The 121896-nt window shown below is 43.1% G+C and overlaps 2 protein-coding genes across 3 annotated transcripts; both read right to left on the reverse strand.

Moving 5' to 3' along the window:
- Positions 1–16489: 16489 nt before the first annotated feature.
- On the reverse strand, positions 16490–82335 carry tert (telomerase reverse transcriptase). Its single transcript, XM_059652508.1, has 18 exons — positions 82106–82335; positions 76415–78704; positions 75449–75644; positions 71480–71669; positions 69582–69770; positions 65173–65334; positions 63490–63585; positions 62464–62549; positions 60701–60814; positions 60487–60558; positions 58609–58797; positions 52298–52424; positions 49747–49808; positions 33622–33746; positions 32617–32754; positions 22158–22271; positions 20781–20992; positions 16490–16749 (listed from the first exon to the last, which is right to left on the reverse strand). The coding sequence occupies exons 1-16, from the start codon at positions 82322–82324 to the stop codon at positions 22168–22170; spliced, it is 4359 nt and encodes a 1452-aa protein (XP_059508491.1). The 5' UTR covers positions 82325–82335; the 3' UTR covers positions 16490–16749; positions 20781–20992; positions 22158–22167.
- A 7186-nt stretch (positions 82336–89521) lies between these two features.
- On the reverse strand, positions 89522–121226 carry clptm1l (CLPTM1 like). Of its 2 annotated transcripts, none has more exons than XM_048559067.2 (17): positions 120849–121226; positions 116016–116116; positions 114774–114963; positions 109744–109886; positions 108532–108610; positions 106307–106424; positions 104448–104542; positions 103295–103379; positions 101653–101756; positions 101428–101493; positions 97974–98024; positions 97568–97650; positions 97434–97468; positions 97286–97341; positions 93130–93174; positions 91945–92060; positions 89522–91353 (listed from the first exon to the last, which is right to left on the reverse strand). In XM_048559067.2, exons 1-17 carry the CDS (start codon positions 121017–121019, stop codon positions 91266–91268), a joined length of 1626 nt encoding a protein of 541 aa, XP_048415024.1. In that variant the 5' UTR covers positions 121020–121226; the 3' UTR covers positions 89522–91265. The 2 variants fall into 2 exon arrangements, with proteins under 2 accessions (XP_048415024.1, XP_048415017.1); XM_048559060.2 differs by having other exon boundaries at positions 109744–109889.
- Positions 121227–121896: the final 670 nt, after the last annotated feature.

The raw sequence follows: 121896 nt of genomic DNA on the forward strand, positions 1-121896 counted from the left end.
CAGCTGATGGGCTCTCTACATATGGAGTGAGTGGACATGGAGGGGGCATGTGTTTATAGAGGGCCATGATAGATGGGTTGAGGGTGCAAGATAAGGGCTTAATACTTCTGTGTAGAACAGGGCTGTTATATTGGAGGCAGGCTTTCTAACCTCAGCATCCACCCTACTCTGTTCCCACCTTGTGTGTCTTGTAAAGGAGATGCTCCCTAACTCCAGCCTACCCCTGCATGAAAACAGCATGTTGGATATTTAAATGTTATGATAAGGCTGGGAACCTTGTATCAAATCATTTTTACATGTTTAACCCTAGTGGCCTTGTTTCCCAACTCATGGGAAATCTAGCAACAGAAGGGAGACATGGAGCATTCTGAGAAAAAGTGATGTGCCCCTGTTTGTGCACTCGTGGAGCAGGATTGCTTCTCCCTGGACTCCCCACGTCAATTCCTTGAAATCAAAAACCTCTTCCATTTCTGCACCTGATCCAACAGTATGCTCCCTTCCCCCTCATCTTGGGATTGGGGACCGTTCGCATTGGGAATATGGCTCACCTCCAGGATCAGGGATTGGATCCCTTGCAACAGCACTTTGTCTAATAAGGTTTGCAACCCTTCACCTCGACCCAGCTCAACTTCTCTTCCTTGCCTGGTCCTGCAGCTATGGCCACATCTGTAGCATTTCCCAATTGAGGGGAGGATGAGGCAATTATTGCTGGCATTTTAATGTCGAAGACAGCATAAAAAAGAAGTGGTAAAGATTTGTAGGAAGTCATAGGATTGGGAAGCCTTTAAAAACCAGCAGAGGACAAATAAAAAAGCAATAAATAGGAGGGAAGGTGAACTATGAAGTTAGGTTTGCTAGTAATATTAAAGAATACATAAAAGGAAAGCAAGAGGTAAGAGGAAGGCAAGAGTTCTCATTGGACCGCTTGAACATGAAGCTGGAGAAGTAGTAATAGAGAACAAAGAAATGGCAGAAGAACTGAATAGGTACTTCACATCAGTCTTCACAGCGAAAGACACCAGTAACATACCAGAGCTTCAAGAGAGTCAAAGAGCACAGGTGAGTGTATTGTGGCCATCACTAAGGAGAAGGTGCTGGGGAAGCTGAAAGTTCTGCAGGTAAATAAATCACTCAGACAAGATGGGCTATATCCAGGAGTTCTGAAGGACCTAGCTGAGCAGATTGTGGAAGCATTGATGGTGATCTTTCAGGAAGCACTAGAGTCAAGGAGAGTCCCAGGGGAGTGGAAAATAGCTAATGTAACACTCCTGTTTAAGAAGGAAGAAAGGCAGAAGATGGGAAATTATAGGCCTGTTAGCTTGACCTTGGTTGTTGGTAATTGGTCCATTACAGAGTACTTGGCAGTGCGTGGCTGAGTCAGCATGGCTTCATCAAGGGGAAGCTATGCCTGACAAATCTGTTAGAATTCTTTGAGGAGGCAATGAGCTAGTTAGACAAAGGAGTGTCAGTAGGCATGACCTAATTGGATATCCATTGAGGTTTTGACAAGGTGCAGCACAGGAGACTGCTAAATAAATTAAGAGCCTGTAGTGTTAGGGGCAAGGTGCTGGCATGGATAGAGGATTGACTGACTGACAGAGAATGGGAATCGAGGGGTTCAGGATGGCAGTTGGTGACTAGTGGAGCTCTGCAGGGGGTCCATGTTGGGACCAGAACTGTTCACATTACATATTAATGATCTGGACAAAGGAACTGAGGGCATCGTTGTTAGGTTTGCAGATAACACGTGGATAGGTGGAGTGATGGGTGGTGTTGAGGAAGTGGAGAGGCTGCAGAAAGACTTGGACAGGCTATGACAATGGGCAAAGAAGTGGCAGATAGAATACAATGTGGGAAACCATAAAGTTATGCAACAGATCTGGTCAGATTGGACCTGGAGAAGATATTTCCACTAGCAGGAGAGATGAAGACCCAAAGGCATGGCTCCAAAATGAAGGGATGACCCTTTAGAATGGAGGAGAGGAAGAATTTCTTCAGCCATAATGTGGTTAGTCTGCAGGACCCATTGCCACAAAAGGTTGTGAAGGCCATGCAATTGAGTGTATAGAAGGCAGAGACACATAGGTTCTTGATTAGGAAGTGGATCAGGGGTTACAGGAGAAGGCAAGAAAATGAGGTTGAGGAACACATCAGCCATGGCTGAACAGTGGAGCAGACTCATTAGACAGAATGGCCTAATTTTGCTCCCAGATCTTAGGGTCTTACAGTAAGGATCTAAATGTATTAATTAGAGTGGCTTCTGGGCCAGGAATGTGGTTATAAAATGCTGAACCCCATCAAAGTGTCAAAACCTCTTCATCAACAATGACATCAACACAGGAAATGACATCACCAACCCAAGGAAACCTAAACAGATAAATAGAAAGCGGGACATAACACCAGCGCTTCACCGGAGGCTCACTGATGATGTTACCTAGAATGGTGACAAAACATCTGAAAACGAACCTTCCAGCTCAGCGAGCAAACTTACATCCAAAACCCCTTCTCTCCAGGAATGCAAACTTAATGGGAGCTCAGTTAAAATTAGGAGTACATCAATGGCACCGTGCTATCAGAAGCATACTGATGGATACAGTGCAGGTGTGCGCACAGACTGCTGTGAAGAAATGCATAGGAAAGCTTTGTCTTCTTTCTGTACTAGAACTAAAGTAGATGACAGCAACCCTTTTAAAAAGAACAGTTATACTTCTTAGCGCAGGGGACTCCCAAACAGTGGGTCATGACCCCCGGTGGGATCACATGATTAATCTGTGCTGTTGCTAGGCAGCAATACCTGCTGTAGATGAGGGTCTGAACAGGAACAGTGTAGAGGCCCCTGTAAATCCTTGGGTTTCCTTTTAGTGGGTGTGGCCTAGCGGACAGGCCTGATGGCCTCTGCAATAAAAAAAGGCCCTGAAAAGGTAGGTGTTTGCTCAGCAAACAAAACTCTGCAGGTTAAAAGGTTCTCACCACGTTGAAGTCGTCCTTCCACTTCTCCAAACCTCACAGCAGCTAAAGCTCACTCCTGCCCAGGGTCACACAATGTCTGTGGACATTAAATTGGTGTTGCACCTGGGAAATAGTCTGTCTTAGGGTAAGGAATAAGCAAATCTTATGTTAATCATTGTTCTTATTGATTTCCTCATGCAAGACAGAAGAAATTCAATATTGTTTTTATTCCTTCTGTACAGAGTACATCTGGTACTGGCCTTGCGTTTATGGCTCTTTCTGAAGCAATCATTCGAATGCCTGTATCTCAGGTATGGGCGGTTCTGTTCTTCGGCATGCTATTCAACCTGGGCCTGTCTTCCATGTCTGGCAACGTAGTGAGCATCCTTACTCCACTGTTAGATCTAAAGGTGTTCCCAAAATGTGTTCCCAAAGAAATGATTACAGGTAAATGGTTACTCCTACTGTACAGTTCACATGGACAGTGTTGCCCGTATAACCACTTAACTACATTGTGGTGCAATCTCTGTCCCAGTAGTTTTCCTACTTTCCAAAATGTGGGGTTGGGGTTCAGTGTGGTTCATTATTCTTTGAGATAAAACAGACACCTAAGATCCCAAATGTTCCTTCCCTGTCTCTCTATCTTCTGCTAAACGGGGATAATCTGCAGGTCCTTTCAATATTTCATAGACCTCAGTCAAGATCATCTCTATGCAACATGCTATAAACTTGGATTCTTTCTAATGTCTCTCTTCTCAACCTTTTCCATAGCCTCTATACATCCCGCATTATGAGGAATCCCAGCTAGACACTGTACTCTAGTATTCTAACCGGAGGCCAGTTTAATGACACAATGCTCTTCTTTGGTTTATCATGAATTGCTTTAACACCCTCTTAGCTTTAACTCCAGCATCTCAATCCTTATTCATGAATCCTTGGAATGATCTGTGCACCATAAACCCTAGCTCCTTGCTTCAGAAGTGATCTTCTTTTCCACAATCCATTTTGTACATTTCCAAGGATTTCTTCTGGTTCCCAGGGCATCCCTCAGAATTCCCCTTCAAAAGTCCTCCCAGTGGAGGAGGAAGAACTGATGGCACTGCAGTTCCCTGGTTCTAATTTGACCTCTGTTAAATATCAGAATAACATATGCTAGCTACCTGTCCACAGAAATTCTTCCTGACTGAAGACTGAATTCTTCCTGAAGGTATAGGCAAAAGACGTACAGAGTATTTAGTAAATCTGTCACAATTTGAGTTATGAGCGTGAATCTATCTCCTCTGACGGTATCTTCCTGTGAATGATCTTACTTCTGACCGAGCTAAAATATTCTCACTATCGCCATGAGCGCTATTTGCTTTGCCAGAGGGCTCTCATTTAATCTTATGGTCGATTTTTGCCTTCTTCCATTGTTCCCAATAGCCTAATATGTGGAAACCGCCTCAACTAAAAGAACCCTGCTCCACATTAGGATTCACAAATTCCATCCGGACTGCTCAAGGGAATGTGGTCCATGTCCAGTGCAGTCTTATATATTAAAAGTGTGTGATATAGATGTAGTTTCTTTCATGAAGTAATGGTTATGAAGTAAACAGCCTCACTGTCTCCCTCTCCCTCCCCTCCACCTCCCCACTTAGCCCTTTTTGCTACCATCAGGCCACAGATAGTCGGGAAATAGCACTTGACACTAATTACTTTCAAAGGCACACCGTCTTTGTGGAGGCCTGGCAGGGCAACAGTTACTAAGGCCTGAGGCCTACTTTCATGCCGCTGTTGAGCCTTTACTTTGAGGTGAAAAACAACTTTTACCTCCTCAAGATTTTTTTCATCAGTAAAATCACAATGCTGTTCACTATAACCAGCATTTTTATCACAATTCCAAGCATTGCAAATCTTCCGTTTACCCACCTGTAGGGTGGAGGGGAGCTATACAGATCTGCTGTACATTCCTAAAGTTAAAATTTAGCTGCAATGACTCATTAGGGATGAATTTCAACCATGGAAACCATTGACATCACTTTTCCAACTTTTCCACTGAAGTTTCACTGAATCATTAGGGTACACAAGGAAGCCATTTGGCCCATCATCTCTGTACTGAGCCTTTCCCATAAGCCTGAAATGGTTTCTATTTACAATGTAAATGTAAACAGTAAATGTAAATGTAAACAAATGCCCTCAACTGAACATACCTCCACCACAATATCAGAAAGTCCTTTCTGGACCCTAAATATCCGATGCAATTGTTTCTTTTTCAAAGCACTTTACACTTGTGCCTTCAGCTTCTCAATCCATTTAACGTCAAACAAACACAGACACAGGTTAACCCCGTGCAATTTTTTTTTTACCAATTAGTTGTTCTGCTCCTCTAATAACATCACTAAGAAAGCGTTTTGGCAGTGCATGTTCTAATCAACTGGTTTTTTTTGTGTCTTCTTTAGCCATAATATGCCTGACATGCTTTTCAGTAGCACTTATTTTCACAACAGCATCTGGGAGTTACTGGCTGACAATTTTTGACAACTATGGAACTGCCTTGCCACTTCTGATCATTGCATTCTTCGAACTGATTGGGGTGATTTATGTTTATGGGTTTCACAAGTAAGTAACAATAGATTGTAACTATTTACCACTTTAATTGGGTGGTGTTTCCAAACAGTGATCTTTAATTTTTTTAATCGGAGATGTCTATTTTATCCCATTCCCCTTAAACAGCTCTCGCTGGAATAAGTGTCACAATAATATCATTTAACCATGGGTTGTTTAGACCTTGTCAACTCCTGGAGCCTTTGATTCATCCATCAGTAGGTTCTTAGGAATGTTGCACTGTAACATACCCTCCTTGTTAGCACTCCTTCCTGTTGAAAGAGGCAATATCCCTGAACTTGCCTTTTAAATAGTTAATGATTAACAGGGACAGAATGTGTAACAGGCTTTGAAATGTTCAATTAGCCATGATCATATTGAAGGGCAGGGAAGGCTTGATGGGCCGAATGGTTTATTACTGTTCTTTTGTTCCTTAAAACCCTGATACCTAGAATAAAAATTTAAAATGCCAAAAACGCTCATCCCAAGAGCGATAACAACTTAATATTTAATCCTTAGGAACATCACAACTCGAAAGTGAAACACTAACTCAAGATTAACATCTGAAGCAAATGAAGATGTTTCATTTCCTTTTCGACTTGCTCTGTCCAGTCTTAGAATAGCACAACCCCAGAAGAGACCATTCAGCCCATCAAACCGGCACTGGCTTTTTCGAAGTGCAATCCAGTTCGTCTAATTCCTGCAACATTTATCCAAGAAGCATTTGCTTCTTCAAATATTTACCAATTTCCTTTTGAAAGTTATGATTGAGTCTGTAAACACCATCTTCTCAGACAAAGCATCCCTTATCCTAATCGTTCCCACATGCTCTGAAAAAGTCCCCTATAGATATTGATCCTTCAGCTATTAGAAAGAATTTCTCTTTATTTAGTCTATCTAAATGAGGAAAGGTTAGAGAGACTGGGCTTGTTTCCTTCAGAATTTGGAAAGGCTTGGTAGCCTGGTTGATGTATGGAAGATTCTGAATGGTCTTGTTAAGGTGGACACTGAAAGGACATATCTCCTCGGTGAGTGAATGTTTTAAAATTAGGTGTCACCTTTTTAGGACAGAGATGAGGAGAATGTTTCTCTTCCCTGAGAAGGCTGTGTTATTTGGAACTCTCCCTCAGGGAGGCAGGGTCATCAAACATTTTTAATATAGGGTTTGAAAATGATTTTAATTGGACAAGGGAAGCAACAATTATCAGGAATCGATGGGAATGCCAAATTCAAAATACGAAAAGATCAGCCACGATCTTATTGAATGGCATAGTAGACTCGAAAGGTGTGATAGCCTTTTTCTGCTCCTAATCTGCATGCACATTTGCAATTTGTGAGTTTACAATCATGAAGTCTGCTCTTGGCCTTCTCTGCTCCAAGAAAAACGACAGTCCCAGTTTCTCCAATCTATTAATGTGACTGCAATCTATTACTCCTGGAGCCATAGTCTCTCCAAAACGGCCACATCCTTACTGAAGTGTGGTATCCATAGCTAGGATTTCAGCCAGGGCTAAACTGATGTTTTATACTATTGTGTAACCTAATTTCCAGACATTTGTACTCTCAGCCTCTACTTATAAGGGTCAAAATCCCATTGGTTTTATTAACTGCTTTATTAATATGTGCTGGTGTCCTCAAAAGGTTGTGTGCAAACAGCCTGAGCTCTCTGTAATCTTGAACCACTTTAATATTGTACCATTTACAATCAAAGAGCTGTACAGCACAAAAACAGAATCTTTCAATCAGAGTGTTAACCAGATATCCTAAATTAACCTAGTCTCATTTGCCGGCATTTGGCTCATATCCCTCTAAACCCTTCCTATTTATCCAGATGTCTTTTAAATGTTGTGATTATACCAGCTTCCAACACTTGCTCTGGCAGCTCACTCCATACACATCTGTATGGAAACGTTGCCCCTCTTAAATTTCTCCCCTCTCACCTTAAGCCTATGCCCTCTAGTTTTGGACTCCCCTACCCTGGGAAAAAGACCTTAGCTATTCACCCTATCCATGCCCTTCATGAATTTGTAAACTTCTATACAGTCACCCTCAGCCATTCATACTCCAGGGAAAACAGTACCAGCCTATTCAGCTTCTCCCTATAGCTCAAGCCGTCCAACTCCAGCAATATCGTTGTAACTCTTATCTGCACACTTTCGAGTTTAATAACATCTTTCGTATAGCAGGGAGACCAGAATGTTTCCATTATCTCTCTTACACACTTTCCTGCACTGAGTTTCATCTTCCATGTGTCAATTCATCCCACCAGCCTATCCATGTCACCTTGGGTTCTAATATTATCCTCCTCTGTATTTACTCCACTTTTCAGTTGTATTCCATTTCCCAATATCACAACATGTCCTCAACTTCCAACTCCAAATCATTGTTCTATCTCAGAAATAGCAGTGGTCCTAGGATTGAACCATGGGGAGACAGAGTATAAGCCTCCACAGTCAGTTAAACTACCATTCACCGCAACTCACTCTTTCCTATTTCTTAGCCAATTTTTAAACTCATTCTTCTGTGGCTACTTTTATCCAGTTGACTTCAGTTTTGCCAACAAGCCTAACTTTTGATATTTTTTGTCAAATACCTGTCAAAATCGACATCAGCTCCTCTGCTCACATCACCTCATCTACCCATTACTTCATCAAACAAAATCCACTGAACTTGTCAAACACAATTTCCCCTCAACAAGTCCACATTGGTTATCCTCCATGATGGTCAAATTGGCCGGTAAATTTCTCCTAGATTCCTATTTCTAACAGCTTGCCTACCACTGATGTTAAACTGGCTAGTCTGCAATTGCCAGCTTCTTCCATTTCTCAAACATTTGCAACTTCTAAAACCTTTGGCAAAACTCTGTATCCACAAAGGACTGCAGCTTACTTCCAGCTTTTTGTAATTTTGGCCCATAACCTCCCTCAGAAAGTAAGCATGCATCCTACAAAATAAGTGACACACAATGGGTCTCAAGGAAGATTTATTTTATTGCAGATTAAACTGCTGGCCCAGTCATCCAGGGATCCTTACGTTCTTTCCTCTTTGTAGCTCTTGTTTTTCAGCCATTACATTGAGACATACAAGATTCTAAAATCCCTGCCGTGCAGAAAGAGGCCATTTGTCCCATCGGGTCCACACTGACCCTCCGAAGAGCATCCCAACCTGACCCAACGAGCGTGACTAATTGCATAACCCCACACTTCCAGTGGCCAATCCACGTAACCGTCCCTGGAAGAAAACTGGAGCATACAGCAGAAAACCACACAGACACAGGGAGAACATGCAAACTCCACACTGGCAGTCACCCAAGGCTGGAATTGAACCAGGCCCCTGCCACTGCTGAGGCAGCAGTGCTAACCACTGAGCTACCCTAAATTCTGAAGACATTTGGCCAGTCAGATGCTGAGAGATTGTTTTAGATTCCCCTCAACCAGCAGAAACAATGGGGAGTGGACCTAGGAGAAGGTGTTAATCACTTAGAACAGAGATGAGGAGAAATGAATTTGCTCAAAGTGTATGCCTTTGGAATTCTCCAAAGAGTATGTTGAAGATTGAAACAGGCAGATTTTTAGTCTGTCAAAAAATTAAAAAGTACTGTGAATAAGCAAGAAATCAGAGTTGAAGTTAGCCATGGTTGTACTGACTGACAGAAGGGTTCAGTGGGCTGAATGTCTACTCCTGCTTCTATTTCTTAAATTGTTGTGTCCTTTCCACTTCTGAAACTAAAACAAGCAATGCTGGTAATTTGGGTTATTTCTCACCACATAGGGAACAAACAAACATTGCATCTCACCCGATTGGCTAAGTTGGTTCATTAAATGTGTGACGAGATAACAAACGAGCCAATTATCAGTTTTAATTTGGAATCGTGCTCAACATGTTGGGAACATTAAACCCTCTCTCTTCTCAGGTTCTGTGATGATTTGGAATTTATGACTGGTCGACGACCGAGCTTTTACTGGCAGGTGACCTGGAGATTTATCAGCCCTTTACTGCTGTTTTCTGTTTTTGTGGCCTTTGTTGCAATGGAGGTTCAGTCTGACCTGTCGTATGAGGCCTGGGATCCCAACTATGTATGTACCTTTCATACTGAAATACGGCCTGAACGTTTTCTTTTAATATTTCGGGAAAACTTTCTTCCTGCCTTTGTTGGTCAGTGCAATAAGAGTCGGGAATGCGATGTTGCAACTGTACAGGACATTGGTGAGGCCACTTTTGCTACACTGCATGCAATTCTGGTCTCCCTGCTATAGGAAAGATGTTAAATTTGAAAGGGTTCAGAAAAGATTTACAAGGACGTTGCAGGGTTGGAGTGTTTGTGCTATAGGGAGAGGCTGAATACGCTGGGTATTTATTCTTTTCCCTGCAGCGTCATGAGGGGAATGGATAGGGTGAATAGTCAAAGTCTTTTCCCCATGATAGGGAGTCCAAAAATAGAGGGCACAGGTTTAAGGTGAGAGGGAAACATTTATAAGGGACCCATGGGACAACATTTTCACACAGTGGACAGTGTTTGTATGAAATGAGCTGCCAGAGGAAGTGGTGGAGGAGGGATAATTACAACCCTTAAAAGGCATCTGGATGGGCATTTGAATAGGAAGGGCTCAGACGGATATAGGCCAAATGCTGGCAAATGGGATTAGATTTATTTAGGATATCTTGTCGGCACGGACAAGTTGGACTGAAGGGTCTGTTTCTGTCCTGTACATCTCAATGACTCGTACATAAGTTCACTTCTTTTGTTTTATTTGGTCGCGGGATTTAGACAGGCTGGTGAATCTGGCATTGATTGCCCAAGCCTAAACATTACTTGAGAAGATGGTGGTGGTGGGCTACTTTCTGGAACTGCTGCAGTCCATGGTGGGAAGACACGGCCACAATGTAGTTATAATGGGAGCTTCGGAATTCTGACCCAGGACCACTGAAGGATCGGGATGGCGAGCGGCTTGCAGGTGGTGGTGTTTCCATGCATCTGTTGCCCTTGTCATCCTCGTTGGTAGATGTCACGATTTGCAAGTTCCTCTTCTGTAAAGAAACAAACTCCAGCATTCCAACCCTAATACTTTGGTTGATATAACGCCAATGGTTTCATTGAGCTCAAACAAAGCAATTAAAATTTATGTTGGGATAGTGTTGGGACAGATGGACTCTTCTACAGCTTAGTGCACCATTCTCACACTCCTGATTAAGTGCTAACAGTTTAGCAGTGCTTGGGAAAAACTTACGGATACTTTTCCCTAAAATTGAGACCTATCCCCAAGCTGTCACGTTCTCTCCAATTTTACTTAGGGCCCTGCAGGTGTTCATACCTTTCAAAGCATATTTCTTACATCATTCCTGCTTCCCCCAAACCCCTGTTCACTCCTTTTCCTGTTTTAACCCCAGTGCCATCCCGCATCATTAGTGGCGCTTGGGTTCAACTGCCAACTCCACTCTTTGCAAAACACTACCTAACAACCTATTCCTCAAACCCAAAGTAGAACAATGTCTTTAATGGCCAGCTCTTATTGAACCTCCTTTCCCCTCCTAACATCCTCAAATTGTTCTCCTGAGTCTATACCAAAGGTTCCCAAAGCACCATTTGAGGATGAGCAATCATCTACATGGATGAGACTGGAATCCATATGTTTGCTTTGTCCAACAAACTTTTTCCATGATCTGTAGGCATGGAGATTGTTTTGATCAAATTCACCACTGTCAGAGGATCTTAAAGCATGGAAAGTGGGCCATTCTGCCTATTGTCAGTGTACTAGCTTTTGGAAGAGACATACAATGAATACTTCTGCCCAGGTTGCTTCCCCTGATGCCTGCAGTTTTCCTTGAAAGACAGATATCATTTCCTGATCAAAGATACTACTGAAGGCTGAAGGGCCTGTTCCTGTGCTGCTTCCCTCACCCTCTCATGTAGTGTGATGCAGATCACCCAATGAATTGTGAAAATAACACATAATAACAATATTTTTATTGTGTCTGCAATGTTTACCAGCCTTTCATAGGATTGAGAAATATAAACGGATAGAAGGCAGACTCTGAGCCATGGATAGGCGATCAAAACATGAATAAAACCATAGCTTTTGAAAGCAGAAGGGGTAAGTTAGACCATAAGACATAGGAGTGCAAGTAAGGCCATTTGGCCCATTGAGCCCACTCTGCCATTTTATCATGGCTGATGGGCATTTCAACTCCACTTCCCTGCACTCTCCCTGTAGCCCTTGATCCCTTGTGAGATCAAGAATTTATCGATCTCTGCCTTGAAGGCATTTAACGTCCCGGCCTCCACTGCGCTCCGTGGCAATGAATTCCACAGGCCCACCACTCTCTGGCTGAAGAAATGTCTCCTCATTTCCGTTTTAAATTGACCCCCTCTAATTCTAAGGCTGTGCCCACAGGTCCTAGTCTGCCCACCTAACAGAAACAACTTCCCAGCATCCATCCTTTCTAAGCCATACATTATCTTGTAAGTTTCTATTAGGTCTCCCCTCAACCTTCTAAAATCTAATGAATACAGTCCCAGGATCCTCAGCCGTTCATCGTACGTTAAACCTACCATTCCAGGGATCATCCGTGTGAATCTCCGCTGGACACACTTCAGCGCCAGTATGTCCTTCCTGAGGTGTGGGGCCCAAAATTGGACACAGTATTCCAAATGGGGCCTAACTAGAGCTTAGTGAAGCCTCAGAAGTTGGAGGGCTTCAGGTCTCAAGTTCTAGCGAGTACCTCAGAAGTGATTGAAGGTTCTGCCACCATTAGGGACAGAGGGAAGGATGGAAGAGGTGGAAAGATAACAAATGGATTAGGACTCCGAGTAACGGTGTGTGTGAAATAGTCAGCTTACTGAATCTGCAATTTTAATGAGACCATTAGTTACATTATGTGAACCACTAAGTAGAAAAACCAGTAAATCCTGAAATAGTAGTAATGGGGTGGAATTATCTGAAAAATTACAGAAATCAGGGCAATCACTGGGTCGCAGTCCTGTGTGAGTCAGCTTTCTCTGGGGAGGTGGCCAGTAGGGTCACTGTCCAGTTACAAACAACAAGCAGGTTCTAAGGTCAAGCGCCTAAAGAGAGTGACTGCAGTAAAGGTTGGTTGAAAGCACACTCGCACAGAGAAAATGGCACTGCTGAGGCAGAAAGGTAAGTGTTCAAAAATGGAAGCTGATCTAAAAGTTAAAAATTCAGAAGCGGTATCTCCTGTAGTGATACAGTGTTGAGGCGGAACCCCTTCAGGGGAAGGCTGAAGGCCCAGGCTCTGGTCTTTGCATTCATGTGGCTTGATGCCACCTCTGTGTTCCTGATGACTTGCCATTTGGGGGAGCTCAGTCCTGCTTGTGCTGGCATCTTTGTTCCAAGTGGGCAGTACGGTGGCTCAGTTGTTTGTGCTGCTACCACACAGCGCCAGGGACCCCGGATCGACTTCACCCTCAGGCGACCGTGTGCAGTTTGCACATTCTCCCTGTGTCTGCGTGGGTTTCCTCCCACAGTCCAGAGATGTGCAGGTTAGATGGTTTAGCCATGAGAAATGCAGGGCTACAGGGATAGGGTAGGAAGTGTAGGTCTGAGTGGGATGCTGTTCAGAGGGTTGGTGTGGACTTGATGGGTCGAAAGGCCTGCTCCCACACTGTCACAATTCTATGATTCTAAGTGGGTCCTTAACTGACCCTAATTAATCAGAACGCTGATTGAATCAAGATCGCTTGTTTGTAGGAACGCAGCCTTGGGAAGATTGTACCCATTGAGTTCTGATCAAGTGGGAAGGCTGTCGGTGCAAACAACTGGGGTTTGAAATGTGTGAAAGGGATTGAGGGGCGTGGAGAAAGGTCAGGGCATTAAGTTTGAAACAATGAATGGTGTGATAGCCCAACCAGCTTGCTGTTTCTGGGGAGATGCAGTTTTGTCGAAAATAAACAAAAAGCTTTTCTAATTATTTACGTTGAACCAACAGGTGGAGTTCCCGAAGAAGGAAGAAAAGGAATATACGGGTTGGGTGGTATTTATCTGTGCATTCTTGGTTGTACTGCCCTCTATATTTATTGCACTCACTGCACTTTATCACCTTGTCAGATTTAAACTCAGCAGGCACAAGCAAAGAGCACAGAATCCCTTTGACAACCATGCTTTTCAACTATAAGGGATTCCTGTGTCTGTGGAAACTACCATTTGCATTTATCCACCTTTGCACAATTGACACCATTCAACACTCTCATGAACTCTTGGAGCCTCTTCTGACACAGACGCAATCACGTCCTGCCCTTTTCCAGAAACTTTGGTCTGCAGAGGCAAAATCCAGAGGTCTTGTTGAGGCCACTCCATCCGGGTCACTATTTTCTCAAAAGATAGGAAGAAAGCTTCCACGCCTTTATCCTCGAGCCTCGCAGCATCTGTACTACCTTGAACATTTTCTTGGCTCAACATCAAACCTCTGCCAGGATTCTCCACATCTGTGTGGACCATAGCTTCAGGGCCGATCTGCCCCATCTCCGCCAGCTTTACCTTCTCTCTTTTTCTCTGTGGCTTCAGCTTTCAGATCCATTTTTCTTAGCGCTGTTGTTTGGATTTGATTTGATTTGATTTATTACTGTTACATGGATTGAGATACAGTGAAAAGTATTGTTTTATGTGCTAACAAGTCAAATTATACTTTACATAAGTACATCAGGGTAATAGAACAGAATGCAGATTACAGTATTATAGCACCTACAGAGAAGGTGCAGAGAAAGATCAACTCTAATGTATGAGAGGTCCATTCATAAGTGTGATAACATGTTCTTAAATCTGTTAGTACGTGTTTTCAAACTTATCTTCTGCCGACGGAAGAGGGTGGCAGAGAGAGTATAACTGGGGTGGGAGGGGTCTTTGATTATGTCGGCTGCTTTCCCAAATGCAGCAGGAAGTGTTACAGAGTCAATGGAAGGAAGGCTAGTTTTCATGATGTGCTGGGCTGCGTTCATAACTCGAACTTCTTGCTGTCTTGGGAAGAGCAGTTGCCATACCATGCTGTAGTGCATCTGGACACAATGCTTTCTGAGATGTTCCCTCTTCTCTTTTTTCCCCCTAAGCTTCCCATTCTATTTTTCTCAATTCCTTATCGTAGAAGCTCAACTCTACCTGTTCCCCAACATGAACAACTCTAGTTCCACTGCTTGCCTCGGACTCACTCTGTCCCTCACATAGATTTAACCATGATTCCATCTGCTCTACCAACCGTGGCCTTGTTTCTCTTTCTCAGCTCTCACTGCTCTGTGACCAGTCCCAATGTGTGTGGATTCCTGCTGTCCCCAAGGAAGATTCCCCCGAGGGGTCGGGGGGCTAACTGAATCATGAACTTTCCGCAGAATCCCACTCTTTCCTGATAAACTTTAAGAAAATTAATGTCAGAAGATAGTTATAGAATGAAAAGTTAAAAAGTACAGATTGGGATATAACAATGTGTAGCATAGTCAGGTGACATCGAGCAGCCAATGTAATAATGGCAGTCTCTCACCTCTCAGATTAGGTGAGAGTTACCCTTGATGCCTCTTCACTTTGCACAGTCATCAGTTGGATTTTATTCATTTTTGTTCACCTTGGCTTAAACGCCACCTTTCCAAGCCACACAAAGCAAGGAAAATAGACCACTCAAGCTTATTCTTCCATCCAGTAAATCTATAGTCAATTTGTGACCTATTGCCATATCTCTTAATACATTAGTTTAACAAAAGTCAAATAATTTTAAGGTTAAATCCAGTAATTGATTTAACAACAATCTCCATTTGTAGGAGAGTTCATATAAATTTCTTAATTTCACACTCCAAAGGCGTGGTTCTGATTTCTTAGACTGATCCCGCTCCTGCTAATAAATTTGTGTCACCTCATCTCATTATTAAACCCTTGATTTTTAGCTCAATGTACGCCACTGTGCCTTTTTAAGAAATGTTCCAGTAACTTAGTTTTAGTGCTTTGTAATGTGGACATAGATAGATTCATACATCTCACTGCCTGATGCACCTAAAATCAATCATAACTTGAAATGAACAATATCTAATTAACATTTATTCCAGGACTTTAGTGTATAAAGACTCTGCGGGCTAATGAGTCCATGATGAAAAATGATTAAACAGTTTTCAATTTGTTTTAAAATTCATTTCATTGCTTTAGTTTTGTTTTTGAAAGTGCTCCTTTTTTAAAGAAGGATATGTTGTGCTGCTGTTTTCAATTTTAAGGAGTAAACTGCTCTCTTTGTAAAGTGGTGCCTGCAGTGTGAATATTTCAGGATTATTCAGAATGCAAATGGTAACTCTGAAATTTACACTAATGAAAATGCAGAAGAAAGCCACCGTTGCTGGCTTCATAGTAATTACTAAATGTATGAAAAGAAAAAAAAGCTGTTCTTTTGCTGTTAGACAATGTACGAACAGTAAAATATAAAGTACAGGCTATAAATTATACTGGCTGCTATTCTTGTTCTGTTTGCGACTGTACCCTCACTCTGGATCACCGATTAACTTATTTTTAATAAACAAGGTGATAAGTTGAAGACACCCACCAGAGGAGTGAAGCCGCAAAATGCAATCAAATCAAAGGATTTCAAAGGCATTTTCCTGGAAAATCACACACAAGTGTGCCTGTTCTTAGATAATAAGGTGTAGAGCTGGATGAACACAGCAGGCCACGCAGCATCTCAGGAGCACAAAAGCTTTTTTTCCTGAAGAAAGGTCTAGGCTCGAAATGTAAGCTTTCCTGCTCCCCCCGATGCTGCTTGGCCTGCTGTGTTCATCCAGCTCTACACCTTGTTGTCTCAGATTCTCCAGCATCTGCAGTTCCTACTATCTCTGAGCCTGTTCATACTGGCCCAAAGGTATTTCATTTTTCTTTTAAATTTTGTCCCAATCATGATCCAGGTATGATTTTTTTAATTTCAAAAATATACTTTATTCATAAAATGTAAATAAGTACAAGTACAAAACAAACCCATACAGACTTTGCAGAAAATGCACTTGAATTTTGACATTCCTCATTGAAGCTTCAATCTGGTTGCAACAATAGGAGGCATTTTCAAAATGTGAAAGGAAACTGTTTACATTCCCATTAAGGCTATGAGGGGACCTCGAAATGTAACAAATCCTCATTACATTTTGGCAGAAAGACCTTGGACAATGGTTTTCCCCCACTGCGTTTTGGCAACAGACGCCTCAAGCTTTAGTGCGCTCCTCGGCACATAGTCCCAGATAGTTTCCTGTTTCAAGGCATAAAAGCGTTTCAAGGCATTATTCCTTGGTTTTTCCTCCAGGTGAAGAAGAGGGAAGCTCTATCTTCTGGCCATACTCTCTCTGATGAGGGTAACAATTGCCCTACCCCTCCTAGCACCATCTACAAATGGCTGAGGTGGGTCCAAAACTGAGGAATGTTACTTTCCTCCAGATTTACAGAAGAAATACTAAGAATTCTAAGTCATGAACTGTTAACATTTGTTTAAACTGTATTCATCGGCACATAGTGAGCACAACATTACTACAACTGTTTGTAAGACCATAAGCTATAGGAGCAGAAATTAGGCCATTCAGCCCATTGAGATGACTAGACACAATTTGTAGTTCCAGTGATCCCCAGTATCATTTGTGCCTGTCTTCAGCCAATTTGATTCACTGCACATTATATCAATAAATAGTGGGAGACATTGGATCCTGCAAAGGCTACTGGCCCTGACAACATTCCAGTAACAATACTGAAAACTTGTGCTCCAGAACTTGCTGCTGTCCTGGTTGAGAACACAGTTATAGCAGTGACATCTACTCAACAATGTGAAAAACTGCCCAGGTATGTTCTGTACACAAAAAGCAGGACAAATCCAACCCAGCCCCATCAGTCCATTCTCGATCATCAGTAAAGTGATGGAAGGTGTCATTAACAGCGCTATCAAGCAGCTCCTACTCACTGACGCCCAGCTTAGGTTCTGCTAGTTTTACCACATTGCCGCCTGGGTTCAAACGTGGACAAAAATGCTGAATTCCCTGGAGGGGAGGTGAGAGTATTGGCCCTTGACAACAAGGCTGCATTTGATCAGTCATGACATTAAGGAGCCCTAGCAAACTGGAATCAATCGGTAAGGGTGGGGGTGGGGTGAGATGGTGATGTTGGGGGCAGGGGCAAGGGCAGCGGGGAGCTCTCTGTTGGTTGAAGTCAAGCTTGACACCTTAAAATGATGGTCATGGTCGTTGGGGGTCAGTCATCTCAGCTCCAGGAATTTCTCAGGGTAGTGTCCGAGAGCCAACCATCTTCAGTTGCTTCATCAGTGACCTTCCTCTCCATCTTAAGGTTAGAGTGGGGATGGTCACCGATGACTGCACTATGTACAGCACCTTTTGCAACTCCTCAGATACTGAAGCAGTCTACGTTCAAATTCAGGAAGACCTGGACATTTACCAGGTTTGGAGTGAAAAGTGATCAGTAATATTTGTGCCACACGAATACCAGACAATGATCATTTCCAATGATTAACAGTCTAACCACCAGCCCATGGTATTCAATAGTACACCCATCACCGACTCCCTAGTTATCAACATCCTGGGGAATACCACTGACCCGAAACTGAACTGGACTAGCCATATCATTCAGTGACTACAACAGCAGGTTAGAGGCTAGGCATCCAGTCATCTCCTGACTGCCCAAAGCCTGCTCACTACCTGCAAGACACAAGTCAGGAATGTGATAGAATACTCCCCACTTGCTTGGACGGGTGCAGCTCCCATAACATTCAAGAAGCTTGACACCATCCAGGAAAAAGCGGCCCACTTTATTGGCACTGCATCCACAAACATTCACTCCCTCCACCTCCAATGCTCAATAGCAGCAGTGTGTAATATCTACAAGATGCACTGCAGAAGTTCACCAAAGATCCTCAAAGCACCTTCCAAACCCACAATCACTTCCATCTCGAAGGAGATGGGCAGCAGATATATGGGAACACCATCGCTTGCAAATTCCCCTTCAAGCCACTCAGCATCCTGACTCGGAAATATGTCGTTGTTCATTCACTGTTGCTGGGTCAAAATCCTGGAATTCCCTCCCCGATGGCATTGTGGGTCAACCCACAGCAGTGTTGTAGCGGTTGAGGAAGGCAGCTCACCACCACCTTCTCAAGGGCAACAAGGGGTGGGTAATAAATGCTGGGCCCAGCCAGCGACACCCATATTCCCCACAAGTGAATTTAAAACGACAATTGCTTGCTGGGCAAACCGACAACTTTAAAATGCAGGTGGTCTCAAAGAATCAAATGAAATGGTAAATGTTGTGCAAGATCATTTGTCCATGATGTAACATTCAATTCAATACTTAGATTTGTTTTTCTTTTCCAACCTTACTACGCACTTCTCTCATTCTTGCCAATAGCTCCTACTCCATTAAGGTATTCATTTTTGGCCAATTCCCACCAGTGGGAACGATGGGGCATCTTTCTACATTACAGGTGATACTTATCAATATAGAATAAAAGCCAAAAGAACTACAGAAACGTTAACTCCGATTTGTCTCCGCTGATGCTGCCAGACCTGCTGAACTTTTCCAGCAATTCCTATTTTTGCATATTAATATGGGAGTTATTGATTTAAAATAAGAATAGCAATGGCCACAATCCCATTTCATTTCTGGTTTAGTGAGAAGACAAGACATCAAATTTATCAAGTCCCATGAAGTCTATTTCATCGGAAAGAACTGTGAAGATATCCTGACTGTGGGAGCTAATTAAATCTCATCAGCAATGGCAACTGTGATCTTAAGACGCTGCTTGGCCTGCTGTGTTCATCCAGCTCCACACTTTGTTATCTAACAATGAAAACTGATTCACCACAGTCAAAGATGATGACGAATTCTGGATTAATGTGTTGTGGGTAAGTTTCAGAAATGCAGCGCTCATTCACTAAAACATCTGATACAGAGCTGTGTGACCTTTTATGACTGCCAATTACCATTAGAAGGTCACATATTTCTGTCGATGTTTGAAGGCAGTAATCATGACATTTTCACCCACAAAGTGCACAGTCCAAAGGCACTAGGATTTCCAGTCCCCACACTCTGCAGCTGAAACCCAGGAGCACTGCACTTTCTCTCAACGTTATCAATTCTTTCAACCTTATCTTCAAAACTGATCATCGGCCAATTGAAGTTCATGCCTACGGCTGTTTAGCTCCTAACCTTTCGAACTGGTATCTGTTATTGTTGTTGAGCAATAAACGTCAATATCTCAGTGGATGACTTTAAACACTGACACAATTGAAAAGGTTAACCAAATCATTAACTGGAGATACATGCGTCAATCAAGGACTGTGATTATTCCCAAAAACAACTCATTTGTATTCCAAAAAAAGAAAGAAAACGGTGTTAAATTTACCTAAAAGTTCTCTCGCATCTCTGCTGGACTCTGGGGGAAGATAACTGACAGGAAATGACAAACATTGTCACACTACTTTACTGGTCACGCCCCCTATACCGCAACTATATTATAGCTGGGGGGGGGTGCCAAAGATAAACTGAAGTGTGATTGGTTAAGGCCTTCTATAAGAGATACCAGTTCAGGCTGTCTCTGTACTTGTTATCAGCTAACCAGGCATTCACTGGTACACTGCCAAGCTTGAATAATGAAGGCCATGGAAGATCCATCAGCAATGCTTTTACAAACTGCTGACATGTATTCCAAAGGGCACTGCCCAAGGCTCAGGGTAATTATGCCTCCTCTGTAATACTATCAGATGTGCTTTTTGTCCAATGCCAATTTGTTGAAATCCAGCCATTTGATGCACTCAACCTTAGCTGACTAAATGGAAGCCAACTCTTAATGATTGTGAGCAAACTAACTCAGGGAAGGGGAGGCAATGGCCTAGCGGTATTATTGCAGGGCTGTTAATCCAGAGACACTGGGAATGTTCTGGGGACCTGAGTTCAAATCCTGCCATGAAAGATGGTGGAATTTGATTTCAATAAAAGTCTGGAATTAGGAGTTTGATGATTGTCAGGAAAAGCCCATCTGGTTTACTAAGGTCCTTCAGGGAAGGAAACTGCCATCCTTAATTTGTCTGGTCTATAAATGACCCTAGACCCAGAGTAATATGGTTGACATTAGCCACCCTCTGGGCAATTAGGGATGTGCAATAAATGCTGGCCTGGACAGTGATGCCCACATCCCATGAATGAATAAAAAAGAAAATACATTGTAAGTTTTCTTTACTGATAAGCTTGTATTATTGCTATTTTTCTGCAAATGTCACCACTTACCAATGATCTGAAGAAAAACAAACGTCAATGAGCACAATACAAATTTTAAGATCTAGCAGATGACAGGGGAGCCTCATCTGGTGATCTCAGGATTCTGATAATAGCGTGCAAACTATGAAATGTACTGCCAAGAAATTAGCACTATCAGTTCAATTTCTTGGTTGATTTCTTCCAGTATTTCCCATTCCAGCATTTCCATATGCAAGTATTTCCTAGTAACAGGAATGAGAAAAAGGGGTGTGAATTATTGTAATAATAAGTGTGCATTTAATGAACCAACAGTTCAGCAACTTGTCAGTCAAGCAATTTTTTTGTTGCTTCCTAACACAGTGCATATTGGAGTATCAGATGCATAGAGGATTGGGATCCAAAGGGAACAAGCAGTGGATCAGGGGGTGGAGTGGGAAATCACTAGATGGAGCAGGATGAGTTAAGAGTGCATGGGTGTTTAAAAAGGTGGAGGTATGAATCACCACACAGGATTACCATACAGTGACAACAGTAGGGACCTGGTTCAAACAAGGGGAGGATTCAAAGTGTAATATTTGTGGTTACAAAGAACTGGGGAAAAAGCCACAGCAAAATTTGGTTGATTCTTAAGCCCCACCCTCTGAAGTGACCGAACAAAATAACTCCATTCAAGGGCAATTAGAGATGGGAAAGACACGCTGTCCTTGCCAGGAGACTGCCACATCACATGGAAAGTAACAACACTTTTAAAACAAAATATGGGAATCTTGACTTTATGAGCTGAAGTACTGAGGTCAAAAGCAGGGGCGTTATAAAATACCTTTACAAAAATTTGGTGTCAGCTGTGTCCAATTCTGGGCACCACATTTTCAGAAAAATTTCAAGATTTTGGGGGTGGGGGGGGGGGGGTGTTGGGGGGAATGGAGGAGATGGTAACATATTTGTTTCAGAAATGCAGCACTTCAGTGCAATGATGGGACTACAGGAAGCTGGTCTTGCTCTTTCTCAGGCAGAGAAAGATGAGATTTTAATAGTAGTGTCTAAAACTATGAAAGGTTATTATACAGTAAATTATATTCCACTATTTCCAGTGGTGGAATCATTTACTAGAGAACACAGACTTTGTTCAATTTGTTAATGGACTAGAGGTATGATGAGGTGAATCATATTTAAGTAATGAGATATGCAGATCTATAATGGCCCTAGGAAATGCTCGATGTCAATGTTTCAGAGAGAAATTAGATAAACACTCGAAGGAGGCAACTGAGGGCTGGACAAGGGATTGTAGCTAACTGAATAACTTTTGCCAAGAGCCAACACAAGCATAGTGGACCAGATAACTAGCTGCTGTATTGTATGATTTTACAACTCAGCTTGTAGACAAATGAACATTCTAATGCTGTTTACCAGTTTCACTTCAATCCATGACGGCAGCAAAATCTTGATGAAGCTCTGGTTGGGTTATAGACTGCAGCAGCTGGACTGTGTCAGGAGGTAGAATTTGCTGCAACTCGGCCCTGCCTTAAAATGAAAACAAGCCATTTAAAATGTGTTTCTGTCCCAGCCTCCACCAAAGCTGGTGTTCTTTAAATTAATCAACACTCATTCAAATGGCTCTTAATTTTGTTCTGAATTATTGCTTTGCAAAGCTTCCCCACCACTGACATTAAACTTAGTGACCTCTAGGAACTGGACTATCCTTAAAATTCTTCCTGAACAAGGATGTAGCAATTCTCTAGACCGCTGGCACTTACCCCAAATATATCCCCACAACAAAACCTTTACCTCCTTTGGCAGCTGTACTCGTATCAATGGGATATAACCCAGATCAACATCTGCTTTATCAATTTTAGCCTATCCAGTACCTCAATAACTCTCTCTGATAACATCCATTTCCAATAAACGCAAAGTCCTCACTTAGTACTTTGGTCACACCCTCTGCTTTAATGAGCAGGGGTGTAATTGGTTCCACCCTACCTCTTACTACTCTTTCAATGTTTGTATACCTTGAGAAAAATATTTTGATTCCCTTTTCAGGTGGGGGGGTGGTGGGGTCGGTTTAGCTCAGTTGGCAGGACAATTGGTTTGCAATACAGGGTGGCCCTAGTTGTATGGGCTCACTTCCCACTAAGGTCACAGTGAAGTGTTCACCCTCTCAATCTCTGCCTTCACCTGAGACACAGTGACCATCAGTTTCAACCACCATCAGTAGTCTCTTCCGAATGAGACAGCAGCCCCACAGCCTGGTGAGACTATCGTGACTTTACCTTTATTCACATACAACTGTTCTTCTGGTCAAGCTAACATGCAAACTGAGGAAAAAAAAATCCAGACCATAAACAGAAGTTGCTGGAAAATCTCAGCAGGCCTGGCAGCAACTGTGAAGAAAAAAAAAATCAGAGTTAACATTTTGGGTCTGGTGATCCTTCCTCAGATGCTTCCAGGCCTGCTGAGCTATGCAAACTGAAAATCCAAATCTGCACACCTTTAATAAAAATTTATTTTAAAAAATGAGGTGGGAATATTTGGAACCATAAACCGGAAGGCACTGAACAGTTGTCATTACGGTCTATATCTTCAGAACATCTTAATTTTACTGACAACAGCTCTGAAAGCAGGTAATAGTGTTTGAATCAGAGATAATGGGAACTGCAGATGCTGGAGAATCCGAGATAACAGAGTGTGGAGCTGGTTGAACACAGCAGGCCAAGCAGCATCTTAGGAGCACAAAAGCTGGTGTTTCGGGCCTAGACCTTTCATCAGATAGGGTGAAGGCCTGAAACGCCAGCTTTTGTGCTCCTAAGATGCTGCTTGGCCTGCTGTGTTCATCCAGCTCCACACTTTGTTAATAGTGTTTGCATCTTCTCACTTCATTCATCAGCCCAAAACAGAGTTTTTTGCCATCCAACAGAGCAAATCACTTCAATCGCCTGTTCTACGGTCTTCGGCGATTTGTGGATGTATACTCCCAAGTCCCTCTGCCCCTCCACACTTCTCTGTATCCTAACACAGGTGGATAAGTGGTCAAGAAGACAGGCAACACGCTTGCCTTCATCGACCGGGGTATCGAATACAAAAGTTAGCAAGTTAAGTCATATCTGTACAAAGCCTTCGTCAGGCCACATTTGGAATATTGCATGCAGTTCTGGTTGCCACACTATCAGAAGGACATAGATGCTTTGGAGAGGGTGCAGAGAAGGTTTACCAACATGTTGCCTGGACTGGAAGGTTTTAGTCAGGAGGAGAGGTTGGATAAAGTGGGATTGTTCTCACTGGAAAGATGGAGGTTGAGTGACGACCTGATTGAGGTCTACAAAACAATGGGGGACATATGTAGGGTTGACAGTCAAATGTCTCTTTCCCAGGGTGAAAAGGTCAACTACAAGAGGGCACAGGTTCAAGATGAGGGGAGTGGGGGGTTGTGGAGTTTAGGGGAAAAGTGAGGGGAAACTTTTTCACACAGAGGATGGTGGGAGCCCTGGAACACACTGCCAGTGAAGGTGGTGGAAGCAGGCACATTAGCAACATTTAAGACATATCCTGATAGACACGAACAGGAGGCAAGGAGAGGGATAGAAACTGTGCATGGGCAATGAGTGGCGGGTCAAAATAAGGATTAGTTGTCAATGCAGGCTCGGTGGGCCGAAATGCCTGTTGCTGTACTAAATTGTGTTGTATTGTATTTCTTGTGTATTTGTTCGACTTGTTTGACCTGCCGTTCAATTTTGGCATCATGCCTCAAATCGGCTTAATTGTGTCACCTACATTCAAGTCTAAATCCCTGATCCACCCTGAAAGCCAAGGGAGTGAGTATTGAGAGATAATGGGAACTGCAGATGCTGGAGAATTCCAAGATAATAAAATGTGAGGCTGGATGAACACAGCAGGCCAAGCAGCATCTCAGGAGCACAAAAGCTGACGTTTCGGTAGGCCCGAAATGTCAGCTTTTGTGCTCCCGAGATGCTGCTTGGCCTGCTGTGTTCATCCAGCCTCACATTTTATTATCTTGGAGTGAGTATTGAGCCCTGCAGAATCCACTGGGAGCAAACTTCGAGCCACAAAAAACAAACATCCATAGAGCATTGCCCTTTGCCTTCTGTGACTGTTACCCAACTGTGCCCAACACCTCACTTATAATCATTAATGGAAAGCTGCTAAATTTAAAGAGTGTCAGTGAGACTCTCCACCTACTGCATCCAATAGACACTGTTAAGAGCCCACAATTATAGACCACGGACACTGCATTAAAAGATACAGTAAAAACAGGTACCTCACAATCATATGGTCATGTCATACTAAACACGTGTACATAGAGACAACATTCAAACACACAGCAGGATTAGGCCATGCAGTCTGTTCCTCAAATCTCTATTCTCACCTACACCTTGGTAACCTTTCACCCCCTTGTTTAGCAAATCTGTTAAAAATATTCAAGGAATCTGCTTGAATCACCTTTTCAGGACAAAATAAAAGAGTTCCAAAGACTCATGGCCCTCAGAGGTAAAATATTGTTCCTCATCTCTGTTCTAAATGGGCAACCCCTGACATTTAAGCAGCGGCCCCATTTTGAGATTCTTCCACAAGAGTTTGGCAAGAGGAAACACCCTCTCCACACCCACCCAGTCAAGGATCTTATTTGTTTCAATCAAGTCATCTCTCCCTGTATATAAACACAGCCTGTCCAACCCCGTTCCTCAAAAGAACAACCCAGCCATTCATCTCCTCTGAAGTGCTTCTCATCCATTTACACACAGCCTTGGATAAGGCCAAACTGTACACAGTATATTCATGACAGACCCATAGGACCACGTTCTCATTAGACAGAAATAACTGCTGGTGGCCACCCATACCCTCATTTAGCGGCATGGTTGAGGAAGTGGGATTTTCACGGTGATGTCAATGGGCACAGGAATTGAACCCACATTGCCAGTTTCACTCTGCATCGCAATGTAACCATCCTGCTGCCTCAGCTAACCAGCCCAGGACTCCTGATGTGTTGTATGAACTAAGAATATTCCACGAGTGATGTGAAATGCTGGCTGCAAATATTGATCACTGTACTCTCTCTTAAAAGCAGCACTGTGAGAAGGCACTGCAACATATGTTTCCAAGGTTAGTACTCACTGCTGCAAAAGTAGAACTTCTTACGCATTTCTCAATGTCAACTTTTGCTCGAAAAGGAAGTTAATCTCAAAATAAAGAAATGAAATGTACCATCAGAACAGGAACGCAAAACAGTTCTGAGGAAGGGTCACTGGATCCGAAATGTTAACTCTTGTTTTTTTTCTTCACAGATGCTGCCAGACCTGCTGAACTTTTCCAGCAACTTCTGTTTTTGTTCCTGATTTACAGCATGCGCAGTTCTTTTGGTTTTTATCTAGGAAAGTAAATTTGCCTATTTGATGAAGAGGTTAAATATGCAGAGCTAGAACAGAGAAACAAACAAAAGAATGGACATAGCAAGGAAGAACATACAATGCTTCATTGTAAGCTGAAGGCTTCCTGGAGATTTTCAGCCAGTTGATTTGTGGAAATTTCAAGCTCTGCAGTAAGGCCGCACTTGTTATTGGAGGAGGAAGTGCACAGGGAAATGTTTAACTCAAATGATGTCACAAAAAAGGAAATTAGGTACCATCTCACCTCTTCAGTAAGTAAACTCACAGACATCTCTACTGAATTAAATGCAGCAAAATGAAGCTTAATTGTCAGTGGAAACAGCATTTAATGAAAAGTAAACATCAGTCACAATGTGCACAACAAACTGGATTATGAGTTGAAATAGCAACTTCTTTACAAACGGAATAGCTTGGGTTTCATTACATACATCAATACTTTTTCCTGTTTGGTGCCCATCCCCAGATACACTTGAGAAGGTGATACCTAACTATCCTTGTGAACCAGTCGAACACATCTAGAGACCTACACAGAAGGGGCCATTACAGAAACCATTAACACTGTACTTCTCCTGTACCCAGCCCTCTCACTGCCTTCCCCCGCCATCTCCTTACCTCCTGAATTCCACACTAAATGCATTTTAAAACTAAGAGTGAAACAAGGAAACTTCCTTCTGCACATAAAACTTTACAACAACACTTTATACTTACTTGGATAAAGCCCTTCTTTTCCTCAATACGCAGGCACTTACTACTATCAGACAAACTGAACTGCAGCTTTTCACTTTGATTTTAAAAGTGGGGTGTCTAACTTCCAAGTCACTTTTAAAGGGGTGAGCCACATGGCACACAGTCCATATCTATACAACACAGATCCAGTCACTGGTCCCTGGCTTAGACTTCAAATGGGACAGAGGTGATTTTCCACGCGTGTGTGTTTGCGTGTGCGTGCATTCATGCACAGCATAGAACATTACAGCACAGTACAGGCCCTTCGGCCCTCGATGTTGTGCCGACCTGTCATACTGATCTCAAGCCCATCTAACCTACACTATTCCGTGTACGTCCATATGCTTATCCAATGACGACTTAAATGTACCTAAAGTTGGCGAATCTACTACCGTTGCAGGCAAAGCGTTCCATTCCCTTACTACTCTCTGAGTAAAGAAACTACCTCTGACATCTGTCCTATATCTTTCACCCCTCAATTTAAAGCTATGGCCCCCTCGTGCTCGCCGTCACCATCCTAGGAAAAAGGTTCTCCTTATCCACCCTATCTAACCCTCTGATTATTTTATATGTTTCAATTAAGTCACCTCTCAACCTTCTTCTCTCTAATGAAAACAGCCTCAAGTCCCTCAGCCTTTCCTCGTGAGACCTTCCCTCCATACCAGGCAACATCCTAGTAAATCTCCTCTGCACCCTTTCCAAAGCTTGCACATCCTTCTTATAATGCGGTGACCAGAACTGTACGCAATACTCCAAGTGCGGATGCACCAGAGTTTTGTACAGCTTCACCATAACCTCTTGGTTCCGGAACTCGATCCCTCTATTAATAAAAGCTAAAATACTGTATGCCTTCTTAACAGCCCTGTCAACCTGGGTGGCAACTTTCAAGGATCTGTGTACATGGAAACCGAGATCTCTCTGCTCATCTACACTGCTAAGAATCTTACCATTAGCCCTGTACTTTGCCTTCCGGTTACTCCTACCAAAGTGCATCACCTCACACTTGTCCACATTAAACTCCATTTGCCACCTCTCAGCCCAGCTCTGCAGCTTATCTATGTCTCTTTGCAACCTACAGCATCCTTTGTCACTATCCACAACTCCACCGACCTTAGTGTCGTCTGCAAATTTACTAACCCATCCTTCTACGCTTTCATCCAGGTCATTGATAAAAATGACAAACAGCAGTGGACCCAACACCGACCCTTGCTGTACACCACGAGTAACTGGTCTCCAGGATGAACATTTCCCATCACCTACCACCCTCTGTCTTCTTTTAGCAAGCCAATTTCCGATCCAAACTGCTATATTTCCCACAATTCCATTCCTCTGCATTTTGTACAATAGCCTATTGTGGGGAAACCTTATCAAACGCCTTGCTGAAATCCATATACGCCACATGAACCGGTTTACTCTCATCTACCTGTTTGGTCACCTTCTCAAAGAACTCAATAAGGTTTGTGAGGCACAACCTTCTCTTCACAAAACCGTGCTGACTATCCCTAATCAATTTATTCTTTTCTAGATGATTATAAATCCTATCCCTTATAACCTTTTCCAACACTTTACCAATAACTGAGGTAAAGCTCACTGCTCTATAATTACCAGGGTTGTCTCTACTCCCCTTCTTGAACAGGGGAACCACATTTGCTATCCTCCAGTCATCTGGCACTATTCCTGTAGACAATGACGAGTTAACAATCAATGCCAAAGGCTCGGCAATCTCCTCCCTGGCTTCCCAGAGGATCCGATGATAAATCCCATCCGGCCCAGGGGACTTATCTATCTTCACCCTCTGAAGGATTTCTAATACCTCTTCCTTGTGAACCTCAATCCCACTTAGTCTAGTAACCTGTATCTCAGTATTCTCCTCGACAACATTGAACCTCAATCCCACTTAGTCTAGTAGCCTGTATCTCAGTATTCTCCTCGACAACATTGTCATTTTCTAGAGTGAATACTGTTGAAAAATATTCATTTAGTGCTTCCCCTATCTCATCTGACTCCACACATAACTTCCCACTACTATCCTTGATTGGCCTAATCTTACTTTCGTCATTTTTTATTCCTTAAATACCTATAGAAAGCCTTAGGGTTTACTCTGATCCTATCCGCCAACAACTTCTCATGTATCTTCCTGGCTCTTATGAGCTCTCTCTTTAGGTCTTTCCTGGCTACCTCGTAGCCCTCAAGTGCCCTAACTGAGCCTTCACATCTCATCCTAACATAAGCTGCCTTCTTCCTCTTGACCAGAGATTCCACCTCCTTCGTAAACCACGGCTCCTGCACTCTACAGCTTCCTCCCTGCCTGACAGGTACATACTTATCTAGGGCACACAGGAGCTTTTCCTTGAATAAGCTCCACATTTCTAATGTGCCCATCCCCTGCAGTTTCCTTCCCCATCCTATGCTCCCTAAATCTTGCCTAATCTCATTGTAATTGCCTTTCCCCCAGCTATAACTCTTGCCCAGTGGTATACACCTATCACTTTCCATCACTAAAGTAAATATAACAGAATTGTTATCGCTATCACCAAATTGCTCACCTACTTCCAAATCTAACACCTGGCCAGGCATAATTGCCCAGTACCAAATCTAATGTGGCTTTGCCCCTTGTTGGCCTATCTACATACTGTGTCAGGAAGTCCTCCTGCATACACTGGACAAAAACTGACCCATCTATAGTACTCGAACTATAGTGTTCCCAGTCAATATTTGGAAAGTTGAAGTCCCCCATGACAACTACCCTGTCTCTCTCACTCCTATCAAGAATCATCTTTGCTATCCTTTCCTCTACATCTCTGGAACTATTCGGAGGCCTATAGAAAACTCCCAACAGGGTGACCTCTCCTTTCCTGTTTCTAACCTCAGCCCATACTACCTCAGTTGACGAGTCCCCAAACATCCTTTCTGCAACTGTAATACTGTCCTTGACCAACAATGCCACACCTCCCCCTCTTTTACCATCTTCTCTGTTCTTACTGAAACATCTAAATCCCGGAACCTGCAACAACCATTCCTGTCCCTGCTCTATCCACGTCTCCGAAATGGCCACAACATCGAAGTCCCAGGTACCAATCCATGCTGCTAAGTTCACCCACCTTATTCCGGACGCTCCTGGCATTGAAGTAGACACACTTCAAACCAACTTCTTGCTTGCCGGTGCCATCTTGCTTCCTTGAAATTTTATTTCGGACCACCCTACTCTCAACCTTTTCTATAGTCGAACTACAATTTTGGTGCCCACCCCCCTGCTGAATTAGTTTAAACCCACCCGAATAGCCTTGGAAAATTTCCCCCCCAGTATATCGGTACCCCTCTGGTTCAGGTGAAGACCATCTTGCTTGTAGAGGTCCCACCTAACCCAGAAAGAGCCCCAATTATCCAAGAATCCAAAACCCTCCCTCCTGCACCATCTCTGTAGCCACGTGTTCAACTCCTCTCTCTCCCTATTCCTCGCCTCACTAGCATGTGGCACGGGCAACAAACCAGAGACAACAACTCTGTTCGTCCTAGCTCTCAGCTTCCATCCTAGCTCCCTGAATTTCTGCCTTAAATCCCCATCTCTCTTCCTACCTATGTCATTGGTGCCAATGTGGACCACGACTTGGGGCTGCTCCCCCTCCCCCTAAAGGATCCCAAAAACACAGACATCACGAACCGTGGCACCTGGGAGGCAACACACCAACCGTGAGTCTCTCTCGTCCCCCACAGAACCTCCTATCTGTCCCCCTAACTATGGAGTCCCCAATGACTAATGCTCTGCTCTTCTTCCCCCTTCCCTTCTGACCAGCAGGGACAGACTCTGTGCCAGAGACCTGTGCCCCACTGCTTTCTCCTGGTAAGTCGTCCCCCCCAACAGTATCCAAAACGGTATACTTATTGTTGAGGGGAATGGCCATAGGGGATTCCTGCCCTGCCTGCCGGTTCCCTTTCCGTCCCCTGACTGTAACCCATCTGCCTTTTTCCTGTACTTGAGGAGTGACTACCTCCCTGTAACTCCTCTCAATAACCCCCTCTGCCTCCCGAATGATCCGAAGTTCATCCAGCTCCAGCTCCAGTTCCCTAACGCGGTTTTCAAGGAGCTGGAGTTGGGTGCACTTCCCGCAGATGTAGTCAGCAGGGACACTAGTGGTGACCCTTACCTCCCACATTCTGCAGGAGGAACATTGAATTGCCCAGACCTCCGTTCCCATTATTCTAAATTCCCAATGCTTAAAAAATAAAGAATAAAAAATAAATTTGTTACCTTACCAATCAGGCACACAGAACCTTTTTTTTTGGTTAGAGGAGGAGGATGGGTGGAAGACACTACCCGGGTACTGTTTCGGGTAACGCAACCACAAAAATATATTACCTCACTCACTCACCAGCCCCGTGTCGGCTCCTGCTCAGCGTACCTCCGCCTATTCACGAGGTAAGCTTTTTAAAGATTCAAAAACAGTGACTTACCGGCTTCCCGACAGGCCCCTGGTCCAAGCTCCCGCTGTGTGTGTGTGTTTGTGCGTGCATGGTGTATTTGTCTCTGTATGTGTGTGTACCACGTGTCTCTAAGTGTACATGCGCATAGCTCTGGGGTGGGGGGATGGATTTTGGGCTCAGTTCAGCTGTGGGCAGGACAGCTATTTGTGGTCACATTTGGTGATATAATCAGTGGGACTGCAGTAGCCTGCAGAGACAAGGTGGAAGTCAGGCATCCTCCCCAGCACCTCCCCAACCCACCCAGCAGCCACCTGCTCTCCACCTCCTGCCACTGTCTGGACCCTGGCCCTTTTTTTGATGCCCTTTCCTTGTCAACATTAGGGGCTTTATTACAGTGTCTGTCACTCCCATCCCCTCCAAAAAGTACTTCATTGATTGTAAAACACATTGATAAGCTCAGAGGTCATGAAAACCACTAGTATATAAGTACAGTTCTTTCACACAGAATTGCCTATTTATGGACCCACCAGTAAATTACCGTTTTATAAATTTTTAACAGCTGAACTTAGGGGTTACATATTCACTATGGAAACCTCACACTCACTCGAGTTTAACAACTCTCAGTTTTCCTTTTGCACGCAAGATGCTAACACTGTGATGAAGCCAGTTAAAAGCAGTTCAGAAAAAGAACGGAAATTTAAAAAGGAATGAAAAACAACGTCATACAAGGAACAAACAAATGATTTGGCAGATGCATTTCACGTTTTATTTTCGTTGCCAAAATTGGCAACACAATTTGGTCATCTCTCTTGTGCTTATTAGTTTTATTATATGGCCTTTCTCAATTACTCTCTATCTAGTCTATCAATTATAAACAAGGCAGCTTACAGCATATAATGGATTTCCGGTGTCTGACAGGCATTTTGTAAATAATACTGTGCACACCCTACTTTCACCCAGTAGAGTATGCAATTTAGTGCATAACTTGATTATTTAGATCATGCCCATCATATTTTCCAAATGATTGCTGAAAAGAACTATACAAAGGCAAGCTGCTGCCTCAAGAGTCAATGTGAACGTTTTATCAAACAGTACCTATGGATTGGTTAGCTCAGTTGGCTGGACAGCTGGTCTGCAATGCAGAGTGACACTGATAGTGTGGGTTCAATTCCCACACTGATTGAGATTATTGTCAAGCATTTGGTTCTCAACCTCTCCCCTTGCCTGAGCTGTGCTGACCCTCAGTTAAACCGACACCAGTTGTCTCTATGAGTGTAGCTGTATGGTCCAGTTGGACTGCAGCAACTTCATCCTTTACTTACAGGTTCTCAGGGGTCCCAGTAGACACTTGTAAACTGCCTTGTGATTGGACAATTTCACAGTGAAAGCTTGATAGCAAAGCCAATGGGCAGCTTCATAAGGAAAAGGACCAGCTGCATCTTTGAATCCTAGAGGTATCCCTGGGGGTAAAAGAAATTGAATGTAATGTAAATTCTAATAAAAACATCATTCATAACAATGATTTGGATGAGAATATAGAAGGCAAGGTTGGTAAGTTTGCAGATGACACCAAAATAGATGGCATTGCAGGCAGTGAAGAAGGTTTTCTAAGATTACAAAAGGATCTTGATCAAATGACTCAATGGGCTGAGAAATGGCAGATGGAGTTCAATCTGGATAAATGAAGTGTATTGCATTTATCCACAACAAACGAGGGTCGGGTTTGTACAATTAATGGTAGGGCCTTGGGTAGTGTTGTAGAGCAGAGGGACCTAGGGGTGCAGGTTCATAACTTTTTAAAGTTTGCATCACATATAGCCAGGATAACTAAAGAGATGTTTCACATGCTTAACTTCATTGCTCAGTCCTTTTGAGTATAGTAGTTGGAAAGCCGTGGTGAGATTCTACATGACATTAGTGAGGCCTCTCCAATAGAATCATTGAATGCCAACAATGTGGAAGCAGGTCACTTGGCCCAACGAGTCTACACCCTCCCTTCGAAGCACATCCCATCCAGACCCACCTCCCCACAAACCCACATTTCCCATGGCTAGTCCACCTAGCATACACATTCCTGGACATTAGGGGACGACTTAATATGGCCAATCCACCTCACATGCACGTTTGCACTATGGAAGAAACCGGAGCACCCAAAGCAAACCCACTCAGACACGGGGAAAATGTGTAAACTCCAAATAGAGGCAGTTTTTTAAAGTGCAGTGTCACACACAGTAACATATAACCTTCCCACATTATGAGGATTCTCTAGTGGCTAGCTTAACTACCAGCTTCCCACCCACCACCAACACTGAAGATTAAAACCTCACCTCGGTTTTTAGCTTTCAGTATGGAGTAGCAACAAACAGCCATATCAGAGATGACCTCAAGAAAGAACGACGGGTTGTCTCTTACTTTTTGGCCGAATGGGAGTCGTAGAACACAAGCATGGAATCTGAGAGCAATGCAAATAATCATAGTGTGTTTCCTTTTCACAACTCTCATCCAACCCTGTTTTACTACACCACAGAGAAATCTCAATATATTAATTGTCTTATCTGTTTATGGGACGTGGGCAGCATTTATCGTGCATCCTTAACTGCCCTGGAGAAAGTGGTGGTGAGCTGCTGTCTGGAACTGCTGCAGTTGAATTGTTGAAGAAAAATCCCAACGCCATTAGGGAGGGAGTTCCAGGATGTTGGCATTTAAGGAGTGGCAGCAATATGGTTCCAGGCTAGGACAGAGAGTAGTTTGGAGGGGAACTTGCATATATCTGCTGTTGTCCTTCTAGCTGTCAGCGGTCAGAATGCTTGAAAAAATGCTGCCTCAGGAGCAGTGCATCACATAAATAGTACAAACTGCTGTGACCGCACATCAATCGTGAGAAGGAATGAATGTTGAAGATGGTAGATGGGATGCCAGTAAAGCAGACTCCTTTGTTTTCTGGGTGGTGCAAGATTTTTGAGTTTTGTTGGAGATGCACCTATCCAGGAAAGTGGAGAGTAATCCATCACTCTCCTGACTTGTGCCTTGTGTAGACAGCAGACAAGTTTTTTGGAAATGGGAGATCTTTACTGTGGAATTCCTAGTCTCTGAGCTGACCTTGTAGCCACTGTATTTAAATGGCTGGTCCAGTACCTTGTCTGGACATAAGAACATGAAGCAGCAGTAGGTAATTCAGCCGCTCGAGTCTGCTCCTCCACCCAGTATGACCACGGCTAATCTCAAATTGGCCTCAACTCCACTTTCGTACCAGCTCTTCATAACCCCTTAATAATTAATAATCTGTCTATCCCCTTCTTAAATTTACTCAATGTCCTAGCATCCACTGCACTCCGTGGTAGTAAATGACAGTTGCCCAACCCTTTCAGAGAGGTCATTTCTCCTCACCTGTTTGAAGTCCACTATCCCCATCCTAAAACAATGGCCTCTCACTTTAGATTGACCCACATGTGGAAACATCCTTTCTAGGTCTACTGTGTCAATCTCCTTTGGCATTGTATATCCCTCAAGTAGTAACTTTCACATGGTTGATAGTGGAAAAATATGGCATTAGTAATGCCATTGAACGTCAAGATGAGAAGATTATAATCTCTCGGCATGTGAGTTTGCTCGCTGAGCTGGAAGGTTAGTTTTCAGACGTTTCGTCACTTTTTTTTATTTGAAAAAATATACTTTATTCATAGAATGTACAAAAAAATAAAACATTTATACACCTACCCGGTCATGCAAGCTGCTCCGGGTTACCGAGGGGGTACATACACCAACTAAAGGCAAAAACAAAACAAAGAAGAAAGAAAACAAAGCAAAGAAAATACCCCGGCAGTCGTCACCCCACACAGTCCCCGTTGGCCCCCTGACCAGTTGGGGAAGGCGCCAGCTGGGCCCAGTTACCAGATAGGGCCCTTTTTTCTATTCTGGACGAGGGGTTTCATACGGTGGTCTTTCCCCACCGCACCTTGGCGGCGGCTGCCCCAAGCTTTAGCGCGTCCCTCAGCACGTAGTCCTGGACCTTGGAGTGCGCCAGTCTGCAACACTTGGTCGGGGTCAGTTCTTTCAGCTGGAAGACCAGCAAGTTGCGGGCAGACCAAAGAGCGTCTTTCACCGCATTGATGGTCCTCCAGGCGCAGTTGACGTTGGTCTCGGTGTGCGTCCCGAGAAACAGCCCGTGGAGCACGGAGTCGCGTGTCACGGAGCTGCTCGGGACGAACCTCGACAAATACCACTGCATCCCCCTCCAGACCTCCTGCGCATAGGCACACTCCAGAAGGAGGTGATCGACAGTCTCGTCCCCCCCGCAGCCACCTGGAGGGCAGCGTGTGGTGGCGCAGAGATTCTGGACATGCATAAAGGATGTCACTGGCAGAGCCCCTCTCACCGCCAGCCAAGCAATGTCCTTGTGCTTGTTTGAAACTTCTGGCGGTGAGGCATTCTGCCAAACGACTTTGGCAGTCTGCGTGGGGAGCCACACAACAGGATCCGACCTCTCCTTTTCCCGAAGGGTCTCGAGGATACTACGTGCTGACCACTGCCTGACGGCCTTGTGGTCAAAGGTGTTTCTTTTCAAAAATTTCTCCACGAAGGACAGGTAGTATGGGACGGTCCAACTACTCGGAGCGTTCCACGGCAACGAGGCCAGGCCCATCCTTCGCAACACCGGGGACAGGTAGGACCTCAGTAAGTAGTGACACCTGGTGTTTGCGTACTGAGGATCTACGCACAGCTTGATGCAGCCGCACACAAAGGTAGCCGTCAGGGCGAGGGAGGCGTTCGGTACGCACTTTCCCCCATTTTCCAGGTCTTTGTACATGGTGTCCCTGCGGACCTGGTCCATCCTCGACCCCCAAATGAAGAGTTGGAAGATGGCCTGGGTGACCGCAGCGGCGCAGGTCCAGGGAATAGGCCAGGCCTGCGCCACATACAACAGGACCGAAAGCCCCTCGCACCTGACAACCAGGTTCTTACCCACGATGGAGGGGGACCGGAGCGTCCACCTGCCCAGCTTCTGCTTCAGTTTGGTGATACGCTCCTCCCAAGTCTTAGTGCACACCCCAGCTCCACCAAACCAAACACCCAGCACCTTCAGGTAGTCTGTCCTGACGGTGAAGGGGATGAAGGAGCGGTCGTCCCAGTTCCCGAAGAACATGGCCTCGCTCTTACCCCTATTGACTTTGGCACCCGAGGCCAGTTCAAAGTGGCCGCAGATGTCCAACAGCCTACTCACCGACCGACGATCGGTGCAGAAGACGGCGACATCGTCCATGCACAGGGAGGTCTTGACCTAAAGGCCTCCACTGCCTGGGATAGTCACGCCCTTCAGGCTCACGTCCTTCCTGATGGATGCGGTGAAGGGCTCCACACAGCACACGAACAAGGCAGGAGAGAGCGGGCAGCCCTGCCTGACTCCAGATCTCATGGGAAAACTGTCCGATTCCCACCTGTTGATCGAGACTGCGCTAATGATGTTGGTGTAGAGCAGCCGGATCCAATTGCGGATGCCCTCCCCGAACCCCAATTTGGAGAGGACGTCCCTCACGTAAGCATGAGAGGCCCTGTCGAAGGCCTTCTCCTGGTCTCAGCTGGCGAGGCAGGTGTCCACCCCCCTGTCCTGTACGTAGGCGATCGTATCCCTGATGAGCACGAGGCTCTCAGCGATCTTCCTGCCCGGCACAGCACAGGTTTGGTCAGGGTGAATCACCGACTCCAGGACAGACCTGACCCGGTTGGCTATGACCTTGGCCAGGATTTTGTAGTCCACGTTCAATAGTGAAATGGGACGCCAATTCTTAATTTCTTCCCTCTCCCCCTTCCTGTTGTAAATGAGGGTGATGATGCCCTTCCTCATGGACTTGCACATTTCCCCTGCCCGAAGCGCACTATCATACACCTCCAGCAGGTCCTGGCCGACCAGGTCCCACAGAGCGAAATACAGCTCGACCAGTAAGCCGTCACTCCTGGGAGTCTTATTCCTCTCCAAGGACTTGAGGGCTCTGGTCAGCTCGTCCAGGGATATCGGCAGGTCCAGCCACTCCTTCGTGCCGTCGTCTAAGATCTCCGTGATAGACAACAGGAACGACTCGGAGGCTGTGCTGTCCGTGGGCTTCGCGTCGTACAGTCCGGCATAGAAGGATCTGCTGATCCTCAAAATGTCGGGCCGAAACGACGTCACCGAGCCATCGTCCTCCTTCAGCCGGCTAAGCACAGAGCTCTCTTTGTGCACCTTCTGAAAGAAGAAACACGAGCACGTCTGGTCCTGCTCCACGGAGCGGACCCTGGACCGGAAGATTATCCTGGAGGCCTCCGCGGCGAAGACCGAGGCTTGCTGGCCCCTCACCTCGCGGATGTCCTCTGTGACATCGACCCCCATCAACTGCAGAAGGAACAGGTTCTGCACCCTTTTCTGGAGTCGCGACAGCTTTTCCCGCCTCTCCCTCGCCTTCCGAACACCCTTGAGGACAAAGATCCTCTTGATGTTCTTCTTCACCGTCTCCCACCAGTCGCCCGGAGACTCAAAGAGGGGTTTCACGGTTCTCCAACCAGCGTACTCCCTCTTAAGCTCCTCGACGTTCTCTGGGGTCAACAGAGTCGTGTTGAGCTTCCACGTCCCCTTGCCGGCCTGCTGGTCGTCCTGTAAGTGACAGTCAGCCAGCAGGAGGCAAGGGTCAGAGAAGAATACCGGCTCGACGCCGGTGGACCTGACCGAGAACGCCCGTGACACAAACAGGACGTCTATCCTTGAGCAGATAGACCCGTCTGGCCGTGACCAGGTGTATCTCCGCTGCGGTCCGTCTGCAGGGGTACTGAAGATGTCGAGCAGCTTGGCGTCCTTCACTGTGGCCATCAGGAATCTGGACGTGACGTCCAGTTGACTCCCCCCACCCGCTGTCCCCACGCCGGATCTTCCATCTGCATTGATGATGCAATTGAAGTCTCTGCCTAGGATGACCGGCCTGGACGTAGCCAGCAGGGGTGGAAGCCGCTGCAGGACGGCCAACCGCTCACTCCGTACCGCTGGGGCGTACACGTTGATCAGCCTCAGGAGAGCATTCCTGTAGGTGACGTCAGCCACTAGGAGACGTCAGCCACTAGGAGGCACCCCCCCCACCACCTCTTGAACTTGAGAGATGGTGAAGTTGCACCCCGCAGCAGAATAGCCAGGCCCGAGGAGCAACAGTCGTTACCCCCCCGACCAGATCGAAGGCCCACAGGTCCAGGCGCCCGACCATTTCCTGTACCTGCTGAGGTGTGGTATCCTGCACTCCTGCAGAAACAGGAGGTCCGCTCTGACGGTGGTCAGGTAGGCCAACGTGGACACACATCTTGCGGTGGACTTGACGCTGCGCACATTAATGCTCGCAACACCTACCCCCATTGTGGGCAGTGACCGCAGTACCCTCCCCGAGTCCAAGGTCCAGCCCCTCCATCTGTCCCTTCATGCCCATTGCCCGGGCTAACTGCTGGACGCTCTCCGAGCTCAGGAAACCATCCGCGCTGCCTTCCGGGTGGCATCCCCCCATCAGGGGTATGGAGGCAGGAGGGTCCGGCTCTGGGTCAGGCTGGGGACATGCTGTTTCCTCCTTCCCGCCTGAAGGTACCTGGGGGGTGTGGGCCTCCAGGGCCCCAGCGGCGCGTGGTTGGGTGTCGGAGGGACAGTCAGGATGCCTCCCGTCACCTAGAATCGGGGTGCTGCTTTCATTCTCCCTGGAGATCTTTAGCTTCTACTTTGGGCGGGCCTCCTCCAAATCTCCCTCGTCGGAGGACCTCTTATAGCCCCACTGTAGCTGCCTCTTCCCGCCTGATGGTTGCGGTGCCGGGGCCTGCTGGCACACCTTCCTCCTCGCTTTCTAGACTGTCGTCCACTCCCGTGGGTCACCTGTCGCCTCCTCCATCGACTCTGGGTTGTTGGGGGGGGGGGGGGGGGGGGAGCCTGCAGGGGCGCTTTGCTGGCCTCAGGTCCGTCCTGCGGGGCTGGGCCCTCCTGCACATTAGGGGGGTCCTTGCAGGGGCCTGGTGGTGCCTTCCTCTCCTCCCAGGGGGCTTGCCCCGCAAATGCCCCTGCTGGCGACCTGGGCATAGGTGGTCCCCCGCTGCAGGCATGCCCTATAGAGGTGGCCTGCTTCCCCACAAAGGTTGCAGCGTTTTTATTTTGGGCAATCCTTTGCAAGGTGTCCCTCCTCCCTGCAGACGGTGGCTTCGCAGTCGGCCGCCACGTGACCTGACCTACCACAGGCATGGCAGACTTTAGATTGCCCTGCATAGGTCAGGTATCCCTTGCTCCCGCTGATCGCGAAGCTGGACGGTGGGTGTACGACGTTCCCGTCCGAGCCCGTCCTCAGCGTCACCCTGACCTGCCTCTTACTGGTCCAGATGCCAAAGGGGTCCATGTTGTCAGTTAGGTCCCCTTCCACCTTCACATACCTTCCAAGGAAGGTCAGGGCATCAACTGCTGGCACATGCGGGTTGTACATGTGTACAGTCACCATACGGCTCCTCTGCACTGGCATCATGAACAGCAGGACAGCGGTCAGTACAGAGAGGGGGCCCTCACCTCCTTTCTCATTTAAACCCTCCAGGAAGCGCTCGCAAAGCTTGGCGCTCCTGAAGGTCACGTCGTAAAAACCTCCTCCGGGGAAATCCTGCAGGCAGTAAATGTCCGCAGCAGTGAACCCGCAACAGTCCAACAGGACCCTCTTCACGAAGAAGGTGCGGTCCACAGGTGCACCTTCATCCACCTTCTTCACGGAAACACGGATGGTGTTCCAGACCCCCTGACCCGGGGCATGAGCACTTGCCACAGCCATCGTTGCAGGTTGGCTGCTCCCCTGAACCAGCGTTAGGCCGAAGCCAGCATTAATATCCACCGGTTGCAAGGGTGCACAGCCAACCCGACGTCTTCCTTCCACCTCCAACACAGTCACGCTCTCCTCCTCTCGGTCCACAAAAGAGTGGGTCTTTACTTTGTTCCGGATGTAAGCTGGTTCACTGAGCTTGAAGGCGTGTTCCCAGATGTTTTGTCACCATTCTAGGTAACATCATCAGTGAGCCTCCAACGAAGCGCTGGTGTTATGTCCAGCTTTCTATTTATCTGTTTAGGTTTCCTTGGGTTGGTGATGTCATTTCCTGCATTGGTGATGTCATTTCCTGTTCTTTTTCTCAGAGGGTGGTAGATTGGCTCCAAATCAATGTGTTTGTTGATGGAGTTCCGGTTGGAATGCCATGCCTCTAGGAATTCTCTGTTGTCTCTGCCTGTCTCTGTTTGGCTTGTCCTAGGATGGATGTGTTGTCCCAATCAAAGTGGTGTGCTTCCTGATCTGTACGTAAGGATACTAGTGATTGTGGGTCATGTCGTTTTGTGGCTAGTTGATGTTCATGTATCCTGGTGGCTAGCTTTCTGCCAGTTTGACCAAAAACGAACGTCATCTACGAAATACCTTGCAAAAACTGTGACAAACACTACATTGGACAAACAGGCAGAAAGCTAGCCACCAGGATACATGAACATCAACTAGACACAAAACGACATGACCCACTATCACTAGTATCCTTCCATACAGATAAGGAAGGACACCACTTTGATTGGGACAACACATCCATCCTAGGACAAGCCAAACACAGACACGCACGAGAATTCCTAGAAGCATGGCATTCCAACCGGAACTCCATCAACAAACACATTGGCTCCAAATCAATCTACCACCCTCTGAGAAAAAGAACAGGAAATGACATCACCAATGCAGGAAATGACATCACCAACCCAAGGAAACCTAAACAGATAAATAGAAAGCGGGACATAACACCAGCGCTTCGTTGGAGGCTCACTGATGATGTTACCTAGAATGGCAACAAAATGTCTGAAAACTAACCTTACAGCTCAGCAAGCAAACTCACATCCAGAACCTCAACCTGAGCTACAAATCTTCTCAAAACTTGCTATTATAATCTCTCATTTGAGATGCTCACTGCCTGGCAGAGATGTTATATGCCATTTAACAGCCCAAGCCCGGATGTTGTCCATGGCTTGCTTTCTATTGACACAAACCGCTTTGGTTTCTAACGAGTCATAAATGGTATCCAGCGTTGTGTGATCGTCAGTGAACAATACTTTCGACCTTCAGACGGAGGCAAGGTCACTGATAACAGAGGCCAGAACACCACTGTATGGATCTCCTGTTATAATGTTTGATCTCCGAGAACCACAACCACGTCTGTGCACAATGTATTACTCTGAAGTGCAACATCTATTTTAGGTACAAATATCAGCAATGCACAATGGAATTGTGCAAACTGAATTAGATTTGTAGCTGCATGATTGGTTTTGTACAACCAATTGAAGGCAGACTTTGGTCTTTATAGAACCTTTCAGATGCTTATGAAAGCCTTCGTAATCAATTAATTACTTCTTGCAGCGATACTCAAGAAAATAATTTCCTGTAGCATTTAGATAACAGATGAGGATCAATAACACACTTCTCAAAAATAATGGAGCACTGCCATCAATGAATAAATTCCACCCAATAAAAGGGAATTATCTGAAATGCAAGGCTCCCAGTATTTATTGATCATTAGGAGAGTCACTGTTAATTTTGCTGATTCACAAAGTACATTTCAGCCCTGCCAGAAGTTAAATGTGGCTAACTATGAAGAACAAGATGACCTACAGCCACAGGTCGATGGTCAGAAAGACGTTCTGATGCTGCACTGCAGTGTGGAGAAGTAGTTGCCAGGCGTTATCAGGGTCAAAGGGTTTTGGGTCGTCCGCACTAAAAATCAAATTAAAGTCTCTCTCATCGACCTGCAGAAGGAGGTTAAACTCCAGCAAACATTTATTGTGCTGTCCAATCTTGGGGCTCAAGAACTAAGCGAATGGTCTGTAATTCAGATGAGTCATTGACTGAGGCTCTGCCTTATCTCTCTGTTGGGCAAGAAAGGTCCCATGGCCCTTGCTGTTTTGGGAGGGTCGTTCTTACAGTCTTCTACACACCTAGTTGATACTGATCCCTCAAAGGAGCTAAATGCTGGCTAAGTGCTTGCTGAACTGTCTGAAATAGTGTGTGTAACACATAATGTATCTGTGCTTTTGTAAATGGTATCTGTGTTCATGGAAATGTTCAGTACCATTTGTCCAATATCTGCAGCTGGCCCTAATGAGTGAGGCTGGTGCAAGGCTACATGTGAATAAAGTAACATTCATGCAATAACAGAATCTAACCATCGTCCTTTGACATTCAATCTCAAGACCATCACTGAATGCCCCACTGTCAACATCTTGGGGGTTACCGTTGACCAGAAACTTAACTAGACCAGGCATAGACAGGTTGTGGCTACAAAAAAAAAACAGACCAGGGACTGGGAATTCTGCAGTCAGTAACCCACTGTTCATCAATAATCTCCACTTTCCTGGCTGTGTAACTCTAGATGCTCAAGAAGCTCAACACCATTCAGGGGAAAGCAACATGCTTTAACACCGTTCCTAAGAGAGCTGTAGGTGTTTCTACACCACAATGGTTCAAGAAGGTAGCTCACCAGCACTACTCCAGGGTAATCAGGAATGGACAATAACCACTGGCTCAGCCAGCAATACCCACATCCAATATTCCCTCTGCTGCCCACACGGGTCTCTCAGGTCCGTGCGTGACAGTCTCCTCCAAAACCAGAAGTCAATGCTGGGAGCATCAGACAGTTGGTTGGCATGTGTAAAACCTCCGAGCAACTGCACAGTCAAACAGCTTTTAGGAAACATTCTCCATGTCCCACTTCAAAATAAACTCTGTAGAAATTGAAGGCAACAGAAAGAAAGCTTTAGGTAAAATGGAAAGTGTTAGAAATGCTTGGTCTACCTTGGCTTCAAGGGTTCCCCATCAAATGCCCGGCATTAAATGCAAATTTAGCCACTTCAATGTTGCTCGCTAGGAGACAAGGCTTAATTGGAATAAGACTGGCACATGAGTGGTTTTATGTTTTTCTCAAAATAAATAAATAGATTTACTTTAAAAAGCTGTATCATAAGTTAAATAAATTCATTAGGCTAGCATAACTAGACAACATCACATGGCTTTGTTTTCCTTTCAGAAATCTGAACTAAGGTCCAATTCTGGCAAATTCCTCCTTTAGACAAAAGGCCAACCTAGAAATATAGAAGCTTGACCATTATCGAGTAAGCAAGTTTTTTAAAAATTTATTAACGAGATGTGGGTGCTGCTGGCTAGGCAGCATTAATAGTCCATCCCTAACTGCCCAGAGGGCAACCACAGTCAACCACATTGCTGTGGGTCTGGAGTCACATGTAGGCCAGGCCAGGTGAGGATGGCAGTTTCCTTCCCTAGAGGACATGAGCGAACCAGATGGGTTTTTCCGACAATCGACAATGGATTCATGGTTATCATTAGATTTTTAACTCCAGATTTTGCTTTTAAAATTCAAATTCCGACATATTGGGATTCAAACTGGGTTCTCTGAAATAACAATCAAGCGATAAAACCACGAGGCCATCACCTTCCTTAGTTTGTATACTTATATATTTACACTCAATGGCGCAAAGACTTTGTTGATTGTTGCTTTGTTAAACTGATGTAAACAAAGTCCTGTTCCACCAACTCACTGGTAGTCTATCCAACCAGCACTTTGATTTTACAAAATCAGAGTCTGGAAAATGTTACAAGTCAATCATGATACAATTAAATAACTGTGAACATCCATGAAAACTGTAAAATCAATGAAGGTCCTGAGTGAATTTGAGGCTGTTTGAGCAATGTGCTATTTCTGGTATCATCCTAAGCGTTAACAAAGTTCAAGTGAATTATCAGGAAAGCTATCAAAGCTGTTAAATTGTTAACCACTAGTATTTTTTTTATATAGTGTTATGAAATGTTAATCAACACACTCACTGCTATCGACTAAAATGTTAACTCACCGGTCATAGCACCAGGATCAAAGTCAACGGTATTTTATATGAGGCAAATACTGGGTGCCCTACCATTCATATCTTCTGTGTGCATGGGTTCCTTTGGGGTTACATGATCTAGCAGGCGTGTGAGGGCAGACACCCTGTGGCATAACGAGGAGTCTTGTCGAGAAAACAAGATGTAAATTGTTGCAGAGATGCAATAGACTGCAGGCTGTAAGAACAAGCTTTGTTACCACAGGGTCTGTTGGGAGGGCACAGCGTTGGGGCTGTCTCACATAAAGTCCTACTTTACTCTCTCACCTAGTAAACATGGTATCATTGCAATGGGTGATGCCTCTATTGTACTCAATCAAATGCTAAACCTTTCAGGTCCTTCCAGGCACATACACAATATCTCTAGAAGAAACAGGAACAGGAGTAGGCCATTCAGCCCTTCGAGTCTGCTCTGCCATTCAATAGGATCATGGCTGATCAGACCACTCCAACACCTTACCCCCATGTTTTTTTTCTGCTAACTGTTCACATTATACATTCAGTGTGTTATGGTGATTGTTAAAATGGAATATCATATTTTAACTTCCACCCTGACTGTTATACCTGAGATCTTTCAAGGGCTAATCGAGGATGAAACATGGACCTGAACTGGCTACAGTGGTCATCTGACTGAGGCAGGCTTCAAGGGACCCACGTGGAACAAACAAAATTGTCCACTGCGAAATTGCCATCTTTACCTAAAAACGGCAAAATTAAGCATCTGAGTCAACATTAAGAAATTTTCATCTCCTATTTTAATTCACAAGTGTAGGATAATTTCACATATTGGGAGGTGAAATGTTCATCTGCAGGGTTAGCCAGCTTGGAAGGACCGTGGAGCTATACTCAGGAATACAAACTGAACTATATTTCAACAGCTGGTTTTTAAGCAGCAGGGCAAAGAGAAGGGAAAATTAATTTGTGACAACAACAGTTGTCTTGCCCGTTCCACTCATGATCTAAGAATACAGCATTCACTGAAAAAGCAAACTGGGCAAGGTACCATTCATCAAGAACTCATAAGATATTGACAGATTCCAATACTGCTGAGGAGACAAATCAAACACTAAACAACTATGGCCCCAGGTTAAGAATCAAATACCTCAGGGATTTGAGGGACTGTTTAACTGTGTAACCTTTAGTCTCCCTGTCTGTACCAGAGATAGTCCCTCTTAAATGTATTGCTTATGTGTATGTTTGATGAGAAATTAGGTTTGATTAACTTGTTGGAGTTTTTTGAGAATGTTATTAATAAAAATTGATAAATGGGCATTAAACAGAAAACAAAGAGCTACAGATGCTTGAAATCTGAAACAAAAACAGTAATTGCTGGAGAAATTCAGCAGGTTTTGCAGCATCTGTAGAGAGAAAGCAGAGTTAACACTTCAGGTCCAGCGACCCTTATTCAGAACTGATTGTAGCCAGGAACAGGTTGGTATAAATGCTGAAGTTGGGAAGGGAGAGTTCACAGCTGTGAAATATGTATTGGTTTTCTAGTTTTTGGTGTTGAAGAGTTACGTGTAGCGTGTTTTTGATAGTAAGTACTATGGCCATGTAGTTGAATTTGTACAGCTGTGAACAGTTTATCCTCAACAGCCAATGCTCACTATTTGATAAGGCTGTGACACTTACTCCTGAGTCTAACTTGTAATTCATCACAGGATCAGCTCACCAAAGTCTTTGGTCTGGGTCGTTAATCTCCTTTGACAAAATTTGGGTTTGTCTTCTACTGGAGACTTCTCTGTCTCAGTTAATGCCGTGTGGGCAGTTGTTCAGTTTTGTTTTGCTTTTCTGTGGCTATATCCCACTCAACACATTTCCTAAAAATGACCTAATGCTGTATATTAAAAGCATTCGGTATTAACAACTAGGCACTGTTCAATCCTGTGAGTTCTCTTTGCTCCAAAGTATTGGCAAGGACTTTAAATGTCCTAACCACTGCAATGGCTTATCACATGTATATTTTGCGCTCCTGTACCTTAAGAATTGAATGGATTCTGAAGGTCTCTTCGATGACGTTCGGTCTGTTTTCCCTTATGATTAATTAGTTTTGCTTTGAACCTTTGCTTTACTCACTGTCTGAAATCGGTTTTGTTGAAAGCCTTGTCTTCTTTATACTTAATAAATCTGACAAGGATTCATTAGCAATGCTTACAACAATTGGATCTGTAATAAGTCACCACAGTGGAAGATCTCCAGTAGTCTGTAGAGGTTCACCTGGAGGCTGTAGTTTTCTGTTAAATGTTGTTTTTTCAAGGCTTCCATGAGCTGTGACGTTGAAATAGTTGTCAAAGGCTCTCAGTACCTCTTTGTATGTGTCTTCTGCTTCTTTTACCCCTTGGAGAGCAATAAAATCATCGGTTCCACTCCCAATTCCGTACAGCAGTGTCTTGACGGATTCAGAAGCTGAGCAAGTCCAGAAGGTGAAGAATCATTTTGCTAGAATGCTCGATTTTACTTTCTATTCGGTCCATCTCTGAAATTAAATCTTCCTGCCAATATTATTTCTGCTGCCACTACTCCCTAATCAGGTACTTCAACTTCTTTGCAAGGTTTTTATTCTTCAGTAATTGTGGATGTCCTATGCTTTGGTTCTGTTCTGGAGGGTCTCCCCTCACTTTGCAGCTTAAGAAGAAAACTTAGGTGAGGCAATGGCTTGGTGGTATTATTGCTGGACTGTTAATCCAGAGACCCAGATAATGTCTGGGGACCCAGGTTGGAATCTCGCCCTAGCAGACGGTGGAATTTGAATTCCATAAAATATCTGGAATTAACAGTCTGATGATGACTGTAAATCCATCGTCCATTGTTAGGAAAAACCCAACTGGTTCACTAATGTCATTTAGGGAAGGAAGCCTGGTCTGGCCTACATGATTCGCCAGACCCACAGCAAATGTGGCTGACTCTTAACTGCCCTCTGGGCAATCAGGGATGGGCAATAAATGCTGCAGCAACGCCCTCATCCTGTAAATGAATAAAGACTCTGCACATTGTTTCCTTATTTATTCATGGGATGTATGCATTGCTGCTTAGCCCAGCTGTTACTGCCCAGCACACACTACCCTGGAAAAGTTGGCAAGAAGTTGCCTTCATGAACTGTCGCTGTACCTGAAGTAAAGATAAGTCCGCTATGCTGTAAGGAAAGGCTTTCAAAGATTTAGACTCAGATATAGTTAAGAGAGGGTGTCAGAGTTCAAAGTCAGGATGCTGTGTAGCTTGGAAGGGGAGCCTGCAGAGGGCATATAATAACAGAAAATGCTGCAGCTCTGGCAGCATCTGCAGAGAGAGAGGCAGAGTTAGCGTCTCGAGTCTGGCTTCGAAACAGAACGGCCCTGAAGAAGAATTACATCAAACTCGAAACGTTAACTCTTTCTCTCTCCATAGATGCTGCTAGGTGTGCTGCATTTTCTGTGTTTCTTTTTGGATTTCCAGCACCTGCAATATTTTGCTTTTATTGCAGCAATGGTATTCCCAAGCAGCTGGCTCTTGTCCTTCAAGGTGCCACAAGCCTTGGGTTTGGAAGGCACCATCCAAGTTGCCTTAATGAGTAGTTCCAGCGCACGTTGCAGACGGAACACACTGCTGTCACCTTGTGTTGATGGTGAAGGTACATGCTGAAGGTGAATGTGCTTTGTCTTGAAAGGTATAGAGCTTTCAATGTTGTTGGAGCCACACCCATCCAGACAAGTGGAGACTATTCCAACATGCTCCTGACTTGTTCCTCATTGAATGCCTACAGTGTGGAAGCTGGCTATTCAGCCCATAGAATCCATGCCATCCCTCGGAACAGCATCCCACTCAGGGCCCACCCTCCCACCTTATCCCTCTAACCCTGCATTTCCCATGGTTAATCCAACTAGCCTGCATAACCTTGGATAAAACAGAATGATTTAGCTTGGCTAATCCACCTAATCTGCTGATGTGGGAGGAAACCGAAGCACCCAGAGGAAACCCATGAAGACACAGGAAGAACTTTTAAACTCCTTACAGTCACCCAAGGCTGGAATCAATCCCAGGTCCCTGGTGCTGTGAGGCTGCGCTAATTACTGAGCCACCGTGCCACCCTACAGATGGCGGAGAGGAATTATGGAGACAGGAGCCAAGTTACTCATCTCAATATTCTCGGCCTCTGGCCTGCACTTGCAGGCACGATATTTATTGTAATTGGTCCAGTTTGTTTCTGGTCAGTGGTAATCCCCAGGACGTTGGCTGAGAGAGATTCTGTAACGGCCATACCACTGAATGTCAAAAGGCGATGGTTAAATTCCTTCTTATTGGAGATGGGTGTCGCCTGGCACAAATGTTACTTGCCACTTATCTGCCTGATTCTGAACAGTGTCCATGTTTTGCTACATTTATACACTAACTGCTTCGGTAGTTGAGGGGTTGAGAGTGGTGCTGAATGTTGTGCAAACAATCATTAGCGAGCATCCCCACTTCTGAGCTTACAATTACGGGAAGGTCACTGATGGGGGAAGCTGAAAGTGGTTGGGACAAGGACCCTACCCTGAGGAACTCCTGCAGTGATGTCCTAGTGAGGTCAGATGACTGACCTCCAACAACCACAACCATCTTCCTTTGTGTTAGGTGCTCCAGCCATGTCTCAGTATGCTTAAATTCCTGCTGAATTCACATCCAAAAACACAATTTGGCAAATATTGTATGACACAAGAATAGCGTCTTGCTATATAGAAGGTAAACAATTAAAGAAGGTAAACAATGTACAGACATTTGAAGATATGCCATGGCTGCGTGGGATCATGGTGATATAAAGATGTGGCTAATGTTACATACAAGGGAAACAGTGTAAATAATCATGAGGTCTTGATGAGAGAGTGAGTTAGTATTTGAGGGTGAGGGCCTTTCTGCCGAAACATCATCATTGACATGAAACATTAATTCCATTATTATCTTTAAGGGGGTCAGTGAAGGGGTGTATGTGGCACAGTGGAATGGGCAATTAGGGGGTGTGGTGTGTTTGCTGAGGGTGGAATGGGCAGTGACGGGTGAGTGTGGGGCTTCAGCAAGATGTATTCCTGTGCACAGCAGATTACAGAGTTAACCCTGCCCAGTACAGATCGGAGTATCAGAGCAAAGTGGCATTATTTGCTAACTCACAGATTATTCACTGGATTCCACCTTACTTTTATCAGGAAGCAATCTCATTTCACTTCCCAAATTGGAACGTTTTAGAAATTCACATGAAAATATTTCCTCATGCGTTCGACATAAATGGATGTTGGGAACAAATTCGACACACCATCTTATTGGTGCCACGAAGGATTAGACCACACACAGCATACAAATCATTTGAATTAAAAAGATCTTGAGTTGAGAGCCAGTGGATGGGCACATTTAATTATGACTCCACAAAGGCAAAGCATGTAAACAACCCTCAAACTCAAATAAACTCAAGGGCTCATTTATCATCTGACATTCTGAACCATATGTCCCTTTGTGATGTGCTGTTATAAACCACCCAAAAATAATCAAGTGACCGCAAGTTTTTGCGAAGTACCTGTAAGCCTGGAGAAGAAATAGCTTGTAGATGTTGATGTTAACTGTTCTCAATGTATTAACCTGCAGGAATTAAAAACGTCTTTGAGCTGATCATCAATTTTATACTTGTCTATACAGTACACAACACCCACCCCACCACACTTAAAGTCTGTAGCAACAATTCAAGTTATTTTAATCTCTGGGCAGTTACACTGCGGGAAGGTCAAAAAGAACGTATGTATCTAGGCGCGCTTCACCTAACACTGCAGGAAGAAACCATCTCAAGTTTGCTTCTGCTAATGATGAAGTTTAGAAAGCCAAAATACTTTTGCAATTGTGTTTTACCATTATGTTAAACAATTATCTTGAATTCATTTCAAATCAAAATGTTTTAACTCTCCAACAGTTTGTAGCAGCAGTGCAGGGATGCACAAATGTCTGTTTTCATTTATGTGATACTGGATTAACTAAACATTCTAGTTTCGGCTTTTCTGGCATTGTAATGTCACATAGGTTTACGGGACAGTGGAGATCACAGAAACGATTGCGGGTTTCTGTGCATGTAATGTGGAAAAAGTGAGTATTTGAGCTGCTTATCTTGGGAAGAGGAATTCTGGACAAAAACAAAGGATAAACAAACAAACAGAGACACTGATATTGATTTGTGGCCATCACTTCCAATTATAAACTCTTGTTATGAATTTCTCATCTCTTTACTGTTATTACCCGTGAGAACCATACTGTATTAATGTTGCACACGGTTCATTAATTTTGTTAAAGTTATCAACTGCCCAACAAGCAAGTGTCTTTTTTTATTCATTTTGAGGAGCGAGCGTCACTGGCTGGGCCAGCATTTCTTGCCATCCCTAGTTGCCCTCGAGAAGGTGGTGGCGAGCTGCCTTCCCGAACCGCTGCAGTCCTTCTGCTGTGGGTTGATCCACAATGCTATTAGGGTGGGAATTCCACGATTTTGATCCAGCAACACTGAAGGAACGGCGATATATTTCCAAGTCAGGATGGTGAGGGACTTGGAGGTGGTGGTGTTCCCATATGTCTGCTGCCCTTGTCCTTCTGGATGGAAGTGGTCGTGGGTTTGGAAGGTGCTGTCTGAGGATCTTTGGTGAATTTCTGCAGTGCATCTTGTAAATAGTGCACACGGTTGCTACAGAGTGTCCGTAGTGGAGGGAGGGACTGGATTTATCAGACAGAGAGACTCAATCTTACTACAGGCTGCAAGGCTGTCTAATTAGCCAGAAAACAGTCACTGGGCAGCAACATCCAGCATATTCCATTTTGACATGCAAGCCATATCGTTATAGCAACATTGAGCCAGCCAGGAAGTCCCTGCCCTCTATTAGGCACTGTCCAACAACTGCACCTGGTCCTGAAAGCTGTCTGCTCTATGCCCTACAACAAAGTTCCCCAACCCACACAACACAATTACAACTCTGTCAGAAACCACTCTTCCAACAATCAACATCTGGGTTCCACCTTTTCCACAAGCTTCCAAAGTTCCTGTCAGACTACAGATGGGGCCTTTGGCACCATCACACTCTGCTAATAGTCTGCACCTCCCTGTAGGCCAAAGGGAATGGTGAGGGACAACCCCACCCGAGTGGCAGGGAAGCCCAGAGGGAAGACTCTCAGGGTAACAGGGGAGAAAGTGGAAACAGGGAACTCAACTCGATGATGGGCCACGATTATACTAAACTCTCGAAGGGTTGAATAGCCTACTCCTGTTCCAACTTTCTATATTATTATAGCATGTCTGCAGCTCCAACAATCCTTCAACCAACAGCCAACTTGTAGCTGGCAAGATGATTGACCAGGCTAAGCCATCACTGGCCCAGACGCTGCTGTCAGGTTCCATCTGGCCCGAGCTTCTCAAGATATTGATCTCTCTTGAAAAAATTCAGGAAATGGTGCCCTCCCAATTACTGTTACCCAGCACGGTGAGTTTATTGCTGAGCTTGTGAACAAGTTGTGACTACAGCAGCTATAAGTGGCCATCAGATCCTGAACAAACAGAGGAACTCAAATCACATTTATACACAGACCTTTTTATAACTGAATCACTCACAAGGGGGTTGATCCAAAACAAAAGTGGATGCACTTCAGGGGTGAACAAGAAGCAAAGCTGCCTCACAAGTTTTTGGGGCTGAACACAATCGTTTGAGACAAAAAGAGAGGGCAGGCCCCCAATTAATGCACTCAAAGACAGTAAGAACTGCCAGTGCTGCAGTCAGAGATAACAGAGTGTGGAGCTGGAGGAACACTTCTGAAGCAGGGTCCCGACACAAAACGTCAACTCTCCTGCTCCCCTGATGCTGCCTCACCTGCTGTGTTCCTCCAGCTCCACACTGTTATCTAGGTCCCCAATTAATCATTGATTTCTATCTAACTCAGGTGACACACCATTGATGTTCATGAATGCGATAGCTACTTAACTGCAATACAAAATCTGCCACATCCCCATCAACTGCAATAGCAGGAAAGTGCAGCCCATGGAAATGAAGCAAAAAAAAATTCACATGTAATCTGTACTCACTACGAGGGACATCACCTCTCACCTCCAGATCCAGGAAAATGTGATGACACTTCAACTTCAAGACAGCCAGTAGCTTCCTCCTCAGATTCTTCCCAGCTTCTGAACGACAGCTGAAAGTCAGACTGGACCTGATGGAGGTGTTTGCATAGCTAAATAGCAAAGAAATGAAATTACTTAGCCAGTATCCTATACTGTGTATTGCTCAGAACATTGAACATAGAGTCAAAATCTATTACTGTTTTCAATTACTGGCAATCTTGCATAATTAACTTTCTTTACTTATTCTTGACTGTTTGAAAGTTAAATAACAAATTTCTTTTCAAGGTTTTCCTCATCTAAAAAGTTTCAATCACAGACAAAATGTAAAAGGGAGTGCCTTGTTTAACACAGCGTGCTCTGTAAAGCTAATGTTTCTTTAGGTAAACAATCAAGCATATTATTGTTATCACATTATGTTTTGCTGGCTCAGTATTTAATTGTAGTCTCTCATGGGGATGATGGGGGTTTTGTGATGCCTATCGGTTGCTACTACAAGCTACCCCTTTTACAGGGAAGCCCTAATCATGAGGGGGCAGCGCATCGAAAGCTTGGGATTTTAAATAAACGTGTTCGACTATAACCTGGTGTCATGTGATTTCTGACCTTGTCCCCCCCCCCAGTCCAACTCTGGCGCTTCCATGTCATGGTCATATTGCTCAACTACGTGAGCGGGGAGCTAATGGCGGCCACCAGGTACTGCATCTACTGAAGGCTCAGGCTCAGGGTCAGCCCAGGAACCCAGGTCCGGGTGAGTGATGATGGGTTCGTACTGCCGGGGTGGAGCGGGGGGGGGGGGGGGGGTTTGCGAGGGGAGAATGGGAGTTGTTTTGCGCAGCCCGGGAATAATGTAGAGAAGCTACAGGCTCTTCATGTGAAATTCACAAGCCAGCCTTAACATTTTTCATGCTGATGAACCTCAGAGGACACCTTTTGACAAGGAAGGCATCTGTGCAGTTCACAGTGTACAACAACAACTTGCAGTTAGATAGCACCTTTAACATAGTGAGGAAACCCAAGAGTTGTTTTACAGGTGCATTATCAACCAACATCCTACTGAGCCGCATAGAAACATAAAAGCCGGGAGCAGGCCTTTGGCCCTCTGAGCCTGCTTCACGTCAACATCACCTCCAAGGCAAAGAGGTTGTGGAGAGAAAGGGTTTTTGAGGGGGCAAGTTTTTTCTTAATTCAATCATAAGTTGAGGGCGTCACTAGGTCAGCATTTATTCCCCTCTCTGATGAAGGGTCTAGGCCCGAAACATCAGCTTTTGTGCTCCTGAGATGCTGCTTGGCCTGCTGTGTTCATCCAGCTTCACACTTTATTATCTTGGATTCTCCAGCATCTGCAGTTCCCATTATCTCTATGTGCAATTAAGACAGTTTTCCTGCAATTAATTTTCCTCCAGCTCCAGACAGTGTTCTCTAGGTCCCCAATTAATCACTGATTTCTATCTAACTCAGGTGACACACCAGCGATGTTCACGAATGTGACAGCTACTTAATTGCAATACAAAATCTGCTACATCCTCATCAACTGCAATAGCAGGAAAGTGCAGCTCTGTAGGTCTGGAGTCACATGGAGGCCAGACCAGGTAAGGATGGCAGTTTCCTTCCCCAAAGGACATTTGTGAACCAGATAGGATTTTCCAACAATTGACAACAGATTCATGGTCATCATTAGACTCTTAATTCCAGATATTTATCGAATTCTAATTCCACCACCTGTTATGGTGGGATTCAAACCAAGTTCTCTGGGTTAATAGTCCAGCGAAAATACCACTGCACCATCACTTCCCCAACAAGTGACAGATTTTTTTTCTGTTAGGACCTAGGCAGCTGAAGGCGTGGCTGTCAATGTAGCAATGGATAACATGGAAAAGTTAAGAAAGCTGAAAGTGATGGAACCAAAATATGTCCCTTTCCACCAACTCAAAAAAAGTCTTTGATAAAATCCAAAGGGCTCTTGAACAAGCTAGTAGTTTTCACCCCTGAGATACGGCCATAATTAGCTTTGCAGAAAGGGGATTTTTATATCAGACCTCAGGGTAGTTGATAGCCTAGTGGTTGCTGGACTGTTAATCCAGAGACAAAGATAATGATCTGGGGACCTGGGTTCAAACCCTGCCACGGCATATGGTGAAATTTGAATTCAATAAATATCTAGAATTAAGAATCTAATGATGACTGTGAATCCATTGTCGATTGTTGGGAAAACCCATCTGGTTCACTAATGTCCTTTAGGGAAGGAAACTGCCATCCTTACCAGGTCTGGCCTCCATGTGACTCCAGACCCACAGCAATGTGGTTGACTCTTAACCGTCCTCTGACAATTAGGGATGGGCAATAAACGCTGCCTGGTCAGTGGCGCCCTTATCCTGTGAATGAATGAATAAACAAAACAAAACTAAAAAAGAAATCAAGCTTAAATCAGCATAGAGCCTTTTAACCAAAGTCCTAGCACAGAGATAAGGGAAATCATTACCAGCACTCTGAACACAGGAATAGTCAACAAAGTAATCGTTATTTACACTTAGATGTCCTATTAAGTTTCAAGGATCATTCAGTCCTCTCTCTAGGCTAAACATTAAACGCATATTGATAACACAAAGAAGTGAGACCACACAAATGTATGATGTGAAAAGAAAGCTGCCAGTTCTTATGAACTTTAAATGTTTATTTAATGTCAAAGAAAATATGCTTTGAAGTTTGTGGGAAATCGCTTCTCTAAAGCCTCACTTAATTAGAAGTGCTTTCAGAAAGGAAGCAGGGATACAAGGCGAGACAACACTACATACCCCGGACAGCAGCAAGACGGCAGCATGACACAGTATAGGACTAGGCAAGTCAGAACCTTCCCAAATTGGCAGGAAGCTTCTTGTAACTTTTAGCCAAAGAGTGCTGAGTTAGGTATTCCAGTGGGCGAAGGACAGGAGCATTCAGAACATGCATCTCAGGCAATTTTAGTAATAGGAGGATGAAAATTGTTATCTTGCGTTTTTTTTGGGTACAACAATGCTCCCAGCAGGGATTGAACCTGAGTTAAAAAAAAATCGATGAATCTACTCGCAAATCAGAAGTATCTGCTTTGACCTGAGGTTATAATTGAGGCACCACCTTCACTAATGACAAAACATTAGGCAACAACCCAATAGTTAAATAAGCTTACAGGGAAAATAGATAAATCTGCCTCTTGACATTACAGAAGGATAGTTTGGAGAGATAGATTGTTTTATATAGTTGTCAGCAAGCTGTTTTTCAACTGATTAAGAATCATAACCAACAGTGGGAGACACAAACATCCTTTCTGGAATCCTCTTATATGTACTGGCCTGTTATGTCAGTATCGAAATGTTGCAATGTTGCGCCTCCTGATTTGAACAGTACTGGAGCTGAGAAAGAGGCAACTTGGTTCAAACTTACACCGACCCTGAGGAGTCTTAACAAGGTGAATGTTTCTTCTTGTAGGAGAATCTAGGATTCAGGGTCACTGCTTAAATACTGGAGGCTACCTGTTCAACATAGAGAGGAGGAGAAAGGTTGCCTCACAGAGGTTCAGGAGTATGTGGAACGCTCTTTCTCAAAAGGCAGTGTAAGCAGGAATGTTTGATTTTCTTCATTTGTTGATGGGAGAGGTAGATGGATTCTTGATGAGAAAGGATGTGATAGGTTATCACAGGGGCAGCAATGTGGAATAATCAGATCAACTATGATCTTGGTGAATGGTATAGCAAGCTCAAAGGGCTGCATGGCTAAACACAGCTCCTAATTCATATCTTCCTTCTTACATTCATGGCATGGGAGAGATTACGAATGCTGATTACAATTGTACATGGAGATGTCGCTATGTATTAAGACGACAGGACCAGTTATTGATACACAGTTCTGAAACACTGAGAAAGGTAATGAGAGAGCTGAATATTGACTCATTATAAGTATCCATTGGGATTTTAACTGGAGCTTCTTAATTGGAGAAATATTGTGGAAAAATAAAAGATACAAAACCATGTATTTTAAAGATGAATCCAGCATATAAATGTATGCGCCAATTCCACACCTTGTTGCCAATTTACACTGTTATTTATACATACTCTGAATTAAAATTTAATCTGTCAAACCAACTTGTAAAAAAAGCAACTGGCTGACAACAGAAAGTGCCTCAGTTCTTCAACTATCAAATGTGCAGGTAAAGAAACTGCTGTTCAGGCATAAAACAATTGCTTTCCCCCATTAAAATTACATTCTCAATCTCACTTCCCAACTTAGAGGAACAGTCAGAAATAATGGGAACTGCAGATGCTGGAGATAATAAAGTGTGAAGCTGGATGAACACAGCAGGCCAAGCAGCATCTCAGGAGCACAAAAGCTGACGTTTCAGGCCTAGACCCTTCATCAGAGAGGGGGATGGGGTGAGGGTTCTGGAATAAATAGGGAGAGAGGGGGAGGCGGACCGAAGATGGAGAGAAAAGAAGATAGGTGGAGAGGAGAGTATAGGTGGGGAGGTAGGGAGGGGATAGGTCAGTCCAGGGAAGACGGACAGGTCAAGGAGGTGGGATGAGGTTAGTAGGCCGGAAATGGAGGTGCGGCTTGGGGTGGGAGGAAGGGATGGGTGAGAGGAAGAACAGGTTAGGGAGGCAGAGACAGGCTGGGCTGGTTTTGTGATGCAGTGGGGGGAGGGGAAGAACTGGGCTGGTTTTGGGATACAGTGGGGGAAGGGGAGATTTTGAAGCTGGTGAAGTCCACATTGATGCCATTGGGCTGCAGGGTTCCCAAGCGGAATATGAGTTGCTGTTCCTGCAACCTTCGGGTGGCATCATTGTGGCACTGCAGGAGGCCCATGATGAACATGTCATCTTAAGAATGGGAGGCAGAGTTGAAATGGTTCGCGACTGGGAGGTGCAGTTGTTTACTGTGAACCGAGCAGATGTGTTCTGCAAAGCGGTCCCCAAGCCTCCGCTTGGTTTCCCCAATGTAGAGGTAGCCACACCGGGTACAATGGATGCAGTATACCACATTGGTACCTCACACCCCGCCCCCGCCACAACCGCCCAAAGAGGATCCGCCTCGTTCTCACACTCCACCCCACCAACCTCCGGATACAATGCATCACCCTCCGACACTTCCGCCATCTACAATCTGACCCCACCACCCAAGACATTTTTCCATCCCCACCCTTGTCTGCTTTCCGGAGAGACCACTCTCTCCGTGATTCCCTTGTTCGCTCCACACTGCCCTCCATCCCCACCACACCCGGCACCTTCCCCGCAACCGCAGGAAGTGCTACACTTGCCACCACACCTCCTCCCACACCCCCATCCCAGGCCCCAAGATGACTTTCCACATTAAGCAGAGGTTCACCTGCACATCTGCCAATGTGGTATACTGTATCCATTGTACCCGGTGTGGCTTCCTCTACATGGGGAAAACCAAGCGGAGGCTTGGGGACCGCTTTGCAGAACACCTCCGCTCAGTTCGCAATAAACAACTGCACCTCCCAGTCGCAAACCATTTCTACTCCCCCTCCCATTCTTTAGATGACATGTCCATCATGGGCCTCCTGCAGTGCCACAATGATGCCACCCGAAGGTTGCAGGAACAGCAACTCATATTCCGCTTGGGAACCCTGCAGCCCAATGGTATCATCTTCAAAATCTCCCCTTCGCCCACTGCATCCCTAAACCAGCCCAGTTCGTCCCCTCCCCCCACTTCATCACACAACCAGCCCAGCTCTTCCTCACCCCCACTGCGTCCCAAAACCAGCCCAGCCTGTCTCTGCCTCCCTAAACTGTTCTTCCTCTCACCCATCCCTTCCTCCCACCCCAAGCCGCACCTCTATTTCCTACGTACTAATCTCATCCCACCTCCTTGACCTGTCCGTCTTCCCTGGACTGGCCTACACCGTCTCTACCTCCCCAGCTATACTCTCCTCTCCACCTATCTTCTTTTCTCTCCATCTTTGGTCCGCCTCCCCCTCTCTCCCTATTTATTCCAGTACGCTCTCCCCTTCCCCCTCTCTGATGAAGGGTCTAGGCCCGAAACGTCAGCTTTTGTGCTCCTGAGATGCTGCTTGGTCTGCTGTGTTCATCCAGCCTCACATTTTATTATCTTAGAGGAACTGTCAGTTGCTCTTTAGTTCACGTTTAGTAACTGCCAACAAGAAGTTGCTTCAAAAGTCTTCGATCCCCTCCTTTTCTGGGTCACTGCTCAGTACCTGCTCCCAACTGTATGACAGCGTGTTAACTTTTGCTCAAGGAACTGTGCTCGTGAGACCAGTCATACATGAGAAGAGACAGCTCCTACCTGGAATAGTCACCATAGACTTCAAGCGTCTGAGTATCAAAGAGTAGACCACACCAAGGAAAGAGAGAATGTTCCGGCAATGACGTGGTTTTGCTGCAGCCCGGAAGGTTCTCATCAAGAACAAAGTTGACCACTGTTTTATGGGGGTTGATGAAACAGCCGTACTCTGGGATCCCTGCAGCCAGTATTCTGGACCGTTAAGAAACAGAAATAAATACTTGTTCAGTGTGAGCTCTCCAAAGCACTAGCTCACAGCAACAGAAAGCAATACTGTACATTCTCTATTAGCCTCAGCTGGTGGCTCTCATGCCCCTGATGTGCAAAGTTTCAGATTCAAATCTTACTCCAGGAGATCAAGGCTGGCACTATTGCTGTGCTGTCAGAGGTGTTGTCTGTAGGCTCAGGTCCTGTCTGCCCTGTCGGGTGGATGTAGGAGATCCCACACCGCTAGTTCTAAGAAGAGCATGAGATTATCCTCTGGCCAACATTCATTGCTCAACGCAACATTAAAATCAGATTAAACGGCCACACACATAGTTGTTTGTGGGAGCTTGCTGTGCGCAAACTAGCCCCAACTTTCTTAAATTAAAACATTTCAAAAGGTACTTCATTGGCTGTAAAATACCACAAGACATTAAGTGATCGTGAAAAGCAGTACGCAATAGAAGCATTTTTCCCTCCTTTAGATCTGTGAAACCCACAAAATGGGATGAAATTCTCTGGTGCAGTGGAACACTAATGAGTCAATGTAAACTGATATTTATAATCCATTCCCTGAAGGAAAGCTTAAACCCTTTCACCAACAAAAGCTCATATTTATAGTACTTCTTTGAAGTGGCTAAAAGGATTTCTTCCTGCAATTGTACAGAGCCTTGGTGAGACCACACCTGAAATATTGGCTGCAACTTTGCTCTCCTTATTTGAGGAAAGATGTCCTTGCATCAAAGACTCATTCCTGGGATGACAGAGCTGATGTACAGGGAGAAGTTAAATTGGTTAGAATTATATATGGAGTTCAGTGGAATAAGGGGAATTTCACAAAAACTTTAAAAATTCTAACAGGACCACACAGGGTAGATGTAGGAAGAACGTTCCCAATGGCAAGCAAGTCCAGAACCAGTGGGTCACAGTCTAAGGATATGGGGTAAACTACTTAGGATTGAGACAAGGGGAAACTTCTTCACCCAGAGAGTGGTGAGCCTGTGGAATTCTCAGTCACAGAAAGCAATCAAGGTCAAAACATTATGTGATTTCAAGGAGGAGTTGGGCACAGTACTTGGAGCTAAAAGGATCAAAGGATATCAGGGAAACGTCAGAACATGCTAATGAGATGGATCAGCCATGATCATAATGAATGGAGTAGCAGGCTTGAAGGGCTGAATTGCCCACTCACGGTCCTATTTTAACATTTCTATGTTTAAACACTCCGACAGGGATAATTTGACACAACCACGTCGGGACATGCACAAGGACCACTAAGCAAGAGTTTGGTCAGGAAGGTAGGTTTTACAGGGTGACTTAAAAGGAACAGAGGAGGAGACAGACAGACAGCAGGCTTTCCAGACCTTGGTAACTGAAGCTACGACCGCAATCAGTGGAGGAACAGATATCAGAGAAGATTAAGAGGTTGGAGAGACATGAAGATCCTGGGGTGCTATCAGATTGCAGGAAGTCACAGAAACAGGGGAGGCCACGGAAGGCTTTGGAAACAAGGGTGAAACTTTTAAAAACTATATTGAATGACGAGTTCTGTCGAAGACACCGTGATGAAATGGTGGACATGATGTTCCACCACTGGCTTTGTGCTGCACAGAATGCTGAACAGGGAAGCCGCATTACAGTTCCCATCAAAGGGATGTCTTGCTCTATCTGATATACCTTAGGAAGCTTTTGGCGTGCGCTAAGTGAGGAGTAACCAGCAAGAAGTCATCAACCAACCGCAACATCAACCTGGAGGGAAGAAACATGCCCAATCACTGGAAGAAAAGTCATAACCTTAACCGAAGACAAAACAGCTTTTTCCACAGCAAGTGATTAGCAACATGTGAAACATTTTAAACTTGGCACCTTTATAATTACTGATGTCACTTACCCATCCTCCTGAATTCCACTGAGGAGCTTCTTGTCCATATCGCCATAACACAAGCTGCACAGCAAAGTGGAGAGAAGAGAGCCCTGAGGGATCCCACAACACTGAGCATAGTATCTGCAAACAGAGACATCAGATTGCATTCTTTTCTTGTAAATGCATTACAAACAGGTTTCTCTTAACAAAAATCTCTGCATAATGATCAGAATTTTTTAAAAATTCATTCATGGGATGCAGGCGTCACTGGACAGGCAGCATTTATTGCCCATTCCTAATGGCCCAGGGGGCAGTTAACAGTCAACCACATTACTGTGGGTCTGGAGTCACATGTAGGTCAGACCAGGTAACGATGGCACTTTCCTTCCCTAAAGGACATTAGTGAACCAGATGGGTTTTCCCAACAATCGACAATGGATGGTCATCATTAGATTCTTAATTCTAGATATTTATTGAATTCAAATACCACCAACTGTTATGGTGGGATTCAAACCCAGGTCCCCAGAACATTGGCTGGATCTCTGGCTTAACAGTCCAGTGATAATACCACTAGGCCATCACATCTCCCAGAGCTTGAGGGAGGGTCACCGGACCTGAAACATTAACTCTGATTTTTTCTTCCCAGATGCTGCCAGACCTGCTGAGCTTTTCCTGCAACTTCAGTTTTTGTTCCTGATTTACAGCCTCTGCTGTTCTTGCGGTTTTTATTTTGATCTTGTTACTGTCGATCTTGCTTCGCTCACCTCCTGTGCAGTATAACCTATGTGCTTCACTCTGTCTAAGCACCTTGAGATCTGTATGTCTTCGCTTGCTACGATCTGCCTGTACTGCTCATAAACAAAGTTGTTCACTGTACTTTGGCACACGACCCAAATAAATATATTAAATCCAAATTTAATTTGTCCTAATAGGATCCGGTCTGGGAGGGTGGACTTCAGTTAGCTCAGTTGGCTGGTCACCCAGTTTGTGATGCAAAGTCATGCCACACCATGGGCTCATATTTCAGCACCAGCTGAAATTACCACTGTCCTTCTCAATCTCTCAGGTTACCGAGAGTGGTGACCTGTAGATTAAATCACCACTAGCTGTGGCAGCAGCCCTGTGGTCTAGTAAAACTATGGTGACTTTACCTTACCTTCATCGTGGCTCTTTCAGTAGTGATCTGTGTGGCACATTGTCTAAACATTCATGAGAACCAAAGTTCTCTTGTTCCAGTCAAAACATGGACTGTCATTTGTATTTGAACTCACCTCATTCATAGATGTTGCCAGGATTAGTGTCTTCTGGCCTATATTTGTGCACACTCTGGTAACATTTCACATTGACTGGGAGCTAACTACAAGTGGCATTTCCAGTGCAAACAGCTCATTCCCATCCCTAATGGTGCACTGGTCCACAGTCATGGCGCAGTCATTACATGCAGACAGTATATGTAAGGATTTCTCAGCATGGATATGAGGTGAAAGCATGCATATAATTCTCATGGCTGGAGTTCTACAAAATGCTCTGAGGCTGCAATGTATTAGTCTCAAAGCACTTTGATAACTAATAAAACTCGAGAACGGGGACTTCTCAGTGCGATCTCTGATATGGCGTTTGCAAGCCACACATTTGAGACAAATAATGCAGCGGAACACAGACCCCACCTGCTGGTGACTGAAAAATATTCTTCAGTGAAAATGCATCCTTCTATAGACTTGCATTTCTCGAATGGTTGTGGAGGTGGCTTATCAGTTCTCGATGAAAAATTGCAAGAAAATGCTGCTTACTTATTCCGAATTCTGATGGTACTGTTCTCAATCATTTGCTTGAAATAACCGAACACCTGCCCAGAGCTTTCATTCAATGTCAGACCCTGAAAACAACACAAGAATACATCTGATAAAGGATTTATAAACCTCACCACTGCATCAAAATTCTCATTTCAGTCCATCTTTCAACGATCTCAGCAAGGAGGATTAGGTATGGATTAGACTGACCAAAGTACATTGATGGATAGAAATTTAGAGTCACTCATTAATTATATTTTGGGAGGTCTTGTGATGCAGTAAGAGTGCTCCCGTGACTGATTCAGGAATTCCCAGCTCAAGTCTCACTCCAGGACGGGCTGGCAACAGAAAGTGTGTTTCTAACACGGTCAAACAGGGAAATTATCAGCCTGGAAATTCCTCTCATACACCTACGGTAGATATTAAGAGTGGTGAAGTCATGCTCTATATGGAGCAATACTCCTCACTCTTCAGACTATGCCTTGCTCCAGAAAAACCCTGTGATAGAAACAGAAGAGCAAATGCTTTGTTTGACTCGTATGTGACTTGGTGTGAGAACAGCGAAAGAGAAAACAGTTATACGTATAGCACAGTTTCACAGGAAAGACTGGTTTGACATGCCTATGAACTCTTCTGAGCTCAATCAAATAACGCATACATTTGTCAATGTTTCCAAAACTGAAAGAGCAAAGAAAGAAACATAACATTCGTCTGAGACAATCTCCTTCTGCTGAGGCAAAAGAAAGGCAACAACAAGGAGTGTACCTTACCATTTGGATAAGTTGATACAGTGTGGAGCTGCAGGAACACAACAGGTCAGGCAGCATTAGAGGAGCAGGAAAATCGACATTTCAGATTTACACCCTTCATCAGGACTAGCCATTTGGAGAAGTACATGAATAAGAAATGCTTGCAGGAAAATGGGCCAAGCACAGGCAGGTGGGACTAGTTTAGTCTGGGATTATGGTTGAGTTGAACTGAAGCGTGTTTCTGTGCTGTATGACTCTTTCATCATTGATATCTCACCTGTTCAACGAAGATAGTGTCTTGCAGAGAGGCTTCCTGCTGTAGGTGGGACACAAATTCCTTCATGTTTGGTAACAGATCCTTCATTGTGGAAACCTGAACACAGTAACGTGTGACGGTGAGAAAAGGAGCTAAGTAATCCTTAAAAAGTGCATAAAAGCTGTGTTAGTGAGGCAGGTAGGTAACAGAATAAAACACTAACGCAGGGTAACAGCACATTTACAAATCAGGAAGACATCAGGCAGAACAGTGAATTAATATTCAATTCGACAGATCAGATATTTCAAATGGGTGAAAATTCTGTGATTAGTGAACTCAGCTGTGAAAATATGATAACATGAACAGATGGGAATTTACTTCAGAAAACAGGCCAAAACCATTAAAAAAGATACAGGGGCACAGATACACAAAAAGATCAGAGGTTTAGGCATTAGAGCTGAGGTAATGATCCAAATATATGCAAAAATTTAAGAAAGACAAAAATTTAAAATGAGATTATGAAAGAACTCTTCACATCATGAAATTCCTAGTCACAAACTATCATTGAGTATAAGGGGAGACGATGGCCTAGTGGCGTTATCAATAGTTTGTAAATCCAGGAAATGCTCTCGGGGCATGTTTGAATCTCACCTGGGCAGATGGTTGAATTTGAATCCAATTAAAATTTGGAATTAACAGTCTATTGATGACGATTTGTCGATTGTCAGGAAATCCCGTCTGGTTCACTCATAGCCTTTAGGGAAGGTAACTGCAATCCTTGCCTGGTCTGACCTAAATGTGGGGCCAGACCCACTGCAATGTGATTGACTCTCAACTAACCTCTGGGCAATTAGGGATAGGCAATAAATGCTGACATAGCCAGTGACAGCTTTATCCCTTGAATGAATTAAAAATAAGAGCTCATATGAACTATTTTAAAAAGACAATTAGATGTCCACTTGCAAAAAGCATTATTAAATGGGTCAGAAGTATTAAACAGAAGTTTGGGAGTAAATTAGAGAAAACTAAACGACTCACTGAGACAAGAACATATGCACAGATTTCATAGAATCACAGAATCTTTACAGTTTAGAATGAAGCCATTTGGCCCATCGAAGCTGCATCAACCCTCCAAACAGAATCCCATCCAGACCCTCGCCCTATCCCCATAACCCCACATTATCAAGGCTAATCCAATTAACTTGTACATCTTTTGACTGTAGGGGGAAACTGGAGCACTTGGAAGAAACCCACACAGACATGGGGAGAATGTGCAAACTCCAAACAGACAGTTGCCCGAGGCTGACATCAAACCTGGGACCCTCATGCTGTGAGGCAGCAGTGCTAGCCACCTTATGAGCTGTGATTGTCTGCATGATTCCAAACTCACCTGCCCTATAAATAGGCACCCCTCACCCTCCCACCCCTCCACTCCGATCAAATCAAGTCTCACATATCATTGGGTTAGCTGCTGTAACATTTCTCGTGAATTCCACAAGTACTACGTAGGAAACTGGCAAATAACGTGATTTTGAGAAACAAAAGTGATCTTTTTAAGTTTCAACATTCATTTTAGCTTTGGGTACCACGTAAACACAGAACATGAAACATAGTCAAGGATAAGCAATTTAACAATAATCCCAATTATTTTGAAGCAGTCATCAGACACTCAACTAATGCCAACACACAGAAGTGAGTCGGTACCTGGTTTTTGAAAGATTTTTGAATTTGTCCACTGGAATCCACCCAAACCTTGGTGTAACGCCGGATGCAGTAACTGTCTTGCATGGAGGGATTCAGTATTCCTGAAACCACTTGCATTAATTTGGCATGAGGAATGGTGTCATAGGCACCAGTAACGTCTGCCTGCAAAAAGAAATGTTTGATGTTTGACTCTCCTGTGCAATCCTCCATCTGGCCACCCAGCCTGGCCAGCACCGTGCTGAGGTTATGGGTTCAAGGCACATGATAATTCAATGCAGCACTGAGTCAATCCTGCATTGTCAGCTATGCCTGTCTTTCAGGCAGATGCTCACCTGCAATCATATCAGTTGGTTAGGTGGGCATTTATGTTACTCTTGCATTATTCAAAAGGATAGCAGGGCATCTTCCTCAATCCCTGTCCAATATTCTTCCTTCACATATCAACAAAACACATTAAATGGACAATGATTTCATTTGTCGTCCACGCACAAAGCGACTGCCAGGTTTGACTCTAAAACAACAGGCCTACAAAAATAATTCTTAGGCTTTGGCATGTGTTTCCAGCATGCACAGTGGCACATTAACAGAATTTCATCCTTTCTTCTTTTCACTGCTTTCCTAGTGTGCATCTAAAAATAATTTTAGAAAAAATTTGACATTATATTGAACTACCACAAAGCACACTATTGAGATGTCTGCAGGCACAGAACCTTAAATACCACACCCTTGGGACAAAGGTCATTCTGTCACTCGCAGATTTCCAGGTTTCAGTCAGACAATGTGGGATGTGGGCAGATCGGGTCAAGCCAGGTCAGATGGGGTCAAGGGTCACTTGGAGCATAACACACAGCAGCAGGCAAAGCTGGTAATTTACAGCCACAAAACACCAATGGAGCACCTCACTAAAAGTTAGCGAGTTACACGTTTTTTTTTTATTTTAATTGTACAAACCTAAAATTAAAATACATGCAAGTTCATAACACCATTCAGTTTTGAGGCACCACTGGTTTTCTGGTAGCTATATTGTATGGGAACGTCATGAGGTTGGAAGTAGAAGAAAAGACAATGTAAATAACCAACAGTGAGCTTAGGCCTCAGGAGGGAAAGCCGAAGGGGTAAGAAACTTGAAATATCTGAGGACCAGGGGGATGAAGAACTTCAAGCAGAGGTTTTGTTCCCAATACCGCAAGCACTCTGGAAATGATTATTGTGATTGATAGGTTCAGAAAAAGCCAAAAAGGCGATAAAAGCAGAACGTAGCCAGGACGAAGCCAAGAACCACCAGCCACAATAAAATTACATTTATACAGCTCCTAAAGTTCAGAAACATCCTGAGACATTTCACAAGAGCGTCATGAAACAAAATATAACACCGAGCTACTTAAGGAGATAACAGATTGGTTTGCACATAGATTTTGCGAAGTGCCTTATAGAAGGAGAGAGAGATAGGGAGGCAGAGAGATGTAAGGAAGAGTATTCAGATCTTTGAGGCCTACATAACTGAAGGCCTGACCACCAGTGATCAAACAACTGTCATTGAGAATTTACAAAACTGCAGGATTAGAGGAACTGGGATATTTTGGACAGTTGTGAGTGGGAGATGACAGCAACAGAGAGTATCAAGGGTGCTTCAGCCAGAGCTCTGCTTAGATGTCCTGCACAGCAAGCCAAGTGTTCCGTAGGGGTTTCCCAGGTACTGCACAGACTTGTGCGTTTCAGAGAACTCACAGACGTTCAGACAAACTGAGGCTTCTACCAATGAGCAAATTGTGCTTCTTGCTGGAGCTATGGGTGTGGGGGTCCTCCAAGATCAGAGGAGCCAATGTCAAGAGATGAAGCAAGTGGCAACCTGGAATTTAGGGTAGAGGACAGGAATATCTACTGAGCCTGCTCCATCCCTCAGTGAGATCACAGTTTAATGTCATCCTCCCACTTTGGTTTTGGGACTCTTCACACCTTTGGAAATGTGATATGCATGAATATTGAGTACAACTTCTATAACGTCATGGTCTGCCAATACTTGAAAGTTTAAAGTACATGCATCCTTTCTGACCTCAATATTTGTTAAGGAATTTTAATTTTTCAAATGAGAAATTTCACATTTATAGACATTTTCAATGGCTTAAATATTAACTCATCTAAAATATGAAAACGCTGGTGTCTTGAGCTATGTATGTGTATGATTCCATGTTTCTATAAGTTCTTCAGAAAGATATTAATCCTGTTGTTATTGTCATTCCTGTGCTGCAAAGGTTGTTAAGGATCTTGTGATACTCTTGATGAACAGCTGAGAATTCTCCTATTTTCTGCCACAAAGGAAAGCAGGCGAACTGGTCATTAATCTCAATGAGGCTTCAAAATATCGGGTGTATTTTCCTGCACAGCAATGGACTGCGCTTGGAAACTAATTGATTGTGAGGAGCTCTTGAGCATTCTAGGAGAGTTTACAAGTTGTTATACAAAGACAATAATTCTTAAAGGGGGAAGAGGGGGCAAACAGAATAGAGTCAATAAATGTGGAGCTGGAAAAGCGAGCAGGGCAGACAGCATCCAAGCAGCAGGAAAGTCAATGTTTCTAGCTTCTAGCATCTGCAGTCCTTACTGCTCCAAGAGGACAGAATGGAGACTGATGAGCTTAGGAAAGCATTCCTACACCTTCTGGATGGATAGAAACATTTTAAAAATGATTTTTAAAAAGTATTACCACTAACTGACAAATGCTACTTAGGTCATAAGGACGCCTAAAATTAGTTAAATTCGTGATAAGTAAGTCAACAATCACCATTTTTTAAGGTGCTCACCAGCAACACCAGAAAAATGGATGGATTTGATTTTAGGTTGGATATTTTTCAAGTGTCCTTGGAAACACTTAAAACTGGTCAGATTTATAAATGAATACAGGCTCTAATACTTGCTTTCTACTCTTGTCTCAGCTCATCTACTGTTGAAACTCTGAACGGTGTCATTGTTTCACCTGAACATGACTATTCCAATGCACTTCTGGCCAGATTCCCATCTAATAATAAATCTGAGTTCACCGAAGATTCCGTCTCTGTAGGGCTGATTTGCAGCATCAAAGATTCATTCGTCGCTTGCTGTGCTCGGCTCCCAGTCAGGCTCAATTCTGTTTATAAATCGTTCTGCGGTTCCTCCACATGCCCCACTCCCTTCCACTGCTATCTCCTCCAGTCCTCCAACCCTCAGAGGTATTTGCACTCCTCCAACTCTGGCCTCTTGCTCAACTCTGAATTTCATGGTTCCACTGTCGCTGGCCAAAACTTTGGCTAACCAGGCTCTAATCTCTTGAATTTCTTCCAAACTCTCTCACCCTCTCTCTCCTCCTTAAAACCTACCTCTTTGACAAAGCTTTTGGTCATCACCCTGCTACTTCCTGCCAAATCTGCTTTGATAATGGCTTGCAAAGCACGTTGAACATTCTGCTATGTTAAGGGCAACAGGAGGCTGTTCTTAAGGAAGATTCAGGTTGTTGGCTCTTCTAAAGAGATCTGTTTAATGGTAGTCCATGTGCTCAACTGTTTCTTAGATAGTTTTGAAACTGCCTATCATTGTAACCCTATATTTACCATGGCTAATCCACCTAGCCTGCACATCCCTGGACAATTTAGCACGGCCAATCCACCTACCCTGCACATGTTTGGACTGTGGGAGGAAACCAGAGCATCCGGAGGAAACCCACATGGACACTGGGAGAATATACAAACTCCACACAAAGTCGCCCAAGGGTGGAATCAAACCCAGGTCCCTGGCGCTGTGAGGGAGCAGTGCTAACCACTGAGCCACCGTGTCAAAAGGACTTAAATAACTGTGAGATCAAATGAATTGTGCAGTTAAAAGGCAGATACAGATGTTGCGTTTTCCTCCAGTTCCCTCCTGTAACTGTCACAGGTCTGATTCAGATTCCAGTATCTCTTCCGCATACGAAACAAGAGACCAGATTGTCACCCAGGAAAAGATAACTGCCAAGTCTGATTCTGCTCTAATGCACCACAATAAGGTGCCCTTATTGACCACCCCCTCAGTGACAAACTGCAGTGCCTGTATTGATGCCCGATCTTGGCACAGGTCGGGGATTGAACCCAGGACGTTTCTGTTGAGCGTGGCTCAACTGCAGAAGGAACAGTGTCAATTTTGAGAGACTGCACCAGCTCTTCATTCAGTGAGCAAATTACCTGAAAGTCCAAGGGTTGTAACGACCAAGGGAAGCATCAGGATGTTCTTCTCATCAACAGAATCAGGTTAACAAATAAAAATACTTCAGAAATTCACATGCTGTACACGGAGTACAGTGCACTAAGTCAATCCCCACCAAGATGTCACCTCACTGCCGGCAATTAGAACAAAATAACAAAATAAACACCATTTAATCTGAATTAGGATCTTAAACTCACTTTCACAAAGTAATAAGGACGATTCCCTCTCAGTTTTCCAGCTTTCGAGCTCTGCAACACAAATTCCCTCCATGCCTTGTATATAGCGTCAAGGCCGAAGACTGAAGAGCCCATTAGGGCTGGATTCTGTTGACATTCATAATTGAGCACACCAAACAGGATCTTCATCTGGGAGCCTGAGCGTTGGATCTGTTTCAAAGATTTAAATTTTTAAAAACTGTTGAATGCATCAAAGGAGGAGTCATAACTCCACATCCTACAGAGTACCACTCCTTCACCGTCACTGGCTCACCTGGGACGCACCCCTGGGTCTACCTTCTCAAGGGCAACAGGGGATGGGCAATAAATGTTGGCCCAGCCAGCAATAGTTTGATGCCAGAGCTTAGTTGTGGACAGGAGGCAGGCACAGGTTGAACTGTACATCCTGTAGGTTAGCTTCACCCCAGCAGGAAGCTTCATGGGGAAGAGCTGGAGTGTTACTGAGAGCAAAAGTGTGAGGGCACAGGCTGCTCGGTTTGTATAAGGAGTGGGTCTGAGGTGGAACTGCTGGTGAGTATCACAGCCTGCCTGCTGTCAGGTAGCAGGGGCAGAACGTCAAGGAGAGCCTGCGAGTGGCCTCATTTGACCAGAGCACTCCATAATCCTTCTCAGTTAACAAGAGTCGAAGCTGCTGTCCATTTTTGGACTTGATTTGCAGGGGAAGATCATGATGACTGGGCCTCCAGAGAGACTGACATTGCAGACTGTGCCAGGAGCTCTGCAACTACTGGCTGGAGGCCCAATGAGGAGGATGTTGGCAATGCCCTTCCCTGGGCCAGGGGTCAGGGACACACAGAGGGAGAGCCAATAGTTCCAGTCAATCCAACCTGCTCAAGGAGGCAATAACTGTCCTTTTACCCTCTCCCTTCCCACAGGCCGGGGCCCAAACACTCCTTCCTGATAGGGCAATAGCGATAAATGACCTGTTCTATCAGTATGACAGCCCAGATCACATTATTTCAATAGGGACAAACACCAGAGACAGCCTGGCTTAACCAGCCCCAGGCCTGACCCTACCGCTCCACGCCACTCAATTCCCCAGCTCTGCTCCGATATCAGTAGGGCCGGAACAGGAGAGTCAGTTGGCTTTGAGCCTAGATTCAGGGGAATTTATGCAGGGCAACGAGGCAGAGGGAGCTGCAAAGGAAATGCACAAAGAGATAGAACATAGAACATAGAATATTACAGCACCGTACAGGCCCTTCGGCCCTCGATGTTGTGCCGACGTCATACCAATCTGAGCCCATCTAACCTACACTATTCCATGTATGTCCATATGCTTGTCCAATGACGACTTACATGTATCTAAAGTTGGCGATCATCAAAGGATTTGACAAAAAGGCACTTAGCTGTCACTGAGCTGAAAGCAGGTCTCAAGAGGGGTGGCTTCAGCTCACGCCAGCCGATGGGGCACATCCTGAAGTGCTTTTCAGCCTAAAAGTGCTTCTGAAATGTGGTCACCATGTTAACACAGGAAATGAATGAGCAGATTGGCGCATGACAGAGTCTTTGATGTAGTCCATGACTCTTGACCCTGCTCCAGTGACTTTCCTCAAGGGATAAACAATGGTCAGCACACTGGCAAGAACATCCCTCCCTTCTTACAAATAAGATCTCCAACACTGCGCAGAGAGGACAAGCAGGAGCTCGGCCAAGCGCCAGCACCTCCAGCAGCGCAGCACCCCCTCGGTCCTGCACCAAAGCCCCAGCTTCAGATCTGTCCTCTGGTGTGGGATTTGAACCCAAAACCATCTGATTCCAAGGGAATTAAAAGTGTCACAAAGCCAAGAGCGAATGTTGTCAGGGCAGAGGTATTCTAGGTTTGTCTGCAGTGTGGTCCGCACAAAATTATTACTAACCTTCCGGAAACTGCTCACTTTCCTGGAGAACGGTGGTGCGACCGTGTTCCGCATCCTCACTATTGGTCGCAATCCATTTCTCTTGGGAATAAAGCGTAAGCTAGAAGGGGGTAAGAAGGTTTTCTGCTGCCATTTCTGTTCCAATTCTTTGCTCGAGATTGGTTGCAGCTGTACTTTAGCGAAGTGATTCCTGTGTCGGTTTGCAAACCAAAACAACAAAAAAAATCCTTCATCAGCTTTCATTTATAGAGTGACACTACTAAAACAGTGTGTAGCACATAAACAAAATAACTGACGAAAGGTCACAGGACTGGGATAATAACTCTGATTCTCTCTCTCCAATGCCAACTGACTTGCTGAATACCTCTATAATAAAGTGTGGAACTGGATGAACACAGCAGGCCAAGCAGCATCTCAGGAGCACAAAAGCTGACGTTTCGGGCCTCGACCCTTCATCAGAGAGGGGGATGGGGTGAGAGTTCTGGAATAAATAGGGAGAGAGGGGGAGGCGGACCGAAGATGGAGAGAAAAGAAGATAGGTGGAGAGATAGGGAGGGGATATTTCATTCCAGGGAAGACGGACAGGTCAAGGAGGCGGGGTGAGGTTAGTGGGTAGGAGATGGAGGTGCGGCTTGGGGTGGGAGGAAGGGATGGGTGAGAGGAAGAACAGGTTAGGGAGGCAGAGACAGGTTGGACTGGTTTTGGGATGCAGTGGGGGGAGGGGAAGAGCTGGGCTGGTTTTGGGATGCAGTGGGGGAAGGGGAGATTTTGAAGCTGCACCACACAACCAGCCCAGCTCTTCCCCTCCCCCTACCGCATCCCAAAACCAGTCCAACCTGTCTCTGCCTCCCTAACCTGTTCTGCCTCTCACCCATCCCTTCCTCCCACCCCAAGCCGCACCTCCATCTCCTACCTACTAACCTCATCCCACCTCCTTGGCCTGTCCATCTTCCCTGGACTGATCTATCCCCTCCCTACCTCCCCACCTAAACTCTCCTCTCCACCTATCTTCTTTTCTCTCCATCTTCGGTCCACCTCCCTCTCTCTCCCTATTTATTTCAGAACCCTCTCCCCATCTCCCTGTCTGATGAAGGGTCTAGGCCCAAAACGTCAACTTTTGTGCTCCTGAGAAGCTGCTTGGCCTGCTGTGTTCATCCAGCTTCACACTTTATTATCTTAGATTCTCCAGCATCTGCAGTTCCCATTATCACTGCTGAATGCTTCTCATGTTTTGTGTTTACTTTTTTTTATCTAACCTTTTCTTTCATGGGACGTGGACATCACTGGTAAGGTCAGCATCTGCTGCCCAACCCTAATTGTGCATTGACTGAGTGTCTTATTCAGCACAGCTGAGAGCCTGAAGTCACATGGAGGACAGACCAGGTGAGGACGGCAGATTTCTTTCCCTATAAGGACATTTGTGCACCAGAGAGCTTTTTATGTCAATTGACAATAGTTACTCATTGTTACTGGGACATCCATGATTTGAATTTAAACTAATCCTGTGGTGGGATTTGAACCTAAAATTTTGGTTTGGACCTCTGGATTACATAGCCTGTCACATTAACACCACGTCCTCTAGAACCCAAGGAATTTTATAAATCTGTTTTAAATTATTTTTAACAGCTAAACGTACAACATAAAAGCACCCTGACTTAAGGAATAATGGTTAAACACAATTAAGCAAACTTTTCAGTTATAGTTTGTTTTCCCTGCAAGAAACATGCTATTTTGGAATAAAAACTGAAAATGCTGGAGAAATTCAGCAGGTATGGAAGCATCTGTGGAGAGACAAACTGATTAGACCCTTCGGGCCATCTCGCCCATACCAACAGACATCCCAATCTGACCTAGTCCCATTTGCCACCATTTGGCCGACATACCTCACACCCTTCCTATTCTTTTACTCACCCAGATGCTTTTAAAATGTCGTAAGTGTACCAGCTGCCACCACTTCCTCTGGCAGCTCGTTCTATGCAAGCACCAGGGCATGAACAAGTTTCCCCTCAGATCTCTTTTAAGTCTGAGGAAGGGTCACTCAACCCAAAACAGATGCTGCCAGACCTGCTGAGCTTTTCCAGCAACTTCTGTTTTTGTTTCTGATTTACAGTATCTGCAGTTTTTCAGTTTCTCTTTTAAATTTTTCCCCTCTCACCTTAAACCTACTCCCCCTAGATTTGGATTCGACCACCCAGGGAAAAGACATTGGCTACTCACCCAAACATACCCTCGCCCCATGATATTATAAACCTCAATAATGTGTCCAACATAAATCTTCTTTGAAACATTGAACTCAAATCCCTACAGTGTGGAAACAGACCCTTTGACCCAACAAGTCCACACCAAACCTCAGAGCATCTCACCCAAACCCATCCCCCTATAACCCACCTACTCTACACATCCCTGAACACTACGGGCAATTTAACACGGCCAATCCACCTAACCTGCACATCTTTGGACTGTAGGAGGAAACCGAAGCAAAACCACACAGATACAGGGAGAATGTGCAAACTCCACACAGACAGTTGGCCGAGGGTGGAATCAAACCCGGATCCCTGGTGCTAAGAGGTAGCAGTGCTAGCCACTGAGCCCATCCCAAATCACACTGAATTCGTCCACACGCTGAGCAATCTAATATCTTTGATCATTCTTTCAATACACAATATGCTAAGAAAAATTATTATTTCTTTCTACATTATCTCTCTACATGCTCTCCCGTAGTTCCAATTTCCCTTTCATTTCTCAACAAACAGATGATTCTCTTCCGTATCGTTAATCATTACTTTGTTTCAAACTTCTTAAATTTAAGTTTGTTAAACCTTCTTTATCAATTAATTAAATGTTATTTTATTTTACCTTAAAGGGTTACCTTTAAACATAAATGATACATGGCCCATTAAGACATCATTGAAGGTATAAAAGGTAGAATAGAGCTACATGTAGCCTTTAGTCAAGAAAGTAATCTCCTGAAGGAGATGATTAGCTTGGGAAAAATAATGTTTTGCAGATTTCCCTGTGAAACTCAGCTTCGTGATTTGTTCGTTCATTATAGGTTTTCTTTCTTAGTTCTTCGCATTTTAATCAAGGAAGTATCTAAACATGCTTGAAGCAGTTCAGAGAAAGTTTACCAGAATAACCCTGGGGAACAGGCGGGTTGTCATTTGAGGAAAGGCTGGAGAGACTAGGATGGTACCCATTGGAGACTAGAACAGGAACGGGCCACTTTATTGAGACACATAACATCCAAAGGCAACTTGACAGGGTAGAGGTGGAGAGGACATTTTTCCCCCGCCTTATGGGAGAATCAAGAACTAGGAGGATACCTTGTAAAAACCAGGGATCACCGTTTCAAACAAAAATGTGACAGATTTTTCTGCACCTCAAAGAGTCATGAATCTTTAGAATTCTCTTCCTGAAGAGGAGGTGGAAGCAGAGTCTTTGAACAATTTGAGTAGAAGTTGGCATATTCCTGATGAAAATCAAGCGAGCGAGGCTGAACAGTAATGAGGGGTAGCTGAGAATGCGGATTTGAGATTACAACCAGATCAGTCATGATCTCACCGAACAGCAGAGCAAGCTTGAGGGGCCTCATTAGAAAATTTCTCGTCTTCTAATCTTCCAACAGGAATCACAGCTTCAGCTCATCTACCGCAGAAACACATGCACACAGTCACTCATGCGCAGACACAGTCACTTGCTCACGCACACGGTCACATGCAGTTACTCACGCGCACGCACATAGTCACTCTCACGCACGTACACGCATACGGTCACACATGGCCACACACACACACACACACACACACACACACACACAGTCTCATAAGCATGTGCACACACAGTCACACACACACAGTCTCACACACAAGTCTCATCATCACAGGATCCCAGATAGAGAAAGGTCCTTAAACCGTGTGTTTTAGAACCAGACTGGTTCAGGTTACAGTGATACGACAGCTTAACCCTCACCGTACTCCAATCCTCTGCACCTCATTCCAGACACGTTTTCTGTAGTAGAAAAGCATGTTTTTCATGAATGTTGTCTCCGTGACATAGAAGAAAGACTTGAGCAGTTGTACCACATAGGTGCCCATTAACCAAACGAGAAACTTAGCCAGGATTTCTTCACGCAACTGGTGCTCCGAGGCAGGAACAAAGTGCGGGCCTGGGAGATGAAAGAACTCCTTTAGGTTTAAAAGAAAATTGCGATAAACTAGCATAACCATCAACTGGCATTAGACTTACATCAGTCAACAGTCACACATTGTCATGCTGTCATTCTAGCCCATTCAACTTTGGTTGAGCTTCAGATCTTCTTGAAAAAGGAACTAGGATTGATGGTTGGGTGGGAAGCTGTAAAGATTGCTTTAAGAGCCTATTAGCGCTAACCTACACAGCAGCAGTTCCACAGAAACAGGAGTCTGTACCTACTCCAATCACGGCATGGTGGCACAATGATTAGCATTGCTACTGCACAGCACCAGGAGCCTGAGTTCGAGCCCACCCTGGGATTTGGAGTTTGCACGTTCTCCCTGTGTCTGCGTGGGTTTGCGCTGGGTCCTCCAGTTCCCTCCCACAGCCCAAAGATGTGCACGTCGGGTGGACTGGCCATGCTGAATTGACCGTTGTGTCCAATGACAAGCATGTTAGGTGGGTTAGCCCTGGGAAATGCAGGGATAGGGCAGGGGGCTGAGCCTGGGTGGGATGCTCTTTGGAGTATCAGTGTGGATTTGATGGGCCAAATGGCCTGTTTTCACACTGTATGGATTCTACGGACAGTACATGGCACAAAAGCACCTCTCACTGAAATACAAAAAGAAAAACCAATCGTACACTAAACTTTATGAAAAGCCCTCAGAAAAAAATTTTAGTTGTGAGAAATTAAACTGGTTAATTCTAGGTGGTATTGTAAGTAATAGTTTAATTATGGATTACCTTTGGTTAGCCGAAGCCACGTACAATCATTCACCCTCATCTTCCACATTAGCTCACTGCAAGAGAATTTGTCAAATCTCCCCAAGGAAATAAACATCTTCACGTTCTTCAGGAACCTACACTTATTGTGGTTGGAGCCCCACAGTTCATCTGGTATGACTTTAAGCAGACATTCTCTCACAAATCGGTAGACCTGAAATGGACTGCTGTGCTGCTTGAGCAAACACAGCAAGTCTGTGTCCGAGCCAGGTGAATCTTCAATACAGTCACAGTCTATTGACACAGTGACCTTCCCATCTGCTTGATGGTTCATTGCTACAGCTTCAGGTAGATGACCTGTCTGCGACCAGTGGCCAGGACGTTGCAAAGATCTCAAAGGGTCTGCTTGCTCCTTCAAGTTGCTTCCGACAGTAGAACTGCGTCCACGAAGAGCTGTTCTCATTGAAGTATGAGCCTTTACATTCTTACTCAATAACTCATCCTGTTTTGGAGTTGGGTGAATGGCTTCACCAACAGGACCGCTGTCTTTCAATTCTATATCATGACTACTCCGATCCACCTTTGTGACAGGGAAAGAATTGGACCCAATATTTCTCACAATACTTGAAGCACCAAAGATTTTTCTTCCTTTCTTAACATTCACAAGGCAATTTCTCATTAACAGGTGCGGGTAAGGGCATTGCTTATGGTTCCTCAGCAGTCTGAAGAAAATCCCTCTCATCTGCCAATAGCGCTTTGGAAATCTCTTCTTTCTCCAGTAACTATTAGGCTGCACTCGTGGTTTCTTCTTCTCAAATGTATCACTGTTTAAGAAGATAGATTTCACCAGCCTTTGACCACCTGTGCTCAAGCCCTGCAAACGATTTAGTATAAATGTGTCTGGCAACTGTTCCCTGCGGTTACTACAATACATTATACTTCCTCTTTCAATATAAGTTGTAGCCCATTTTCTTCTATTCCTCAGTGTTTCAGCATTTGTGGAGGTTTGCGGTAACGGTCCTGCAAATAGAGGGTTTGTTAACATACTACCTGTCCCTTCACGTGGTCTGAGTGCATCAATGTTCCTTCCAGAGGCAGATTTAGTGTTTTGCTTACTGCTTATAATTCTAGCTGTGAATCTGCCACTTTGATTAGAGTCCCCGATTCTCACTTGGTCTACCTCCGTACTGTTCTGTTGTTCTCCAGTTTCTGCAACAGTTTGGTTATCACCATTCCTCATAGATTCACCTTCTGCTGTTGAGATTTTGGTCTGTGGCCTTTTGTGTTCTGAATTTTCCCCAGGAGCCACAACGCCATCAACAGAAGAAATAATCACTTCATTAGGCACAGAGTGTCCAGTCCTATTGCTTTCAATTCCTCTCCCTTCAACCAGTTCAGCTGTATCGGCACCAGAACCTTGGCCTACCCCAGGGCTTTCCGCCGCTGTGTTCACGCAGGCACCGAATTTGAGATCTTTGGGTTCACATTTGTCAATGTTGCCACCTTCTCCTTTCCATACACGGGCTCTGTTACTTGTTCGATCAGTTGGCCTGCCAGATTGCTCGGTTATTTCTGAGGAGATGTTTAACTTACTTTCTGCTGAATGAGCTGATGTACCTTCCAGCAACACTGATGGCTGCCTGACTCTTACCCTCTTTGCAGGGGGCGCAACGTTATCATCACTCCGACATCTTTTCCGTGACTTTACATCCACGGCGACCTTTGGCAGCCACTTGGCAACGACAACTTCAAGCCCAGGCTTCTTGACGGATTTGCTCGTGGGACCACTGAGGGTGGTTTGACGCATCTGTCTGCAGGAGACAGCAGCTCGTGCTCCATTGCTGGTTCTGGCTAATCCCTCCTTCCGTTTCCTGTCCTTGGACAGGAGCCCTTTATAAAATTGAACTTTCTTTTGGATGCACTTTAGTGAAATATTGCACCAGTGTTTGGCTGGGCTCTGTCTCAGCCAGGTAGAAGTGAGTTTAGTGCCACTTACAGTGAGGCTATAGATGGGAACTCCACATAACTGAAAGCAGCAGCTTGGTGGAACCAGCATAAATAGGGAGCAGTGTTCCAACAAATACATCATGACGTTGTCTCCAATTCGGCTGAGCAGCGTTCTCCACAGGATACTGTTCTTGATAGTAACAGTGGTGGGATTTGGTCGGTAACTACAGATGTTGGGGGCAGATTGGATAGGTATGAAGCTTGATTCATTTACACATGCGTAGCCAAAGCTTAGCACATTCCTTTTTCCCTTGTCGCAAATCCTTTGAATTACTCGCAAAACCACATCACTTTGTGCAGATAGCTACAAAGGAATCAGGGGAAAGAAAGACATCAGTCATACTGAAATCAGGCAGGAGTTTTAACTATGACAAGCCACCAGTGTACTGTGGAAATTCTTGATAATTTTATAGCAATTTAGAGCGTGTGAGCAGGATCAAGAATATTAATGCACAGTTCTCACCCTGATCGAATTTCCTGCTGACCATCAACTTAATTGTCTACATTATAGATGCATTTTCCACAGGCAACAAGTCTAGGCTTGAGACTCAAACCAGTAACTCCTGACCCACAGCAAGGGACCCTATCACTGCAACACTACAAATTAAAGACAGAACATGGATTTATATTTTCCAAGTGCCAGGTTTCTTAAATGACTATTTACAGAAGTGGGCACATGCCCTTTTTTTTTGAAAAAAGTCATCTCAGAAGGTTGAGAGCCTTTGGAATCCCCTTCCTCAAAAAGCTGTGATGGAAAATCTTTAATTAATTTTAAGGCAGATGTAGGTAGACTGTTGATTACCAAGGGGATGAAAAAATATTAGGGTATACGGGACTGGAGGTTAAAATCAGATCGGGCCATCACCTTGCTGAATGACAGAGCAAGCTCAAGGGGCCTTGTTAACATAGAAAATAGAACAGTACAGCACAGTACAGGCCCTTCGGCCCACGATTTTGTGCTGACCTATTATCCTTCTAAGATCATTCAATCCTGCATACCCTACATTTTACTATCCTCCATGTGCCTATCCAAGAGTCACTTAAAAGTCTCTAAAGTATTTGACTCCACTACCATTACCAGCAGCACATTCCCCACGCCCACCACTCTGTGTGAAGAACCTGCCCCTGATATCTCCCCTATACCTTCCTTCAATCACTTAAAATTATGCCCACTTGTAATAGGCATTTCTGCCCTGGGAAAAAGTCTCTGACTATCCACTCTATCTATGCCTCTCATCATCTTGTAAACCTCTGTCACCTCTCATCCTTCTTCACTCCAATGGAAAAAGCCCTAGCTCTCTCAACCTTTCCTCATAAGACCTGCCCTCCAGTCCAGGCAGCCTCCAGGTAAATTTCCTCTGCACCCTCTCTAAAGCTTCCACATCTTTCCTATAATGAGCTGACCAGAACCGAACACAATATTCCAAGTGTAGTCTAACCAGAGCTTTATAGAGCTGCAGCATAACATCAAGGCTCTTAAACTCAATTCCTCCTGTTCCTTGTTCATATGTATCTGTGGCATCTTGAATCTATATTGAATGCCATCTCCGAGTTGCAGTAATTCTCATTGTGGTGAACTGAAATGAGATTGCCAGCTAATTCTGGCGTAACCTCACCACCTGTTAAAAGCAGGACACACCTTCTTTAAATGCATCCACAGGATGAGGGTGTTGCTGGCTAGACCAGCATTTGTCCATTCTCAATTGTCCAGAGGGCAACTAAGAGTTACATGTAGGTAAGGACAAGTTTCCTTCCCTAAAAGTTGTTAGTGAACCAGATGGGTTTTTCCCTACAATTGACAATGGCTTCGTGGTCATCATCAGACTCTTAATTCCTATTTTTTTTAGAAATCAAATTCAAGTTCCACCATCTGTCATGGCAGGATTCAAACCCAGGTCTCCAGAACATTAGCCGAGTCTCTGGACTAGCAGTCCAGTAACAATACCACTAGGCCATGTCCTCCCCACCATCACCTGGTCAATCATCCTGCAGAAGGCTGGCATTGTTTAATCAAAAACAAATTTAGGTCAGAGATAGTAGGAACTGCCAATGAGAGAGAATCTGAGATAACATGGTGTGAAGCTGGATGAACACAGCAGACAAAACAGCATCAGAGGAGCAGGAAAGTTTGATGTTTCGGGTCTGAAGAAGGGTCCTGACCTGAAATGTCAAACAAATTTAGGTCACATGGCTTAGGTGTAGTGTGTGACTGGTACTTGGTATATGTTAGTAGATACAGTGGAGGTTTGGACCACCTGAAGTTCACTGAAGGTGATGTGGGAGATGAAGCAGGAGTGGAATCGTCAGGAGGTTGTGTAACAATGGCATAGATAAGAGGCAGCAAGAGGAGCTGAGACAGATGCAGGGATGGGCAAAGTGGAAATACCAGCTTTACTGACGTCTGGATGGGGGGGGGGAAGGAGGCAAGGCATAGTGGTACTATCACTGGACTATTAATCCCAAGACCCAGATAATGATTTGGGGGACCTGGGTTCAAATCCTGCCATGGCACATGTTGGAATTTGAATTCAATGAATATCTGGAATTAAGAATCTAATGATATCATGAATCCATTGTCGATTGTTGGGAAAAACCCCTTCTGGTTCACTAATATCCTTTAAGGAAGGAAAAGGCCATCCTTACCTGGTTTAGCCTATATGTGACTTCAGACCCCCAGCAACGTGGGCAATAAATGCTGCCTAGCCAGCGACACCCATATCCCACGAATGAATATGAAAAAATACTGAAAGCTCATCTTGGGTGAAATATAGACCCAAGGTTGCAATAGCCTCACACAGTCGCTGTGATAGGAGTAAAGCTACAGAAACAGAAAGGAAACTCAGCAGATCTGGTAGCATCTACAAAGAGAGAAACAGGGTTAATGTTTCGAGTGCAGGTGGTCCCTTGTCAAACGCTACTGTGGGGCTGAATTCCAGAGAGTCAAACTGGACTTGCAACAATAACTGTTCTTCCTCTCCCTCTCTCCACAGCTGGTGCCAGACTGGCTGGGTTTCTCCAGCAATTTCTGTTTCACATTTCCAGCACCTACAGTATTTTGCTTTGGTGACTTCGTTCCTACTTCAGCGACTGAGAGAAAGACAGGCCGACAGAGTTTCTCCAGCACTTCCTTGCTTTTTTTTAGTGTAGTTGGTGAATACAGAATGGAGATTGCAACGGAGACTTTAAAGGAAGGTTTTTGCTGACTTAATGTTTAAAGTGGTGGGGATTTCTGCTCAGCCTGGGTTGGACCGAACAGCCGAGACCACCTCTAACCTGGCGGGGGGGGGGGGGGGGGAGTGGAGAAGTGGGGGAGGTGGTGAGGAGTACAGCTGGAAACTGAGTGAGTTTTCACAGCATGCTGCCTAGAGACACGGGGTATGGGGGGGAATAGTGTCAACGTTAATCGCGCCAAATCCCCCTTTGACTCAACTTTTACTTTTGGGGAGGGTGTTAGAAAAACGTGAACGTGGTGCATACGAAATGCCTTTTTACCCTTAAGATTGCGCGCTGCGTAAATCCGGCGCTGAATTTCAGGAAGCCCTAGCGCAGAAACATGGCCTGGGATCGGGGGGGTTTTGCGCCGTTCCGAGCCTCTCCGGCTTGTTATTCCCCAAATGTGCCCCTGTACATAAAGCAACGGCACTTCGGCTCCGGAAGGTGCCGGGCGCTTTAGTGCTGCCGGGAGCTGTCTGCCTAGCCCCGTACCTGCTGAAAGGTGAGCGGCCGGCACACAGCCTTTGCCTCCCCGGGAACACACACGATGAGCTGGGAGATGAAGCGCCGGTAGTGCCCGCTGTCGCTGCTTTCCAGCAAAGCCGGCGGCGCGACTCCTGCCGCTTCGCTGATCTCCGCAACGAACTGCTGCAGGCGGCGCACGGAGGGATAGACGGAGGCCAACAGCCCGAACAGCCTGGCCTCCTCCATTGTCCACCCCTTTCTCACTGAGACTTCAGCAACCAACCCCCTTCTCATCGATCACAATCTGCTCGCACTTCCTCCCGCCCGACCCACAGCATCCAATCTCCTCCCACCACCCATCCTCTCATTGGATCCAGAAACTAGCACAGTGCAGGGGAGACCCCCTTGGCCCATCCAGTCTCTGCCGCCAAACGCTACCTGAAATCTACACTCGTCCCATTGCCTTCGATGTTATGACGTTTCAAATGCTCATCCAAAAGGTCGTGAGATTACACCCTTCAATTAACCTCCCACATTACCATCACGCTCTGGGTGATTAGTCTCTCCTCCTGAAAGTCCCCTCAAAACCTCCAGCCTTCACTCAAAATTACACACGCTCCCACCCCACCTTGTTACTGACACTTCACCTAAAGTGAACAACTGCTTTCTATTCGAGATAACAAAGTGTGGAGCCGGATGAACACAGCAGGCCAAGCAGCATCTTAGGAGCACAAAAGCTGACGTTTCGGTGCCTGTTCATGCCCTTTTACCCTCATGCACTTCTATCTTGTCCCCTCCCTCAATTTTTTTCTTCTTGAAAGTAAACACCATGAACCTATCCAGCCTTTCCTCACAGCTAAAGCACTCCATCCCGGGCAACCAAACAAACAAGGCCAGGAGTTATACAATTAAAAGTGTAGTGCTGTCCAACTGAGACACCCAGGAGTTCAGGAATATAATTCTTTGAAGTTTGCATCACATGTAACTTAAGAGGGCATTGAGTATGTTTGCCTTCATTGCTCAGACTTTTGAGTACAGAAGCTGGGATATGATTTTGAGGTTGTGTCGGACATTGGTGGGGTGTTTTCTGGAATATTGTGTCCAGTTCTGGACCCCCTGTTATAAGAAGGATATTACTAAGCTGCAGAGGGCACAGAAAAGGTTTACCAGGATGTTTCCGGGAATGGAGGGGTTGAATTATAAGGAGAGGCTGGATAGACTGGGACATTTTTCACCGGAGCATAGGAAATCACGGGGTAACCCTAAAGAAGTTTATAAAATCATGAGGGGTATAGATAAGGTGAAAGGCAGGTGTGTTTCCCTAGGGTGCGGGATTTCAAGACTTGGGCACATATTTTTAAAGTGAGAGGAGAAAGATTTAAATAAGACATGAGGGGTGACTTTTTTGCACAGAGTGGTTCACGTGTGGAATGAGCTTCCAGAGGAAGTGGTGGATGAGAGTACAGTTACAATGATTAAAAGACATTTAGATAGGAACATGAATGAGAAATGTTTGAAGGGATATGGGCCTAGCCCAGGCAGGTGGGACGAGTTTATTTTGGGAACATGGTGGGTGTGGACTGGTTGGACATGGTCTGTTTCCATGCTGTAAGCCTCTATGACTCTGTTCCGGTGAATCTCCTCTGCACCCCTCCAGTGCAAACATATCCATCCAATAGTGTGCTGACACAGTACTCCAGCAGTGGCCAAATCAAAGTTCTGTACAGCTCCAACTCAAAACTCTGTGTTCGTATATTCCATGCCTCAACTGATACAGTAAGTGTCCCACATCCCTTCTTAACAATCCCATTAATACGTCCTGCCACTTTCAGGGATCTGTAGACAAACACGCTCAAGATTCCTCTGAGCTTCCTAGCATCTAGCCAGTCTCGGAGTACTCCCTCATCTTATTCCTTCTTCCAAAGTGCATCGCCTCACATTTATCAGGGTCAAATTCCATCTGCCACTGTTCTACCGATCTGTCTATATCCTCCCAGAACCTAAGACCATCTTCCTTGCTGACAATTAACTGAATAATCTTTGTGGCATCTGCACATTTATCATCCTCTCCCTCCTTCCCCACATTTTCATCTTCATATATCACAAATAATAAGGGACCCAGCACTGATCACTGTGGTATGCCACTGGTTTGTCCCTACCTCTACCACCCCCACCCTGTCTCCTGCTAATAGGCCAATTTTGGATCAAACTAACCGAGTTACCCTTAATCACTCTCATATATTTATTTACCTGTTATGTCTCCGCACATTAGTATAAATAGTTAATAAATGTTCAACAGGTTGTGCCAGTAAGCTGTCTGCTCCCCATCTGTCTAATGCTGTCAGAACATGATCATGATATTAACACACTCCTGAATTTCCCTTTGGTTTCATTAATGACTCACTACTGGGAGTTGGAGCTCATTTGTATCACTCTTGATCTGAATCAATGGTTCCAAATTTAGGTTACACACCAGCCTTTCAGCACAATTAAAATCAGACTGCCGCACCAGTGCAGTACTGGGGCAGTGCTGCATACGCAAGATTGCATCCTTTTATGAAATGTTAAACCGAGGCTCTCTGCCTGCTCTAGTGGAAGTAAATGATTGCTTGCCATAATTTTGAAGAAAAAAGTTAGCTCAGTGTTCCAATCAAAATGTATCCTTCAATCAACATCGCAAAAACAGATCACCTGGTCATTTCCAGTTTCTGGGAGTGCAAATTGGCTGCTGCATATCACATATTGATGACTAAACTTCAAAAATATGTAATTTGTGATAAAAGTGCTTTGAGGTGCTCAGTGGCTGGGCAGAACACTCTATAAAATAAATTATTTTTCTTTGCAGGTGAAGAAAGTTTTCTTGACTTTCCTAATGGATTTATTAGTAACATTTATGGCCACTACTTTTGTCTGCCTCGCAGATAGAATCTCTCAGACTACTCTCATGAATCCCTATTATAATTTTAAATGCCCATCTCTCCTCAGCCTCCTCTTTTCTCCATCATGTTCAACCTGATATATTCTCTAAATTCTGTTATCCTTTTTGTAAGTCATTTATGTGCTTCTCAGTAACGTCATACTTATTTTGTAGCAAAAAGACTAGAACTGTTCATTATGCTATGAATGCAATTCAGAAATGGATCTGTACGAACTACTTGCTTTTTAAATTTTTCCCTCTGGAAATAAAATTTTGGTGATAGATTACCACCTAGGAGTTATGAGCAAATTTAGTTGCAGGTGGCCATGGCAACATCAGATTCTGTTTAATCTGATCCATTAAGTGTAACAGTAAATTTCCTAGTATCAGTTCAATGTCCTGGCCTAGAACTGTAATTTTGATAACATAATTATTAACATGCCAACTCAGTGTACATCCTTCCCTGCTGTCCCAAATTGTTTATTTTTTAATGTTTCCAAATTTTTTTAGCATGCACATTGTCAAAATGGAATACCTAGATAAGCAGATAAATCTGGTTCCGAAAGTTGATATTTAAAATATTCCTCTCAAATGCATATTCTATACAAATGAAAAAAAATGCCACAGCATGTTGATCTCAACATTAATTCAGACATAGTCACAAAGGGCCTTCTTTCATTAATATTAATATATTATATTAAGAGGTCTGCAAGGATTTATTGGTTTTCAAGTTAAAAAAATTTTCAAAATATGCAGTGAAAGAAAGTTTCAGATTTCACCTCATTAATAAGGAATGTCATTAATTTGTATTGCACACTAGTTTAAAGATGAAGAGCTTTAATTTGTGTATATTATTGGGGTGTTCAATCTTTCAACTATTCAAAATAATATACTGTAGTTTTAAGAATACACTGAGGCTGTGATGGGGATACAGTGTTCATTTAGACACCAGCGAAACTAGCACTAGTAGCAAACAGAAGCCAAAACTGGGAGACTGGCTAAACAAAATGACCCGAGTGCAGAATTTTTAAATCAGGATCTAAGTTGGGTTGTTGCAGAAAAGCCACAAGCAGTCTTTCTATTGGTCAAGAATCAGAAATACTTTATTATTAGTTGTGCTGACACAGTGCTCAGATGTGGACTGAATATTGCAAAACCTTTCCACAAAAGATGTATAAAAATACACTTCCCAGGGGCTAGCATTTATTGCCCATCCCCACTTGCCCTTGAGAAGGTGGTGGTGAGCTGCCTTTTTCAACTGCTGGAGTCCATGTTCTGTAGGTAGACCCACAATGTCACTAGGGAGTTCCAAGATTTTGACCCATTATCCATGAAGGATCAGCAATATATTTCCAAGTCAGGATAGTGAGTGGCTTGGAGGGGAACCTGCAGGTGGTTATGTTCCCATGTATCTGCTTCCCTTGTCCTTCCAGATGGAAGTGGTCATGGGTTTGGAAGGTGCTGTCTAAGGATCTTTGTCTCTTGCTGTGAAAGTTGAGGTTACTAGTAGGGCACTTGCTAGGAAATTAGTGCTTGTCAAGAATATACCAGTTGACAAGGTGTTTCCAGAGGCTTGCATGTTATATGAACTCCAGATCAGTATTAGAATCTAGCATTAAGGCTAAAGCTGATTGCAAGTGAGAAAGAGAGAAGCACTTAGCTAGTAGTTGTGAAATATGCAACCTCCACTGTTAAGACAGACTGGGAAATTAGAGTTGAAGTCCTAAAGCTGCAACGGTAATTCGTATTGTTGTATGTAAATTAGTTCGACTATTAAGAAATTTCACAATCAAGTATTGAAACAATGACTTAAACTTTATTGCAGGTAGCAACCAAACTGAGGCCCCTCAAATAAGCAACTTAAGTTTTGCAACTAAACTTGGCTATTACCCAATTAATAGTGCAACTTAGCTACAATCCCACCAACAGTGCCTGTCTCTGGAAATATCCATAGCTCAATCCTTACGCAGTGTTGTTCTAAATTCTGCTGAAGATTTACGGAGTTGAATTCTATTACAATTTTCTCTCTTTCAGGTTTGTGGTGTGACATTATTGATGATCCTTAAGATTCTTTTATCAACATTGATTACACACGAAATGATAGTAAAACGTAGAGTATGAAGGATAGTTTTGATCTTAGAGTAGGATACTAGGTCGGCACAACATCATGGGCCGCTGGGCCTGTACTGTGTTGTACTGTTCAATGGTTCCTCAAGCCTGGAGCTTGCCGTATCAGAAGCAATTTTCCTATTCCTTGTTATATTCAGTTAGCTGTTCAAAACAGCCTGTCCTGCAATTTATCCCTTTAGTTCGGAACATTCCTTCTGCAAGCAAGTCTTAATTGTCCATTTGTCACAAGGCAGCAGGTTACCAAGCAATGTTCCCTTTTCTCTTCCGGGAAACAGGATGTTTATGTTGCTTTGACTCCTAAGTTCAATGATGAAGTCATAATTTGTAAGATATTGTTAAAGTGTGGTTAAGTAGTATTACAATGCCAAAATAACATATTGTAGCTTTAAGAATAAACTGAGGTTGTAATAACAAGGTGTAGAGCTGGGTCCAGACCCAAAATGTCCGCTTTCCTGCTCCTCTGATGCTGCCTGCTTCATCCAGCTCTACACTTTGTTATCTCAGACTCCAGCATCGGCAGTTCCTACAATCCCAAACTGAGGCTGTAGTCGGGGTATAATTTACATTTGGGCTCCAGTGAGTCTGGCGTTAGCAATAAACAGAAGCAAAACTGGGACAAAAATAGAAATTCCTGCTAAAGCTCAGCAGGTCCTGCTGTAATAAAGGAAGTCAATAACCAAATTATTTGGTTTCAACAAACCACAATGAAATGAATGACCACACAAGCTGAGTTAACCTTTTGGTTGAGGTTCAAGTATGGGTCAGGACACTGGAGATCCACCCCCAACTCTCCCGTTGGAGATGCTTCACCACCAGTTGAGATGGGGCTTGTGTTTAATGACAGTGCACTACTTAAAAATAAAAACATTTCAATCGTGCAATATTATTTTAAAGTGTTTTTTTAAAGAATGTCACCCAAAAATCAATTAAATACAAGGCAGTGAAATGCTGGTCACTATTAGAAGAAAGATGGTGAATTATTTTTAGGGTTCAGCAAAGAGCAACTAACTCATTTTAAAATTAGAACCAAGCTATTTAGCAGCAAACTCAGCGAGCACATTAAATTGAAGGAGGTGCAGAAAAGCTTTACAAGGATGTTACTGGGACTGGAGGGTTTGAGTGATAAGGAGAAGCTGGATAAGCTGGGACTTTTTCCACTGGAGTGTAGGAAGTTGAGGGGTGACCTAATAGAGATTTATGAAATCATGAGACATTGCTACGGTGAATAGCAAAGGTCTTTTCCCGAGGGTGGGGGATTTCAAAACCACAGGTCATATTCTTAGGGTGAGAAGAGAAAGTGTGAAAAGGGACCTGAGGTGCAATTGTTTTTACACAGAGGGGGTTTCGTGTGTGGAATAAACTACCAGAGGAAGTGGTAGATGCAGGTACAGTTAGAACATTTAAAAGACATTTGGACAGGTACATGATTGGGAAAGATTTAAAGGGATATGGGAGAAATGCAGGTAAATGGGACGCAATAGCCTAGTGGTATTAATCACTGGACTGTTAATCCAGAGACCCAGATAATGTTCTGGGGTCCCAGATTCGAATCCCACCATGGCAGATGGTGGAATTTGAAATTAATAAATATCTGGAATTAAGGGTCTAATGATGACCATGAATCCATTGTTGGAAAAACCCAACTGGTTCACTAATGTCCTTTAGGGAAGGAAACTGTCATCTTTATCTGGTCTACACGTGACTCCATACCCACAGCAATGTGGTTGACCTCTTAACTGCCCTCTGGGCAATTAGAGATGGGCAATAAATGCTGTCTAGCCAGCGATGTCCTCATCCCATGAACGAATAAAGGGGGGAAAGAAAAGGAACTAATTTAGTTTGGGAAATGTGGTCAGCATGGACAAGTTGGACTGAAGGATCTATTTCCATGCTGTATGACACCGACACTTGTAACACAACACATATGGAAATCTGAAAAATCTCTGTTTTTCCCCCTCCCAACGAAAGGTCATAGATGCCAGGTTGATTTAAATTGTTGGGACTGACATTGATGGATTCTTCAGATAAGAGGATTGAGAGATGTAGAGAAAAGGCAGGTAAATGTATTTGAGGTATAAATCTGCATGACATAAGCAAATGTTTGGACAGCCTTGAGAAGCTGAATAGTTTACTCCTGTTCCTACATAAATTGGTACCTCCAGTACTTAACTTCAGTTATCATGGCAGTTGGTGGGAACCAGAAATTTTTAGATTTAAGAATCAGGAATGATACTGAAACATTCAAAATCATTGACTGTAGAAATGAGAAATATCACAGGAAGAGGAATGAATAATGTATCTCTAATGAAAGAAAAACATTCACTATAAATAGCTGTGTGGGGTCACATGTAGATGGTGTGTATGTATTTTTAAATATACTTCCTTAGAAAATCAAATCAGATAATTTGCAGAATTTATTTATCACACAGGTCTTTGAGTGCAATTTGTTTTTATCTTTGACAATTCCATATTGTTGGCAGTTTTTCAGCAGATCAAGATATTTAACCAGGTTTTGGACTGATTCAGAAGACACATTCATTATTGACACCACATCCTGGATTTGCAGCTTTCTATGTAAATTATTGTACACCCATTCTGCCATTACCTGTTCGAAGCCAATCTTTATTAAAAGTGACAGTTTAGCTGGTACTAGGATTACTCCATTTTAATTCTGCCAACTAGATCAGAAAAACACACAGCCAGGATAGCGAGCAGTCTATATCTGTCACTCTAGTTGGTCAAGAGACGACTGTAAATGATGCAATTTCATTAATTTAAGAGAAAACTTTCAGAGCCTATGTGCTGTTACTAAAGACAAGTTAAAACATACTTAGTACTCTTCAGCACTTAAGCTTTGGGATTTACAAAAGATCAACTATTGCTGTAAAAAAATTAGGTGACTAGTACCAACAAATTTGGAAAAGGCTGCATCCACCAAACATCTACAAAAGTTGCAGAGAACACTTTGGATGAGTATTCTTAAAGAAAAACTTCATAACCAAATTACAGATAAGAAAGGAATGCACATTCAATCAAGAGATCATGGCAGCTCTTCAGTAAATCAAAGCAAACTTTACAGTCAGAAAAACTTAGATAAAACACTGCTTAATAAATTAGTCAGCAATATCAATTATTGAATCAACAGAGCATAGAATCTTTTTCAACTAAAACAGCTAGTGCTTACTTTCACCAGCCTGAAGTGACCAACCCTTGGCCAGAATAAGTCAGAGTTCTAAACAGCTAAATTAAAACATTGTTAAACATTAATACAAAAGACCTTCATTTCTTTCCTTATCATATCCATTTTAATCTCCTTTGTCAAAAATGACTTTTTCTGAATTGAATCAAAACTATATTGCTGTGGTAAAGGAAATGTTGTATTGGTTTGATTTTAATGTTTCAAGAATGCAGTTCAACAAATTAAATTTGTCCTATTACCTCAACTATTTTAATCGAAAAATATGATTTGTCCCCTGTACAAACCAATCTTGTGGCCAGGTTTAACATTTGAACTGAAAGTGGAAAAGCAACTTCCTTTCTGTACTAACTTGGATTATTTTCAAATTGTTTCAATCATTCATTTGGCCAGCTCACAAGATAACTGACACTATAATGGAATGCAGAACTGCAACTCCAGGAATAACCATTGTCACACAAAAACAATGACACAGAGTCACTGTAAGTTAGGCAGATTGTAACGGCCAAAGTATGCATTCATGAAACAAAGTTTGCAAAGTATTAGTAGAATAAAAGCAAGCTAGGAAGGGTGGTGAGAGAGAATGTTTAAATACTTAAGTCCTTTAGTGAAGTTGTAAGTTGCCCTTGGCCAACTTTATGCACAGTGCTGATCACTTAACACCTCAAAGGCTTGGACCCATGAAACAAGTTATATTAAGTTACAAATTTGAATGGTGCTGTCAAACAGCAATATTATAGTTTACAATCTCTATCTTCTTTATAAGAGTAATACTGTTTAACTCCAATGAGTTATGACTCAATTATAAATCCGGAAAGATTGGCACTGCTGGAAATATATTCATACTGCAGTCACAAGCAGGAAAAGATCAATGAAGTGGCTGTGCTGCAGGTAGCAGAGGTTTAAAAGATGCTGGCAGCTGGGTGCAGAGAAAGCCCAGTCTATCACTCTTTATGCAGTTTCTTCACAGTCTCCTTTTCATCATATGATTCACCAAATTCATTAATCCTGGTTTTATCCACTGGGTAAAGCCTGCAATGAAAATTAACACCAAATTTCAGAATAAAGTTGGAGGGTGAGACAGAGGGAGGAATAAAAGGTCAATTCATCGGGCTATTCTGTTTTTTTTTAAGGATAGCAACATATTTACACAAAAGGAAGTCCAACTTTTTCCCTTTGCTGATTAATTTCAAAATGTCAGATAATCTTTTTGCACTCAGCATGGTGAACTGTGGGACAAAAGAACAAAACGTTCTTCCAGATATTCCTTTCAGCATCAGTGTCACAAAGTCATGTAATGGTCCATCCGATTCTCCAGTAACACGCCTACAAAGTGACACTTCCATCTCTTTAAAGCAGCTGCTATTCTAGTTCAAGAGAAATGGCCAGCTTATTGCCAAAATGCACTGTGCCAGGAAACAATGCGGGAAGCTTAAATTCATTTCAGTGAAGAATCTTGCAACTGGTCAAATAAATTGATCAATTCAAATCAGTAAATGAAAGCACTTTACTTATCCCCTTCTCTTTCCAAGGAAACTTCTGCTTGGAATGCAAAACGAAAAGATAGCTTATTGTCTAAAAGTTTCATTTTCTTACATTGAGATGTATGTTGGAAAGTCTTACCATCTCTGGTAGAGGTAAACAAGAAAAACCACGTCATCTCTGAAGCAAGCTAGTCTGTGCGATGTTGGCATGGTGATGATGAAAGCAAAGACATCATCAATAAAGGTGTTGAATGCCTGAAATGGAAGTAAGATAGCGATAATAAAAGATGAACATTAATGCAAGTCAGATTGTGGAAAATAGCTGACAATTCATATCAAGTTGCAATGCCAAGCTGAATAACAATGTCAGAAAACAAGCCAATATTTTCAATTGTTCATAATGAATTAATGTTTCTTTAAAAATTTATTCAGGGGATGTGGGCGTCACTGGCGAGGCCAGCATTTATTGCCCATCCTGAATTGCTTTTAAAATGACACAGCATGGAAGGTTATTTATCCCATCACCAGCTCACTGGAAGAGATTTCAAACTGATCCACTCCCTTGCTCATTCCTGAATGCTCTTAAATTGATTCCGTTTCAAGAATTTTCCAATTTATTTTTCACTAATGAATACACTTCCATCAGTCTGGCAGTGCATCCCAAACCACGCAAACTCCCTCTACATGAGCAATCATAGCTATATCCAATAAAATAACTGAGGACAGATTTACATCGAAATACAACCAATTAATATTTTATGAAAACGTTCAGCTCAAAATGCACAGATGTCACCATAAGCCCATTTGTTTCTGTAAATCTACTGGAATCCAGCATGCATCTTTTCATATTCTTTTTCAAATATCCCATATCAGTTTCTAAGTAGATAAATTCAACATCTGATTACATATGTTACAGTCATACCAAATCATCATATTAGAAAATGGTAGGATTTGGAACCCAAACCCATGATCAACCCAAATGAATTTTCAACAGGCTACTGAAGCATACTTCAGCGAAGACCTGGGAAAAGGTTACCTGGCTGTCCTTTCAACCAAATGGGCACAGCTCCTCATCTTTTTTAAAAATTACAATATTTAAAAATTAAAATCAGGTAAGTTAATTTTTCCTGTGAGCAAATTACATATGTTTGTTTTAAAGGTGGACAAATCTCTATGAAATCTTCAAAACACAACTTGAGCCTGCCAAAAATGCTAAATTCCCAAGCATAAAGCAACATAATCACATTGACACCATTGTAGGAACTGGGTTGTCTAAACTATTTTTCACTTGAGTCAGCTTTGAAATGCCAAGAAAATAGCTTACTTTATACATAAAGGCTTTCCACGGTAAATGTGCCACAGATTTCAACTGCAAGTAAACAGAAAGCAATAGTTAGCAGATGTCTTCTGTTCAACTTTTTGCAACAAGCAAATTCCAGTCCTACAACAGATTATGGTTATTAGCTCCCCTGAAAGCTAGTGGTTAAATAGGCCATCTGGTGTAGTGTTTTTTTTGAAGAGCAATACAGATAAGGAAGTGCCACTTTCTCCACTGGAATTCTGCTGTTGAGTATTTCTCACAAGTAGTGGTGTTAGGGAGGGGATGTGGTGGAAAGAAGAGGATATGCAAGTTAGCCAATATCCCATTCTTCAATGTGGCTGGGTTTTTTAAAAATTCACTTGTAGGATATGCATGTTGCTGGCTGGCCAGCATTTATTGTTGGTCCCTAGTTGTCCTTGAGAAAGAGGTAGTGAGCTACCTTCTTATACTGCTGCAGGTTGACCCACAATGTCCTTGGGGGGAGGGAATTCCAGAATTTTGACAAAGTGACAGTGAAGGAACAGCAATGTATTTCCAAGTCAGGATGGCAACTGGCTTGGAGGGGAACTTGCAGCTGGTGAACATCCCATGTATCTGCTGCCCTAGTCTTTCTACACAGATCACTGACTTGGCACTGCTGACTGAAGATTGCTGCGAATGCTTAACCTTATCTTTTGCACTGTTGTGTTGTTGCTCTTCCAGATGGGGATATTTGTAGTGCCCCCTCCACCACCATTTACAGCAGGATGTGGCAGGACTGCAGAGCTTAGATCTGATATGTTGATTGTGCGATCACTTAGCTCTGCTTATCATTTGCTATTTATGCTGTTTGGCACGCAAGCAGTTCGGAGGAAGAATCACTCAAACCAAAACGTTACCTTTGATTTCTCTCCACAGATGCTGCCAGACCAGCTGAGCTTTTCCAGCAATTTCTGTTTTTGTTTCTGATTTACAGTGTAGCAATTCTTTCGGTTTTTTTATGCAAGTAGTCTTGTTTGGTAGCTTCACCAGGTTGACACCTCATTTTTAGGTATGCCTGTGCTGCTCCTGGCATGCCCTCCTGCACTCTCCACTGAACCAGGGCTGATCCTTTGGCTTGATGGCAATGGTTGAGTTGGGGATATGGCTGGGTCATGAGGTTATAGATTGTCCTGGAATACAATTCTGTCGCTGCTGATGGTCAAAAGCACCACATGGATGCCCAGTTTTGAGTTGCTAGATCAGTTCGAAGTCTGACCCACTTAGCACAGTGATAGTGCCACACAACACGATAGGGGTTATTGTCAATGTGACAGTGCGACTTTGTCTCCAAAAGGGCTATGTGATGGTCACTACCAATACCCTCATGGATTTTAGTTGAGAACAAAATTCAGATGCCGAGAGAGCTAATGTCAATGCACACTATTCAAAATTACAACGGCTGCCCAAGTAAGATATTAGAAGACTGTCAGTTTTTGCAGGTCTCTGAACAACTTCCCAAGGAAATGGTGGATGTGGGTACAATAACAACATTTAAAAGACATTTGGATAAGTAAATGAATAAGAAAGATTAGAAGGAACATGGGCCAGGAGCAGGCAGGAGAGACTAGTTCAGTTTGGGATTATGTTCGGCATAGACTGGTTGGACCGAAGGATCTGTTTCCATGTTGTATGATTCTATAAGTAAGGTAACATTATAAAAATAACAATCAGGTATAATTCTGTGTGTAGGTACAATACCCTGAATCTACACCTTTGAAAAGTGGAACTGTCCAAAAACAGGACAGGTTTTTCCTCTGGGAGCCACTCATAAAATACCCTGTCTATTTAAATAAAGGTTTGTTTAATAACTGCTCTGTTGCATTTGGTCACGACTGTCCTCAGTTTAGTTTTGAAAAACTGGTCAGGCTCCTTTCAACCCACCACAGGACATCTCTGCAATATAAGGCACAGAGCAGAAAGGGAACGCTTAAGGAATCCATACAGCATTTTATCTTGACTCTAGAGATTTCCTGGATATGTTGCTACTTAAATCCATATTAACAGACCTGGAAACGTGTACATCTCCCCTTATATCCAAACTACTACTGTTCTTTGGATTATACGTAAACCAAAATCTAGCACAGTCTCTGTCACAGGGGTGCTGAATTTGGGACGTGGTATGATGATTTAAAAACTGAAAGAACTGTAAATCAGAAACAAAAACAGAGGTTGCTGGAAAAGGTTAGCAGGTCTGGCAGCATCTGTAAAGAAAAATCAGAGTTAACGTTTCAGATCCAGTGACTCTTCCACAGAACTGCCAGACCTGCTGAGCTTTTCCAGTAACTTCTGTTTTTGTATGGATGATTTATCTTGTAATGGAGATCCTCAGATATGAGTTGAGTTTCACTGAGTGCATTGGTTTAGGATCAAACCAACACGCTTGTTATGCAATACAAATTTCTTCAGAACGTAACATCAAAAGATTAAGCTCTAGATATGATTAAAATGGCAAACACCGTGAAAGTCTTTATATTTATTCCAGCTTTCTTTAACCAAATGCTAAAGTGCATTACTTGACAACAATACTTATTGGGAATAAAAAGACTACCAATGCCAGTCATCACAATGACAGATGAATCTGTTCCATAACTGATCATGTAAGTATTTCAGATTTGACCATCTGCAGCTAAAACAGTCATGGTAGCGCGTTGTCACAAAGCTGCATTTAAAACAAAAAAAAACTGACCCTCTCAGAACAGAAATGGAGCCTGTCTCTTTGACTCAGAAAAGTGCTGCTATTTCCAGGATTTTCTTTTCACCCAAAACACTGGCAATACTTGTCAGATTAATAAGTTTAAACACTGCTTTCAGAGAGCTGCACAGGAATTGTTTAGTGCCTCTTATTTGAGAACAGTGTGTACAATAATTATGAAACAAAACTGTAAAACCTGACAAAATATTTTGTACTTCCAGGTCTGACACAAAACTACTATTCTTATATTTAAAAATGTCTTGAATTTTGAACCTTTGGACACACAAAGTATTTGCAACTCTTCCTGATGGACCAATCGATTCACATTGCAGTGTCCCTACTGCAAATTCAATATTATTGCAAGCTTTTGAGGTTCTGATGTAAAAAAGAACTTTAATTTTACATCTTAGATGTAGTAAAAGTTCAAAAATTGTTTTCTCAACTCTCATTAGACACCAATGGCACCAAGAACCTCTGATACTTTGTCCTGATCATTCCTAATGTGTCGACCTACTGCAAATCCAGACACACTATCTGAACATTGAGAAAGACAGTCCAGCTCAATCAATTTCACAATGTGAACACACAGTTTCGCTACAGTTCACCAGACTGATTTTAAGCACCCTACCTCTACCTACTCTACAGCCCAGTGCTACACTAGCTAAAAGCACTGAGCTGGGAATTTGGCACATCAACTATCAAAATGGTAGAATTACCAATCGAGTTTTCAAGGAGACTTTAATAGAAACTCCAATTTTGGATGGTATTTGCAAGTTCTTTCCCATAATTCCTTGATCTCAGCTAAAGCTTTCTCACAGTGGGAGAACGAAACAAGTAGGGGCTGTACGTATGCGTGTCCATCTGTGTTTCTGCTGCGGGACCCAGGTTTGATTCCACTTTCGGGCGACTGTCTGTGTGGAGTTTGTACATTCTCCCGGTGTCTGCGTGGGTTTCCTCCCACTGTCCAAAGATGAGCAGGTCAGGGTGGGGTTGGTCATGCTAAATTGTCCCATGGTGTCCAGGGATGTGCAGGTTAGGGTGGATTGGCCATACTACAGGGAAAGGGTAGGGGCATGTGTCTGGGTGGCTGCTCTTCAGAGGGGCGGTCTGGACTTGTTGGGCCGAATGGCCTGTTTCCACACTGTAGGGATTCTAAGACCTTGCTGCGGCTGGTAGGCTGTGACATAAAGGAAGCACCCAAAACCACTGTCTCACACTTCTAGTAACCAGCCTCCCGTTTCAGAAAGTTACGGCACACATTCGAGATCATAAAAGAGATATGGAGAATTTAATACAGAAACAACATGGTGGGTTGTGAACAAAGACAGAAAGATTTAAATACTACAAAATACTATGTGGATTGTTCCATTTTCAATAACGGTCGACTGAATATATCTATACAAAAATAGCTATAATATTAGCAGGATAATCCATCTCATCACTAACCTTATAATTGACAAACAGTTGAGGCAGCATAAACAGGAATCCAAAAGCATAAACACCTGTAATAGCCACATCAACATTTTAACATCCATGTGAAGAAAATAAGTATGTAGCAAATATATAAATGACTGTGCGTGCAGGGGACACTTACCATTAACTAAACTATTTATCAACCATGAGTACCAACTGAAAAGATATGAAATATTATAAATTCAATGCATTAGATAACCTCTACTTAAAGATGAAAAATAAATTAAGTTTAACACAAGTTCCATTGATAGTTACCTTTTGTACTTTATATTTAATAGGGAGTAAACTGCTCCACCAAAACAAAGAGGATAAAGTATGTAGGACAAGTACTTCATTGCCTAAAAAGAGAGGGAGGAAAATCCTCAACCATCAGACACTCAAGAGATAATTATATCCACCACAAAAATAAAAAAGGAACAAAGTTTTATTTAAAACTGCATCAAACCTTTAAATATTTCAACTTTGCTTACGCCGATTCAGTTAGCTGTTTTCCTTCTAGTACTCAAAGTGAGCCATTATTAGAATAGTGCATATTATAGAGATCCAAGTATAGACTGAGGGGTACAAGTTCAGTAGCCCATTCAATTTCAACTGAACATTGTCTATTTGCTTAAACAACCATGTCAAATCCAAGCACAAAAGTCATAAACATGCCAAGTACCTGAGTATCATATTCTTCCGTCTTTTTTTCAGATTCATCAAATGTTCCAAACTGCAACAGAATATGCCCAAAGTAATCTACTTAATTGTTCACTTAAATTCACATTTAATACACAAAACATGTAATCATACATGGTACAGTTGGAGTTACCTTAAACCAGTTAAGCTGGTGGGACAGAACAGCATCCTGGAGCTTGGGAGGAGAAAAGTCAGATATGCGCTATCCAACAGACCTTTGCCAAAACTCCCCATGGAGAACTGATGAGGAAAACACCAACTTCAACCGAATTCTTTTTGTCAAATCACTCAACCCTCTCTTAATAATTTCTGATCTCGCTGGGTCCTTCCCAGTCTCTCATGGAATCCACCCTCCTGTTACCTTAATTATGTTTCATTTAAACTTCCATATTTCTTAATTATGGATATGTAAGCTTACACTGTAATTTATATATTCATAAGCAGGATCCACTCTTGTGCCATTTTTCAATTTTAAGAAAATGTGGTGATAATAGTTCCCTGATGCAGCCCCCATAGCAATGTCCCAACCAGAGTCAACTTGCCAACAAATCAACAACCATTTCTAGTGCTGGATAAAGTGTAGCCCTCTTTGAAATTTGGCAATCTCACATCTATTCTGATGAAGCACCTCAAAGGCATGTCTTCTTTTGTCTGCAATACTCCAGTTTTGTACTGCCAAGTGGTTGCATGGTCTTCTCTTTGGAAACCATCATCATTTCTCTGCTAAGTAAACCAACAGATGACCACCATTCCACCTCAGTATACTGTTCCTTTTCAGAACCTTTGAACATGTGTTCATCTCCCAAATCTGTGCCCATTGAAGGCTGAGGCACCAAAAAACTCTAACCAAACTCTAACCAAAGTCAGAACTGATATTCTATAGTGTGGCCAAACTGCATTCATCCCTCCTCACCTTACTTTATTTTAATTTTTCTGCATTATTTGCCATAGGTAAACACACTGATCCTTCCTCCAATGTCTCTCCTTCAGTGACCAGCTCAGTAAAAGCCCCCTTTCTGTGGTTCCATTCTTAGCTATCCAATTATACCTGAACATCTTCAGCAACGATCTCTCTTCTCATCACTGCTCTGTCAATACTTCAACCAGTATGAAGGTTCTGCCCTTGCAACTTCCCACCTCTTTGCAACATCTACACGGTTCAGTCTCAGATGTCTGCTACCACATATAGTTCTACATCTCTGCTGCGTGTCTGGTTAAGCACTTCTCTGAAAATGTGTTTTCAATGAGCCACAATTTCTTGCAGATCTTTGGCAATGTCAGTAATACCCTTGATATCAAATGACGCCTCTGTTGGTTTAAAATGTTCTATATAGAAGAACCAAGTTTCCACCCCTTTGTAATATTAACAAGCTCCTATGTTCTCAAGAATTAAGACTCATTCCCTGACCAACACTTGCAATTTAAAATTATCAACATGTTGAGGATCAGTTGCCCATAATTCTACAATTTCTGCTAACACTACCAAAACCTGCCCTCCAATCTCTTCACTGATTTAGGTCTGACATCTTGTTCGTTTATCCTTTTCTATGTCACTTCCTTGATGGCCATGTCTTAGCCACCTAGACACTACTTCCGAATGACCTCCTGCACAAACAGCACCTCTCCTGCACCTCTCCAACATTTTCTCTTGAAAGGACTTCCCTTAAAAGCCTTCTTCTTCAAACTAGTCTTTGTCACCCTATGTAATACACCCTCTTTGATTTGGGCCATGCCTTTATATCTCTGATCATGTCTGTGTGAAGATCTTTAGAGCACTTCTTCTGGATTAAGTAGTTGCATAAATGAAAATTGTTAAATTGATTTTCATAGCATGCCTCATCATACCTAGATGTCTCAAAATGCTATGCAGCCAATGAATGTTTTAGAAGTGAGATCATGGTTGAAATGTAAGAAAACTCAGCTCCCCATTTCCTTAGAACAAAGTCCCACAAATAATTTGTTATGTAGTCCTTATATTTAATCATATTTGGGGACTTGAGTTTGAAAGATCATGGATACCTGGATAATTTAAAACGGGCAATGGAACTTTTTTTATAAAATAAATCATTTCCTGGGAACCACATGGTTCCACATAAATTGCTGGTTTTGGTTGCTGGAGCTCACTCCAGGGAAAACAGTTGACTGTTTTTATGGCTGCACTGTTTGAACAGTGCATTGCAGGCCTAGAGATTTTTTCAAACTTCAGCTGGAGAGAAGCTTGTTGTAAGAAAGCTTCTGAACTCAAATCTCCTGTTTCCGGAAAAAATCTTTGTCATGAATGTCGTATGAAACCTGATGGTCCCCTTAAAGTGCATAGAAAAAATTATTGCTACAGACTGTCCTATGGAGGCTGCATTTACAAAGATCCCAGATACACCTACCTATCTCTGGTGACACACATCCATAAATGCCAGAACTCTAGACTGACAGCCATTTGGTCATTCCATAGTCTATCTGTTTTGCCTTAAGTACTGCCAGCTAAGCATGTTTCTCCCCACCCCAGCCCTTTCAAAAAAATTAATATCCACAGAGAAAAATCCATTCTAATTTTCATTTCCCCAGTGAGTAGCTTGGGTGTTGGTGTGATTTAGAAGGGTAAACATTTATATTTTCATGCAACAAACCGTGTCTCTAAATCAATTCTGTAACTTTGTGGATTACATTTGTTTTTTTTTAATAAAAAAGTAATTATGATGATTAAATAACCCTGGCTCCTGGATCTTTTTAATCTTACTCTACTAACTAGAAAATATAGTGTTGGCCCTACCAGGAACAGGATAAACAATAACACTTATCTTGTGACCCACTCACTTATGGGAATACAAACAAGGCAGTACACTCCTCCCATCTTGGTCCTGACAGGTTGGGATGATAGCTGAGGAACAAATTCTGGGGTTCACAATTTGGTTATTTATAACCCATTGCACATCTGGGAATTTGAGTCTCTCTTATTTTGGTATATTTATTACTGCACATGATACAACAGAAATTGCCCTTGCACTAGCGGTGATTGACTTTTTAATAAGGCAGTGACCAATTTTATCATGGACATTTTCCATGGCCTGCAGGTTGGCAAGAATGACAAATTTTTACACACTTTTTTTCTTAACTGCTGAGGGACAGTAGTCAGCTTAAAACTCAGTGATTATAACCCAGTTCCATAACTACCAGGCTACCATACATTAATGGTCAAGGTATTAAGCCAGTGTTTTAATAGTTTTAAAGTAAAAATCATGTGGGACTTTTAAAAAAGCAAACATCCCAAATAACCGAATCGAGCAAATAATAGGTTAACTCATCGAATTACTTACATTAGAAAGACTTAGCTGAGTTTACAACATAAAAATTAGTTCAGGCAGATAATTTAGGAAATACAGCATTCAAAATCATCTCTGTTGCGCATATAAATGAACATTCCAGCTTTTTCCATACTTCACCTGAAATACTGGTCTTAAGCCATACCATTTAACCATCATCTTAAAGGCTTTCTTAACTTTCCAGACCTACAGCATAAAGGAACATAAAACTAAGTTACTCTCTGTGAAATGAAAATGAAAACAGACAGTGAAAACAGAGCCAAGTTGAAAAGGAATCCAGGTCTCTTAAATGCGTTAAAAGTTGTCGAAACAAATCTTGTGTTTAAGTTTAGATTGTTACTTTACCTCTATGATTGCACCAATGCCAGCTGGAATAAGGACTAATAAACTGGTCTGCTCATCCAAAAGGAAAAGAAATACAACAATGGTACTAAAACATCGCCAAAGAACTGTAGGAAAGAACCAGAAGGAGAAAAATGTTACATTCTAATAATCATTTTATTTTTATTTTAGCCTTCTTAAATTACTGGCCATTGAAAGTTCAAGTATGTAACACTGTCACATGTGGCTTTGTTCAAAATATAAACAATTGGTAGTGTGGCATGCTGGCTCAGTGGTTAGCACTGCAGCCTCACAGCACCAGGGACCCAGCTTCAATTCCACTGCCGGGTGACTGTTTGTGTGGAGTTTGCACATTCTCCCTGTGTCTGTGTGGATTTCCTCCAGGTGCTTCGGTTTCCTCCCACAGGCTAAAGATGTGCAGGCTAGATGCACTGGCCATGCTAAATTGCCACATCAGGGATGTCAAGTTTAGTTGGGTTACAGGGGGTGGGTCAGTGTGGACTTGTTGGGCTGAAGGGCCTATTTCCACACTGTAGGAATTCTATTTTATTCTATAATTATACAGGCAAATGACTGTAGCCAGGTGTTTTTTGCATAAATGCTCTACCAATTCTCTAAATGGTCTAATATTTCTCAAACATTATAGTTCAGAGTCTAAGCAGACAGCAGTCCAAATAAAGGGTACACTATTTGATTGTGAAGCCATCATACACAAGCCACATTCACACATGCATTTCCAATGATCAATGTTCTTTGTGCCACTCCGCCCCTTTCATCTTAGGCAAGAAATCACAAAAATCCAATGATTATTGCTGTTCCACCTAAGAATCACTAACTTGATAGACATTAGGGAGTGAAACTGATCTCTCTTGTTCAGTATGCAAGAAAACTATACTACTATATTGTTTTACAGGCCCAAATGCTTATAACAGGCATGTTTATAGGAGTGCAATCTGGTTGCTATACATGATGGCCAGTATGATATAGCAAGGTTAAAATTTTTAACCATCATTCCATTTCATTGGCCTCAAGTGGTCACCAAGCAGATTTTTAATTTGAAAACAAAAGCATCTTATTTCATACCCCAAAAAATAAATTCAACCAGTGTAGCAGTATTTTACACTATTGACCAAACACACGTCGAATCCCAAGTGAGGTTGTATAATTGCACATTGAGAGGTAAAGAAGCAACAACAGCAGAAATTCAAAGAAATTTCAAATGCACCAACAGAGTATTTGTTGTAAAGAAGCTTGTTATCTGCAATGACCTGCTCTGACAGTTCAGGTACAATAAACTGATGGAGTTCCACCACCAAGGTTTACACTATCATTACTTTTACTGTATTTTCATTTACTTCTTCTAACTACTTTCTAAATCATGGATTGAGATTTTGGAACAATTTGCTGCAGTACTGAATTTGTATTTTAAACTATGGAGCAAGCCCAAGCAAAGTGAAAACTATAAACTAGTGAGTGCGTAAAGCTGCATCTGCCAGAAGCAGAACCCTGTAATTACCAACTCTGAAACGGACATAAATATAAATGAAAAGAGTAACCACATTTTGGTCAATTTAAGAGACTCCCAGTTTTAAACATGGATGTTTCAAATCAGACAGTTCAGGTACTAACTGCATTTAATTCCTACCTGCTTTTGTTGACATGCCAACCATGCTTTTCTTTCGCCTCCAAAAGGTAATATCATTCTTAAAAGCCAAGAAATCAAACAGGAGCTGTGCAACAAAGGCAAAAAATATTTAATGCAGAACTGCAACAGTAACTTGCAATAATATAGCACCTTTAATATAGGAAATGCTGCAACTGTTAAGAGAAACTGGCAGAAAATTAAGACAAGATCTGGGATGGACAACTGAAGGCACATTTCAAAGTAATTAAACCATAATTCAAGCCTGTGAATTGTTTATTTTTCTGTTATGTTAGATGCTGGATTTTTCCATTCAACGTTACTGCTCTGCAAACTTATTAATACTTACACATACCTAGTTGTTAAGTATCCATGAATTGATGCTTAAATAAATTTTGTTTTCAAAATATTTAAACAATGGATTCTAACTATTTATTTAATTTTGAAGGCCATACAGGAAACATTTCATTGGTCTTAAAAAAGAAAAATGTGTAGAATCAGCAGCCGATGTTTTTGAAAGAATGACATGGCACAAAAATGTGGCATTAAAAAAATTGTCTCCCTGATAAAACACATCTCCACTGTAATGGACCCTTGAATTAGATGAGAGACGTGACAGTCCATCCAATATTCTAATAAACAAACTTTAGCTGCGTACTTCATTCTCTCATGCCAGGAGGTGTTCCCAAGAATAAGCAAGATAAACTGGCACCATGGTGCATACGAATGCCCCTCACTGATCTTACCAGCATCAACAACGTACACACATGTGGAAAACGCCAGATTCACACGTGGTCATAACTGTATTGATAAAGTATGGCAATGTTTGAGAGTTTGAGATTACTGATGACGACATAGGTCGGAAAGTAGTTGCCAATCTCGCAGGCAGACTGAACAAGTGTGGTTTCGTTAACCCCCAGCTCGATGTTCAAATGAAGAAGTGAGGACACTGGCAGAATGGTCTTATAACCTCCCAACAACTTTGGTACCTTACTCTAACTATCTCAACTGGGATCATGAACCATGAAGAGGCCAAACGAAAGTATACAGCAGGAAAGATCTTACGATTTATTTTCTAAAACGCAAAATCTGTCTATAACAAAACACAAACCAAACAAAAAGCTTCATCCCCAAGAGAACACTAGTTATAACTTACATGGAATGCTGCAACAAAGAATGTTAAAGCTAAAAAGTAGAGGTTGGTGTCCACAAAAATCCCTTTAACTTCATCAACATCTTTTTCTGTGAAACCTAAAACATATGGTGTGACAAGACAAAGAAAAAACATTAAATGACATTTTATTTGCTAAAGTAAATAACATTCCTTTCTTCCTAACATGCGGGTTTAGAACATAGAACATTGAACAGTACAGCACAGTACTGGCCTTTCGGCCCATGATGTGGTGCCGACCTATTATCCTACTCTAAGATCAAGCCACCCTGCACACCCTACATTATAATATCACCCATGTGCCTATACAAGAATTGCTTAAATGTTTCTAATGCACCTGACTCCACTACCACTGCTGGCAGCGCATTCCACAAGCCCACCACTCTGCGAAGAACCTACTTCTGACATCTTCCCCACACCTTCCTCCAATCATCTTAAAATTATGCCCCCTCACAATAGTCATTTCTGCCCTGGGAAAAAGTGTCCAACTATCCACTCTATCTATGCCCCTCATCATCTTGTAGACCTCTATCAAGTCACCTCTCATCCTTCTTCACTCCAATGGAAAAAGCCCTAGCTCCCTCAACCTTTCCTCACAAGACCTGCCCTCCAGTCCAGGCAACATCCCGGTAAATCTTCTTTGCACCCTCTCTAAAGCTTTGACATCTTTTCTGTAATGAGGTGATCAGAATTGAACACAATATTCCAAGTGTGGTCTAAACAGGGTTTTATAGAGTTGTAGCATAACCTCTCTTGGGGATTAAATGGTAGAAATAAGCATGATAACACGACAAAATTCAAAATAATTGGTACCATTATAATCATGTAAAATAATTCAGCAGCTGGGTTTTCTTTAGATAAGATGGTGCTGCTTTGAGAAAACATTTCCTCCATTGATGGAGGGAATGCCTCCTGCAGGAATTAGACAATTATAAGTACTACATCCCAAACAACAACACAAAGAAAATGGTGCCATTTGTCATTTTCAACAATTTGAACGTATACTTCCATATCATTCCCGAACAATTCAGCACAGCATTAAAGGATTGCCTTTCAGCAAAAACTACATTCAAAACATCTTGGAATTACACATTTACTCACAAGGTGAAACATTTTAACAAGCACTTGAGAAAAGAGAGTTAAAGGCTTTGGAGTTTTTAAAAAGATTATTACTTGCAAAAACAAATTGATGCACATAATGAAGAGCTTTCATATAAAGACAGCCCCTTCTTATTCCAACCTTTACTTATATTCTTAATCTACAGTTGATGTGAGGGACAATAACTGTGATTAATGTAGCTATCAAATGGACAGTTGTAACAATATTCCAGCACTTGCACGACTTGCAAAACAAAATGGCAAGATGTTAACTAAAGTATAGCTGAATCAGTTTACACGAATTCCATGGGTTCACAAAATTACTACAACATTCTCAATAAAACTGACAAATTATTCCAAGCGTTCAGCACACACTACTGCATGAATTCTCCAACACTGAGAAAAATGGGTCTCTCTAACTCAGGTCCCAGTGGAGATGCTACAATGCAGAGCTGCCCAAACGGCGGCTCGAAATAAATAAAGATGAAGGATGTGGCACAAGACAGATGAGATGAGAAACGAAAATGCATAACTAGTTCCTCTAAGATTGCTGCAACAATATAGCTCACTACCAAAGCTGAATTTTATTATTGTCCGAAGCGCTGTTATGACAGCATAACAATTATTCAAGTAGGGCCTCAAGGAACAGTGTTCAATTTCCTAGAACTGATGTTGCTCAATTTGATAACAAAAAGATCACACTTTTTTAAAAGGAATAAAATAATTTTCAAGGACAGATGGCATACCAAACCGTTGCAATGAATAGACAGCCTCTTGCATATGGGTCCAAAACCTTAGCTTTCCAAGAGATATTGCATCATAACAAACTGTAAGAGGCAATGAAATCGATGTAGCATTTATAATCTGCAACAGAAAGTTTTTGAATATCAGACAATGAAAGCATATAGTTCAGAAAGATACAATGCTATGGGAGCATTTAACCAGTTTAGTTCAAGAAAATTCCAAATATAATTTTGCGCTAAACCACCCAATTTACAACCAATTTCTGTTTGAAAGTGCAATCTAGCTGAACTCAACAAAACATAGTAGCACATCAACAAATCAAGCAACCACGTTAATCTAATCATTACTTCTCTCTGCTGATTGGTAAATTACTGAGCCATACAACACAGAAGCTGACTCTTCAGTCTAACTGGTCTCAGTCAACCAGACATCGCAATCTGACCTGGTCCCATTTGCCAGAATTTGGCCCATATCCCTCTAAACAATTCCTATTCATTTACCCATCCAGATGTCTTTTAAATGTTGTAATTGTACTACCTCCGCCACTTCTCTGGCAGCTCTCGTACATGCACCACCCTCTTGCATGAAAAAGCTAACCCTCAGGTTCTTTTTAAATCTTTCCCCTCTCAGCTTAAATGTATGCCCTCCAGTTTCAGTGTCGCCGGACCTAGGAAAAAGACCTTTCCATGCCCCCCATGATTTTATAAGGCTCTATAAGGTCATTCCTCAGCCTTCAACACTCTGGAGAAAAAAGCCCATCCTGATAACTCAAACCCTCCAGTCCTGGCAACATCCTTGTAAATCTTTGTTGCATTCTCTCAGGTTTAACAACATCCTTCCTATAGAATTGTACACAGTATTCTCCAAGTGGTCTCAATAATGTCCTATACAGCTCCAACATGATATGCCAGCTCCTATACTCAACGTTCTGGCAAATGAAGGCAAACATGCCAAATGCCGCCTTCATCATCCTGTCTGACTGCAGCACCAATTCCAAGGAACTATGCAGCTACACCCTAGGCCTCTTTGTTTGGGAACAAAGGCCCCAGGGCCCTACTGTTAACTGTGTTTGTCCTGCCCTGATCAGCATTACCAAAATACAACATCTCACATTAATCTAAACTGAACTTAATCTGCAATTCCTCAGCCCATTGGCCCATCAGAGCAATGCCCTGTTGTACTCTGAGATAATCATCTTCACTGTCCACTACACCAACAATTTTGGTGTCATCTACAAATTTATCCATACCTCCCGTATTCACATCCAAATCATTTATATGAATGATGAAAAGCAGCGGACCCAGCACCAATTCCTGTTGCACACCGCTGGCCACAGGCCTCAAGTCTGAAAAGCAACCCTTCACCATCACCCTCTGCTTCCTGCCTTCAAGCCAATTTTGAATCCAATTGTTTAGCTCCTCTTCAATCCCACGTGATCAAACATTTTTAACCAGTCCTGTAAGCTGTCATGCTCTACTGGTAGTTAATATGCCTTTATTCTAAAGTTTGCCATTTACCTCCACAGGGAGCAGGCTAATGATTACCATCCAAATGAAAATATAACTTTGTTGGGAACATCTTAGGCTACCGATTGTAATGCCAGTGCTTTGTGCCACACAGTGGTAAATTGGGAATTTGCAGTTATGATTTCCCACATGATGATTTAGAGATTTCAAACATTTCAGCATGGGGATGCCAGATCCTCCCACGCGTGGTAGGGCAACCTAAGAAACGCTCCGATACCCGCCATGGCGCAATTAGAGAACAGCAAGTACTAGAACAGGTTTTCTGAAGAAAGGTCTAGGCCCAGAACGTCAGCCTTCCTGCTCCTCTGATGCTGCTTGGCCTGCTGTGTTTATCCAGCTGTACACCTTGTTATCTCAGATTCTCCAGCATTTGCAGTTCTTACTATCACTAGACAGGTTGCCTGGTGATGATCACAGTCAAAATGATCAAGGAAGAAAGCACTTACAAACTCTCCAACAAATTTTGTTATGAAACAATACTTGGTAGTAAATGAGTATGGAATGAAGCTTGCTTGCACAGTGAAGTCAAAGGGCTGGCGTGGCTCAGAAAAAGGCCATTCAACCCACTGTGTCTGCACATGCTCTCTGAGCATTTTGACCTCATGCCAAACCCTGCCTTTTTGACACAACACTGTGCATTGTATCTAGATGTAGTAAACAAAAATCTCTCCAGTTACGGGGGAAAAAAAATTTGAACGTACCCTCAAGTCTCTTACTCGGTTGCTTAACTCATCGACAAACAGAATAGGAAGATACTGCATAGTCTTTCCACGCTGCATCCTAAGATACCAAACATACAACTGAAGTGTTAAAAAGAGGATCTTTATAATGGTATCTTCTAAAAGATCAAAGTGTACAACATTTTTTAAAGCAGAATCCTTGAGCTTATAAATATCTTAGACTTAGCTAATAAAACACTCAGAAGCTGGATTCGGCCATTTTTCCCTTTGAGTCTGCAACATCATTCTGTAAAATCAAGAGTGAGCAGTTGCAGTCTCAACCCCACATTCCTGTTGGGTTCCATCACCCGTGACTTCCTTGTCGGTCAAAAACCAAATCCTTGGGAACAGAAAACGCCACAGCATACCTTTCCTCACAGAGAGAAAAAAAATTCCTCATCTCCATCTTAAAGGTGAAACCCCTTATTCTTAAAATGCATTTCTTAGTTCTAGGCACCCCCACAAGGGGAAACACCCCACAATACTACATTATCAATTTTACTCAGGATATTACATGTTCCAACAAGATAGTACAGGCCCACTACTCCTTGTTGGATTTGAAGAAGTTGAGGGGAGATGCAAGAATGGGTGGTGCTGGTTTTGACATACTTGAGCACACAAACACAACAATTTACTCCACCTAAATGTTTCATGATTTTGAACACCTCTTTCAAATCTCTTTGTAGCTTTCTCTGCTTGAAAGCAGAATAATCCCAGCTTCACCAGTCTATCTACAAAACTCTAGTCTCTCATTCCTGGAACTGTTCAGGTAAATCTTGGGCCCTCTCAAACGTTTTCATGCTTTTTCCGAAAGTGCACTGTATAGAATTAAGCAATACTTCAGCTGGCACCAAACTGATGTTTTCTACAGTTGTAGCATGTCATCCCGATTTTTGCACTTTATTTCTTTACGAATGAAGTCTAGGATTCCATGTGTTTTAATAACCACTTTATTAATCGTTCCTCCCAACTTCAAAATTTTGTGCACATAACATCACCCACGTTTACCTTTGCTTGCAACTTCCATAAATTAGACCATTTAATAACATTAATTTCTAGTCTTACTTCCCTCCTCTCGTTTGAACCAAGTCATGTATTCAGCACTGTCAGCCTTACTCCTCTATTTATTTTTAACCTCATTGTCTTGGCAATGTTAAGATTTGCTCTTAGTAATTACAAATATCATAAACTTACAGCTTCATATATCTATGTACATCAGCAGGAAGTGCAGATCCATCGAAAGTGAAATTGTCAGCCATAATATTGATGGTGAGTTTTGAACGCCAATGTGTTACAGGTTGATCAGCCACTTTAGTTTCAGCACGAGCATCTGCTTCCTGCTTTTGCGGGAAAAAGCAAAAATAAAATTAATTCTGCAGCAGAAAATCATTTCATCATTGAGAAGCTCAAGAGTAAGCAGTAAATAGAATATTAAACACTCCTAAAAGGCTGAAGACCACAAAATAAACTAATAAAAACAGAGGGATTTGTTTGATTCATAGTATCCAACTGCTATTGTTAAATATATATTAGACCCACCATTGGAAACATCATGCTCCATTAATAACTATAGCATATCCCACAAACATGACTTGTTAACTACCAAGCATACTCTACTTTCAGACTGTTGAACATTACTATCCGGCAACAAAATCAAGTACTGCCTACTTCTGCTTTGGTGACCTTTAACAGGGCTCCAAAAAAGACTTTGTGAGTTTGCTGAAACAAAATGAACAAAATAATATTACAAAAGTTACTTTAATGGGACCTACAGACTGCCGCATTTTCCTCAAATTAGAATCTAATACTATATCTCCAATAAACTCTTGGTAGAACATCATAAGCTCCCAAATATTGTTGCTACCTAGAATTCACCGTTTTATTTGCAAAAATTTGAATATGGAGCAGGTGGTCATCACTGGACCAAGACTGCTATGGAACCTTATGTTTATATGGAAGTGTTGAAACAGCAAAGTTTTCTGAGATGAATCATACTTACAAGCAAGGGAAATAGTAACCATAAATGCAGCATGATATTTGAACTTTGGGACAAATGTTCAAACTGATGGGTGTAAAGTGGCTGAAGTCTCTGTCAGACAGGAGAAGTTGGGAAATGAGGCAGAGACCAGAACAGGGAAGTAAAGAATGGGAGCTTACCTGCTGCTGATGAAAAACAGGTCACAGAACTACACAGACAAGAATAAAAATTGAAAATTAGAAATGCTGAGCTCAGGTGCCAATGCAAGTCACTCAGAATCAAGTGAAAGATAGAGGAATTTGTGCAGGTAGCCGAGGAACTTCAGGTGGATCATAGTTTACGTAATGTAGCGGTCGGATCTTACAAAGTTAATATCTCATGTAACAAGATCCTGATAGGCGACTCTCTAGTCAGAGGCACACGCAGATGTTTCTGCAGCCGACAACGGGACATCGGAATGGTGCTTGCCTCCCTGGTGTCAAAATCTAGGATATCTTGGAGAGGGTCCGAAACATTCTCGAAGGGGACAGAGGTCAGGAGGAGGTCGTTGTACACATTGGAACGAACAACATATGAAGAGAATTTGACAAATTCTGAGGAGGGAATATAGGAAATTAGACAGGAATTTTAAAAGGTAGGTCCTTGAATATCTGGATTACTCCTGGTGCCATGAGTTAGTGAGAGTAGAAATAGGAAGATAGAGTAGATGCATGCGTAGCTGAGGAGCTGGTGCAAGGGAGAAGGATTCACATTTTTGGATCATTGAAATCTCTTCTGGGTTATGAGTAACCTGTGTAAGAAGGATGGATTGCACCTGAATTGGAAGGGAACTAATATAGTGGTGGGGAGATTTGCTACAGCTGCTTGAGAGGATTTAAACTTGGAGAGGGGTGGACCCAGGTAGACAGTGAGAAAAGAGATCAGTTTGAGACTGCTACATTTGGGAAAAGGAGCAAATCAAACTGTCAGGGCAGGCAGGACAGAAAGCAGAGAATGGGGTAGGACCAATAAATTAAACTGAATTTATTTCAATGCAAGAGGCCCACTGCTAAGGCAGATGAACCAAGCTCATGGCTAAGAACATGAGCAATTACAGAAAGGTGGCTCAGGGATGGACAGGACTGGCAGCTTAATGTTCCAAGGTATAGATGCTATAGGAAGGATAGGAAGAGGGCAAGAGAGGGGTGGGTGTGGCATTTTTGATAAGGGATAACATTAGAGCTGTACTTAGGGAGAATATTCCTGGGAGTATGATAAAGTTAGTTATCTGGGTGGAACCAAAAAGTAAGAAAGGGATGATCACCTTATTGGGATTGTATTATAGATCCTCCTAATAGTTGGCAGGAAATTGAGAAGTAGCATCTCAGTCATTTGTAAGCACAATAGGGTGGTAATGGTAGGGAACCATAACTTTCCAAACATAGACTGGGATGGCCAGTGTTAAAGGCTTGGACAGACAGGAATTTGTTAATTATGTACAAGAAATTTTTTTGATTCAGTATCTGGATGTATTGACTAGAGAAGGAGCAAAACATGATTCTATTCTTAGGAAATAAGGCAGGGCAGGTGGCTCAGGGGTCAGTGGTGGAGCACTTTCAGGCCAGTGACTGAATGGATCAGATTGAAAGTTAAAGCTCTAAATTGGAGGAAGGGAAACTTTGATGGTATAAGGCAAGAACTTTCAAAAATTGATGGGCTGATATTCGCAGTTAAAGGGACAACTGGAAAATGGGAAGCCTTCAGAAGTGAGATAACAAGAGGTCAGAGACAGTATGTTTCTGTAACAGTGAAGGGCAAGGCTAGCAGATGTAAGGAATGCTGGATGACTAGAGAAATTGAGGTTTTATTCAAGGAAAAGGAGGAAGCATATGTCAGGATAGAGTGAATCCCCAATAGAGTATAAAGGCAGTAGAAGCATACTTAAGAGGGAAATCAGCAAGGCAAAAAGGGGACATGAGATAGCTTTGGCAAACAGGGTTTAGGAGAATCCAAAAGGGATTCTCCAAATACATTAAGGACAAAAGAGTAACTAGGGAGAGAACAGGGCCCCCAAAAATCAGCAAGGCCACCTATGTCTTGAATCGCAAGAGACATGGGAGATACTAAACGAGTTATTTTGCATCAGTGTTTACTGTGCAGACGGAAACAGAAGATAGATAACTTGGGGAAAAAAAATAGCAATGTCTTGAAAAGTGTCCATATTATAGAAGTGGGGGTGCTGGACGTCTTGAAATGTGCAAAGGTGGATTAATTCCTGTGACCTGATCAAGTGTACCCTAAACTCTGTGGAAGCTAGGGAAATGATTGCTCAGCCCCTTGCTGAGATATCCGCATCATCCATAGCCACGGTGAGGTATCAGCAGACTGGAGCTTGGTTAAAGCGGGACCATTATTTAAGAAAGGTGGTCAGAAAAAACCATGGAACTATAGACCAGTGAGCCTGATATTCATGGTGGGCAAGTTGTTGGACAGTATCCTGAGGGACAGGATTTACATATATTTACAAATGCAAGGACTGATTAGGAATTATCAACATGACACCTTGAGCATGGGAAATCGTGGCTCGCTAACTTGATTGAGTTTTTTGGAAAAGTAATAAAGAGGACTGCTGAAGGCAGAAAACTGGAAGTGATCTGAATGGACTTAAGTCGGCATTCGACAAGGTTCAATCACATGGAATACAGGGAGAACTAGCCATTTGGACACTGAAGTGGCTTGAAGGTAGGAGACAGCAGGTGGTGAAGTGTTGCTTTTTAGGCTGGAGGCCTGTAACCAGTGGCACACCACAAGAATCGGTGCAGGGTCAGGTGCTTTATGTCATTCACATAAATGATGTGGATGTGAACTTCAGATGTATAGTTCATGAGTTTGCAGATGACACCACATTTGGTGATATAGTGGACAGCAAAGGTGACTTCGAAGTACAACATGACCATGATCAGATGAGCCAATGGGCTGACGAGTGGCAGATGGAATATAATTTAGATAAATGTGAGGTGCTGCATTTTGGAAAGGCAAATCAGGGCAGGGCCGACACACTTTAAAGGAAGGTCCTTTGGAGTGTTGCTGACCAAGAACTTGGACTGCAGGACTGTTCCTTGAAAGTGGAGTCATAAGTAAATGGAATAGTGAGGAAGGCGTTTAGTACGCTTGCCTTTATTGGTCAGTGCACTGAGTATAGGAGTTAGGATGTCATGTTGCGGCTGTACAGGACATTGGTTAGGCCACTTTAGGAATGGTGCATTCAATTCTGGTCTTCCTGATGATGATGGATTAAATATTGGATGGAAAGCTCTGCTGAAGGTCAAACAAGACACCAAAGTTGGGTTAAGTTCAAGCAAGCATCCAGGAAACCTAATGTGATAAGGGAATAATTGCAGTGGCGAGGATAGGGTGCAAATCAGGGAGGCTTTGGTATTGCTTACAGTTAGGAAAGCAAGACTGTCCGATTGCAAGAATATGTCAGACATATACTTATGACCATTAGTCGATAATGCACTATATAACTTCTAGGCAGTTATCAGACTGTTGAATTGACTCTAGCCTCAAATAATGTAACTTGCAATGTAGCCTGTATGCCTCTAAGTCTTTTGTGACCTGAACATCCTTTGCTTGCTGTAATCTGCCTGTACTGCTCATAAACAAAGCTTTTCAATGCATTTTGGGACACATGACAATAAGATCAAAACCAGATCAAAAAAGGCACCATGTGCTGAGGTGTTCTTTTAAAAGAACCCTGCAACAATAAACTTTAAATGTTAGATGCTTTTGAAAACTCAGGAAGAAAAATCTCCACTTGCAGCATCAATTAGGCTGCTTGGCAAGTTACTCAGAACTGCAACATCATACTTTCATAATTACTTACACAATCTACTTTAAAGTTAGAATCAGCAACCATGTGCCACTGGTAAGGTTACATCTCCAATGATTAAAGGTAAGTGATTAAAACCATTTCTATGAGTAGCATTGTAAAGATATGTTGAGCACTTTAGCTGCTGAACCCACAAATAACTTAAAGAAAAGCTTATTTCCCTTCATTATTTCTAATGATATTTAACAATTAGTTATTTGCTGAAATCACCTCTTCCAAACTGAACGTCAGTTTGCTGCTAGTTTTGTAGCAAATCATCAACAGTCCAGTCTGAATGTGCTATGTTATCAATCTATCGTTTAGACAAAAAAACTTCCACATTCCTAACTTTAAAATAATTACAATACCGTTTATCATATTTAAAACAGCACGTACTTGGGCCTCGGTTTCTCCTGTAATTAAGTTGATTTCCTCAGGCTTCGGAATCATGTATGTTGTAAGGTGTCCAGTAGCATACACATGATTACTGTCATGCCAAGGCAGCATGCCAACATGGTGGAGAAATAAATGCGTGTACAGTGTCCCATTGCTACGAGTTTTCTTTGGTATTGAAACATTGACGATCCTTTGTAAAGATAGATAAGTGTAAGTTAAGATAGAATGATTCTTAGAAGCACAGTTATTGGATATATTTATTACAAAAGCATGTTTTAGCATTTCTAAAACGATAAATTTATGATAGCCCAAGCTTTAACATCAAAGAACGTAGCATTCAAATTAAAGTGAAACTAAATCCAAACAAAAACTCATTTCCCTTCATTATTTCTAATGATATTTAACAGCTAGTTATTGCTGAAATTCAAAAAAATGCTAAGCATTTAGCCAGCTACTGAGCAATTAAACACAAACATTATTTTATTTATAAAAGCAAAAATCGAAACATACAATACTCTACAAACGCAATCAAATTTAAGATCTATATCGATATTTAATTTGTACATCACTATTCCTCAATTATTTTATCTTTTTAAAAGCTCATGCATTTGAACTACTGCTAGGAAGTATTCAGTTAACATAATTTTACCAAAATTCTCCATTTTAAGAACTGTGTAAACAACATAATTATTTCACAGTTCTTGCATTAAATACATGCCTTTTTCCACACAATAGTCAACACTTAATAAAGCTTATTTCTTAAAAATTATATTAAAAAATCTTGTATTTACAAAAAAATTATACAATGCTTACCACTTGTCCCAAGCAGTTTGTGTTAGTATTTATCCCCCACACCCATATTTAACAGGAGAGAAAGAATATCTTACCAACACTAAATAACTTAAATAATAATACCAATGAAGCAGAAGACAAGCCTATTGTCAGTTTTTGCTTCTGACAGTACTGACCTTTTTTGGCACTTTGGCTAAGATCAGTTTTGATCTGTAGTCTCACATCTGGCAGGAATACATGAGCTAGTTGCATTTCACTTAGCACTCATGTTTCCCATGATTCCCAAGGTAATATTGAACTCAATTTCAAAATCCTCAGTAAAATCAGGAATCCTTCAGACTATGGATTTAATTTTTGGCTCACAGGCAAGTGTTGAAGACTTACAAATCCATGAGTGGCATTAGATTGTACAACACGGTAAAATGTGAAATAAAACTCAAAAACAGTTACCTCTCAAATTTAGAGTTCACATCAAAGTGTTCCATCTTCAACATAAGGTTTAAATTGGCTCCATCAGTAACACTGCTTTTTGTAGACGTATAGATACTCAGCTAAAATACAAATTCAAAACTCTAAGCAAATTGTACGGAAACAGATTATTTTTCAAGGCTGTGTTCGCAAAAGAGATTTTAATAAAATGCAGATTTTAACATCAGCCATATGAGCAAACAAAGGCACTTCAAGCACAGATAAAGTAGAAACTGCAGATACTGGATAATCTGAGATAATAAGGTGTAGAGCTGGATGAACACAGCAGGCCAAGCAGCATCATAGGAGCAGGAAAGCTTGACGTTTCGGGCCTAGGTCCTTCAGAAAAGAAGGGTCTAGACCCGAAACGTCAAGCTTTCCTGCTCCTATGATCCTGCTTGGCCTGCTGTGCTCATCCAGCTCTACACCTTATTATCTCACTTCAAGCACATCTGGGAGTGCAAACAATGACCATCACAACAGTAAATGTCAGAAATGTGAAAACAGCTGTGTTTAAAAGTTCTTGTTAACACTATCAGCAACGTTTTATTTACATTCCTAACAAGTCAAGAATGAAAAATCATAGCATCTCCTATTCAATAATCCATCTCACTGAAAACCAACATGTGGCAAAATAACAAATTGAGATGTAATTTCAAACATCTACGACCACCAACATTTCACCCAGGCAACCTGGTTCTGTTTATATAGTATCAGAGATAGTGCTCCTGAGATGCTGCTTGGCCTGCTGTGTTCATCCAGCCTCACATTTTATTATCTTGGTTCTGTTTATACTTGTATTTACTTGCTGGCTTCTGATTTTTTTTAAATTTTGCCATTCTAAGCTTGGAAAAGTCTTTTTAAGCCTTCAAGAGCTATTTGCAGTGCTTTTTCTTGGATTACTCCTATTCAATTGGAATTGGATAGTTTCTCAGCACAATGCTGCAGCTGACCGCAACATTATTTGACACATAGCATTATAAAGTTGACTGCTAACAAGCTGACAATAAACAAGGGTCCCATTCACTTATTTGTGACCCATTATGTAAGGATTTTTAAAAACCACAGGAACTTCAATCCCATCCCAGGCCCCAAGAAGACTTTCCACATCAAGCAAATATTCACCCGCACATCTGCTAATGTGGTATACTTCATCCGCTGTTCCCATTGTGCCCTCCTCTACATCGGAAACCAAGCAGAGGCTTGGGGACCGCTATGCAGAGCACCTACACTCTGTGCACTAAACAACTGCTTCTCCCAGTCGAAAATCATTTCAACTCCACCTCCCATTCCGCAACGTTGTGCCCATCTTGGGCCTCCTGCAGTGCCACAACGATGCTACCCAAAAGTTGCAGGAACAGCAAGGCATATTCTGGTTGGGAACCCTGCAGCCGAATGGTATCAATGCGCACTTCACAAGGTTCAAAATCTCCCCGCTGCATCCCAAATCAACCCAGCTCATCCCTGCCTCCCTAACCTATCCTTCCACCTATCCCCTCCTCCCAACTCAAGTTCCACCCCATCTTCTACCTACTAATCTCATCCAGGCCCTTGACCTGTCCATCCTCCCTGGACTGACCTATCTCCTCCCTACCTCCCCACTCACCTTTGTTGGCTCCATTCCCAGCTCTTTAACTGGTCTGTCTCCTCTCCACCTATCTTTTCCTCTATCCATCTTCAATCCGCCTCCTCCTCTCTCCCTATTTATTTCAGAACCTCCTTCCCCTCTCCAAATTTATGAAGAAGGGTTTAGGGCCGAAACATCAGCTTTCCTGGTCCTATGATGCTGCTTGGCCTGAAGAGTTCATCCAGTTCTACACCTTGTTATCTCAGGAACATCAAACAAGTTTTGTCTACTCACATATTTTTAAAAAAATCAACATTGTAATCTGTGCTAAAAATGTGGGGCTCTGCAGCACAGTGGTAGTGTTCCTACCTCTGGACTGGGAGGCTCAGGTTCAAGTCCCACATGCTCCAGAGGCATGTAATAACATCTCAGGTTGATTAAAAAAAAGGTTAAAATCATTAAAGGTGAGCTGCAGGACTGAGCTGGGAGATTGTGTTAGTATTCACACAATAACAGCCAATTTTATCCAGTTAAGCAACCTCCCTCAGGACTGAAGATAACTTGTTTCCACTTTGGCTTGAATGATTCCAAAGCTGATGATAAGTCCAGTGATTGATTCACAGATGTTGCTGTGTGCAGAACAGTGATGCTCCGTCAGTCAGATTTTAATCCACTGGCTTTGACTGTGTCAATAACTCAGTTCAAAATTAGAAGTTGGACAGTATATCACAAAATAAACCACTAGTGTGATTACAGAATTCACAGTTGCTAGGGAAAGTTCAGTAACACTGGCCACAGCTAGTCATTTTCACTCTGAAAAATAGCTCACCTCTAAGTCAAATGGATGTTGTGTTCAAATTTGAGCTCAAATTTAGGCTGACTCCTGTGAGAGTACTGCACTGTTAGAAATGCTAAGCTTCAAGCCTCCAACTGCTGTGTCAGGTGGGTATGAAAGATCCATTGTATTAATTCTTAGAGTGGATGTGTATTTCCCAGTATACTGGCTGAATATTTACTTCACAGTCACTAATGATAGATGACAATTATCAAATGATAATGACATTGTCACATGGCTGTTTGTAGGAGATTGCTGTGAGCTAATCATTGCTGCATTTCCTGCATTGCAGAGTCTACACTTCAAAAGTAATTAATCGGTTGTCAATTGTTTGTTAGAAGTGGTGTGTGAATGCAAATCTCCTTGATTTCTTGGTTTCTTATATGCAATCCATACACCCTGTCTATCACCAAAATTAATTTCTGCTCATGTTACTGCCACAGGATTAGTAGTAGGCTGCAAAATAACTGTACTGTGATAAAAATCAAATTATTATCTGTCAAACTGATGTTCTTAACAATAGAGATAATGGGAACTGCAGATGCTGGAGAATCCAAGACAACAAAATGTGAGGCTGGATGAACACAGCAGGCCAAGCAGCATCTCAGGAGCACAAAAGCTGACGTTTCGGGCCTAGACTCTTCATCTTAACAATATGTAGTTTTAAGCTTGCTCCCACTTCTGACTGCACCGTTTCAAATTTCAAACTTGGTGTAAACTGTGCCATACATCACCCAGCAAGTGTGTAAAACATAGGCAATACCTGCACGATGAGGGTGGTAAAAGATGATGTCTTCAGCCCAAACATATTGGGAACAGTTCAAAACTACAAGAAGCGCAGCATATCTGAATTTAGAAGCTGCACAAATTTGACAAATTGACTTTCATTAATTAATTCACCCATATTATCAGACGAAAAGAGATGTTAGAAATTCATACCCAAGTCTTCAAATTAAAAATACTGTATCAACACATCAAGATTCAGTCATCCAGGCACTTGCTTCTACAAGAAAACAATGCTGTATTATAATTGCCATTTAGTTCTTAAAAGCAAGGCTTGTATGGTGCAAAGTTGAATTTAAGAGAGCTGTTACTACTGTTGGAAGACATAATTCCATATTGCTTTGAGGTTGTTGACTTGCTCACCGAGCTGGCTTGATGCCATTCAGATGTTTCATCATGCTGGGTGGCATCATCAGTGATGATGTTGAAACTTCATCAGGGGGTCCACTGATGATGTCACCTAGCATGGCGACAAAATGTCTGAGTAAGAACAAGCCAGCTCGATGAACAAGTCAACAACCTCACCCACAACCCAAGATATAGATCTTTGCCAAAACTTTAAATCCATATTGCTTTGTTAGCGTGGCATGGCTATTTCAGTAAAGTGCCGGCTACAAGACCTCTTCCTTTAACAACTGCCAAAAAAATGCCATCCCTATCACTGATGTAGTTCACAGCACAAGTAGCTGATTTTCAGTTACACCAGAGGTCCATGCAAAATAGAAAGAGATAACTAGCCAGGTTCTCACTGCACCTAAAGATAAAGATAAATTTAGCAATTGTGACTTTATAAGACCTTTGGGGCAGCCACTGGTTTAAAAATAACTACACACGTTTCAAGCAGGTTGAAAGTTGCCCCTCTACAGCATGAATGGAAAAATATCAAAAGCAACAAGATTTACTGTAGATGCAAGTATTATATTCCTCAGAGGCCTTCAAAGTAACCCTGGAGAGTTTGAAGAATCAATAGCTTGTTACAGGCAGAAAAGTTTCATTTGAGAAGGCACCAGACACAAACATACTTCATCAGGAGTATGCAGGTGTACAGCTGAGGCTGTGGTAGGTGTACAAAACTCCCAAAACTCCATTGACCTGAATGTCCAAGCATCACTGCTCTGTACACTGCAAAATGTGCAGATTGAACAGGGGCTTACTGTCAACTTTGGAATTAATTTAAAGCAAAATGGAAGCAAGTAATCTTCAATCTGGAGAGAGATTGCCTAAAATGACTGAGAACAGTATTGTGAGATAACACGGTGTGAAGCTGGATGAACACAGCAGACCAAGCAGCATCAGAGGAGCAGGAAAGCTTGACGTTCTGAGTGGGCACCCTTCCCCTGTTATCTCAGATTCTCCAGCATCGGCAGTTCCTACTATTTCGAGAACAGTATTGTGACTTCTGCAGCTGATGCAGAATCGCAATGTTTCACTATCATCGAAACGTCTAAATCAAACTGAATCACTAAGAGTGAAACGAACCTTTGCTAACTTAAAAAAAAGAACTTTTAACGCATGACACGTTGAGATCAAAATCTAAAATGTGCCATTTACAGAAAAGTCACCAACGCATCTGACATATTGAATAGTGGAAGAGAATCAACTGTAGTGTGGAAAAAGAAAAGGCACTGACCTGAATTCTAGGGTTAACAGCTAGATAAGGCTTGATGCAGTTCTTGTTCTTGGGGTTCGCGCAGGGCTTGGTGTAAACTATGCCATACATCACCCAGCAAGTGTGTAAAACATAGGCAATAAATACCCCCACGATCAGGGTGGTAAAAGAGGATGTTTTCAGCCCAAACATATTGGGAACAGTTTGAAACTACAAGAAGCGCACCATAGCTGTGTTTAGAAACAGAAGGGCCAGGGCAGAAAGCTGAAGCACATCAACAGCTTCCCCTCTAAGTGAGGACAGTACTACACAAGTTCACACAGTCGCCCTCCGCCTCCATTGCTGCCTCCACCTGGTAACGGGACCAACACAGACTTCCGCCCGGACGTGACGCCCCCGCCGCGCGATACCGGAAGTAGGAGCTCATGGGCAGAGAACGCTACCGTTAACGTTCAAAGCGGGAGCGTGGTTCCGCGCGCCGTTCGCCAGCCCCACCCCTAACCTCAAACCATCACAGTCTCCATCCCATCCCCCACCCCACTCCCCCCCCAACCCCCTCCCCACCCCAACACACTCCCCCCCCAACCACACTCCCCCACCCCCCACCCAAACACTCCCCCATCCCAAACACTCCCCCTCCCCACCCCCACACACTCCCCCATCCCAAACACTCCCCCTCCCCACCCCAACACTCCCCCACCCCCCACCCACATACTCCCCCATCCCAAACACTCCCCCTCCCCACCCCAACACACTCCCCCATCCCAAACACTCCCCCTCCCCACCCCAACACACTCCCCCATCCCAAACACTCCCCCCACACACTCCCCCATCCCAAACACTCCCCCTCCCCACCCCAACACACTCCCCCCCAACCACACTCCCCCACATCACGCCCCCATCCCCCACCCCACCCCAAAACACTCCCCCCCAACCACACTCCCCCTCCCCACTCCCAATCCACCACACTCCCCCACCACACTCCCCCACCCCAACACACTCCCCCACCCCAACACACTCCCCCACATCACTTCCCCTCCCCACTCCCAATCCACCACACTCCCCCACC

The sequence above is a fragment of the Stegostoma tigrinum genome, chromosome 2 (genome assembly GCF_030684315.1).
Source record: "Stegostoma tigrinum isolate sSteTig4 chromosome 2, sSteTig4.hap1, whole genome shotgun sequence".
Taxonomy (NCBI): Eukaryota; Metazoa; Chordata; class Chondrichthyes; order Orectolobiformes; family Stegostomatidae; genus Stegostoma; species Stegostoma tigrinum.

Coding starts and splice junctions, on each gene's coding strand:
- tert (XM_059652508.1), bottom strand. CDS start 82,324: ATGGAGGAGGCCAGGCTGTTCGGGCTGTTGGCCTCCGTCTATCCCTCC. Junction 78,705..82,105: donor GGCCGCTCACCTTTCAGCAG/GTACGGGGCTAG, acceptor ATTCCTTTGTAG/CTATCTGCACAAAGTGATGT. Junction 58,798..60,486: donor CACGCCAAAAGCTTCCTAAG/GTATATCAGATA, acceptor TTAACGGTCCAG/AATACTGGCTGCAGGGATCC.
- clptm1l (XM_048559060.2), bottom strand. CDS start 121,019: ATGTTTGGGCTGAAAACATCCTCTTTTACCACCCTGATCGTGGGGGTA. Junction 104,543..106,306: donor CTATTCATTGCAACGGTTTG/GTATGCCATCTG, acceptor CATATGTTTTAG/GTTTCACAGAAAAAGATGTT. Junction 97,651..97,973: donor CGGAAGAATATGATACTCAG/GTACTTGGCATG, acceptor CTCTCTTTTTAG/GCAATGAAGTACTTGTCCTA.